The sequence below is a fragment of the Magnolia sinica genome, chromosome 5, assembly GCF_029962835.1.
Source record: "Magnolia sinica isolate HGM2019 chromosome 5, MsV1, whole genome shotgun sequence".
In the NCBI taxonomy this organism is placed as follows: Eukaryota; Viridiplantae; Streptophyta; class Magnoliopsida; order Magnoliales; family Magnoliaceae; genus Magnolia; species Magnolia sinica.
Window position 1 is genome coordinate 106972784 of NC_080577.1, and position 144179 is coordinate 107116962.

General features: G+C 40.0%; 5 protein-coding genes and 1 long non-coding RNA gene across 7 annotated transcripts in view; 1 reads left to right on the forward strand and 5 right to left on the reverse strand.

Moving 5' to 3' along the window:
* Positions 1–16797, reverse strand: part of LOC131246603 (uncharacterized) — a 20338-nt gene extending 3541 nt beyond the window's left edge. Inside the window, exons 1-3 of the mRNA XM_058246895.1 lie at positions 16516–16797; positions 16365–16423; positions 1–87 (exon numbers count right to left, since the gene is read on the reverse strand). The exon at positions 1–87 is cut by the window's left edge and continues 31 nt beyond it. Of these exons, the coding sequence (XP_058102878.1) occupies positions 1–87; positions 16365–16423; positions 16516–16724 (355 nt within the window). The 5' untranslated portion in view covers positions 16725–16797. The remainder of the gene's footprint in view (positions 88–16364; positions 16424–16515) is intronic.
* Positions 16798–27090: 10293 nt separating this feature from the next.
* On the forward strand, positions 27091–39295 carry LOC131246604 (protein COFACTOR ASSEMBLY OF COMPLEX C SUBUNIT B CCB1, chloroplastic). Its single transcript, XM_058246897.1, has 4 exons — positions 27091–27415; positions 33516–33634; positions 37974–38126; positions 38878–39295. The coding sequence occupies exons 1-4, from the start codon at positions 27119–27121 to the stop codon at positions 39065–39067; spliced, it is 759 nt and encodes a 252-aa protein (XP_058102880.1). The 5' UTR covers positions 27091–27118; the 3' UTR covers positions 39068–39295.
* A 1980-nt stretch (positions 39296–41275) lies between these two features.
* Positions 41276–67110, reverse strand: LOC131246605 (peptidyl-prolyl cis-trans isomerase FKBP19, chloroplastic). 2 transcript variants are annotated; one of them, XM_058246898.1, is made up of 10 exons: positions 66893–67109; positions 66362–66419; positions 65071–65208; positions 55933–56018; positions 55780–55830; positions 55560–55640; positions 51161–51205; positions 47605–47660; positions 41498–41573; positions 41276–41428 (listed from the first exon to the last, which is right to left on the reverse strand). In XM_058246898.1, the coding sequence occupies exons 1-10, from the start codon at positions 66956–66958 to the stop codon at positions 41333–41335; spliced, it is 753 nt and encodes a 250-aa protein (XP_058102881.1). In that variant the 5' UTR covers positions 66959–67109; the 3' UTR covers positions 41276–41332. The 2 variants fall into 2 exon arrangements, with proteins under 2 accessions (XP_058102881.1, XP_058102882.1); XM_058246899.1 differs by lacking the exons at positions 41276–41428; positions 41498–41573 and adding an exon at positions 41910–42269 and having other exon boundaries at positions 66893–67110.
* Positions 67111–68777: 1667 nt separating this feature from the next.
* Positions 68778–77722, reverse strand: LOC131246606 (uncharacterized). The gene is made up of 7 exons (XM_058246900.1): positions 77477–77722; positions 76111–76282; positions 75744–75793; positions 71528–71828; positions 70738–70926; positions 70089–70271; positions 68778–69308 (listed from the first exon to the last, which is right to left on the reverse strand). Exons 1-7 carry the CDS (start codon positions 77659–77661, stop codon positions 69063–69065), a joined length of 1326 nt encoding a protein of 441 aa, XP_058102883.1. The 5' UTR covers positions 77662–77722; the 3' UTR covers positions 68778–69062.
* LOC131246610 (uncharacterized) lies at positions 73164–75737 on the reverse strand. The gene is made up of 2 exons (XR_009171449.1): positions 74613–75737; positions 73164–74561 (listed from the first exon to the last, which is right to left on the reverse strand). It is a non-coding gene; the product is annotated as an uncharacterized LOC131246610 (long non-coding RNA).
* A 10010-nt stretch (positions 77723–87732) lies between the features above and the next one.
* LOC131246607 (probable beta-1,4-xylosyltransferase IRX10L) lies at positions 87733–98485 on the reverse strand. The gene is made up of 4 exons (XM_058246901.1): positions 98072–98485; positions 90760–91148; positions 89613–89854; positions 87733–88636 (listed from the first exon to the last, which is right to left on the reverse strand). Exons 1-4 carry the CDS (start codon positions 98175–98177, stop codon positions 88123–88125), a joined length of 1251 nt encoding a protein of 416 aa, XP_058102884.1. The 5' UTR covers positions 98178–98485; the 3' UTR covers positions 87733–88122.
* Positions 98486–144179: the final 45694 nt, after the last annotated feature.

Below are 144179 nucleotides of genomic sequence, written 5' to 3' on the forward strand. Positions count from 1 at the left end.
TCCGAGCTTTACGAACAGATGCATCGTTAACATTCTTGGTCACGGCAGGTTCATATGGCCTGAATCTCCGCTTGGGAGCACCGCATACTGCACAAACATTCAGAGAGTTCATACAATCCAATCTTCTTCAATACCAATTTAAATCTAAGATGTGTATTTATAATAAAACTCTGATTTTTGCCTGAGTCATCTTAGCATGATACATTCCATGAGTTGAAGGAGGTGATTAAAAATGTAAACAGTTAACAGATTGGATTTTATATGAAGAAAGCTGATCATATGCAAAGCCCGACATATTTTTGCAGCAATTCCATGGGAGCTGAAGAACTATTTGAATCCAGATTGTGCCAAATTGCATGGTGATTCAAACCATTCATCTAGTAGACCCTCTTATGGCTGGGACATGTGCAGAAAATCCCATTGATCGTAGATTGTCATTGTCCACACAAAGATTCTGAAATGTGGGGTGTTGTTCCTTACAATTTCTCATATGACGGGCGACAATCTCTGATAGGTAGGATTTTGGGACGAGCTGTCAATGGAGGAACCTACTAAATGAATGGTCTGGATCACCGAGTGGCAATGTATTAGAGACGTAAAACAAGGGAAGTTTCTTAATGGAATTATATAAGAAACAAATGTTGGAAGTCTCTATAAATAGGACTTTCAAAGGCCAAATGGTGCAGGCATAGTGATTAGGAGTTGCCATTTACGAGCATATAAAGTCCTAGATTTTAGGTCTTGACGCTTACATATCTTAAAATGGCTCACTTTTTTTTTTCTAGTTAGATTAGGAAGCCATGAGTTTGAGTCTACATAGAAGTCTTTGAATCCTTTTGTTTGAGAGCATGCTAGGTAATATATATTGCATAGGACATGTGCACTTTAGAGTGTGAAAGTGAGAATGTAAGAAGAAAAAGAGTTCATAGCTTCTCTCCTCAATTGTTCAGTTGTTTATCCTATTATTTTGTTGATTAAGTGGTGGGTTTGGATCTTGGGCCAGCATGTGGCTATCAAGTGGTATCAGAGCTATGGTTAAGAAGATTTCTTGGCGAAAAAGAGCCAAGGTGAAATGAAGTATTTTGTGGTAATTTGGCACATGTATGTGGCAATTTTGTTACATATCCATGGCAATTTTAACCCTTTTTTTTTTTTGTCCTTTTTGGCGTGCATCTTAGACCCGTAGATCTGTAGATCAGGAATTTTAAAAAGTTCAAATTTGGGGGTAGAATTTGCTGTGAAAGAAATGTTTGAGATAGTCTCTTTTGTAAGTGTCGAAGATGCTTATCACCGTAGCAATGAAGAAGCCAACACTTGTTAATTACACCACTTGGAGAACCAAAGTACACGTGTAATGCAGGGGCATTTTCACACCGGGCTCGAGTGGGGTGGCCTGTGGGATGCAAGGGCACACTCGAGGTGGGTGGCCCGCATAACCCATGGATTTGGGGGCCATGTGAGGCGGGTGGCTCGTATAGGGTGGAACCCATGGATTCGGTGCCCACGAGAGAGCGGAACCCATGGACTTGAGGTCCACGAGGAGGGTTCGGCCGAGGACCTAACCCATGGATTTGGGGCCTGGGCTATGAGATAAATGGATTAATTTGTCATGCTCTATCAGTTCGAGCTTTTAGAGCAAGTGATTAATTGTCCTGCATCAAATTGGTATCAAAGCGGGAGGTCTCGTGTTCAAGATTCCTCACCGAGGGTGATTAATGCGAGGGCATTTTTACACTGGGCTCAAGTGGGGTGGCATGTGGGATGCAGGGGCACACTCGGGGTGGGTGGTCTGCATAACCTATGGATTTGGAGCCCATGTGAGGCGGGTGGCTCGTATAGGGTGGAACCCATGGATTCGAGGCCCACGAGAGCGTGGAACCCATGGACTTGAGGCTCACGAGGAGGGTTCGGCCGAGGACCTAACCCATGGATTTAGGGCTTGGGCTATGAGATAAATGGAATGATTCGCCATGCTCTATCAGTTCGAGCTTTTAGAGCAAGTGGTTAATTGTATCAAATTGGTATCAGAGTGGGAGGTCTTGTGTTCAAGACTCCTCACCTGGGGTGATAAATACAAGGGCATTTTCACATTGGGGTCGAGTGGGGTAGCCTGTGGGATGCGGGAACACACTCGGGGTGGGTGGCCTGTGTGAGGCGGGCCCCACCCGTATGAGGGGTACCTACGTGATTTGGGGCCCACGAGGGGGGTTCGGTCGAGGTCCTAACCCATGAGACGTGGGGCTTGGGCTATGAGATAAAGGGATTGATTCACCATGCTCTAACAGTTCGAGCTTTTAGAGCAAGTGGTTAATTGTCCTGCATCAATATGTATCTCCAACAGTGTGGCCTTTGAGAAGTTATGTTGGGATTTGTGCTGCGGAATCACACAGATATGGATCTAGGATATCAATGCAATGGCACCAAGCAAACACAAGAGAACACAGATTTAACGTGGAAAACCCTTTTGGGAAAAAACCACGGCACAAAGCGACAGAATTCCACAATGAAAATAGAAATTACAAAGAAAAGACTTACCTGATTCGAACAACCTCGAATCTCACTCTTGCTACACCCTTTAGAAACCTTAAAACCCTTTTAGGAACCTTTGGAACCACTTTAGAAAGCCTTAGCATACATGAGAATGGCCCTAAGGACTCCTATTTATAGATGGGGAAACCCCACTTACGCACATCCCCAGAAACCGCCTCAAATTTACGCAGTCCACGCACAAACCGCGCACCGTCTGCGTAACCCTAGACTAGTCGAGTCAGGGCTTCGACTTGTCGAAGGACCCCTTCGACTGGTCGAGCGTCCCGGAAATCCCAAATACATCGTTGCTGGATTTCGAGTCGAACAAGCTTCGACCAGTCGAAGGGACCTTCGACTAGTCGAGCCAGTCCCTCGACTGGTCGAGCAACTCGATGAACAAGATTTAAGACATCTGTTTTACAACAATCTCCATCATGTCTTCAATCTTTAACCATGTAGCTTCTTAACCTCTTCTCTTATCTTTGCACCGCATCATAGCTTCAATCAACACTTCTTGTGCACACTCCGTCATTCTTTTACGCTATCACCAAGCCCAGATAAGTTGCACAAAACTTAAACTTCTCTGCAGGAATGACCTTGGTGATCATGTCTTCCGGATTCACGCAGGTGTGAATCTTCTCTAGAGCTACGCCTCCTTCCTCAAGCACCTGTCGGATAACATGGACATCCAACTACTTGCTCTATCTGCTAGTACAAATGAGTAACCTGAAGTTGACTTTCTGGAATCCACGCCGCCTGCGTAATCTGAATCCACATACCCAACTAACTTTGTCCCTGTCTTCTCAAAAGTAAAGATGTAGTCTTTTTACCTCGAATGTATCGAAGTAACCATCTCACCGCCATCCAATGTTGCTTGCCGAGGTATTTGCCCACAACACTGATTGCCTGTGAAATAATCATTCTAATACAAACCATGGCATGCACTGCCAACCGCATTCGAATAAGACTTATGAGACATCCTGCTTTTCCTCATTTGTTTTGGGACATGTCCTGAGAAAAACTTGAGGAGAGACGCGTAGGGAACCTGCTCTGGCTTTGCTTGGTCCATCACATACTTTATTAATACCCTACCCAAGGTATTCTACTTGAGATAACCAAAGCCTACTCCTCTTTCAGTCTCAATGCCAAGAACCATCTTTGCAGCCCCCCGATCCTTCATCCTGAATGTCCCACTTAACCGAGTCTTTAGTACATTGATTTCAGACAAGTCATGATTAACGATCTACATGTCATCAATATACAATTCCTGACTCATTATGAAGGAATCAAACCACTGCCTAGGCGACAGGTCGTACCACGACCTCCTGCAAACTCTTTTTCCCAGCCCCTTTAAACTTCGAACCGCTCTGGTTGCTTCATGTATATCTGTTCTTCCAATTTCCCTTGCAGAAGTGCAGACTCCACATTCATCCTTCCAACTCGAGATCACAATGGCCAACCAGTGTCAATCATGGATCTAATAAACACCTGTTATACCGTCAGCACGAATATTTCTAAGAAGCCGATCCCTTCTCTCTGAGTATAACCCTTCGCTACCAACCTCACTCTGTATCTATGTTGTATCCTCTTGAAGATCCACCTACATCCAACTGCTTCTCGGCCCACTGGAAGCTCCACCAGCTCCCATGAGATGATCTGGTACAACGAGTCCATCACATCGTCCATAATCACCTTCCACTTCTCAGCACCAGGCTCACCTGGACCCATTTAAATAAAAGACGGATCCCCCTCACCTGTAACGAGAGCATATGCGATATTGGAATCGTCCATGTACCTCGCTGATATCCTGCGATTATGTTGTGTGATTCTTCTCACAGGTGGTTGCTCCACCTGCTCTGTATCTTTGTCCGTGCGTCACATCCTTCCTACCTTGCCTGCTCATGTGGCCATGTCTAACATGCCACACACGTGTAGAGGTGGAATCCACTACAGCCATTGTGACTCCACCTTTTGAAGTGCTCCCGATCAACCTGTAAACATTATCGAGTCATTGCGCTTTCATGATTACCCGTGCCCCCTTACATACTTTAAGAGCACTATCAATACTTGTGAACTTGCAGACCATTGCCTCAAGTACACCAAGAGAAATCAGATTCTTCTTCATGTCAGGAACGTGCCTCACATCAGTCAGTACGCACTGTCCCATCAAACATCTTGAGGCGCACCTTACCAACAGCCACAACATTACAGGCAATGTCATTGCCCATAAACATCTATCCACCATCGCACTCCCTGTAGCTGGCGAACCAACTCTGATGAGGAGTCATGTGAAAAGGTGCCCCTGTGTCTAGAATTCACCCGTCCTTAGGATCATCGTAAAAGTGTCTGATCGTAGACACAGACAAAACATCACCATCACATCCACTAGATCCATCTGACGTGACAGCATTGGCCTCCCTGTATGAAGCCTCAGATTCTTCTCTCTTAGATTTAGGATTTGTACAATCCTTCTTCACATGTCCTTCCATCCCACAATGCCAGCACTATAACTTTCCTTTGCCCTTGCCCTTAGATTTAGATCTTGACCTCGAAGACTCCGTATCTTGCTCAGAATTTCCGCCCCTTGTAAACAATGCATCAGAAGATGTCCCCATGTCGTCGTTAAGCTTTCCCATGGACTTCCCTTGAAGGGCTGGGATAACCGTGTCGACACTTGGGGTTTTATTCGTAGTGCACATTGTGTCTTTAAATGACTCATACTATAGAGAATGCTAGTGTATTGTATATGTGGTTAGTGGCCCCTTTTAGTGTAAGTGCATGTGCACGCTTTCCTCTTCTCCTGCGATGTACTATATGCTTTATTATAATAAAATATTACGTGTTAGGGCAAGCAGCCTAACACAACATCTCTCCCAAACTCTCCTCCTTCTTCTCTCTCAATATTCTCCTCTTTTCTTCATATTATTATCATCAAATCATTCTCTACTTGGTATCAGAGCATAGATCCAAGCATTCCGCATCCAACAAATTGAGAGGCAAGAAGTCACCTTGCTGACGTCAGCATTATACGGACACATAGACTTCGTTTGAACTAAAAGTTTAGGGGTTTGATAGATCTTGATTTTAAAAGATTTGTCATGATTTTTAAAAAAATTTTTAGACCTCTTTTCATGGTATTTTGGGCAAAATAGAGAAATTCAAAAATCGGGCCCATCTTTCGTTTTTCTTCGATCTACCTCAAATCAGTAAGCTTTTCTTTGGTTTCTTTGCTCAAGATGGACCGAAATCTTCCTCCCAAGCTACTCATGGAGGATTTTTGTACTTAAGATCAATGTTTGAGAGGTTTTTAACCTCAAACGGACATGCAGCTAGGCCGTTTTTCACTCAGTTAGGCCTTTTTTGATTGAGTTTCATGGTATTTTGGATGATTGATATTTGTTTGAGGTTTATCTCTTATTATCTTGAAGGATTGAGTGAGATAGAGTTGTTTGAATCAATCCTTCTTGGCGTAGGGCCTCTCTTGGCATAGGTTTATCTCTCTTGGACTCTCCTATGGTTGACAAATGGCCCTCATCTTTTGGCATAGGGTCTCTTGAATCCAACCCCTTGCAGATTACCTCCACTAAGTTGAATGGTGACAACTATCTTCAATGGGCATAATCTGTAAAAGTATTTTTAGGAGCCCGTGACAAGTTGTCGTATATTTTGGATGATTCCCCAAGCTCTACAGATGTTACCTACAAGTCTTGGACAAAGGAGAATTATCAAGTTATTGCATGGTTGTTGAATAGTATGGATTCCTCGATTAGCCACTCAGTGATGTTTTTATCCTTGGCTAAAGGCATTTGGGATACGCTTCATGATATGTTCTCGGAATCTCAGAATTTTTCACGGGTATTCCAGCTTATTCAAGAAATTGGTCGATTCCAACAAAACTCCAGATCATTAAAAGATTACTATTCGACGCTTCGGGGTATGTGGGATGAGTTGGATATGTATCAGTCTCTTCCTTCCAAATATAAAGAGAATCATGAACATGCTCATAAGCAGCAGGATGATACTTGTATCATGCAGTTCTTAGCTGGGTTGAATTCTGATTATCTTCATGTTCGAGATCAGATTGTTATGTAGGATCCTCTTCCCCCATTGACGACAGTCTATGCCATGTGTTAGCGTGCTACTGTCTCTACTCTTCCTTCTCATTCATTTGTGCCACCCGAGCGTTCGGCATATCTTGCAGGCGATCAGTCCTCTCTTGGTCTTCGGGTACCATCCTTGAGTTCAGGGCGCATTTCTGGTTTTGGTGGTCGTGGTAGAGGCCGCGAGGGAGATTGCAGTCGTGGCAGCCGTAGTCTTCGTAGTCATTGTGGACGTGGACAAGGACGTGATGGATCCCGCATTTGTTCACATTGCAGTGGAACTAATCACATCGTTGATTATTTCTGGTAGATACATGGTCATCCAACGTATGCCGTTGCTTCTGTTGCATACACAGTTGCTCCTGAGACAGTTTTCCACCCCGACAGCTGAGCAGTCTACTTCAGGGGAGTCTCTTATCATTTCTCGGGCTGCATATGATGCCCTTATGCGGCTTCACATTCGTGATATTCCTGAACCATCTCACGCAGCTTCGGCCCAATCAGGTACTGCCCATCTTGCGTCATCCTCTCCTACCTCCTGGGTCATAGACTCTGGAGCTTCCTCCCATATGACTGGTAAGTTTCAATTCTTTTCTTCTTATTCTCCTTCTCCTCACACTCAATATGTCACAATCGCACATGGAACCCAAACTCCCATCTCTGGGATTGGTTCCATCCCTCTTTCTTCTTCCTTGTCTTTGTCCTCAGTTTTGCATGTGCCTCGTTTTCCATTAAACTTATTGTCTGTTAGCTCTCTTACTAAATCATTAAATTATTTCATTACCTTCTTCCCTTCTATTGTTTGTTTCAGGATCTACAGACGAAGAGAGTGATTAGTGAGGGGCATGAGGGAGGAGGCATTTATCTTCTCGATGATACACTCGTTGCCGCTTCTAGTACCCTTTCTCTGGATCGAGAGTCCATGACTCAGTGGCATTGCCGCTTAGGCCACCTATCCATAGCTAGATTGAGAATTTTGTTTCCCTCCTTATCTGTCATTAAACCGTTATGTTGTGATATTTGTGAATTGTCTAAAACATTATCGTGCTACGTTTCCTCCTAACTCTTCTGGGAGAAAATCTCAACCTTTTCTTCGGGTTCACTCGAATGCCTGAGGACCAGCTCCGGTTACCGCCACTTTTGGATTTAGATATTTTGTTAACCTTTATTGATGATTATTCACGCATAACTTGGATTTATCTTTTGAAATATAAAAGTGAAGTGTTTGATGCGTTTAAAGTAGTGTGCACTCAATTTCAATGTTCCATCAAAACCCTCCATTTTGATTTTTTTTTTTTTTTTTTTGGGGGAGGGGGGGGATACATGTCTACTGCCTTTCTGTCCTTCTTGTAGGAACATGGTATTTTGTCTAGGACATCGTGTGCTCACATACCTCAACAAAATGGTATTGCAGAACGAAAGAATCGTCATCTTCTTGAAGTTGATTGCACCTTTCTGCTTGGTATGCATCTACCTAAACATTTTTGGGGTGATGCTCTTCTAACTGCTACTTTTCTTATTAATCGTATACCTTCACATATCATGTCTTACAAATCTTTATTTACTATATTGTATCCTCATGATAATCTATTTCCTCTACCACCTAAAGTTTTTTGTTGTACATGCTTTGTTCAAATTTTGGATAGAAGTAATGATAAACTTAGCCCCAGGGCAATTAAATGTGTCTTTCTAGGGTATACTCGGAGTCAGAAAGGGTATAAATGTTTTGACCCATTGACTCGCAAGAAATATGTCTCTACCGATGTAACCTTCTTTGAGGATATTTCTTTTTTCTCTGCTCCAGGCCGATCCCTCTGTGATCCTCTTACAAGTCAGGGGGAGTAACTCTTATCCTCTTTCCACTAGTGCTCATGGGAAAATTCCTCTCCCCTCTATTCAGCATTCTATTGGTGATTTGGGTGAGCCTAAGCCTCTGCGGGTGTATCATCGTCGAGATAAATCTTCACACGCTCAGCCATCCACCCTTCCGCTCACTTCGGATGTTAGCTCAGGTGACTCTCGTACCTCGAGTTTAGATCTTCCTATTGCCTTGCGCAAAGGGTCACGATCTTGTACTCAACACCCCATTAGTAATTTCGTTTCATATGATCATCTTTCACCGTCTTTTCAGTCGTTTGCAGCTTCCCTTTCATCACAGACTATTCATCGATCTCTCTCACATGCTCTTCAAAGTCCTGACTGGACGAAGGCGATGATAGAAGAAATGTCTGCTCTTAAGAAGAATCATACTTGACACCTTGTGCCACTTCCTTTAGACCATAAACCCGTTGGCTGCCGATGAGTTTATACGATCAAGTTTCTTCCAGACGGCTCCATTGATCGCTATAAAGCCCGTTTTGTTGCTAAGGGTTATACACAGACTCATGGTGGATTACTTCGAGACATTCTCTCCGATGGCTAAGCTTAATTCGATTCGCATTGTGATCTCCTTGGCCGTTAATTTATCATGGCCCTTGTTTCAGCTTGATGTTAAGAATGCATTTCTCCATGGGGACCTTGCTAAGGAAGTTTACATGCATCAACCTCCTGGCTTTGTTGTTTCTCACAACCCTGCACTTGTATGTCAATTGAAAAAGGCTCTTTATGGACTCAAACAATCCCTACGTGCATGGTTCGAAAATTTTAGTCAGGCTCTCTTGGAGTTCGACTTTGTTCGTAGTCATACCAATCATTCTCTTTTTTAATGTCGTCGATCGATGGGCATCATGGTTCTCATCGTCTATGTGGATGATATTGCTCTGTTCGGTAGTGATTCTGCTGGAATGAGGGAGGTCAAAGATTTTTTGAAGACCAAATTTGATATCAAGGATCTTGGTCCTCTTCGCTACTTCCTCGGAATTGAAGTTGGTCGACAGGCATCATGGTTCTCATCGTCTATGTAGATGATATTGTTCTGTTTGGTAGTGATTTTGCTGGAATGAGGGAGGTGAAAGATTTTTTAAAGACCAAGTTTGAGATCGATGATCTTGGTCCTCTTCGCTACTTCCTCGGAATTGAAGTTGGTCGCTCATCATCCAGAATGGTCTTGTCACAAAGAAAATATGCGTTGATCTTCTCATGGAGACCGACATGTTAGGGTGCAAGCATGCTACCACTCCCATGAATACTTCACAAAAACTTTGACCAGATGATGGTGTTCTCCTTACTAATCCGGGGATGTATTGATAACTTGTAGGCCGGCTTATTTACCTGACTATTACTCGTCCAGATCTCTCATTTGTAGTGGGCGTTGTTAGCCAATTCATGCAAGCTCCCCGTACTTCCCATCTCACGGCTGTTTACCGCATACTTCGGTATTTAAAATCAACCCCGGGTCTTGGTCTCCGCTTTCAGTTGCATAGTCATCTTCATCTTTTTGGCTATTCCGATGTTGATTGTGCAGGTAGTACTTTTGATCGTCGCTCTACATCCGGCTTCTGTACCTTCCTAGGTAACAATCTTATAACCTGGAAGAGCAAAAAGCAGCCATTTGTTGCCCGGCCCTCGGCTGAAGCAAAAAATTGTGCTATGGCTCATGCGACGTGTGAACTCGTGTGGCTTCGTAACCTTCTTGAAGAACTTGGCTATCCTCCTTCGAATCTTGTTCCTCTTCACTGTGAAAACCAAGCGGCCATCCATATTGCTCGTAACCCAGTTTTCCTCGAGCGAACCAAGCATATTGAGGTCGACTGTCACTTTATTCAGGAGAAAGTAGCCTCTAAGGAAATCGTCACTCCTTTTGTTTGATCTGGGGATCAACTTGCTGATGTTCTTACAAAGTCCTTGAGTCAAGATGCTCTTCATCATGTTTGTGACAAGTTGGGCATGATCAACATCTATGCTCCAACTTGAGGGGGAGTATAGAGAATGCTAGTGTATTGTTTATGTGGTTAGCGGCCCCTTTTAGTGTAAGTGCATGTGCACGCTTCTCTCTTCTCCTGCGGTGTACTATATGCTTTATTATAATAAAATATTATGTGTTAGGGCAAGCAAGTCTAACACAACATCTCTCTCAAACTCTCCTCTTCCTTCTCACAATATTCTCCTTTTTTCTTGACATTATTATCATCGAATCATTCTCTACTCATACGACGCCGGAAGAGAATTCAGCAACATATATGCTTGTTCTTCATCTTTCATCACTTCCTCTATATCCAGCAATTTGTAAACCAATTTATTAAAATTGCTGATGTGAGCCTCCAGATCTTCACCCTCTGCCATCTTGAAGTTATACCACTGCCGCTTCAAGTGTAGGCGATTTTCAGAGAATTTTTTCACATAGACATCTTCTAACTTCGCCCACAACTTAGTCACAGTTTTCTCCCTCATGACATTGTAGAGAACCTCATCCGTGAGACATAAACGGATCGATGATAAGGCCTTCTTATCAAAAGTATTCCAATCATCATCAGTCATAGTAGACTTTCACTCCTCAAGAGCACCATCTTCACCTTGCTTGATTAAGGAACTGATCATCTTGATCTTCTATAACTCAAAATTATTAAAAAAGAAATAGTACTTCTCAATATCATACCTAGCACTTCCCATTATTGTTAATCCTGCAGATTCAGATCTGTGCCCCAATGATTTCTCTGATACCACTTGTTGGGATTTGTGCTGCGGAATCACACAGATATGGATCTAGGATAGCAATCCAATGGCACTAAGCAAACACAAGAGAACACAAAGATTTAACGTGGAAAACCCTTTCAAAAAAAAAACCACGGCACAAAGCGACAGAATTCCACTATGAAAATAGAAATTACAAAGAGAAAGGACTTACCCGATTCGAACAACCTCGAATCTTACCCTTGTTACACCCTTTCGAAACCTTAAAACCCTTTTAGGAATCCTTGGAACCCCTTTAGAAAGCCTTAGCATACATGAGAATGGCCCTAAGGCTCCTATTTATAGATGGGGAAACCCCACTTACGCACCTCCCTAGAAACCGCCTCAAATTTACGCAGTCCATGCACAAACCGCGCACCGTCTGCATAACCCTCGACTAGTCGAGCCACGGCTTCGACTAGTTGAGCCTATCCCGCGACTGGTCAAGCCTCCCAGAAATCCCAAATACATCGTTGCTGAACTTCGAGTCGAATAGGCTTCGACCAGTCGAAGGGACCTTCAACTAGTCGAGCCAGTCCCTCGACTGGTCGAGCAACTCGGTGAACAAGATTTAAGAAATCTGTTTTACAACAAGTTATTGATGGAAATGAGGTCAAGAGGCCAAAGAATAATTCGTTAAGGATGATTTGGAAAAGGAAATTTGAGAAGAACTAGTAGTTTTGAAAAAGATCGTGTATCAAGATGTTTGAACACAGAATTTGGCAGGATTGGCGATTTTAAAGCAGATGAGTTTTGTGAGGATGAAATTACTAAACTAGATTTTGAAGATAAAACTGATGAACTAAACAAGGCTGAAAGTGAAGTATACTATGACACTTACGATATTATGAGAAAGGAGAAAGGATAACAGAAAATACGGTTGGTGGTTATGAGTCCACTAAAGAGTATAATCAGGGTGTTGATATTGAAAGTTCTCTTTTCCATTTAAAAGATAGAAAAGCTGAAAATTTTAATGAATCAAATAAGTCAATCGAAAAAGATTTTGAAGACAAAAACAAGGGTTACACGATCCTAACATCTTAAAGAAAACCCAATTATTGAAGCATCGGGACGTGGAGTTGGAGAAATTTCAAATTCAGAATTCATTTTTGAAGATGTGGAAGTAAAAGTGGATACAAGAATGTTGATTTTAAAAATGAAAATAATCAAGGGCACACCGCACACTTATTATCCAAAGCTGAAAGTCAAGATGAAACATGAAAAATCTGAATCTTGGCATGTCATGAGTTAGACGTGAATGGTGAGATCACAATAATAGCTCACACATCAGTCCAGATGTCAATGACAACTATAGCAATTGATATGACTCAAGTGAAACTCATGTTTTTGCAAGTTTAAAGACGAAGAGGCGGACAAGTTTTCAAGATCGCTTACAAATGAAGGTTCTACAAGATTGAAAATAATAAATAGGATGTTTGTTTTTGGAAAGTCCAATGAGGATGTTGGAAGTCTCTATAAACAGGACTTTCTAGGTCTATATGGTATAGTCATATACACGTATTGTTATTAGGAGTTGCGCTCTTTACATGCATATAGATTCCTAGATTTTAGGTGTTGAATCATACATATTTTAATATTTTTGGCATTGTTTAAGTTATCTTAGGAAACCATGAATATCAGTCTACGTGTGAGTCTTTGAATTCTTTGATTTGAGAGTATGCTAGGTTAAATATAGTCTAGGACGTGCACTAAGGGTGTGAATGCAAGAACGTAAGAAGAAAAAGAATAGCTTCTCTCCTCAATCAGTTGTTTATACTACTATTTTTTTGATTAAGTGGTGGGTTTCGATCTTGGCATCAGGGCCATCAAGTGGCTATCAACTAATAGTGGTATTTCTTACATTTCATTTCGATTGACTGGTACGGTAAGCTGATACAGATGCACTTGATAAACCAACATTATATTGTAGTTTGCAAATGAGTTTATTTTCATATGTAAACAATTAAATTGAAAAAAAAAAAAAAGGCCACCCAAATCAATTATCTCAGACCAATCCCCATATAAGAAAATACAAGACCCATTTCTCAAATCTCAAAGAAAAGACAGCAACCATAGTTTAGAGATGACAACTTCCAATTGCATTATGTAAGACCATGTTTGGATGCCCAAGCAAGTTGAATTGGGAACACAGTTTAAACAGGAGAAAAACAACAAAAGCTAAGGATATTTCAGAAGACGAAATTTCATGAGAGAAACAAAAGTCATTCCGTACATCCCAAAGAAACAAGAGACACCATAGGCAGAGACAAGAACTTCCAATACGATGGTATTATATATGGCTGTGTTTGGATGCCCAATTGACTAGAATTGCATTCACTAGTTTTAATAGGGAGTAATGACAAAAGTTAATAATGTTTCCTAGTGTTCATAATGAGCAGGTAGACCTTCGAAGCCAATTCCTTAGCATCAAGCAAATTAGAATTTGGTTATCTCCACTTTATTAGACTAATTATAGCAATTCAATTGGATAGTTCATCTAAACACACCCTCAATTGATGATGACCAAGCACCCCTCAAAATTGCATTTTTTTTCCACCCTATTAAGTCCAGCTTGAAAGTAATGTAATTGAGGTTCGACTCAATCCCTCAATATTAGCGTTAATGGAATTACAATTTGGTCATTTCCACTTTATGAAACTAATTATCATAATTTGATTCAATAATGCATCCAAACATGCTCTCAAGTCATAATGACCATGTGGCCCTTGCAGTTATGCAGCTTTCAAGTGCACCTTGAGACTTGGAGGTAATGTAAACTTGAAAGTAATGGAATTGCACTTTGGAGCCACTCCCTTAATATTAATATTAAGACAATCACAATTTGGTCATTCAACTTTATTAGACTAATTATTGCAATTCAATCCAATAATGCATTCAAACACACCGCTCAAGTACAATGACCAAGTATCCCACCAAATTGCAGTTGTGTAACTTTCAAGTTGACCTTAAACTTGAAAATTAATGTTATTCCAATTTGGAGCTGAATTCCCCAACACTGGCGTTAAGGCAACTATTTGGTCATTTCCACTTTATTAGACTAACTATCACAATTCAATTCAATAGTGCATCCAAACACACCCTCAAGTCATAATCAATGTTTGAAATATCGGTATCATGTTACGTATCGCATCCGCATCCTTAGGATACAGATACGTATCGGTTATCGAACGGGATATATTGTTTGTATCAGGTAAATTATCCCACTTTTTGGGAAACATGGGAAAACATTGGGAAAATGGTTGAATTTTTCAATGAAACTTGAGGGATTGTTAAAAAAGATATTAATACACACTTTTAAATTTAAAAAAAAAAAATCTCAAAACAGAAGTGCACATAATAGGTTTCCTTTGTATAGGGTCCTAAGCTATGCGTTGTCTAACTAAACTAATGCAACTATATTCAAATTGAATGTATAACATTTAGAGTGTATGTAATCATCATTTCATCAAACACTCCTAAATATTTCGAAATTAGTCTCAATTAACAGCTAGTTGAAGGGAAATTTCGAAAAACATAAATCATATTTAAATTTTTTTAATTAATTTTTAATTTAAAAATAATTTTTATTTTTCAAAAATTGACAAGGACTTAACAAATCAGTAGATCAACCATCATACATACTTGATTTCATGTTTGGTGTGCGACATTGCAAGCAATTTGGGAGAAATTGGAGAAATTTCAAAATTTCTCCAATTTTCCCCTAAATCAGACCACCTACACTCAAATTTCGAAATTAGAATGTATGTGATAATCATTTCATCAAATATTCCTAAATACTTCGAAATTAGTCTCAATTGATAGCTAGTTGAAGGAAAATTTTGAGAAAAAAAAAAACATAGAAAACATGAAGAACCAATGGATATCGAAATCAAATCTCCAACTTCATGATTTTTCATGCAAAACATGAAGAACCAATGAATTTATAACCATTTGACATTGATTTAACATAATTTCAACAAGGAAAAAGGGATCTAAAATTGAAAATGCTCACCGGATCAAACATTTGGGATATATCGGCACTAGTTGTGCGTTTCGTATCGCACGGGTGGGATACAAGATATCTCGTGGGATATATTAGTCGATATCGTCGATATTTTAGACATTGGTCATAATGACCAAGAAGCCTTCAAAATTGCAGTTGCCTTCCATTCAGGTCCATCTAGAAATTCCCCCACTTTCTTATGCTAATTATTGCTTTCCAATTCAATAGTTCATCCAAACACAAGGGCAAGTCATAATGACCTAGTGACCCAAATAATTGCAGTCCCATTCCATTCACGCCTTCCTTGAAAGTAGTGTAATCACAATTTGGAGAGAAATTGCAATTTGGGCACTTCCACTTTCTTAGGCCAATTATTGCAATCCAATTGAATAGTACATCCAAACACACACTTAGAGTCATAATGACCAAGTAGCCCTCAAATTTTATATTTACCTTCTATCAGAGTAGAAAACAATTCGAGGGGGGGGGGGGGGGGGGGGGGAAGGGGGAGAGAGAGAGAGAGAGAGAGAGAGAGAGAAGAAAACATACTAGGGATGGACATCCAACTCTCTTATGTATAGTAGATAGCCTTGTGCAATTACAAATATGCCATTAATATTGAAGAGACGCTAAAGAGATAGGGAAAGGGCAAAAGAGGAAATAAGAAAAAATAGCTAATGCCTAAATAACTAACTAAAAGCCCATAACACAAAGGCCTAGAGAAGGCACATTCAGGCCCGCACGCACCAAGAACTAGGCCCACATGCAGGGCCCATGCACTCACAACACCAACACCTTCCATTTAAGTCCACCTAGAAAGTAATGTAATTGCAATTCAGAGCCACTCTGTAAGTATCACAAAACAGTCATTTCCCCTTTCTTTCACTAATTATCGCATTCCAATTCATTGGTGCTTCCAAACACACAATCAAGTCATAATGACCAAATGCCCCAAACAATTGCGGCCGCATTCCGTTCAAGTCCACCTTGAAAGTAATTAACTTGCAATATGGAGAGCAATTACAATTTGGGTATTTCCACTTTCTTGGACTAATTATTGCAATCCAATTGAATAGCGCATCCAAACACACAGTCAAGAAAGGAATGTAGTATTAGTTAGATACCTGGGCAGAAGTACTTATCGGCCAGCTTCTCAAAGGGTGTCCTGTCATTGTATATATACCTGTAATCCAATACAAGCACAAACACCAAAAGAACTGTTTTACTACATGTCTAATTCAGGTGAATTTTAAAGGGGGTGGAGAAGAAGGATACCCGCAATCACGGCAAATGTAGGCCTGTTTGGTAGTGACCCGCATCGAGAATTTTGGTGCAGAAGAAGATGGAGGTTGTGAGGGAAGCAAGAGATGGAGAGAGGGGGAGAAGAAGGTTGATTTGAGAGCGAAGCGATCGGACGGCCCACGTAGGCCACTGGCATGGCCCAGTGGAGGGGCCTTGAGTAATGTTGGTGCTTGAAGGGCCATCTCTCTCTCTCTCTCTCTCTCTCTCTCTCTCTATCTGTGATCGAATGAGAAGAGATGGGAAGATAAGAAGAGAAACTAGAACGTAAGTTGCAATGTTGTGAGATGGAAAATGATACAGGTAATTTCTACATTCTTGTGTTAGTTTTGCACCATTTAAAGAATGGTGGACTCTTTGAGGTGCACATGGTATAGTTGCAGGGCAATCCAGACCATCCAAATACCTGATCCAAGAGCACAACCTAAAAACTCTATCTATGATTTTTCGCCTTGAATTTGGACCACTCATGATTTTATTTTTGGCAGAATCTTAGATAGCCATCATTTGGATGGTTATGATTGCTTGATTAGTGAGATTTTAGAGACATGATCCGCCTCGGATGGGACCCACAATTTGGGTGGTCTGGATATTCGTACATCAGTACCAGATGTGAGGAGTATGGGTCAACGCTATTTTCAAAATGATGGTAGACTCACATAGCAACCCTAAGTAGCTAGTATTGGTACAGCTAAAGCAGTTACAAATGAGGCTCTCATGCTCCCACATAAGCCTTATCTACCCTTGCACTTTCCTCTATCTTCTAGATAAGAAATGTAATTCCCATGTAATCTTATGGGTATTTTTGTCATATCAATATAACTATTTAGGATTCTGTGATAGTTTAAGACTATTTTGAAAATGGTGGTGACTCATCCTCTTCACATGTGGCACATACATATCAGCGATCCAGACCATCTGAATTGTGGGACACGTTGTGGATGAAGCATGTGTCTAGAATCACATGGATGGAGAAATCATGATCATCGAATTAATAACTATGAAATGTATGGTTAGAAGTTAAATAGTGTGGTCCAAAATAAAGAGCAAATACAGATGTTTACCGCCATATTCTCCGTGTAATGTTTTGGTTATTCTCCATCGGCGATTGGGTCCAAAATTTCAATGGTGTGGATTACCCTAGCACTATTCTATGTGATGGTCGAAGAGTCACTACAATTTTTTTAAATGGTGGTGAACCATTATCAGAATCTATGTGGTGATGTCAATGGGCCGGGCATTAGTATGGCCCACATCAGGGTCCGAACCAGATCCGACAAATGAGATTGACCCAAGCCAGACCGATTGCTACTTTAGATCTTCCCTAGCCCGACGGGTCCAGCAATCTAGACCCGAGTATTACTTGTGATGGGCCAGGACCAAAGATCCAACGGCATTTTCATGGCACATGTGTGGGACATCTGAGCCGTGCATCAGGTAGGACCAAGGTATAAATAAACTGTAACAAGAATTAGGTGTGCCAAATTACTGGATGGGCCACACACAAATTGAAAAAATGGACGGTTGAAGACTCTTGGTCTCCCTTCAATGTACACGTTGACAAGCCTAATGTTGGGTCAGGGCTTCCAAACTAAGGGGCCCACCTGATCATGGCTTCCACGTAACGCTATCAATGGGCTGGGCCGATATCTGTGCAAGCCCAGACCCGACGGTAAATCCTAGGCCTAAGCAGCCTGGCCACCTATTTGTGCAAGATCTGGGCCGTTCATTGGCCAGAGGAGGGACAGATCCGGACGGTTTGATGGAATCTTGACATAACTGAAGGATGGCCCACTTAATAAACGGTTTAAAATTTTGGTCCAGGCCTGCCCTTGGGCTTAGGGTTCCTGCACAAGGCCTGCTGATGTGAGCGAGGCCGAAGCCCAACGGACTAGCCCAGCCCATTGAGAGCTTACACCTACATGCCAAGAGATATCAGGCTGGCACGTGTGGGTTCATGTAGATGGGGGTGTCAATTCTAGTAAAATTACAAATTTACCACTCAGTTTCATTCTCAGGACACATCGGATTCAGGGGGACCCAGGAGGGCAAGAGAGTCATTTCCGCTCTGACGCAGCCAGGGGAGGGGGATGGTATGAATTATGGGAGCGTGGCAACCATACTCCCCACGCAAGTCTAGTGCGCTTTTTGAAACCACTTAATCCTCACGTATCTTGAGGGGCATTTTAGTCCACCTTACCTCTTGTATATCTTTATAGAATATTCTTCTTCTTTTTTTTCTTTTTTAAATGCATGTAGTTTTGCTGGAAATGTAGTGTTGGACGTAGGCTTCTGGGCCAACTTGTGGAAAATCACCAGTGAGCGGGTCTCAAAAGAGTTATATATATATAACTCTTTTGAAATTTAGATGATAAGATAAGAATAATATTAAATGATAGCTGATCTCATCCAAATTTCCGGCTCTTCTCTATGAATGGGAAGAGAAATTTGAGATATTAAGCCATGAATTATAATTCGATGCCATCTATAACATAGAATTGAATGAATAATTAGACATGTATATTCCAGTAATGGTTAGGTGGACCGCTAGACTTGAATCATTCACCCTCGACTTTGTAAAGGTTTCATATCATGCAGACTATCAGATCTTGATGGCCCAATCTTTCACACAAACTATCATGCAGCCTGCACCACCTGTATCGTGTAGACATTCACTTAACATGTCTACTCCGTAAACTCATGTTAGGACATTAGGTTTTTTAAAAAAAAAAATTTAATTAATGTTAGGACATTAGTTTAAAATTTAAGCACCTAAACCATAATGAGAAACAGTGAGACGGGTCATCTACAGTTTTTTTTTTTTTTTTTTCTCTCTATGTAATATGTAGGTCTCATGTTTCCCTCCATCTCTCTTATGCCAATTTTCTCTCTGTTTTATGTATCCATCTCATCGCTCCATCATAACACATGCCACACCCCGAAGTGGATGATGACAGTATCCATGCATCATCCTACATGATCTGCCTTTAAGTAGCCACCAATGAAAATATGCTTTTATTGAACCATCATCCCCATCTAATAAATGGACCTAAAATCAGTAAAGTTGCACTAGTGTTGGCATGTCTTTTAGTATCCATTTGTTTGTCATTGATTAAAGGGTTAGGATTATCCAACCAGTGTGATTCTTGGACCATACCATTCACTATCTGACCAATCAAATGACTGGTTTTGATCTTGTCCATGTATAAAACATGTGCACAAATGAGGTGTACTACCTCTCACCTGGTTCTCTAGATTATTTTAGGTAGTGTTTGGTTGTTGATTCTTTTTATTTTTTAGATTTGCAATTTACAGTTTTTACGAAATCAAGTTTTACTTGGACTTTATTCCCCATGATTTTATTTCTCCATCTTTCCTTACAAAGAGAAGTAAAGCTAGCCTGGGTTTTTGGTTGGGGAATGAAAAACTCAAAAAATTAAAATATAATTTTAGACTTTTCCTAAGTTTTTTTAGAGATCAAGTGTATCAACTAAATAAAATTTAATCATTCTTCAAGAAACAAAAGCCACTTCGAACGTTACTCTTGAGATACTTATAGTTTACTAAGGGGTCATTTGATGGCCTGGATTTGGAGGTAAATAAGTGTATTTTAAATTCAAATAATTACTTTTTGCATTAGGCAGCCCTAGATTTGGGCGTAAGTGGAACCGGAGGCATTTGCAATACACACTTTTTGTATGTTTTGGAATCTTAATAAAATGTTGTAATTGGGGTGGAATGTGACCAAAATGCCTTTTTAAGATCCCTTTAAAAGCAAGAAGAGTTGCACATGTACAAAGGTGTCGATAGGCTACTAATTCGCTACATGCATTGCACACTTATGGTATCATAAAACAATTCAATTATTAACTACAACATTAAAATCACATCAATGGAATAAAATGAACCACCCAAACTTTGGCCATTTAAATAAATATTTAAAAAACGTCGATAAGTTGTTTGTGATCTTTACGTTGGTGACTCACTTGAGACTGAGGCTCGGACTTTCCTCAATTTTTTGCCAAAGAGTATATTTCAATGGGTTTATTATAACCATTCTATCAAATATCATGTCTGTATGCAAGTTTGGGATATTAAAGCTGATTTAGTTAATCAAATTCAAGTCCATGTAAATATACTATAAATTTCTAGTAATTTCAAATACAAGCCCCCAAAGGGAAGGTTTTTATTCCAATGCATTCCAATGGAACACAATTGAGGATTTAGACTCACCTTGATGCTAGTGTAATTGTAATTTATATTTCAATGCATTCCAAATATAAGCTTCCAAATAAGCCATAAGGTTCAAAGCCCCAGGTAATTTACCTGAATTGTTGATATTTCAGTTGCCAAATGTGTCATGCATTAACCAAAAACAAAAACAAAAAAAAAAAAAAAAAAACAAAACAAAAAACAACTCCTAATTTGGAAGATCCTAAGCATCGAATCTTTAATCTTCTTTGATTGGACATCTGTTGTTGATGTGTTTTCTTTCTTAACTGCCCACTCATAGGCCTTGCTTGGAGGTTCTTATCAACACTTATGTTTGTTTGTGTTTTTGCATTTTATATCATGTATCTTGTTTAAATTTTGTATCAAGGCATTGTTGCTAATTTATTTTAGCTCAAGTGATTTAAAAGTATATGGATTTTAAGTGTTATACTAGTATTTTATTAGGGCTATCAATGACTTAAGCCTTTGTTGTCTTTCGATCCGGATTTTGAACGGGTCAACCGGGCATGTCAACTTAGCCCTATTCCAAATTTTGAATTTGATTAGCTCAAGCTTGGGTTATTGATGATTCTAATAATTTTAATTTTTTATTATTTTGATAATAACTTATCACTTTATATTATTAGGAGTAGAAGGGAGAGTATTGGTCATACTAATTAAGATAACTTTAGGAAAACAAAGTCTACTCTTCCTTCATGATTAGATCCGTCTATGGTTGCCAAAATGTTAGCCAATGTGTTCGCCTCTTTGTACACATGAGCATCGTTTACTTATTCTTTCCCACGGTAGAGGGTCCTAGGCTCCGTGGTAAAATAGACTTTGTTTCAACACTGAGATCATGAGATTCAGTGCATGCGGGTGTGTGTGTGAGCGTGTGGGGTGGGTGTGTATAAAAAAGAAAAGGATAAAGATAACCGACGTAGAAAGCATTCTGACTAATAAGGTGGATATTTGTAATCCTGCTCAAACAAAATAACATAATTATTCTATCAAGATTAGGATAATTAAATCTGTTAAATTAAAAGAGTTTTTAAAAAATGAGATTTGAAAATTTTAGGAAAATTGGTTTTTTGTTTTTGTTAACCAACTTACCTTAATTGAGTTTAGTTTGTCTTATATTGAAAAACTATTAAGAAAATTGTAGCTTTATATTAAAACCCCTCACTAATTCTTGTATAAGAAATATAAGGCTATGTCCTAGGAACAAGTGGTGTGTCTTTGATCAAGTACTTTTGTTTTCTCTACTAGTGCATTATTCTTCTCATGCACAGAAAGACAGAGTCGTTGTACATACACCTTATAATTAATGAGCCCGAATGCGCCAATATATATTTATTACGCTGCTTGCAAGTCGCATGCACCTCAAGCCCTAATGGCTACCTACTTTTCTTATAGAAAGCTATCTCATCTCATTTGGAAAATTTATCTGAAAAATTGTCATTTTTCTAGTTTTTCCTCCGTGTTCTTTCGGGATAAATCAGTATGGGCATTCTTGAGTTCGTTTGATTGAGATCGAGAGTGCACCTAATCAACGCCATTCATCTTGGAAGAGTTGTTGTATTTTGAGGGCAGACTCGTTGAAACTCAGTACATTTGAAATATTCTTGTGGGAGTAAATCCATCTTTAAAACAACGAAAATAACGTACATCAATTCTCCCGATCCTTGTTTTATCTTTTAATTCAATTATTTTGGATTTTCTATTGTATCTTGATATTTTCAAACCAACAAAATAAACTCCCATGCAAGTTCTTGAAGTTCATTCATCTAAGCTCCGACTCTTGGTCTAGGTCTCAATATCAATATTCTTTTTAAGAAAAAAGTTAATAATTTTCTATTTTAAATCAATTTTATCTATCTCTATCTTCTCTAAAGTAAATAGAGGTACATAAAATAACTAATTTTATGTGGATTCTAAAATTTAAACTAGAGTTTTCGATCATTATTCTGTCATTGAAATTAAAGCTCTGTATAATTAACTTGGAACAAGGAATCAACTTGAACTTATTTTGGCTCCGTATAAAATCTCTCCCAATAATGACTTAAATGTTTTTAGAAATGGCTGCCTTTCTTTCAATGATCCAAATGACTTATATGATGGGCACCCATTTAAACGGAGGATATCCAAAAAGTAAAATATCTTATATGGGAATATATTTCACCTTTAATCTTAAGAGTTTCTTTGACTATAATAAATGGTAATTACCTGTTAGATAAGTAATAATTACTTACCAGAGAATTACCCTATCCTTTCCTACGCCTATGTTGACGGCTTAGCTTTTGACGTTAAAATCGAGGATGGTTGCCAAATATAATTAAGGTCCATTGTGATGTACGTGATGTATCAACACCGTTTATCCTATATGTATCAATTTAGGCCATGAACCCAAAAATAAGGCAAATTCAAAGCTCCAGTGGACCACACCACAGAAACAAGGAAATTGAATGTTTGCCGTATAAAAATTTATGTGGCCCGTAGAAGTTTTGGTAAGTGATATTTGTCTTTACCCCTTATTAATGTTTTTATGACCTCATGAATAGGTTAGATGACAAACAAACATTAATGTGCGCCCAATAAACAAAAAAACTTTTAACGGACATTTAAGGCCATGGTTTCTGTGATATGGGCTACTTGAGCATTGCATTTGTCTCAATTTTGGACTTAGGCCCTAAAATCTTGATAAAATAGATAGACGGTGTGGATATGTCATGCACATCACGTTGGGGTCCACAAATGCAAGTCAACTTTTCGGACCAATTTTTAAGAAGAAAATGCATTTGAAATTTCAAACAGGGGAAAAGGTAATAATAACCTTTTTCAAGGGTATTTCCCTCTTCCCTCCAAATCAAACAGGCCCTTGGGCGGTGGGATTAGAAGGGATTAGGTGGGATGGGATTCATCTCGTCCCGTGCCAATTCCACTCCATGTTTGGAAAGAATGGAAAAGCTTGGAATTACATTAAAGGAAATTGCATTGAGTCTCGTGCTAATTTCACTCAATGTTAACAAGTTGTGTAGGTCCCACCATGAAGTGTGGGCTATATCCACACCGTCCAGCCATTTATCGAGATTATTTTAAAGCATGGGCTAAAAAAAGGATAAATCTAAAGCTCAAGTGGACCCCACCATAGAAAGCAATGGGGATTGAATAATTACCGGTGAAAACTTCTTTGGGGCCACATAAGTTTTGGATCTACCTCATTTTTAGGCCCATGCCATTAAATGAGGTTAAAAAACAAATGAATAGTTTAGATATAACACACGTGTGTTATTCTCGTAATTTTAAATGATTGTGGGTATATCTACCACCGTATTATCAACAAAAGCATGACATTAATCTTATCCAATGGCAACGGGGGACAATCCCTGCCATGGGTAATAATTATGTTTTTAGAATCCCATCTCACCTAATCCCTTCTAATCCCACCGCCCAAACATCTTAAGAGTTTCTTTGACTATAATGCTTTCACATGGGGTGAGTCCCCAGCAGTTGTACATCCACTCGGTTCATTAATTTAATTTTATTTTTTTAACCTTATTTTAGGATATTAAGAGGACCACATCACAAGAAACAATGGTCATCGACCATTAAAAACTTCTTGTGTGCTACAAAAGCTTTTGACGTAGTCGATATTTGTGTTTTACCTTTATCCACAAGATATTTTAATGGTGGGTGATCAGTGACCACTTTTCCCCATGGTGTGGTCCACTTAGGGCTGAAAGTCGGGCAGGTTAGGTCGGGTTGGTGCTTAACCCTAGCATAACCCAAGGTTCCAATACCTCAACCCTAACTCAATCCAACCTACCTTGGGTTAGGAACTCTCAACCCAAGCCCAACTCAAGGGGGCTCGCTCGGGTTGGTCAGGTGGATACAAGCTAATATTTTTGTCATTACATTAATCTATAATACTTCAATACAGGTCTTATTTTTTGTATTTATAATTTTATTAATTTTATATATAGTTATTTATCATAAAGAACTTTATCTTTCTAAACAAATAAGCTAAAATACAGGACAACTACTTCTTTAAAAGTCATGTTGTGTGGTACATAATCTGTTTGGGAGAGAAAATATTCATATATCTTGTTAGCTTGAGTCATCATAAATGATGTGGGCCAATGAGATGTGGTGACATTGGAATTTAATGTGCCTTCAACATTGACAATCCGCACTCGATTATAATATATAAGTAACTTAGGTTTGGGTTAAGTCAGGCAACCCAAGTCTTCGACCCGAGCCCGACCTAAGTTTTATCATATTAGTGTTTGTATAACCTAAGCTTGGGATTGAACCCAACGCATCCTCTATAGCCCAACCCAATGTTGGGCGGGTCGGTCACTGGTAAGTCGGGTTGAACCAACTTTCAGGTCCACTTGAGATTTGTATTTGCTTCATTTTTGGGACGGAGGGGATACACAACACATGGCAGCAGATTGGCTGGTGTACCACACACCAGTTATATACCTACTGTAGGTACCTGTCGTGCAAAGATGAGCACCGACGCTCCTCATGCTTCGAGTTGTACGGACTGTTCAAAGGAGATCAAAGTTTTATGGGCCCCACAGTGATGTATCTATTATATCTACACCATATATTTTGAGAGATCATTTTCTAGCATTATCCAAAAAAACAAATCACATCCAAAGATCATATGGACTACACAATAAATAACAGTGGAGATAATGATTTTTACCATTGAAAAATTTATAGGGCCCACCATGATGTTTATTTTCCATTCAATCTGTTCGTAAGGTCACAAAAGGAAAAACAAATTTCATATTGATCCAAAACTTCTGTGACCCAAAAAGGATTTCAATGGTAGACGTTTAATCCCCCACTTCTTTTTGCAGTGTGGTCCACTTGATAGTTAGATCTATCTTATTTTTGGTCTCAAGCGTTAATATGAGCTCGTAAAATGGATGGACGGTCTGGATATAACACATACCTTGTGATCAGACCCACAAAACTTGCTGACGTTAATACAGCAGCTATGTAGCTGGTGTGAGGTACATCAGCCAAGCCGCTTCCCACAACACATACATCAAAGGTGGGCCCCACGGCCAGGGACTCTCCCACAAAGCTGTTACACTGCATTCACCTATTCCGCGCCCGCGAGGCCCATCGAATGATTGGTTTAGGTCATTGTAAAAGGGCCCCACTCCAACGGATCTCCATAAGAGGGCCCTCCACCGTACGTGCCAGATCTGGTCCATTATTAAAGTCCGCCAATGTGTTCCAACCGTCCATTTTCTTCCTACACACGTTGCCCGTCGAATGACCGGACTTCCCTGGAGGGTGTGCCCCACCTGATGAACGGATGGCAAAAGTAGAATTGTATGGCTACCCTCATTTCTTCTTGCGAAATTATCTTGTCCCGACGCAATGAAAGGACGAAAGACTTCCACGTCACTCCTCTACATCTGAAGAGGGTTTCCACATGAACCGCACAAGCGTACCTCGCGCTAGATACCTCCCGGGGTTAATTTTGCAGAACGAGAGGAATGTGGATAGATCTTTCATGAGATCCACACCGTCCATCAGGTACAATGACTCCTTATAGCCGTTGAAAAAAATCATGATAACACAAAACTCAGGTAGGCTACACCAGAGGAAATATCGGGGATGGAGCGCTGTCCGTTAGTTTATGTAGGGCCAACCGTGGAGTCTATATTCCATCCAATCCATTAATCTGATATGAATCATCAGAACGAAAGGATTTCCCATAAATCATAGTATTTCAAAACTCAGGTGAGCCATACCACGTGAACTGAGGGTTAAGTTATAATCATTTTGGAGTGGTCTACGTAAGTGTTGAATCAACCTAATTTTAGAATCAAGGCCAAATGTCAGTTTCTTAAATCTGATGGACGGCGTGGATTTTATTCAACTAAGTCATTTTTCTAATATTAGAGAAATTAACTCATTTATTTATCTAGCGCGATGCACGCAAACGTTTTCTCAAAAGGGCTTCTAGAATCCAGTGATAGTTTACAACGGTACACCTGCCAAAGTAAAAACATCCCGACTGTCCAAATAGCTCCCAATTTTGAACGAAGCATTACCCAAAAACTGTAAGATGATAATAACCATCTGATTTTCACTTGGAGTCAGGACCACTCAATGTTTAACTTTCGACCATCCATTTGATAGCCATCATAAAATGAACGGTCATGATATATATATATATATATATATATATATATACATATGCACAACCAACGATTCGGAAGGACTGGATGGTAGCACATACGGGTCGCATGTGAGACCACCAAACGGTGGTAAACGCACATCGAATCATATTCCACCCCAAAAGATAACGTTCTCCCTCTCCCTCCATCTCTCTCCAATGGCAGCAGCAAAGCTCATTTCTGCTCCTCTGATATCTTTCCCTTGTAAATTCAAAGGCAGCAGCTGTCAGCAGGAGCAATGGATTGGGCCGGGCCCAAGAATCCAAAAGCCCAAAAGGCTGGTGGGCCATCTCTCTCTCCAGGACCCCACCTTCGTGGAGACATCTACGCCGGCCATTTTCCATCTAGCAGAGAACGCGGGCTACTCATTGGCCAGCTATTACACTTCTCTAGGGCTTTTCGTCATCTCCGTTCCTGGCCTCTGGTCTCTCATCAAGCGCTCCGTTAAATCCAAGGTAACTACTGTCCTCACACGTGTGTAGCCTTCCTACCACTCGTGCCAATATGAAACGTGTGTGTGAGGCACGAGCTCTCCATCAGCTGGGCCAAACTGCTTGGGTCCTGAAGTCAGTCCGCTCCGTTCATCTGGTGTGCCACTGGGTACAAAATCAAATGGATTCTTTTCAAGAAAGGAATTTTTCCATATGGCTGCCTGCCTTTTGGGTTATGGACAAAAAAACGCTTTTAAAATGATTCCCTACTCCAAGTTCTGTTTGGTGTGAATATACAAGTTCTTATTGGTAACTAACTTACAGTTTACCCAGACACAAAACCAACTTACCTATAAGTGACCAACGGCTTACGTCCAAACAGGATTATCTGTAAGTTAACTTTCACATGTTAAATTATTGTAAGTTACTTACAATAACTTACAGCTTACATCCAAACAGGATTATATGTAAGTTACTTACAATAACTTACAGCTTACATCCAAACAGGCAAACAGGATTATATGTAAGTTACTTTCAACTGTAACTTACAATTACTTGTAGGTGTTGGACATAGGCCTATGGAGCCCAATATTGGGCAATCACTAGTGGGTGGGTCCTATGAGGTTTAGCCTCTGGTGTTTTAATATGTTTTTCTCTCGATCATTTGAAGTTGAATTACAAATTCAACTTTAAATGAAGATTTAGATAAGGAGATAAGGATAAGACCAGATAATCTATGGTGTCATCCAAACTCCCGGTCTTTTCCCTATAAATGGGAAGAGGTCCTCTTGTGAAAATCATCTCGAGAAACCACAAGAGTACAGAGAGAAAATAGAGAGATTAATATTGGCCATCTGGGCTGTCCCTTAAACGTTCCAAGTCGTAGATTGTAATCTAGGGCCGTCTATACCGTAGATTCAGAGGGGTGATTAGACCCATTTGCTCTAATAGTGATTAGGCGGACCGCTTGGCCTAAGTCGTTTATCATCGGCTTTTGTAAAGGTCTCATATCGTGTAGACTGTTGGATCCCGAGGGACCATTCTTCCGCGCCGATTTTCAGTAAGTTACTTACAAATTAAAGAACTTATAGGCATGCAAACACACCCTTAAACTATTTCCCAAAAATTGATTACCTATTACATATCACTGATTTGCCCCTTCCCATGGTAGACCATTGGCAAATGACGGTCCCGCCACTCCTTTTCAGTCATTATGTTAATTGCATGTAGCGAAGTCTCTGCACGAGGAGACATCAGGGTCCATGCATTTTGGTGGAGCCCACCAAAATGTTACCTTAGAACATTCTATGGTTTTATCTGTCCACAAATCAAATGGCTATGATCATTTGTTGCACACTGCTGTGGATCCCACTCAATAGAGGTGGACCACAATTCTCACATGCATGTTCTAACCCATCTGCATGCACCAACGAGTAGGGTTGGGCCCACAGAATCTGCATGTAAGATGGCCATAAGGGGTGGGCCACAGCAGGGAGAACTGTAGGCAATGGCTCAAAGGGTTTAGCCACAACAAGGAGAATTGTGGGCAATGGCTCAAAGTGGTGGGCCATAACAGGGAGAAATGTAGGAAACCTCAATACAAAGTTAGACAACAGGGATGGGCCATCATTGATTTTTTTGGGCCACTCATCTGATCAACGATATGGATCAAAATAGTCAAGGTTGAGGCATATCAATGAGTTGCATCTCTCTCTCTGCCAAACCGATGAGTCATGGATCATCCGATAGTGGTACTGTGCAACAGGGAGAGAATGAGAGGAGTTGAGAGGGAAATGAGAGAAGGATAAAATGGGCAAGAGATTGCCACACCATTCGATGGCAGTGTCACACAGATGGAGAGAAGGAGAGGGAGCGACTGTAATGGCAGAGGAGACTAATGGCAATGTGGCTTTTAATGGTAGTAAAAATGATAGGTAGGTTGGACTTTTACAGTAGTAATGAGGATAGGTAGTCGAAGATGAGGGTAATAACGATGGTGGGTCGACAAAGATGGAGGAGTAATGACAATATCGGTGATGGCAATTGAGGGTTACATTGTAATAAAAGGCAGATGGTGAAGATGTGAATGGCTTATGACCCTTCGTTCGCTTCGACCATAGGTGTGTCCCACCATGATGCTCGTGAGAAATCCACCTTATCCATCTATTTTGCCATCTCATTTTAAGGCATGAGCCAAAAAATGAGGTAGATCCAAAGCTCAACTAGGTCACAGGACAAGAAATAATGGGTATTGAACACCCATTGTTGAAACATTCATAGTGCCACATGATTTTTGTGAGAAACTTGCCCCGTTCATCAGTTTTGCCATCTCATTTTAGGGCATGGGCCCAAAAAAATGAGGAAGATCTAAAGCTAAAGTGAGCCACACGATAGGAAATAGTGGGGATTGAATGCCCAATGTTGAAACAGTCATAGGGCTACAGGAGTTTTGTAAGAAATCCACTCCATCTATCTATCTTGCCATCTCATTTTAGGGCATGAGCCAAAGAATGAGGTAGATCCGAAGCTCGAGTGGGCCCCACGATGTTTCATCAATGGGGTATGAACCAAAAACCTCTTGCTTTAAAACTATTTCCTAAAACCCGCCCATAGTTTTCACCGTTAGACATTAAACCACCTGCAATTAGTTACCTATACGAATGACTTCTTGTATTTTCATATGACGAAATTGCTTTGGCTTTACCGGAGTTAGTAACCCTTGCCCCTATGGAGTTAAAAGTCCACTAACCTTTCTAAATAGGCTCGCCACCTAAGATGTTTGATTGATTGATGTGCGACCCAAATCCCTAACCATAGGTGGGGCCCACCTTGATGTTTGTGCCAAATCCACCCGGCTCATCTTTTTTGCCAACTGATTTTAGGGCATGGGCCAAAAAATGCGGTAGATCCAAAGCTCAAGTGGGTCCCACAATGTCTCCAAGATGTTTCAATGGTAGTCATTCAATCCCACTGTTTCTTGTCATGTGGCCCACTTGAGCTTCGGATCTGCCTCATTTTTGGGTTCATGCCCTAAAATGACTTAGCAAAACAGATAGACCGGGTGGATTTCTCACAAAACTCTTATGGCCCCCACGAATGTTTCAATGGTGGGCATTCAATCCCTGCTGTTTCTTGTCGAATGACCCACTTGAGCTTTGGATCTGCCTCATTTTTTAGCCCATTCCTTAAATGAGATGGCAAAACAGATGGACATGGTGGATTTCTCACAAAACTCCTATGGCCCTACGAATGTTTCAACGGTGGGTGTTCAATCCCCCTTGTTTCCTATTGTGTGGCCCACTTGAGCTTTGGATTTGCCTCGTTTTTGGGCCCATGCCCTAAAATGAGATGGCAAAATAGATGGATAGGGTGGATTTCTCACAAGCATCATGGTGGGCTCCACTATGTATGAGCAACCCTCACTCCTGTCGAGTTAAAAGTCCACCAATCTCTCTGAATAGGCTCACCACCTAAGACATTCAATCGATTGATGTGCGATCCTAACCCTTGACTGTAGGTGTGGCTCACCTTGATGTTTGTGAGAGATCCACCTCATCCATATGTTTTGCTAGCTCATTTTAGGGCATGGGTCAAAAAATGAGGTAGATCCAAAGCTCAAGTGAGCCCCATGATGGCCCTAAGATGTTTCAACAGTGGGCATTCAACCCCACAATTTCTTGTCATGTGGTCCACTTGAGCTTTAGATTTGCCTCATTTTTTTGGCTCATGCCTTAAAGTGAGATGGCAAAACAAATGAATAAGGTGGATTTCTCACAAAACTCTTATGGCCTCACAAATGTTTCAACGGTGGGCGTTCAATCCTCACTGTTTCCTATCGTGTGGCCCACTTGAGCGTTGGTCTGCCTCATTTTTTGGGCCCATGCCCTAAAATGAGATGGTAGGACAGATGGACGAGGTGGATTTCTCACAAAACTCTTGTAGCCTCATGAATGTTTCAACAGTGGGCTTTCAATCCCCATTGTTTCCTGTCATGTAGCCCACTTGAGCTTTGAATCTGCCTCATTTTTTGGCCCATGCCCTAAAATGGGGTGGCAAAATAGATGGATGGGGTGAATTTCTTACAAACGTCATGGTGACCCCCAACTATGGTTGGACCGCATGATGTGTCACAAGCCATTGCCATCTTCACCATTCAGGACAATGTTGTTTGAACTTCGAAGCAACCTTCTAGTGGTATCTTTCTCCTAGCTTCTTTTGGAGTGAGTTAGAAGAAAATTTCCATCATTAGGTGTGCCAATGAAGGTGGGGGGTGATGATGAAGAGAAGTGTGTGTATGTGAATCCCAGGAAGACTCTCTTTTTTTTTTTCCTTTTTTTTTTGAGACAATCAAAGAGCGATATGAGATATATGTACTCCGATGGTTTGGGCATGTGCTAAGGAGACCAAGAACTGTGCAAGTTAGAAGGATTGAGTTGGTAGGAGTTGAAGGCTCTAAAAGGATAAGGGGAAAGCCCTAAAGGACATAGGTGGAGGTGGTAAGAAAAGACTTGATGATCTATTGTCTAATTGAAGCTATGGCCCTTGGTACAGGGAAATGGCAGAATAAAGTCATGTAGCCGGCCCCGGTTACATGGGATAAGGCTTAGAAGATGATGATGTACTCAGCATTCCCCACCAATAATAACCGGCATCATCATAGAAATAAAATCTGGGAAACATCAAGATTTGAGTATTGCTTCAAGGGAAGGAGTCAATAATGAACAACAACACTAATAACAATAACACTAACAATAATACTAATAATAAATTAATAATAAAGACTTCATTTGGGATGCCGATCCCAAACGCAGTCTCTTGATGATCAAGGTTAGTGATTGAAGTGTTTTTGAGGAGGTTTCTCTTAGATAAGCATGGATTTGGATGACGAGTTCCATGATCATACCTTGAAAGAGGATGTCTCTGATGGGGAATTGACGATTTTGCGTGTTTTAGCTTCTTGTGTTCGGATTCAGTAAGCCATTCTTCTACTATCCCATGTGAACTCTTCAAATCTTCTCTGCATTATCACTTGAATGAGGATAAGATGGATTTTCTTATTGAGGGGGTAGTTTGAGATGATTTGTAAAATCTGGATACACTGTGGAACGCCGATGTTAGATCTGATGTACAGCACAAAACTGCTTAACTTCTTCCTATGTACAATGTTAAGCGATCCTGGTATGCACAAGCACACACATTTCAGAAAGAGGATTTAGGGAAAAACAAAGATGTTCTACAATTAGAACCCTCTAACGAAGCAGAATGAATTGGTTACAAGACTACCACCATTGGGTATAGACACAGCCCCCATGTAAGTCTCTCTCTCTTTCTCTCTCTCTCTCTCTCTCTCTCTCTCTCTCTCTCTCTTCATTATCAATTAAAGCATGAAGAGAGTCTTAATGTTTGAAGTTTATTTGGCTTTATGGTGGTACTTTTGTGTGAACCTAAAGAAGCTTGCAAATGCTTTAATGGCAAATTTTGAAGTGTTATTCCTGAAAGTTGGCATGGGCCCATGTCGAACAATTCCAACCTGACAAGATTGAAGCTTCAAAGGCAAACATTGCATATGCCCACAAGTTTATTTTCTAATCGAAAAACGAGGAAATTGAATTTTTTGGTGAAAACTTGCATATCTTATATTGCAATTTGGAGTGTAGTATTCACATAAGTCACCATTGCTTAGTGTAGTGGCATTTTGGTATGTTTTCATTTGAGGAGATTTGAGGGTAGTTTTGGCATATCTCAAGTCATGCATTGGAAGTTATCGCATACATGTTTTCATTTTTGGAAGTTGTTTACATTTGGAGGATTTGTTTTGGAATTTGCAAATGTTGAAAAACAATATGCAGCATACATCTAACTTATTTTGCCATGATGTAGTTGTTCATTTCTGTGCATGCATTTCAAATTTGAATTTCATTTGTATAAATATCATGTCCGACTTATTTTTGAATTATTGCAAATATGGTATTTGTAATCGAGGAAGCCTTGTAGAGAAGAAAAGGTCGAACTTTTGTCTTCTTCAAGCTTTCTTTATTGATATGGAGTTTCCTATCCATGAAACTAATGATTGGAACAAAGATTTAATTTTTAAATTTCCCCCCCTCTTGGCTGCATTTCATAGATAGTGCAGAAGACGTTTGTAGGAGAAGAGAAGAAAACTCCAAATCAGGTGGCAGGAGAGATTCTCTCTTTCTTCACGCGCAATAATTTCGTGGTGTCAGATAGGGGAGAGACCATAACGTACACACCCTCCTATTCCTTTCCCTTTGCTTTTTGTTTCATTAATTTTTTTCTCGTAGCTCTAATTAGAACTTACACATGAAATCACATAAATCCACGCTAATTTTATTTCTCTTTTAATGTTTCTTTTCCATGGCACACATAAGGTTTGTTGATTCTAACCTATGCTCAGAATACACATATAGGAGAACATAAGGCTATTTTGCTTTTATAAAAGATCATGGAATAAGGAAATACATTTGTCTAGCCCAAATCCACCTCTACATGCAGCTACATCTGCCAACAGGTTCTATTTGTATTATGTCTGAGCTGTGTCTCGGATAGGAACCGCCATGTACATCGTCTAGCAGAAAACTCTGGCAGGACAGTCATTATTAGGTAGGCTGCACATCCGTGAAAACAATGACAATCTAAAGAAACTTGCATAATTTTCGCTCATGTGTGGCCTACTTAAAGAGTTGACCAGCCTCAGTTTTTGGCTGGATGTTCTACATGGTGTTTCCTACCTGAGACATGGCTCGGATGACATACACATGCAAGGTTGGCAAGCTAGCCACCTGTAGAGGTACACATGGATCGAGAAGCATGCATGACTGATGGGCCCTACTATGGATTGGGCACTGCCCGAAAATGAACACGAGTTAGGTGGACCCTATTGTAGATGGGATATAGACCAAAAGTCATACTGATCAGTCCATTACTAAGGAAATCAAAATGAGCATAAGTACAAGAAGAAAATACCAAAAACTGATACCCAACAAATGGGGAAAAAAACGGGGCATTGATTAACTTGTTCTGTAATAGGTCTAAATGTATATATTTTAACTGAAAAAAAAAAAAAAGGTCTTAGCATGATCCTACCATCAAGTATTTCTAACCCCAACTCTCAAGTTCTATAGATATAACAGTAATTTCAAAAACACCCCTTAAATCTTGTAACGATCCTATACCCTATTGGTAAACTCACCATAGCTCTCTCATTTTTGTTTGAGTCGTGTTATCTTGAGGAAACTGCCAAATTACCAATTTCAAGATGAACTAGGTCCAGTAACAAAACTGATGTACAGAATCAAAATCAGCCCAAATATGAGAAGAAAATAGCTGAAACCAAATGCTCGAGAAAGGAGGAAATTGTATGACATCACGTGTAGAATTAACACCACATTTCTAAAAGTGGGTTCTCAAGATATGCAAAAAAAAATCTTCCTGGTAATAGGTTTACATGTGTATATTTTCTATAAAAGAAAGAGAGGTTGCTCGAATGCATCCTGAAATATTGCAATAGGATACGTCAGGACTCTAGCTGTTGGATTTGTGTTTTTTTTTTTTCCCTTCCCAAACCATTTAGTTGTTAGGGCTTCCCCTGGATGGGGGAATACCCAGAAAAACTCTCGGGTTTAATATTTCAACCCTTTGATAAGACAAAGGTTATGGTGACTGTTCGTGTTCAAAACAAAAGAGCCGAATTATGAAAGGGTTGGAATAAATGCATTTGAGTGCTTTGTTTGTTGACATTCCACTAGACAAAGTGAGACTTGTCCTATAAACAGTTGGGATCATTGGAAGATGATCAGATTCAAAGGCTAAGGTTATCATATTGCAATATGTTGTGATGTATTCGAGCAAACCTCAAAGAAAGAAACCTTAATATGATCCATTACTTCTAATCAATTGACTTCTAATCCTAACTAACTATTTTAATCAAACTAACTATAATTACAAGATACTTATTAATCTTGTAACTGCATTGCAACCTATCATTAAATTGTCCATAACTCTCTCAAATCTTGTCTAAATCACTTAATCTTGGTGGTGTTGGAAAACTTGACTGGCTATCCAATGATACCAATTTTCTCTAGTTCAGATGTCATTTGATCCATGTCACCATCATCATGCATGCTTTCCTAACTCCAACATGTATCTTGTGGGCCCAAGGTCCGGCTTGCACCAACGATCCTAAGCATCTGATTAGTAAACATTTTCTTGTTGAATTTGGACTGTTAGTTAATTTTAATTATTAAATATTTGATTTTAATATCAAATTTTGTTTTGAAGAAACAATAATAACATCAAGGCAAAGGCCAAGAGTATCCTATACAAATAAATGGTCTCAAAACCCTCTCTCTCAATGAGCTCGTCCCCGACATCATTGGCTTCTCTAGTGACATCTTTAAAGGAGATTTTTAACCAGAGTAGATTTCCTGATTTCCGGTAAAGGTTTTGGATATCACTAATTCCATGGAGATCGGTGGAAATGGAAAAGGTTTTCCATTGATGTGACAGTTTGGGATGTTCGGATAACAAAGAAAGGGGGATTCCACAAAGTAATCATTGTACTTTTCCATAGTTTGGATTCTTTGACAGAAGAAATTTGGTGACCATTGTCTCACAAATAAGAGATTTCGACTTACTATGCAATTAAGATTCCATGTTTCAATTGTGCTGGTGGATATAATCATTGCCTAATCATTATCTTTTCTTTTCTTTTCCCTGGATACATGTATCCAAGCATGGCCTAAAGATATTGGAAGTTCTAAGGCTCGGAAAAATCATTGGAGGCCCAACTTATCCCTTCCTTTGAAACCACTTCAAACAAACCTTCTTTGAGGAAAACTGGAACTGATTCTAAGCCCCTATTGGGTGCCTTTTGCCCCCAACATGTTGGATCCTCTTACTTGACCGTGCTGGAAAACCTCTTTAAGATCACCCTTTGTTTCTAATAGCACCTAGTGCCAAACGGACCTGGGCCATCCAGCCAAGACTTGAAATTTTGTTTTGAAATCTTTGACAAGAGGCTTTTCCCAATTTCTCTTTTGAGCAGATTTTCTATCAACAACCACCTTCCAGTCTCTCAATAGATCTTTTGGCAACCACCCTTTGAACCATAGTTTGACAACCCAGTGGATCGGCCTGGGGCTTGGCCAAGTCAACTCAGCCCATTCACAAACTGGATGTCGGGTGGAGTTGCACACTGATCCATCCTGACTTTCCCAAGTCACCCACGAGTCCTTGACCCACCCAAGTACAAAACGACTTGCACAAGTCCAACTTAAAAAAATAAAAATAATTTAAAAAAAAAGCAGTAAAGTTGATGGATGTATCATGTAGAATCTGCCTCTAGCGGAGGTCAGAGCCCCACATGGTATTTGTGCTCCTGTCCTAACATGATCTGGTGCAACTGATGGACGGAGTGCATGTCACACACATAACGGTGGCCCTACCTAGATTTTGAATTTTCTATTTTATTTATTTATTTTATTATTATTATCATTTTTCAAATTTTTTAATAGATTTTTATTGAACTTTATGTTCCATTTATATACTAAACATATAATAAAAAGTTGATTTCTTGACCTGCTTGGTCAACCCACTGTATCCCAGGTCAACTCAACCTGGTGACAATCCAAGTCTGGGTTGGCAAACTATGCTTGGAACTACTTTCTCGCAAGGGCCACTTGATATTCCATCAACAAGCAAGGGGCAGGTGGCATATAAAGTCACTATTTAAAAAAAAAAAAAAATCTTCCAGATTTTTTCCCCTTCCTGGATTCTGAGATAGCACATTGTATAATTTGATTGGTGGCTTACCGTTTTACAATACAACATGATGTATTGTATCATTTCCCATCAAAGAGAAGTCTGTGTTGTAATCGGGTAAGCCACCAATCATGGTATATATTGTATGACACATGATATCTTAAAATCCGGAAAGGGGAAAAAATCTGATTTTTTTGAAGAGTGACTTTGTGCCATGTGCCCCTTGCTGATTGGTGGCTATCCTATTACAATACAACATGCTGTATCGTATCATTTCCCCTCCTTTTAATCCTCCATTTTGTGGCCATGGATAACATCGTTTATGATCTGTTGGATTTTTGGGCTGCGGGTGAGTTAGAATTTATAAGCAAATTGTCTGAATAAATGGAATAGTGAGATATCCAACAGGAAATTTCAATATTGGTGTCTCATATCAGGTTGGTGATAGAAAGTGTGCCCCACTTGTTTCTACTTTCTAGGATATACATTTCCTAGGAGATCATTTGAACAAGTGGGTCCCACTATTCATGGTAGGACAGCATTGAGATTCAGCAATGGGAAACTTTCAATATTAGCTCATCAATAGAAGAGAACCAAATTTCCTTGTAAGGCATTATTGCCCATGTAAGTGCACAGTGCACACATCATCATCACATTTTCTCTGTCCTCGTCGTCATCATCATCTAAGCTGTATCCCAACTAATTGGGGTCTACTATCACAGTTTCTACCTCAGTTATGTAATATTGATCTTTCAGATATACCTTCTCACTCCATTAAAAAATTCCACCACATTTCTTGAAGGTTTGAAGGCATGATGGTTCCAAGCAGAGGCCAAGCTGCATTACTCACATTCTGTACATGCATTAGTTTGGCCAGTGTCGCTCTCGTCCTTACAATAACTATTCCTGAAGGAGGCAACCGATGGTATTGGCTGACAATCTTAAGCCCATTGGCGTAAGTGAAGTTTTCAGCTTAAGTAATACCTTGACTTCATACAGGCAGAGATTCCTTATAAGATTTCTTGGGAAGAATGTGGGGCCCACCCACTAGCCCCGTATGCTTCCTGATAAATTCTGTCCAGCAGTTTTGGTACTTAAAAAATCTGATCTGTTTAGAATGAATTGTTTATTTACATAGCGTGGAGTGTATTACAATATAAAATTTTCAGCTTAATGAAGTAGTACCTTTACACTTCATTTGATGGTAGATTCCTGATGAAAATTTCATTGGGAAGCATGTGGGGCCCATGGGAGTGCACCCCTGCTGGCCCTCACATGCTTCCCAAGAAATTCTTTTAGCGCCTGTTTGGATTGGTGGAATCTTCTTTCCTACTGTGAGAAGAAATCACTTTCCTCGGATGTGACGCTTTCCATTGTTCATGAAAACAAAAGCAGCTGTGGAAATTGACTTCCATTTCCATGGTTTTAAGTTGGCTTCCATTTCCTCAAACTAACCTAAGATGTGGAGATTTCCACCTTTTTTGAGAAACAACTCTTGCTTTTTTACTGTTGACCTATCCCATTATAACATATTTAGGATTCTTTTCCTCAGATTTCCTCCAATGTGACATTTTCCTTTCAAAGTCTACCTTTTGAATTCCACCAATCCAAACACACCCTTAGTGATTTTGTTACTCAAGAATGTGAGTTCTTTGCAATGTGATGCTCTAAACAATTTTCAATGAACCGTTCATTGCATGATGCAGCGGAGCATACTACTGGAAAAGAGCTTCACGCAAGGAACAGATAAAAGTAAAGATGATGGTGGCCGATGATGGTAGCCTCTCAGAGATCGTTGTCCAAGGTGACGATGGACAAGTAGAAGAAATGAGGAAGGACCTTAAGCTTAGTGAGAAAGGAATGATATATGTTAAAGGCATTTTCGAGAGATCATGAAGCTTGCTTCTTTTTTTCGTGATTGAGCCAGTTCCTCAATCAGATGATGGTTTTCAATAGTCCCAGGTTCTTCTTACTATCGCGACAAGGAAATCTGTTATTCTTTCTTGAGAGGTTTGTTATTTTCAGAATTGAATCCATTGTATATTTAACAATTTTGAGATGCATTCCATTGTAAATCATCTCGTTGATCATGGGAATGGAATGTGAATTCAACCTTGTGATGTAGGCATAGTTCCAAAACCCAAAACCTCGACTTGAAATCTGCCTGGCTCAGGTCTTAACGTTGCTCGACTCAACCATATAATAATTAAATTAATTAATTGGAAACATATCTAATGTGCATTACTCTGCCACTTGAATGGCTAAGCGCAGCATTTGAAGTCTTAGCTTCCTACAGCACAAATTGCGGGTTCAATCTATGGAATAACAGCCTGACTCTTGTTAGTCACTAGGCCTGAATCTTTCGACTGAGATTGTGATAGCTCAATAGTCTTATCAATCATGCTAATTGGACCACATTATCTGGTGACTTGGCTGAGTTTCGAGTCGATTCAGTGAGTTTTTAGAACTATGGATGTAGGTGGAGATTGTTGGAAAATAGGTATGCCAATTGGCTGTCCGGGCAGGGTGGGTTTTAAGTAGCCTGATATTCTATCAGGCATAAAAGATAAAAATCAGGTCTGACTGCCTATTTCGGATTGGCCTTTAATTCGAGAACTGCACCGCCAATTGAAATCCTGAACGAAGCTGTCGGTAGGCTTGGGCTGATCCTTTAATAGAAATTTTGTAAAAGCTATGCTTGGGTCCTTCCCATGGGCCTTTATTACAGGACTGATCCTGACCTGTACATACCGGGCCTCAAACATTTATGGCAGACTTCAAAATCATTCCTGGGCACAACAGATTGTCTATATCGGCTGAGCCTGAACTGTATCAATGGCTTATTCAATGAGAAGTCCTTTTCCTTGGTTCTAGTGTGGGAAGGTGGCATCTCCTGGCATGGGTCATTTTTTTTTTTTAAATTTTAAAAATCCATTCTTGGTGGTAATAGAGATGGACAGTCTTTCTTGATCGGTTTAGGTTCAACGAGTCCATAGGAGAGTTGCCATTGGCATTCAAACAAAGCCTATATAAATGTCTATGAAGCTCTCCTTTAAGAGACTAGTGAAAATGGACAAGGAAAACCCAACAACCAGGGCAGTCAATGGACCATGCTAGGTTGGTTTGAGGCCAGGATTTTGAATGTGTTGGGTTAGACCTCTCCAGGTTATGAGTCTGATTCATTAACAACCCTATTGCAATTACCTAGGATAACCATGACAGTGCCATTAAGGCAGTTCCTAAGCAAGTTAGATATAAGGTGTTTCATCATGTTGAATTTGGAATGTCAATCCTCTTTGCATTCCACATGACGACGATGAATATCACATTGTTCATCAGATGTTGGAGTGATGTCATGCAACATGTGTTGATTCCCCTCCACAAACCGTACAATCTCCGCTGTCCAAAAGCTCGTCTGTATGGGATCACCCGACTCCATATGCTGTAATTGTACATGATCACAACCTCCTATCAGGGCTGGCAACTTGCCTTCTCCTTCTGAGGTACTTGAAATGAGAGAAGATGGTCTCTGTATCTCCCAAGTCACGACCACAAAATGTCAAATGGGTGTATTCTTACCAATCTAAGAAAAAGGGGAGGAATTTTGGATTCCTGGTAAGATAGAGAAAATTGGGCCCACCCCCACAAATTTCAAGGTAGCAGTTTTTTTTTTTTTTTTTTCCTAATAGTTTCTTGTAGAAAAATGGATATTTATGAAGCACATTTCTCCAAGCATTTGATGGATACAGCATTAGCCCAAGCAAATCTGGGGTCCTCTTACCCTCGTCGGGTGCAGATTATGTGACTGATGTGTGGATGAAGAGGCAATTTGTGCCATGCGTGTACAGGATCCAGGCCATTCATCAGGCGGGACCCATATGGAACATGCACTCGCCCAAAACTAGGTAGATCCATTTGTTGGGTGGGAATATTGCCACATTAGCTCAATTAAAAGGGATTGACCAGCAGCCAAGTCCTAGTTGCAAGTGGCCCTCCTGATTACTAACTAGACTGGCCTGATTTTTGAGCCATGGCACGCAGTGGGCCTACCAGATGAACAGTGCAGATCTCACACAAATGCCACATTGGTACATGAGGGAAGAGTTGCAAGCCTAAAAAGGAGAAATCTCTGAAGAGTCACAGTCTAAATACAGGTAGAAATCAGTTTGGTATGATTTTGAGGAGCTCAATATCAAACAAAAGGGTTTTGTCAATCAGTCCTTGGTTCCTCAGCACAAAATCCAAAGCCCTTTGACCCTGCAAAGAAGCACAGCCATCATCAATTGCACACATTGGCAGAAGTAGAAATAAAGAAGGTTTACATACCGAAAAAGTTGTCGGTCTCGGGCCCAGCTTGCTGAAGTCATTCTCTGGGTACCCCAATTCTGGGGGCACTATAATCCTACACCATTGAAGTAGGTTAGCTGCGTTGAGGATATATAAATGGGCATCAACCTTTTGTTTTTTTTTTTTTTTTGGTTTTTAGTTGCGATAACCCTAGTTTTATTAAAAAGAAAAGATAACAGAAATATCCACTGAGACATGGATAACGGGTGCTAACAAAAGAATGCAGAAAGGGCCATGCCGTCCTTTGCTAGAAAGTCCGCGATAGAGTTAGTATCCTGCAGAACAAGACTACTTGATGGTGGGCATCTCTGCATCCTTTGCTTGTACATTTTCATGCATGCATCTTATGCACATAAGCATGCATGCATCTTATGCACATAACCATGCATGAATGCATATATCATCACTTGCATGAAAGCATGCCTCTAATATCCCCATTTTCGGCGCATGAGAATCCTGTTGCTATATTTTGTAACAGATGCGATGAAAGACACAAAAACACATGCATAACAGCCAAAGAAAGTGAAAAAAGAGATGGATGGTACAAAAACTCCCAAGACATCATTGTCATCATCATCGTCTTCTTAGCCTTTGCCCAGCAATTGGAATTGGCTTTTAAATTGTAGATATACAAAAAAAAAAAAAAAAAGGTGTTCTACGATCAGCTGCCCGCTGGATATGAACCTTCCTCTTTTACCCAAAGACTCACCAAAACCAGCTACAGCAGAAGCTCAACTTTCCTCTTTCACACCTGTCAGCATTAGTATTTTCGCCTAGTTGTCAGCCCTTTCTTATCAATCTCCATAGTTTCTCCATCACCAGTCACCAATATAGTTGGCCACTATCCTACCATTGAAAGTTGATTGGGCAGAAATTTGAATGAGGTGTCGCTAGTGCAAGTTCTGTGTGATCTGTCAAGTTATCAGGAATCATCAGGGTGACAGGCAGAGCCTACATGAGTCTTTTAACTAATAAGTGCATCCCTTCCAAATGTTGGAGCATACTGCACCCAAGAGCTCAGTAAGCAGATTCCGGGCCCAAAATTTTGAGGAATTGCATCACACCCAAATAGACAAGTGAAGGGACTACCATGGTTACCATGCTTCGCATGCACAAATGTATTGAATATGCATATGCATAGATGTATAGATGCACACCCAGATATCAATGTATCTGATCTCCATTACATGAATGTGTATGTATGAGCATAGGTAAGTATCCATGAATATCTATGATATGCATATGAATGCAAATTCCATGTACGCAGTCATAGTTTTCTGATGAATAATGCAAGCTACTTGGTGTAATGCAGAGATGGATGTACTCCGGAAGCTGCTTATACACCAGTCACTAAAAAGACTAAACTGCAGCAAGGGCCCCACATTCTCTGATAAATCTTGAAATTGTAGTTTCATGCATGATGTCAACTTCCATATATGGATCTACCAGTCCTCAGCCTACTCCTTTGCTCACAGAATCCAATGATGCAGACAACAGAAAATTTCAAGATATTAGATAGGAAACCAAAAATTACTGGGTATTTCATGGAAATTAGGGTTTAGAAACACCACTTTGAAGCTCACCAAGTATTAGCAGAGCCATCCAGCATTTCCGAGGATTAGTTACCACCCTATAAATTGAATTATATGATTGTCCATCGAGGATATGCAGTGTCTGTGGGCCATGAGCATGTAAGAGTGTTGCCTATCATGGAAATTCCATGGAACTCTTCCATCTTGGCAGATCCTCGCTTTCCAATTTCTGGCCTTTTTCCAAGAGAATCCAGACTATCTAAGGGTGGATTTGCTAGCAGCATATTTCATGAAATATTACGAAATTTTGCAGCAAATTAGAATTATTAATCATAAAATATTATGATTCTGGTGTAACCAAATGCACCCTCAACCATTTTACATGCTAATAACTGATTAACGGGTTAGGATTTTCCTAACAGGAAGATTATGGGGAATGCTCAACTAAGTTGGGGATCATCAGATTATTCGAGAAAAAATTCTTTCTTCCTTAGATTTGATTATGTTGGCCCTTGTTCCAAGCTAGGCCTCATTAAGATGCTCCAGCTTGAGGGGGAGTGTTGAAAGGTTGATAGTTGAATAAGGCCCATTGGGCCCAAGTGCATGTAATAAGGCATATGGGCCCCACTCACGTTTTTACTACTATAAATAAGAGTAGAGGGTTTCAATAGACTGTAAGCGTCTCTCTCTCTCTCTCTCTCTCTCTCTCTCTCTCCTCATTGTAGTTTCTCATAGGCCCCAATGTAGCCATTTAACATGGTATCAGAACCTAAGTGCTCCTAAGGTTTCTACTTCAAGGATTTCTTCTTCTACTTCTTCTTCTTCCTCTGTTTCTTTTTTTATTCTTCTTCTTTTTCTTCTAGGGTTTCTTCTTCTTCTAGGATTTCTCTCTCTCTCTCTCTCTCTCTCTCTCTCTCTCTCTCTCTCTCTCTCTCCTTTTTCCCTTCACTTTTTTTTTTTTCCTCTTATTCTTCTTCAATTCTTTTTTTGAAGATTTTTTATGAGGGACTTTCTGATTTTTGTATTGCTTTGGCAAGGGTTTGCTAAAAAAATTTCTATTAAATCAGATTTTTGCATTGCCTTAGCCAGGATTTGCTGGATTTTTCCCATTGAAACAGATTTTTTTGTGTTGCCTTGGGTAGGATCTGCTGGATTTTTCCCGTTGAAGTAGATTTGTGTGCTACTTTGGATAGGGTTTGCTGATTTTTTCTATTATGGCAATTTTTTGGGTATTTTTTATTCTTCCCTTCCTATTCCTTGATGGTTCCCTTCTTTTCCTTCCTTTTTTTTTTCTTCTTTGTTTCCTTCTTTTTCGTCTTCTTCATCTTCATCTCAACTCTATAAGTTCCATTCTTTTAATCTTTCTCAACAAGTGGTGTTTCCCTTCCCTTCTTAAACTTCTTTTCTTTTTTACTCCTCATTCCTCTTTCCTTCTTTCTTTCCCTACACAACAATAACTTCTTATTAACCCTTTTTCCTTCACCCTTCATTCATTTTTTTAAAATTTTTTTTTTCACATTTTTACTATTATAAATAAGAGTAGAGGGATGGGGTTTCGATAGACCGTAAGCATCTCTCTCTCTCTCTCTCTCTCTCTCTCTCTCTCTCTCATTGTCTCTCTTCCATCTTTCTTCTTCTTCTCATCCTAGTTTCTCATACACTCTCAAGATTAGCACAATGTAGCCGTTTAAGAAAAGTGTCTAGATCACTGAACCATGCCCAACTTGTACGGAATCAAGGCCCAAGGGCACTGCATATCCTCAGACTTAGGATCAGGTAATTCCTTACTGTGATGTGATGCAGTAAATTGTCATGATTTGATGAGGGGTCTCTCATGTTGGGGGGGGGGGCAGAAACAAGTAAGGGATCCAGGCAAACAGTATGTCACCGGGATCCACACCATTCATGACGTAGTGCATACCGCGTGGCATGCCATACAGTAAAAATCATAGTACACTCATCAAGTGAGCCACATGTGTACCTTGAAAGTGGACTGTTTGACTTTTTCCCTACCTACGTATTTTTTCATATACAAAGTTTGACCTGCTGATTAGCAGATAAGCACTATTTTTGTTCCAAAGCCTGTTGATAAGCACTATTTTTGTTCCAAAGCCTGTTCATGGTGTACCTTACCTGAAGAATGGCCTGGATCTCTGACACTTGTGCTGTCTACCAGCATCCCTGACACATCTTCTGCCCCCTCATATGAGGCACCCCTCATTGAATTGTGACTGTAAGTTAATTACAAAGTGTCGAGCCTGCTGGTTGGCTTTTATTCGTACAAATATAGACCCCCTTCAATGGAAATTTATAAATTAGTGAACTATCAAAGGCATCGCATCAAGGTAGGCAAACTTCACACAAACAAACACAGCAGGTGCACACACATACCCACTATATATAGAAAAGGAGGGTGCGTGATATATATATATATATATATATATATATATATATATATATATATATATATATATATATATATATATATATATATATATCACGCACCCTCCTTTTCTACTTTGGTAATGTAGTAGTAGCAAAATGTTACTTATCTACTACCAAAAGGGGTGTGTAGTAGAGAGAATCATATGAGAGAAATTCTACCACCATGAACTTAAATCACATATTCGTCATCTTGCTAAGCAGGATCATTTGGCACTGAATGCACTAGACATCAACTGACCGCAAATCAACCTTTGTGGGTAGTGTAAAATAGTTGTGCTCGGTGTAGTGTGGGACCCAACTGTGTTGGCATGTGAGTCATATTGGTCACCATGTATCGGCAAGTCCGTAGCTATTTTGTGAAGCCAACTACTTGAGCATGTGAGTCATATTGCTAATCATGTAATGGTGGATTCTCTACTCTTTTTTTTTGCAACGAACTACTCGAGCATGACCTTCCATGTGTGTGGGTGCTTTGTGCTCAGTGATTTGCCAGGAAAGTGCCCCTCTATGACCCTAGTTTGCTCGTTGTCCTTGGGGGCATGAATGTAATAGGGGTTAGGGGTCAATACTAGGTGGGATGGTGTTGGCATGTGAGTGGTTTCAATGTAAGCCTCTATAATGGCTGGTTGCAAGTGCCTGCATAAAATAGGAAGGTTGACGTTTGTTGGGAAGCTGATCTTCTTCTTTTTTTTTTTAATTGGTAACAAAAAATTTATCGGAGACTCCAAAAGGGCAAAAAGGAAACAAAATTCATAAAGGCAATGGATGAGACTACCCCCATCCTTTGCAAGGAACAAATGATAAAAGTAGAGGCACTAGGAATCTGATTATAGGTGATATCCATAGAACGGGAGAACATAATCAAGTCATTTAAAATAGAAGCTAACTTCCGAGAGGGACAGCAATTTCCAGAGGCCAAGCAATCGCATTGTGAGAATTCCCCTCCATGGTGAAGGGCTCCCCACCAAACTTGCTATGATCTCCATGGCAGTCCTAATGGCAAGAACTCTGTGCCATTTAAGGATGCTGGACTCCACAAGCCCGGACAAAGTAGATTTGGTTCCGCTGGTCTTGTCCTCGAGCAAACCCCATCCATAGAAAGTAACGCACCCCACCCCCCCCCCCCCCCCCCCCCAAAAAAAAAAAAAAGAGGGGAAAAAACCCACGGTGGTGGTGAAAGGAGGGCCCCAATTTGAGCGGGGGGGGGGGGTTGCTTAGAAGAAGTATAAACAAAAATAAAAACCACACCCACAACAAGATGAAGTGACTAAGACATGACAAAAGAAAACACTCCCATCCCCTAAAGTTGTCTTACCCATACCATGAAGATTCCTTCAAGGACATTGACCACAACCCCTTGGGGTTATCCTGCACTTAGAAGAAGTATAAACAAAATTAAAAATAAAAACCACACCCAAATGCAAACACCCACACCCACAACAAGATGAAGTGACTAAGACATGACAAAAGAAAACACTCCCAACCCCTAAAGTTGTCTTGCCCATACCATGAAGATTCCTTCAAGGACATTGACCTAGAACTGACAGAACACCTCACTCTCAATCACCTGGATTGTTGGTTCGCTTTTTTTTTCTTCTATTACCCTCCTTCAGCAGCACAAAAGGTCAGACATGGAGATACCCTTCAAAACACTCGAAGAACAACCCAATTAACCACGGACATGGTAAATTAATTGCATAATCTTTAAACTTTTGCCAATATACAATTCAAAACCCAACCCAAATTGCTGGAAGAACGGCTAAGATGATGATGATCAGGCATTTATGAAGTTCCATTTACATATTAATATATCTTTCAATCTTCACACTTGAATGGATGTGCCAGTGTGTTGGGTTTTCCTGGGTCCCTTGTATCTTATACCAACAAATGTTTCCCTACTAGGGGCCGATATTGATAGTTGACATCTAGGGGAGGATGTCCAATGTGCCATGCAGCACACTGGGTAACCACCAAACGCCACCCCACACCACAACCAATCTCTACATATCTCTAAAATAGTTCAGGTTAAGGTGATCAACATAATACATTTTGAAGAAATGGAAGGGGCTATGAATCAAGTAAAATACTGATAGATACAGGAAAAATCACCTTCTAACACCGCCTGGAGCCATGCCTACAACAGCCTCCTCAAAAGCCGGAATTACCTGAATATTCAGGAAGAACACACTGCTCTTAAGAGTTTCACTCCAGATGCATTTATAGAGTGAAACAGCCACATTGCTATCTGCAAAGATTAATGGAACCTATTTTCCTTCATCTCCAATGGTTTCGAATCTACACACATTTAGTGTAGAATTAAAACCAGAATTACAGATGAGTAACTATCATACATATTTGAAATTGCAGACAATCCTCAGGCCCAGCAGCTCCTCTTAAGTGCATTATAACGTTAAAGACTATTATTTAAAAGAGATTCAGTAATCCCACACATGTGTTACACATCTCCTCTACACATTGCTGTAAGATGTCAGTGCATCACACATATGCAAGATCTAAGCATTTATCGGGTGGGTTCTGCTAGGTAGATGCACCATCCCAAAAATTAGGTCGGTCCTCTTAGCAGTAAGCCACAATGTTCGAAACAAATGAATGGATAACAAAAAATTGGTCTAGTTATTTCAGAAGCCTGTTTGTTTCATGTGCTCTGTACCACTTGATGGACGGACCAGTCTGATTGTTTGGCCACGGCAATTACATGGTGGGACCCACATGATGGATGGTTTGAATCTTGCACATGCTATGTTGGCACAATTGTAGCATGTAGAGGACCAGCATCATGCACATGTGGGATTATTAGACCTCATTAAACATTCACAGCTTGTGATGGTAAGTTGTATATCTTGGTTTTGGATTGGTAAGATAGGCGAGGCCCGTCTCTTTTTGTGGTGCCCGCTCGAAAGATGTAAATTTTTTTATCCAAGAAAGTTTTGGGTGGTGTGCTCCCAGTTTTCCTTTAAAATAAATAATAATAATAATAAAAGAACAAACAAAAAAAAAAGTCGTGTTTGGATAATTCTTTGGATACGGACAGCAATAAGCCACGTAGGGCCAAGCTATGGTCAGCCTGTCTATTAATCAAGCCTGAAAGTTAAGCCTTGATGCAATCCGGTGTCAAATCAATGAGAGTACAATATCCAAATCGCTAGAAAGGACAAAGAACACATGCCTGCATGACAGTATTTGAGCAGAGAAATAAACAACTTCTAATATCAACGTCTTGCACTAGTCACAAGTATTGGAATAACGACCTCACAAAACTTAGAAAAAGAGTAATGCCCTTTACCTCCAGGAACTACCCTTATTTATAGACCCTAATGAGACATCCTAAATCCTTATAAATCTTTAACACAATTTCCCATCTATTTGATTGATCCCATATCAATCAAATCTATTCAAAATAGATTTTCCAAAATGTGATTGCTATTAGAATCAGCCCCCAAGATCCTCAAAGAATCAACAAAAGCTATTAGAATTCTCCAAAAATTGCAATTCTAAACCCTGAAATTTTGGCCCAAAAATCAACAGCAGACACCCCACAAGTTCCACACGCGTTGGGCCTCATGGTGGGCCTTGGGCATGCATCATTCTCCCAAGCTGGAAAGAACTCAAACTCCAGTAAATAATAGAGGTCCAGATGCAATCTTTTCAATTCATTTCCCGTAATCTATGTGCATTTAGAATGGGGCTCATTCTTCCATTTTCCCAAGTATTGCATGTATAAGCATCATCGAGTGTCGGAGATCTACATGTGCAACACTTGTTCAACTCTTTTTCCTCAAGAACTATTTACCCATATTGCAATAAATTTGTCTTGCATGTCATGCACCTCATGATAGTTGAACAAATCAACCAGACAATCAAGATATCTTAGTCATCTGACAACTCATTCCCATAGGCGTTGTTACCCAACCTTCACCTTACTTGAAATGGCTCAATCTTCTTAGACCTGAGCTTGTTGTAAGTTCCCCAGAGAAACATTTCCATGTAAAGATAAACGATAACCAATTCACTTCCATCATAAATTTTCTCTTAACAATGTTCATTTGCAACTTTGCATTATTTGGAGTTGCTCTCTTAAATATTCTTTTTTAGCTGCGCTTGCAAGTCTCAAATGTGTTCAGCAAAAGCATCAATATCATTAGTCACTCAATCTTGTACCAACAAGGGTACAAATTCAAGTGCATGACATGGACTTTTTCCATTCACAATCTCAAAGAGGGATATTTCTCATGGCACGATTTACTGAGCTATTAAAGGAAATCGCTGACAACTTCCAGTTGTCAGTGATTTCCTTACTTAAATATCTCCACCTTGCCAAGCCAATCAATGTTGTCTAAATGCAAATGATTGTGAAATTCTGCAACTTTCACCTTAATTATAATCTCTTTATCATGCTCCAGCAATTGAAGAACTTGATCATTGGTATCTTCACTAGCTAGGGCCACCTATTGTTGGTTAGGACCATAATGAGGACCTTGCCATACGTCTACCCACTCTACCTTTGGTCTTCAAAATTCCTCTATGCCAGACTCTTTCACTTGATTAGTTAGATTTCCTACCATATGCTTGAGTTGATCCACCCGCTCTATGAGTGCGCAAATCAATCAAGTTATTTGTTCAAACTCTTCTTGTGCCACTCCCTTTGAAGCCATTAGGAAATGATGTAGAGCCAAAATTCACCAATTAGAAACTGCTTTGATACCAAATGATGAAATCCGGTTTTTGAATCAATGGCAGTTCAATATTCAAATCATTGGAAAGGACAAATAACGCACACCATGTGAGAGTATTTGTGGACAACAAGATAAAAAGCTTATTACTATCATAGTCTTGCACTAGTTACATCTTCACAAAACTCAGAAAAAATGTAATGCCTCTTACCTCTCAGAACAAACCTTATTTATAGACCCTAAAGATACATTAAATCCCAAAATCCATATTAAATCTTTAACGCGATTTCCCAACTATTTGATTGATTCCATATCAATCAAATTGATCTAGAATGGTAAAAAATGAATCTAGAAATATCTTGATAAAATGTGATGATCTAAAAATAGCTTATGCAATTCCCAAGAACAACCCCAAGATTCTCAAAGAATTAGCAAAATCTTCAATAGAATCCTCCAAAAATAGCAATTGTAAACCCTGAAATCTAGGCCCAAAAATGAGCAGGAAACAGCACAGGACTTGGGCCTGCATCAAGCCTGGGACCAATTCCATGAAAGCCAACCAGAGTTTGGGCTTGGCCTCAAAAGATTGGGAAAGGAAGTCATTTAGCTGTTAACAGAAAAAGATACACACGAGTAGCAAACAATGTTACCGAAAAGGACATACATGCATAAGTAATGAGAAATTTCAATCAAATTTGCAAGTGGTAGTGTAACATCATAAACAACAAGGAAAAACTAGTTTAAGGTATGGATAACATGCACAAGAATATCATTTGGTGGTAAATTTTAGAATCCAAGAACAGTTGATCCAACAGTCCAAGAAGATTTGGAATATCTTATCATGTTCATAGCATATTTACTGTAAGAGGATGCCTATTATAAATCTCACATGCCTTGCACCATCATCATCATAGCCTAGTCCCAGCTATTGTCTTTAAATGCAAACACCAGAAGGAGGAGAATAAACTACATACCTGCTGAGATCCAAGTGTAAATTTGAAAAAATCTTTGTCATCACCCTGCAATTTACAGGGCGGAAACATTAAGTTTTAACTTCTTTTTTTTTTTTTTTTTAAAGTAATAATACAATAAAATAAAGAGGCTGAAATGCAACATATAATATGCAATTGAACGTGATCATGTAAAAGATTTTATTTCCAGAACCCAGAATATTACTGCCAAATAAAGCAACAAAGCAGTCAAACATGGAGCCATCAAACCTAATGGATGCCTAAAAAGTGCATAATGTGGCATGCAGAAGATATTCGTATAAGATATTTTCCAAAGGCTTAAATATGCGCGCTAGAACTATAGTCAAGTAGAAAAACTATTACATACATAACCAACACAAATCATATGTTTGGACACAACCTCCTAAAGAAACTGTGAAACCATGCCACTTGGACAAGAATACAATTAACAATGGCCTGACCTGAGATGAAAAAATATGAAGCTGTAAGGAAGCTCTTGAGGATGAAATATCAGGACAAGGGCAAGTTCATGTGCGTGCAATTAGATTAAAAGGGTGGTTGTGCAAGAGTAATGTGACGATTTTCAATCATTTTCCTTCTGATGATGTTTAAGAAACACTGGAATTTTCCTTCTGATGATGTTTAAGAAACACTGGAACATACTATCACAACTACCATGTACCCCAAAAATGTATATAGTACAAAAAAGTAACGAACAAGATCAAAACAGAAAAATAAGAAAACCAGTTACAGGACAGTATGATTATGCTAGATATATTCGTAATTGGTTCTTACAGTCCACATTGAACAGTATTAAATGAGTTATTCCCTGTGTAGATGGCCTTGTCTGCTAAATGAATCAGATTGAAATGAAACACGATGGGAATAAAAACTGTTATGTATTAAGCACAAATTTATGAATTAACTTGCACAGGATAAATACTATTTTAAACAATCCTTGTTTCTCTAGTACCGGGAGTGTAGTTACCAGAGTGTGAAATGACTTTGAGAAGAAAGGGGAAATGGAAGCAGGAAACGAGTTGCCAAAAGAACGTCATAACCAAAAAAAGGGGCAAGAAAAGAAAAACAAAGGGAAACAGATTGTGAAATGAATCAGCATAAAAAATGCATTCCACACGAAATGTAAAGCAGATAAGAAATACATGTGATATTGAAAAACCATGTTTCAAACTAATGAACGACTTTAAATGGTATGGGAATTTTTTGAGAAAACTAACCAAATGTTGAAAATTTATTCATTCAAGTTCTACTTACCTTTCACAAACATTTCCCTTGTGTCTTACTAATGCTTCACCAGCATTTCACAAATGTTCGTGTGTACAGACCACTTTGGTTGGGAGTTTAAATGATTAGCCAATGTACCATTGACGAAGAAGCTAAAGAGCTCAGAAAAGTCTCAAAAGAAATTTCATAATCTTTCTCAATGAGGTACATTGTTCAGGATGATCTGAAGAACATTATAGGCAGGTCTTTACGGAAAATTCAGAGCATAGAGCTTGCTGACATTTTCAATAAAATCTGGATCCTATTCACATTAATTTTTTCTTAAACATGTATTTAGGGATAGAGCTGGGCATCGGTCCTGATCGGATCGGATGAGGTATAACTCGATTCTATCCGAATTTCCAATGGTTAGACCCGAACCCGATCCGATCCAAGACCGGATCCGGGTCACCTGATTCGGACAAACCCGATGCCTGGTTGACATTACCCGAACCGAGTCCGCCTCGGTCAGAAAAACCGAGCCGGATCGGATTAGGTACGATTCAAACAGTATGAATTAAATCAAATTGTTTCATATGGTGTGGTCTAAGTTAACCTTTAATATATCTCCTTTTTATGCTCAATGACTAAAATAGTATTTCAAAATGGATAAACGGCTTAGATGAAATATATACATCAAGGTGGGCCCCACATGGCTCTGAAAGAACATTCAGTCTTTGTGTATACATTTTTATTTACCTTTTAGAGTTACTTGCTCTTCACGAAAGTGTTTACTTGCTTTTCACGCAAGCACGGCCTGTGCAGGGTGAATTTGAATTGTGTATCCACGTTAGCGAGTTCTGTGGATCTGATCATGGGGTAGGTGTTATATCCAAACCATTCATCCATTTGGCAAGCTCGTCTTAAGGCTTGAGACGAAAAATAAGACAAATCTAACTATCAAGTGGACCACACGAATGGTTTAACAGTGAAAATCATTCTTTGCTGCTATCTGTGGTGTGGTCCAGATGATCTTTGGATATTATTCATTTTTTGAATAATACTCTATAATGATCTACAAAAATATATGAACGGTGTAGATATAATAAATACATCACTGTGGGGCCCATATAACTTTGATCTCCTTTGAACCGTTCGTACAACTCGGAGCTCGAGGAGCTCCCGACGCACGAGGATGCCAGACGCGTCACGCGCCAGTACAGCTGTAGCGTTGTACTGGAAACAGACCAGCTACTCCCTTGCCACCGGTCGTCAGTGCTCTGTGGACACCACCATGATGTATGTGTTTCATCCATGCCTTCCATCTATTTTTATAGATCATTTTATGTTATTAGAAAAAAAAAAAAATGAGGCATATCGAAATCTCAAGTGGACTAAATTATAGGAAACAATGTTGAATGAACGTTGACCATTAAAAACGTTTTGGAGGCTATAAAAGTTTTTGATCAAGCTGATATTTATTGTTTCCCTTCATTTGGGTCCTTATGACCTAATCAACAGATTAGATGTCAAATAAACAGTACAGTGGGCCTTAGGAGGATTATAATGGTGGATATCCAATCATTATTGCTTTCTTGTGGTGTGGTCCACCTGAGATTTATATCCCTATCATTTTTTTATATAAAGCCCTAAAATGATCTATAAAATGGATGAACGGAATGGATGAAACACATACATCATGGTGGGGTCCACAGAGCACCGACCATCAGCCACGGGCTGGTGTCAAGGGGAGTAGCCCATCCTTCTGCCGGTACCCTATCTGCGATGGATCCAAGCTTCCAAGTTCTCTTTTTTAGAGCTGAATATATGGGATTTTGAAGCGTTGTGGTGTTTACAGCAGCTTGGGAGAGAGGATCCTGAGAGACCATTTACGGGAATTCGAAGTTGGGTTTTGTACCTAACGTGGGTCTTGAGATGTCGAGGAATCGTTGGGGTGTGATGCTGCTTACAGACGCCATTGCTGATGAATCTCTGTGTGTGAGAGAAAGAGATGGGTTGGGTGGGGATTTTTATTTATTTTTATTTACTAGTTACTACACCGATGGGGTCCGGATCAAATCGGATCGGATCCAAACGGATCAGATTTCGGTTCGGTTCGGTCGGATTTGCTACTTACCCGAATCCGATCCAATTGTCGTTCGGATCTGACCGATCCTACCCGAACCTGACCGATTCAGGCCATCAGTTCTGTTCGAATCGGGGCGGATTGGGGCGGATCCGCCGGATCGGGTCCATTTTGCCCACCTCTATTTAGGGAGGCTACTAATGTTACCAACTCAATTGTGGAGAAGGGTTTTTCAGGAATAGATCTTTGAGGGAAGAAGGGAGGGAGGGAGATCACTATGTGAACTGAAGGGCATAGAGTGGATTTGCGGGAGGGAGATATCGATGTGAATGAAGGGCATAGAGTGGATTTGCATGGCCTCACTTTTGGCAGCATATTGGATACACTGTCCCACTTTTTCCAATTCAAAGTGATAACGAGATATGAATGACACTGAACTTATGTCAGTTGCAATTTGAGAAGGAAAAAGCTGGAAAACCAAAATCTTCTACAGGTTTACATTTTGCAAGTTTGCCAAAATTGCATACACAGACTAGTTCTCCCAGAGAAGGTAACAATTTCAATTTGCGGTAACATCCAAACGGGCTCAAGGTGAGAACCCTCACGTGTTCTATGTAGTTGCATCCAAGCTGAAGTGGTGCAGATCTTACCATCCACTTGCAAGCTTCACAAAAATTACCACTGGTTCTGCAAATGGACGAAGCGATTGCGTGAAGCTATCCTTCCATTTGCTGACCCATAGCAGCATGAAAACCCACTACAAGGTGTGAAACAGAGTTCTTTGATGTTGGGAATCTCATGATTAAAGTTCTAAGCTCACTGAATAAAGAAATGAAAAAAATAAAAAATTTGTTCCACTTGGAGTTTTTAAGCAAGACTTTTTGCCTAGTACATAACATTTCCCCTGTAACCATGCTACCAATATTTCAGTACGAGAGAGAGAGAGAGAGAGAGAGAGAGAGAGAGAGAGAGAGAGGACCAATCTAAAAGAATGCAAACTAGCACATGGTTCAGATTCTTTTGCAATAAAAAAATAATAATAATAAAAGAAGAAAAAAGAAAAAAGAGCAAAGTGTATTCATTATATAGTACCACAAATGAACCACCCTTCGTCTTGTTTCGAGCTTCAAAAATGCGGCCATAGTATCCGATTGTAAAACCATCCCAGTCAACCTAAAATGCAATTAGAATTCAGAAGCTGCATCATTGTTTGTCCTACTCAATCATAAACCCACTGAATATCCAATTTCTATCTGCATGAATCAAATAAATTTCGACAATTCAACTGAACATTTCTAAGTTGTAACCATACCACTACTGTCTCCCCCATCTTTGCCGTAAGACCACTGCCTACTCTCAAGTCCTGCAGTCCTTTTTAAAGCTCGAATTAAAAACCATTAATAAGTGTGTGTATGGTTCGTTCATGTGCCAAGCAGGCATGCTCACATGTGTTGCAATAGATGACCTTGTATTGAAGACCTGATTGTGTTTCTGTATAGTCAGGATACCGCATTTTTGTTTTCCCATAATCCTTCCCACGAAGTGCCGGCACTGCATCCAATTTTAATTTCAACAATAAGTCCTCGAACCTCTATTTTTTTTTTCCAAATTGAACAGATTGTTCAAGATCAATGGCAGTGCACATTCATTATTTAAAATGCAAGTGCTTCACGCGTTGAGTCTTTACACCTTGAGGGGCTTAAGCCTCGTATGGCTGCATGTTAGTGGTGGAAACTACCACAAGGGCATGTTCATGTGTGTGGTCCCATATTTATTTCAGCCCACCATGCTTGTAACTTATGGTGCAATGAGTTTCAGTCGGCACATGGATAGTCCAAACAAGTGATTTGGACCAAATTTTATAGGCTAACAAGCTAAAGTCACCCTGATCGAATTATCATAACCATCCAATCAATGGCCAATGAAATGGATGGTTCAGGCTATCATCCATACATTGGCTCCTGGGTTGAGTTGTTTTTTGTTTCATAGATTACCTCGGTCAAACAATTCTGACCAGTAACCACCTATCCTTGGCTTGGAAAGCGGATGGACATAAAATAAAAGGCAGGCCAGACCTAGTTGATCATCTACATGAATTGACCCGGTTGTCCATGTCGACAAATTCAACCCAATGCACTATAACTCATTGTGCTGTGAGAGGGTTATCAGGAGACTAGTAGTTATTTACTGGCATTTATTAATTTGTAACCTGGTCCTCCACTTTCTTTTTGTATAGTTATTTATTGCATTTGCTAATCAGTAATAGTAGGCTACAATTCCATTATAACACAAATCAATCAATTCCGTTTATTTTTATTGTTTATGATTTACTTTTCAATTCTTTTCAAATTTCTAATTTATTTCCATTTTTCCATTTTATTTTATTTTATTTTATTTTGGATTTACCTTTTGCATGCTTGGGAAATAAGATAGCTATAAGACCAGCCATGCTTTACAGGACAGAATGTTGGGCAGTTAAAGAACAACATGTTCATAGGATGAGTGTAGCTGAAATGAGGATGTTGAGATGGATGTGGCAAGACGAGAAAAGATAGCAATAGAAATGAATGCATCCGAGGGAACTTAGGAGTAGTACCAAATAATAAGATGAGGAGAAGTAGACAAAGATGGTTTTTTATCATGTGCAATGGAGACACAAGAACCCACTGGTTAGGAGTGAACTGGTGCTAGTGATTACATATGTATCAGCTGATACTATTGATATCGCGTGCCGCCAACATGAAACCAACGGGGAGTTGAAAAGCTCCCCCATATCGTCCGATATATTGAACGATATCACAATATATCAAGATTACATTGATACATTGCAATATTTTCAATTTTTTGCTGTATAAAAATCCTCGATGTCATCAATACATGCAATATGTATCAAAGATATCACAGTCTCAATCCCTTTTGCAAAAAACAAAAAACAAACAAAGAAAGAAAATTCCGTAAAAAAAAAAATCATTCTCTCAAATTTATTTATTTTTAAAAATAATTAAAATATTTATTAGCATGGCCACTAGGGGTGTACACGAACCAAGCTAGCTCAGTTAGCTCGCTCGACTCGACTTGAAAAAGCTCGATTCAACTCAGTTCGAAGCTGAGTTCGAGCCGAATCGAGCTGATTTTTTTTAGCTCGAAAATGAGTTCGAGCTGGCCCTAGCTCGACTTGACTCGGATCGAACCCAGCTTGAATCGAACTCGGATCAAACTAGTTCAGTGACTCGGTTACTTTGATATTGATGTTGCTCACCAAGTGTTTGATGAAATGACTCAAAGAAGTGTGGCTGGTGGCAAGGAAGGTATGTATATGAAACCAACACCCTTTTTTTCTTGATTTTTATGTTGCTTAGAAGGTGTTTGATAAAATACCTGTAAAACCATTGTTGTTGTCTCAAATACAGTGAGATTTTGAAGGTGCAGTCAAGGTGTTTGTGAAAATGCTGCAATGGCGATCTCGGCTTGATCTTGGCTCGAACTGGCCCAGGCTGCTGACCGAACCGAGCCAAGCTGGCCAGTCAGGCTCGAGGACTGAGCTGAGCCGAGTTCGAGCTGAGGTCAGCTAGTGGCTGAGCCGAGTCGAGCTGAGGCCAGCTCAACTTGATACGACTCGATGTACACCCCTAATGGCCACCCTGTGGAGGTGGAGATGATGACTTTGAAGCGTCATGTAACTCTATGTAGGTCCGAGGCATAACTACACAAACATAATGAGGGCATAGGTTTTATTACTATTTTTCTTTCTTTTCTTCTTCTTCTTCTTCTTCTTCTTCTTTTGCTTTTGAATGTAATGGTTGTGTTTTGATACTTGTCTCATATGATTTACGAATTATATGAACTAATTTTGAATAATTGCATCACTTTTGTTAGACAACTCATAGTGTAGGACCCTATACAAATGAAACTTATTTTTTATGATCTTTTGAGTTCTAAGTGTGTAATAATGCCTTTTTAAACATCCCCCAAAGTTTCGTTGAAAAATTTGATCAATTTTCCAATGTTTTCAAAAAACAAAGAAACATTCTGTGGTACACGCAATACTGGTATGCTTTCATATCCCAAAGGTGTACTACATGCATCGAAACCAATATTTAAATCACTGGGTGGTACAAATTGAAGGCACTAAAAGAACAAGGGGAATGCCCAAAAGGATGTGGATGGAGGTAATAAGAAAAGACTTCATGACCAATTGTCTAACTGAAGGGCTAGCCCTTTATAGAGTGGAATGGCAGAACATGTTTATGTAGCCGATCTCAATTAATCGGTATAAGGCTTGGATAATGATGATGATGATCAATCATTTAAATATCGGTGTCGACGCATGTATCGAATGGAAAATATCGCATCCCATGGAAAATATTGCATGTATCGCGAGATGTATTGCTATTTTTGGGAAACATTAGGACATTGATGTGATTTTCAATGAAACTTCAAGAGATGTTAAAAAAGACATTATTACACACTTAAAACTCGAAATATCACAAAAACAAGTACACATAATAAGTTCCCTCTGTAGAAGGTCTAAACTATTCATCGTTTAACGGAAGCGATGCAATTATATTCAAAATTAGTTCATATTATTTATAAATCATACAAGGCAAGTATGAAAACACAACCAATACAGTTAAAAGCCTAAAAAGAAGCATTACAACCGTGCAGCTATGCCTCAGACCCACATAGAATTATGTCACAGCTCAAAATTCATCATCTCCATCTCCATAGGGATGGTCCTAGTAAAAAATTTAAAAATATATAATTATTATTATTTTTAAAATATGTATAAAAATTACTAATATTTCTATAATTTATTAGCATATTGGATATATTAATTAGTTACACTAAATCTATCCTACAATGTAGGGTCCATTTATTTAAAATATATATTTCTAAGTGATTGTTTATATATATATATATATATATATATATATATATATATAATGAAAATAAATAAATTATTGTGGCCGATATTAAGATCATGCACTCATAAATATACAAATATTAGGAATAAATATTGGTTGGTGAGTGTAATTTTATTTTTTTTAAATATTTTAATTAAAAAATTCTGTTAATGTATAGATCAACCTACAAGCACTTCTCACATAATTTTTCCATACTCTGATTGCAAGATAAATTGGTGAAATGGGAAAAAATTTGGATTTTTCCTAAAATCCCCAAAATAAAAAAGCTATGATTAAGCATGCAGAATCATGGATTATTAACTTGGTTCCACCGATTTTAATCAATTTAAACAAGAAGGGAAAAAAAAAAAAAAAACAATTTAAATTAACAAAAAGTCACTAATTAGGCTATGGCCTGCCTTCGCTCTCTGATATTGATTTCCCCATACAAATCCTCTTTTCTTTAAAAAAAATAAAAAAGACCGGTTGAAATCCTCTTAGGAATGAAATCCTCAAAAAAATTTGAGAGAATTGTTTTTTAAAAAAAATTTATTGATTTTTCTTTTTCTACAATAGAGGCTAACATTGTCGATATCATCAATAAGTATCGCATATATCAGTGATAAGGGATACTTATAATGCGAAAAAATGAAAATATTGCAATTGTATCGATAGATCATCGATACATTGCAATATCGAGAGACATATTAGGCGATGCAAGGGAGTTTTTCAACTCCCCCATTCTTTCATATAGCCTTTTAAAAAAAATGATAATAATAACACACACACACATACCCACACACTCACGCCGTAGTGGGATTTCACCACCTATGGATACTCGAACCCTTCTTTCATATAGTTAACACATGGTATCACCTAATAGGATTGATATTTAAATCATTGATGATGATGACCTTTTGAGGCTTGGTCCTTAGCGTACCTCATGGCTTACACCACATAGCTTACACCAGATAGCATGGCTCTTGATTGCCTCAACTACGTATTGTCCCTTTAAAACCTCATGTCCAAGGTAGTAGATAAGTAAGATTTTACTATAAGTTAAATTGTTATGGCATGATAATGTGATGTTAGTGGGGTCATCTAGAAGGTTGACAAATTGAGAGAAAATGGTCAACCTACTTCGAGAACACTGTTATTTTTTAGTAGACCTCATCATCATCATCTAAGAGTTATCCCAACTAATTGGGGCGGCTACATGAATCCTTCCTCCATTCCACTCTATCAAGGGCCATAACTTCAGTTAGACCATAGGTGTTTATGTGTTTTAAAGAATTTCATGCTCAAATCCAAAATCAATTTGATGCTAAAGTGTGTGTTCCAAGATCAGATAATGCCAAGCAGTACAAATCAAACCTTTTTCACTCATATCTCTTATCTCATGGCATCATTCATCAAACGTCTTGTGCACACACGCACACCGCATCAAAATGGAGTTATCGAGCATAAAAACCGTCATTTGCTCGAAGTGGCAAGGGCATTAATATTAGACATGAAGGTTCCAAAAAGTTTTTTGGGTGATGTTGTTTTAGCTGCATGTTATCTAATAAATCGGATGCCCTCATTAGTATTAGGAGGTAAAACTCATTTTTTTGTCTTATATCCTTAACATCCTTCTTTTTCTCTTCCTCTAAAAATTTTTGGGTGCGCATGTTTTGTACATCAATTCGATCATGTCTCAAATGACTTTGAACCCAAATTTGTTAAGTGTGTGTTTCTAGGGTACTCAAATACTCAACGTGGCTACAAATGCTATAATCCTATCACCCATAGACAATATGTATCCATGGATGTCACCTTCTTTGACAATACTCCATATTTCTCAAAAAATGGGAAGACATTGCAATTCTCCAAAAACTCCACCACCCTTCTGATAGTGACAGACACAGATTTACTTGGAAAGCAAGCCACCGAGTCACATTCAAATCCTCCACCGTTGCAGGTCTACTCTAGACATTCCAAGAGAAGTACCGAAGGTGCGTATGTTTTGTACATCAATTCGATCATGTTTCAAATGAGTTTGAACCCAAAGTTGTTAAGTGTGTGTTTCTAGGGTACTCAAATACTCAGCGTGGCTACAAATGCTTTAATCCTATCACCCATAGACGATATGTATCCATGGATGCCACCTTCTTTGACAACACTCCATATTTCTCAAACAATGGGAAGACATTGCAATCTCCAAAAACTCCACCACCCTCCTGATAGTGATGGACACAAAATTACCTGGAAAGCAAGCCACTGAGTCACATTCAAATCCTCAACCGCTACAGGTCTACTCTAGACATTCCAAGAGAAGTACCAAAGTGCCTAGTAATGTGCCATCTGCAAGTTCTACTAATCCGTCTGAAGATCGTCATCTTCAGTCTCCACTAGACTTGTTGAATGAAGCTGATCAACCTATTGCTATTCGAAAGGGTATACGTTCTTGTACTCTATATCCTATTTCCAATTTTATTTCATTGAATGGTTTATCACCTTCATTTCGACAAGTTGCTTTATCCTTGTCATTTGTGTCTGTCCCTCGATTGTTTCAGGAGACTCTTCATACTAATGGGTGGAAAAGAGCTATGGAAGAAGAAATGATTGCACTTCATCAAAATCAAACGTGGACTTTGGCTAAGTTACTTGCAGGGTAACATATAGTAGGGTGCAGATGGGTGTATATGGTGAAGTACAAGTCCGATTGCATTGTGGATCATTTAAAGGCCCTATTCGTAGCAAAAGGTATACTTAAACGTTTGGAGTTGACTACTCTGAAACCTTCTCTCCAATGGCCAAGCTTCATTCAATTCGTGTGGTGATTTCTATTGCTGCAAAATTTGGATTGGCCCCTATATCAACTGGATACAAAGAACGTGTTTCTTCATGGTGATTTACTTGAAGAAGTGTACATGGAGCAACCGCCTGGCTTTGTTGCTCAGGGTGAGTATGATAAAGTTTGTTGGCTAAGAAAATCAATTTATGGTTTAAAGCAGTCTCCACGCGCGTGGTTTAACAAGTTCAACAACGTGATAATGTAGTTTGGGATGAAACGCAGTCAAGCTGATCACTCGGTCTTTGTTAGGCAAAGTGAGACCGGCACTCTGGTTCTTGTTGTTTCTGTGGATGACATCATCATCACTGAAAACGATGGTAAAGGTATATCTGAGTTGAAGAAATTCTTTCAGCAACACTTTTGTACAAAGGATTTGGCTACATTCGATACTTTATGGGTATTGGGGTAGCTCGATCACAATTAAGGATTAATTTATCACAAAGGAAATATGTTATAGACTTGTTAAAAGAGACAGGTTTACTCGGGGCTAAGCCGGTTACAACTCCCATGGACACAAACTCTGAGTACAGATGAAGGAGACATGTTTGATGATCCAGACAGATATCGTCAGTTGGTTGGTAAATTGATTTATTTAACCATTATACGACCAGATATTACTTATCCAATTAGTGTAATTAGCTAGTTTATGCAAGCCCCTCGTGTATCTCGTATGGAAGTTATGTTCTACATACTTAAATATTTGAAGGGCGTCCCAGGCCATGGAATTCTCTACAGGCAAATTGGACACCTTAGATTGGAAGGATTCTCTGATACAGAATGGGCTGGATCTCCTTCAGATAGGCATCACCACAAGTTATTGTACTTTTGTAAGAGGTAATCTTGTTACCTAGAGAAGCAAAAAGCAACAAGTCGTTGCTCATTCTAGTGTAGAAGCAAAGTATAGGGCTATGGCCCATAACACATGTGAACTTGTGTGGTTGAAGACGTTGATGTGTGAGTTAAGTTTTGTGGTTGATACTCCCATGGAGCTATATTGCAATAACCAAGCTGCATCACATATCGCCAATAATCCAGTTTATCATGAGAAAACCAAGCATATTGAAGTGGATTGTCACTTCGTCAGAGAGTAAGTCATGAACAAGGAAATATCAACCCCATTTATTAAATCTGAAGACCAAGTTGCCGACATGTTTACAAAGGCTTTAAGTCGAGCTCATTTAAACAGATTCTTTGATAAGCTGTCCATTTATGATAAATATGCTCCAGCTTGAGGGGGGGGGGGGGTATTAGAATGGTCACACGTGTAGTCATCTTGATTGAGTTTAGTCTTTATGCGTTGGGGTTGTGTGTACATAGGTCTTTTGTTCTTTGGTAGTGTGCTTCTTGTAATGAGGATATTCTTGTAATTTCACCTCTTAAGTGAAAGCCCTAGCAGAATAAAACAAAAAGGTGGGGCATGTGGGGCTTTTTTTTTTAGCTCCTCATTCTCTCTCATGTTTTCCTCTTTCTACCTCTCTTCTCCTTTTTCCATTCTCTCTTTCTTCTTCTCCAAGATATATGGTCATCAAATCTTTTCTTACTGCTACTAGCCACATCCTTTTGGGCCTTTTGCTTGCCCTTTCAGAGCCTTCAACTTGTACCAAGTCACTCCTAACCAATGTAGTTCTTGTCTCTGTTGCACATGACCAAACCATCTAAGTATATTTTTTTAGAAGACTTGATGAGGAAAAAGTAATAGGAAATTGAAAAGAAAAAAGGATACTCTAAATTTTAAAGCGAGTAGTGAGCGACATTTCCCCCCTCACAATTAGTTTCCAACGTCGGATAACTTTGTGTATTTAAGTGACATGAAAAGGCATTTTAAATAAAGTTATGGGTATTTTAGGAATTCAAAAATGTGTGTGATGTTCAACATGTGGGTAAGTTTCACTCAGAAATGCCACTCAACGGTTTATATTTCCCAAAAAAAAAAAAAAAAAGAGCCAAAAACCTCAACATGCTGGCTCTCTCTCACCCAAGCCAACTTTCCCCAACAGCGCTTGGTAATTTGCAGCTATGTACAAGGGTTACTTTCACAAACAAAAAAGCTATGTAGGTTGAACTTTCAGGAGAACCACCCCACCCATCAGGTAAGCTGCCCCATGCTGACCATTGAACCCAAAAATCATGATCATCCAAAACTCAAGTAAGCCACACCGTAGGAGATGGTTGGGAAGGAACATCCACCATTTTTCTTGTGTAGGGCCCACCATCGTGTTTATGTGTCATCCAATCCCTTCCATCTGATGTGCCTTATCATGATGAAAAAATTACCTATAAATCACAATATTCCAATACTTAGTTGGGCCATACCACGTAAATTTAGAGTTTGTAAGATTATAGAGTCGCCAACTTGGGAGTTAAATCAACCTAATTTTTTGAATCAACCAAACAAGGTGTGGTTTACCTGATGGACAGTGTAGATCTTAATGCAAGTTAAGTTATTTACCCCACGTTAGTGAAAGAAACCTTGATAGGTACCTAGGCAAGGTACCCAAACATTTTTCCGACTTTCCCTCTGCCCAATCTCTCTCTCTCTCTCTCTCTCTCTCTTCTTTTCTCTCCACATGTGTCACGCATGCAATATACCCTAGTGAAAATAACAAGAAGAGTTCCAATTGGTAGCTCATGGACTACAAAATCTACACAAATCATGGGTCAACATAATTTCATGGGTGGGACCTTGGTTTCATCCAGTGTGACATGAGTGGATTAGGCAGTTGTCAAAAGGGGAAAATTCCCTCCAGCTTGCCTCTCCTTAGTTCCTTTAGAAAGTTTGTTGCACCTCAAGCACATCAGACAATACTAAGAATATATATTTTTAGGGACAAAAAACCAAGAACTGCAATCCTCCATAACTTACTATCTGCAAATTCAGATGCTATTGCCATTCCATCCTCTGCAGCATGTCGCAAGCCCCCAGCAAGAATCCCGATGGTCGAGAGCAACAGCACCTTCCTTCTGTCAAAAATCTCTCTGCCACCCATTGGGACAGTCGCATCTAAGAAGACAACATGCAACAGCAATCAGTTATTTTTATATTATCTTACAGATGCACACATTAAAAAACACGGAGAACCATGGGCTAAAAGGAAGTTTCATGGCTGCACTCTTTCAAAAGCACTCAACCCTCGAATCAACAAAATTCAACAAGCAGCAACCATAAAGATCACCTCCAAAAAGTTCAGAGTGAGGCCACATTAAAGAATTTTCATGAAATTTGAAGTAAGCCTTGGGAAAAACATTCAGACACTTTCAAGTCCAGTCATCTGACAAATTTATTAAGTTCTACGGACAACTCCCATGCAAAACAACACATGTAGCAATTTCACACGATCTGTCTGGGAAACCCACAGCAGGGTCCCACTTCGTATAGATCTTACCGACATGCAATCAAGATTAGGCATAGAAATACAGTGCAAGTGATCTGGTTTGAGAAACCCATATAGAGGTCCTGCTACACGTGAATCTTATTGCCATACAACCAAGATTAGGAGTTGATGGGAAGTGGAACCCACTTGATTCCAGCGCCTCCTAAAAGCTCAAGATCGGACCCCACTTCCCATGATAAGATCCACCCATATCGGGATCTCACAGTGAGCAGTTCTCTAAGTATTGTTCTCCTTCACATATCAAAATCCAGTTGAAAGATACCAATCCCACAAACTTTCAGGTCAATACCAATTGCCAGAAAAAGCTCACCAGACTTGGAACTTGGCCAAGCCAGTGATTTGGCTCAGCCAAACTCTGATTTTCTATAAAAGAAATCAAGGCCGGGATTAACATACGCAATTAAGAAACTTTAAGATTCCCTCAAGCTTGAAAATACCAACATTTATTTAATTTTATTTTATTTATTTAGTTCTGGTCCTTTTGTGATGGGTAACCAATGTGATTTGAACAGAGAATGCCGAATCTGAATTTCTCCCATTTCACGCTTATTTATCTAAGTGAGAAAAACATTCCATTTCTTTCCTAACGAAAAAATCTTCAATAATAATAAGGGAAATGATACCTACACCCACTCTAACTGACATGCACACCCGCCTATTTTCAGCTTTCGGAATTGAGAAAGTACACTTTGCTAGTTTTTCAATTCCCAAAATGAAAATAGGTGTAAGCAGCAGCAAAGCTATACAGCATCTAAAACTCACCATTTGAATCGGAGTGCCGCTGCAGAAGCTTCTGCAGTCTTCTGTTCGAAATCAAACCCTACAAGAAACAGAGATTTGCCAGAAAAAGTCAGAAACACTAATGAATTTTGAATTTTAAGAAGAAAGAGGTGCTCCACGACCCTCGACCAGGCCCTGAGTTCCAACAGGTCGGGCCCACTGATGGGTAACCTAGCCATTCATCTGAAGGGATCCACCATGGACGATGATGCCCCAACCTAGATTAGAAGATCTCAACCATGCAACATTCGGCAATTCTTTTTGCTTTGAATATCGACCGTTGCTCCATTTTTTCTCGACCATCTATTTTCATGCCAGCAAACAGGCGTTAGGATTGTCTCTTTTTTAGGGAGATTTTTGAGGCATGTCCAGTTCACAGCTGGGTCCATCAAATCAATTGTCTGGATCATCGATCCATGGGCCCCACATTGAGGTAATCAAGGCCGGAAGATCATATAATTCCGCAAGAACAAGAATCGTGGGAAGAAAGTTGAAAGAACGATGGAATCGTACCTTCGAAGAAGAAGCTTTCCAAGTGCAGAAATTCGGGAGAGATCCAACGGCTGATATGGAAGCCATCGGTAAAATACAGAGAGAGGAAAAAGGTAGCCGGAGTTTGTTAGAAGAGGCAAACGCGGTTCGCGGGAAGATAACAGCTTGTATGTGAAATGACAATTTCACCCTCTGTTCTTTGAGATTTTAAAGGCGTGTTTTGGAGTGATGAGGGTGCTCAACGTCATTTTATTTACCACAAAGTGATATGAAGAAAGAACTAGACTCAGTCACTCAGCCACTTGAAAGCTCACGTCAGCTCGTCGGGTCTCGGGTATGCAGGCAAGCGAATTGGGTCGCGGGCTAGGACAAAACGAGTTGAGCCCGAGTCCCGGTCTGAAAATTGATGGGCAGGTCCAAGCCCGGTTCAAAGCTGGGTCTGGCTCATCGATCTGGTTGGGTCCATTGCTGAGAGTTCATTTGACGGGATCCCACGTAGGTGGACCATGGCATAAGAGTTGGTCTGATGGGCGATGTTATACTTTCAAGGGGTGGTCCATGTAAATAGACGGCTGTGGTTTATAAAAACGGAGCGATAGCAATTTTGAGTAGAAAATGCGGAAAGGCTATTGATTTGCACCAAATTTCGGGGTCCATCACGGTGGGCCCAGACCATGAACAGTCTGAATAACAAGAACCCACTGGTGTCGTGGCACCCAGGGGCCTACATATCCACGGCCAGAGGATCATATCATTATTATTCATTAGGCGCCTTCTTTAAATACTTTAGCCTGCTAGACTAACATGGCACACGTGCAAAACCCTGACCATTCATCGAGCGGATCTGACAGTGAAACAAGACCTGACCCAAAAAAATTTTTAAAAAAAAAAATCAGGCTGTCCACTTAACAGGTGGGCCATCACTACAGGAGAGATGATTAGCTGGAAAAATGGGCCCATTGATCCAGTGAAACGTGGCTTTAATTTTTCCTGCCATGGGAGCTTCACTGTGGGGTCCACTTAATGAATGATCTTGCACATAAGTGCCAGGTTGGCATGTGAGCTGCGAAGAAGTCCCAGAATCTCATGCATTCACGTTTCTTATTGGCTATGTGCTACTCATCCGGTGACCCCGAGGATCTGAACCGCAGATAACAAATCAATTAGTGAAAACAAAATAGTCAAACAGGAGAGGCAGCAAATGGATATCCCAAATCGTCACCCATCAGCTCCCACCCTCCCTTGCTTCCAAAGACGATGGTCAAAAACAAGATCCCGGACCCCCATTCACCAAAATGGACAGTCCACGGATAATGACCCAATCCGACCACGGCAGCTATCTGCCTATGCCTCACTCACGCAATGGCCACCTGTACGGTAAGGTGGAGAGGCTCATTATGAGCCATTAAGCTCATACGGCGGCTCGACCCCACTCGATCAGGCCTAGTTTATTCTGGACTCATCCAAAGTTGGGGCTGAATCAGCCCAAGTTGGGTGGGTTAGGGGTAACTCATGGTATCCAACCCGATTAGGTCCAACCAAGTTGTAGTCAACTCCAACAATTTGCATCAGACCCATCCGAGTCTTAAAACCATATTTGAATATCCCCACCATGGTGTGCCATAAAGGCCGTTACCGCAACTGTTACATGCCACGGGTCGTAACAACCGTTATAGAAAAAATGTCCCATAACCGTTGTTAATAGCTCGTTAAATCCCCTGTAAAGACCATAACAACCCTGTAATGGATTGTTACAAGGCAGATACAAGTAATTCATATTTTTTACAATGTCACGGAGCAGATAGAGGTGTTTAGAGTTTTTTCTTGCAATTAAGAGAGAGAGAGAGAGAGAGAGAGAGAGAAACGGCCATTACGGAGGCCGAAACAACCATTGCGACCTGTATCGTAAAGGTAACACTGGTAGCCGTTATGGCCACCGTTACCATTACAGAGAATACCTTGATCCGCACTCTACGGTGAGAAAAGGAGACAACAAAATGAAGGCATGATAAAAAGCACATAACCAGCTTACATATCATGTAAAACAACTAGAGCATACATCTGTTCTCACACAACTAAAAGCTGACAAATCCACCCAACTCACTGCATTCTCTACAAACTGTATTTTGAAACCAAACCAGCTTCTTTTTATTGGAGGGAGATATAATAGGAGAAGATCAACCCACAAATCTTACAAGCTGACCAGCTTGAGATTGTCCGCCTTCTCTTTCAGGCTTCCAATCAGGCTGTCGAAACTCTTCTTGAAGGATTCCACACCCTCAAGCTCCAGCAGGGATCCAACCTCATTCCAGTCAATCCCCATCTTCTCAATGGCGCTGTAGACACCTTCTGCCTCTGATACATTTGCATCAATTGTCCTCGAGACGACCCCATGGTCGATGAATGCTTGCAGAGCAGCATCGGGCATGGTCGAAACCTGGAACAGGAGGCAAAGAGAAATCAGCAAATCCAAGCTGGAAACTTACAACCGACACCCCCATGATTTCAGGCTTTGGGTGCCGGCAGCAGAGAAATGGATGGGGCAGATCCCATGGCACCGGTTGTCAAGTAGGCCTTCCATGTTCTCGAGGAATTGCAACACGTTCTTGTCAACCCATCCTGTAGCGGCATCTTACATCAGGTGAGGCCCACCTTTGAGGGCCACATCCAGAAAGTCAGATCAGATATCTTTCTTAGAGGTCACATCAGATGATCCTACTCATTTGCCCAAATGAATATGGGCCATTGCCCAAATTAGTTTTAATTGTTCCAGTCCATGTTGGTTTTAATTGTTCCTTCACAGACCTCAGGATGCATAGCACCAGAATGTGTGTGTTCTTGCACCCATGGGCCATACATGGTGGGACCCACCTGAAGGAATTTCAGATCATCTCATATTTGGAGATGGGCTAAGAAATGTTTAGGCTCATTCAACCTACAGGACTTTAAACAAGTCTGACAACTGTCAACCAAATCTCATGCCATCCATAAATAGAGGGAACCTCAACAAGCATTTCAAAAAAGGACTAAAAATTTTGAATTTGGAATGCTCATAGATTCCCGCCAAACATCTTTGAATGCTGAGAGATGATGGGAGCAACAGACACTAGGGGAGCCATGTGTGCATTTTAGTCATGCCCAAAAAGAAAGAAAGAAGCAGCAGTTTTTCTTCAAAAGATGAAAATATAGGACCAGATAGTTGAGAATGAAGACTCACCGTATCAGGTCCAATGAGAGGAGCGACATACAATGTGTCGGAGTATGCCGGATTCTTAACACTGGTCGAGGCCCACAACAATCTCTGCTTCTTGGCGCCTTTCTTCACTAGAGCCTCCCATCGTGGGCCAGAGAATTTCTTCTGATATAGCTTATATGCCAGTGCCGCTTGTGCCACGGCAGCCTACAAGTGTTCAGAGTTCCCAGTGTGAGAAAATTTTCTGACTATATCTTCTTGAGCTAAGTCCACATAAAATTCATGGCCACTGGCCACACATGCAATCCTGACACGTGGTCAACATCAGAGCAATGTGTTTGGAAGGTCCCACAGTGAAGATGACATGGTCCGAAAATCAGGTCAGACAATTCATAAGGTGAGCCAACACATCTACACGTGGCCACACATGCACTCCTGCCGATTGACAATCTAAAAGAAATAACCAACCCCCACATCCAACATACACATGGCCCACCTGATCATCCTGGTTCTTGGCTCAGGTCATCTACAGAGTGGGGCTTATATTGTGCATGGCTAGGATGACTGCCACACATCCCAGGTTGGCAAGTGCGGCCATGTGTAAAGGTGCATGGAGGCTTAGCAACGCTCTATACTCTTTCTAGGGCGCATAAGACTAGAGTGTGGATTTTACCTTGCCCCGGAGGTCAAGAGCTTCAGGTGTTCCGTTCTTTTCGAGCATCTTGTCCACGAGAGTATCGACACGGCTGACGAAGAAAGATGCCACACTGGTAACTCTGGAAAGGTCACTCAGTCCAGAAGCTTCAAGACCATCCAAGTAAGCATCGATGACAGCTTCATATCGTGGAAGAGAGAAAATGAGCTGCAGAAAACGGAGACGGTCTTTCTAAACTTAACAACTTACAGGAAGCAAATCCTTACAAGAAGCATGCATGTACAGCAATGCAGCTAAGACATGGACATTTATGTTACATGTGTGATTGTGATATTGAAAGCATCAGATGTAAATGTGAGTTGGAGATAGCAGATGGGGAATATCCAGCATGCCAAACATAGCAAAGAGGCAATCCCCACAAGGAGAGAAAATGATCACACATTTATGTGCGGTCCAGGCCTCTCTCTTTTTCTTTTTCTTTTCTTTTTTTTTTTTTTAGGGGGGGGATTATAACCAAATTACCCTCAAGTGTGGAGCTAACAACTTTAGGAAGTAGAAAGATCATTCCCTGAAATAAATATGCTGAAAATATCTTCTTCTTTTTTCTTTTCAAAAAGAATGATATGGTGAAAATATCTAAACTAGGTAAAATCTGCAATGGAACCTGTAGACCATCAGGAAAATCCACATACAGATACACTAGAACTCTTGATCGGGTTGGTGATATATAAATCTTCATAATAAAAAAATGAAAGAAAGTTGGCAATATATGGCTAAATTAAGAAAACATAAGTGCAGTGGAACTTACAGTCACATTTACACTTATTCCATGTGAAATAACTTGCTTGATAGAAGGAATGCATTCTGCTGTTGCAGGGATCTTTATGTAGACATTGGGGCGGTCAACCACTTTGTGCAGCCACTTAGCAGCATCCACAGTTTCATCAGTCTTGTCAGCAAGCCTAGGAGAAACTTCAACAGATACATAGCCATCTGCCCCATCTGTTTCGTCATATATCTGTTCGAAAAGTTTGCATGCGTCTTGGATGTCTTTTATCACAAGCTCCCAGTATGCATCTTCAACATCTTTTCCCTCTTGAACAAGCTTCCTGTAAAAGTTTTGGGGACAGGTTTTGGACACAAACCCCACATTTCACTTGAGAAAGATGTACCGATTCAGAAACAATTCAATTTCACAAAGATGAACCTCACATAAGTATTTTTCCAGCAACAGTAGTTCTGGTCATAGCTATGAAGACACCTTAATTCTTTATACATTTGTTCTTGGTATTTTTATATACAGTTGAAATGGTTACTTGTAGTTAAAATTTTCTCTGTTTGAATTACTTTTTTTTAGATTGCATACTAAGTAATATTTTTAGGGAAATGGTCGTCTTTAAAATAACGAATCAAGTTTTTGCATCTGATGAATCTTATTACTGTCAAACCAAGAAATAAAAGTAATGACTAATGAGTAGTTGGCTCCATTTGATCCCATCACCTCTTAAAATTCTATATAAGTGCGGCCCAGCCACCGCCTTATAAAGATGGATGTTGATGAGATTCACCAAAAAGTGTTGTCATTTGCAGTTAAGCATGCTTGGGTGAGGGTAGGGTGGCCTCCTAAGAAGTCCTCATGTTTCACTTTCATCCCTTCTTTTTGACGCTTTCCATCTCTTAGTTTTCCAAATAAAGCTTGTCACATACCGTGCGTGTCACACGAAAAGAAAAGAAAACACCAATATAACTTTTACCAAGTGTGTTTAAAACGGGGCCATTTCCCATAATAATCTAGTAATATATCTTAAATCCACTGGCATTCACGTCTGTATCTAAGTTCTGTCACTCCTAATTTATAGGCTTGCACTTTAGACTGGTCAGCATTAGTCAACTACTGAAATAATATTCATTCCTCTGCATTCAGGAGTCAGGATCATATGCTTACCAAACTTCTTTTCTTTTTTGGAAGAGTAGGTAAATGGATTACATGAGATCAGATGTGAACCCAAGAAAAGGATGACGTTGACTTTCAAGTTTCAAAGAGACTAACCACACGCATGCGGCATGCTATAACCAAAGTAACTGAAGCATCATCTGTAAACACTCAGCATTTTTTAAAAAACATTGTTACATTTTTATAGTAGGTTGGATACAGAATGCAGGCTTTTGGAATTCTCTTACCAGCCCTTAGGCATCTGCTAAGGTTTGATCCCTCCCTTCCAATTGGTGTAGGCAAGTTTAATTTCATGGTCCCTGTAAAGGCATTCCATTCAGTTCAACCATGGGAGAGTTCTCCGGAAATAGTGTGGGACAGTCTCACCATCTCATGCAGGCCAACTTGCATAGAACTCTATGTTTTCTGAGATAAGAAATTGCTTTTGAGGTGGGTTATTTGATACACCTAATTTTTAGAGGGCTTGGACTATGGTAAATAGGTCGACTCCTATGGCTCAAGTGTCAACTGTGAGAACTACAGCCGAGTTGTTCAGTTTCAGAGGTAAGCAAGACAAGTTGTGTATGCAACTAACTAGCCACTCGCATCCAACATCCATCACTCAACTGCTAAGTACACAAACGTGTCCACAACGGTCATGCCCAGCCTCTATAGATTTCTAGATCTACTCCAAAATCCTTAATTTAAAAATAAATCTTTTAATTAAAATTTTAATTTAGAATTAAATTCTAAAAATCAAGATCTAAGCCTAGGCTAGAAATCTATTCCTAAAACTATGTTTTGATGAAAATCTAGAAGAAACCCTCCAAACCTTGATGATTGGGTTTAATTAGATGATGATGATGGTGATTCCTCCAAGCACTAATGGTGAAGACGTTCAAGGAATATCAGCCCTCACACGTCTTCCAACATCTCCACAAAAACACCTCTCTTGCTCTTTCTTCTCTTTTCTCTCCTCTCATGACCGGTTTTGCAACAATGGGGGGCTGGAACGTCCAACCTCTCAATATATTAAAGAAGTCCCATGGTTGGTCTAAAATGGTTGGGAATTGTGATTTATGGTAGTGTGGTCCAAGTTATCACAACCACTCCATTGTCTTAGTTTTTCGAGATCTTTGAAATCGTACAAGTTTTGTAATGATTGGACAAGTATAGAAAGCTATAAATCACTCATCAAAATCAACGGTCCACACTTATCAATCAGGGCTCGAACTTTGTAGAAACACGTAGTCAGATGCTCTTAGTGATTGGTCCAATTTTCACCAAAATCTGACAGTTGAAAATCCATAAACTTGATGTCTCACTTCAAGTTACTTAAAGCCTAAATTTCTTAGTTGTAATTAGATTAGGATATATCTAATTATGGGTATTTTGAGCAAAAAGTGAAGTTCTCATGTTAATCATCAAAATCAGCATGAGAATGGTATGATCTGAGCCTTCCATTAAATCAAGCTCATTGTCCCAAATCTTGTAAAATTGGTTCCATGATTATGATAAACAAAATGAATGGTTTAGGGTTATTTTCTTAGTTTAGGTATTTCTGGAATGATCTAGACATGGAGGTTTAGTTTGTACGCGTAAAATATGCTTAATAGGTTAAGTCTAAAATTTGGTAGTTATCGGATCATCAAAAGTAGTTCATCAATTCTAGGTCTAGATTAATGTGAACTATTATTATTATTATTTTTTTTATTTTATTTTTTTTGAGAGATAACAGAGACTTTCATTAAAACAAAAAAGGAAAACAGGGAGGAAGCCAACCCGCTGAGAATGTGAGTTAATTGCCTCCATACAAAAGCAAATTACAATCTTTTAAAAGCATTATATTGGAGGCCCAGTCGAAAATATAAAACTGAACTCTTTTCACTATGGAACCCATCAAATTAGACTCCCCTTTAAAACATCTCCCATTCCTCTCTTCCCACACCGCCCACCAAACACCCCCTTTACAACATCTCCCATTCCTCTCTTCCCACACCACCTCCATACAAAAGCAAATTAAAATCTATCATAACACCTATGTTAATTTAGAAATCGTATTTACACACCTCGAAATGGAATTTCGACGGTGGGTTAAGGATTTAACAACATGACGAGTATTTTGGTCAGTTTAATTTTATGATCACCTTCCTCAATCGACGGCTACAAATGTGTCATGTTCTAGTTCACCATGATTGTGTGATTCACTTGGCATTTTGACTATATGGGATTGTTCCTCTAACTATTCTACATAATTTCTACAAACAGTTTCGAAATTGGACTACCCGGTTGACTAAAATTCGTGATACAGTGTCTAGGGGCGTTTTTGTGCTTTTTTTTTAGTCAAAATTGTCACTTTGGCTAAATCACTCCTATTCATTTCAATGTTCAAAAATCATAAAGGTTAGCCCACTTAATTCCTAAAGATGAACGTTGTGTACATGATTTTCTACGATACTAAACACTTTTTGTTATGGAATTTCATATACACAAGCATAAAGTTCAATTTTTTAAGTAAGAACTCGTGGACTTTCGATACCCGAGTATTGGATAGTCCGGGTTCATACATTTACCTACAGTCAGCCTCCATCCATTTTGTTTTTTTTTTTTTAAGGATTATCCATTTTGGTAATGGGCGCATCAGCTGCTGATAACAAATTTTATAACGTTGTTGCCATCAACATAAGGAAATTAAAGCAACTAACACGTCATGAAGTATTACCAACCATATTCCTGAAATTTGAGACCCTTTGGTGGGTGGGGGTGGGGGTGTGTATTATGGAAGTTAGGTTATTGCACTGTTGAAGAGATACAAATAGCAGTATAATGTGTGTTGAGGCCTAGCAAAGCTCCCTATTTGTGTAATTGGAATTCAAACCAGAAGTAGGGGTGGGTGTTGGATCAGCAATTAAATTCCCAACCATACAGAGACAAACAGAGCATTATTACTTGTTGATATCTGCATTTGAGAAACTAAGAATGCCCAATAACCTTGAAAATGGATTGAAAGCCACAAATCCTGGATGTCATTTAAATTCGATTCGTGAACAAACAAATGAGAAGTTTCTAAAAAGTAGCTAGTTGAAAATACTTGAATTGTTCGTCATAGGCATTTGATGATGAGATCGCTTTCTGGAAAATCTGTAAAAGACAATATCAAATGCATTACTTATCATTCCAAACTTCACACCAATAACCACACGGTAAAAACTTAAATCTTTGGAAAATTAGCATCAATATTATCAAAAGGAAAGAATACGCATTCTACAGAATGCATGAAACACAAAGCAATGGTGAGATATAAGGAAAAAAATCAAATAATTAAAGACCCGTTAACAATGTTTTGTTTTGTTTATGGTTGCTTCAGCTCCCTTTTAATAAAAAATTTCAATCTTCCAAAAAAAAAAAAAAATAGACCCGTTAACAATACAGATAAGAATAAGATACGGGTGTCTTACTGTTGGGTTGCTGGTAACACCTCTAACACCGCTCGCAATCAATGGCAGCAAATCAGTTACTGGACGGCAGAGGTTGTCATACCAAGGGCTCTGCCCCTGCTTGTCATATAGATCATGAAGAGTTGTTTTCTTTGTTTGGGCACCATTTCCATCAATTTGAGAACATCTAACACTGCATTGAAAAATAAAAAAGCAAAAATAGTAGAAATGCATTAAATCATTATCATCACAATCAACAAACCAGACGCAAATTCACATGCAAATTTTCAGTTGCATGCATTTCTGCTATCGACACAGTCAAAATTTGGGCACCATTTCCATCCATATGAGAACTTCCTAACTTCTAATAGCATAGAATAAAATTTATAGCAAATTACACAAAACTATGTAACTATTAGATAGTGCTTGATCGTAACCAACCATGTAATTGTCTATTACATTGCGCCTGTGGGAATTTTATGCATTCTGTGCCGGTCGCCAGCCCAGATAAAGGAGGATAGCATCAGGTTGGCAGCCAGCGTCAAACTTATGCCATAATTTCCAATATGAATCCGAACAATATTACACAAAACTCATTAAAATCACTACTATAACAATCGGTTCTTAACCAAAAGGAAAATTTGTTGTTAGAGAAATTGATCAATTTAATCCAACCTTACGTGCAATTTCTCTACCCCGTGCAAATTTCAATCAATTTCAATAGAATCCACTTTCATTTTTATGTTCTAAGACTATAGCACAATTTTATTTTATTTAGCAAAAAATAGTATTAGTAACTCAAAAAACCTGCTGTTACGGCAATTGACCAATTGAATCCCATTTTACATGCAAATTTTCTATCCCCTGCAAATTTCCAATCTATTTCAGTAAAATCCACTTACATGCAATGTTTCAATCGGATGCAACAAAGACGAAACCATGTAAACAAACGAGTGGGAAAGTGCTTTAACTTTCCCTGTTTTCAGAATATTTTTAAAAAAAAAATAAAATCTTGAAAAGCGTGACAAAAAAAAAAAAAAAACCTATCCTAACCACCGACAATTTAAAGAGAAAAAACCATAATTCTGCTACCAGAAAGAAGGGGGAGGGGGGAAGCAATTTTTCTATCTCGAACGCAACGAGAAGAACAAAAAGGAAAGTGATGGTATAAGAAATTGATCACGGATCAGAATAATCAGATAACACAGAGTTGAATTGCTACATAAAGATCACTCAGCCCCCGATTTTTCATTAAAATCTCAAGAAGATAGCATAAGATCAAAACAAAATCACAAAATACACACGATCAGATCCTAACAGTAAATGAAATTGAACAAACGGTCTAGAAAAGATCATGAGAACCGATCAGCTAGAGAGAGAGACTTACGTCAACGAGCTCCTCTCGACATGATTTCTTCGAATCGAGAGCTTAGAAGACGGAAATCCTCTTCGAATCGAGGAGATTGAATGGAAATCGATCGAGATTTTCAGCTCGGAGGATCGAGATCTGAGAGAAGAGGAAGAAGAGTGAGAAGAGAAGCTAGGGTTTGAGAGCCTGGAAATGGAAGCCATGGAGAGAGACAGAGACGAGCGAGAGAGAGAGAGAGAGAGAGAGAGAGGTTTTTATAGGAGGGGAGTAGAGAAGGTGGCTTTTCGAGACGCAACGGAGCTGTAAAAGACGAGAGAGGGGAAGGGCAAAGTGGGAAGATTTGGTGGGTAGGTCGAAAAGCGACGTTGCTTTTGGACTGCACCGTTCGACTCTGGGCGGATATTGAGTTTCTCAATTGACTGATATCTCCTTAAGAAAAAACAAATAACAAGTGGATGCCCTCGTTGTTATCGAAGGTTTACCGAAGGAGAGTTATTTGATACTCCGGCCGCGCGTGACGCTTCATACGCAGACACTCAGAAATTGTTGAAGCGGCATTAGTTAAAGTTGAAAAATTACCGTGTGTTATTTACAGTACCAAGATAATGTTGGTTTAACCATCCTGAAGACTGATTCGTGGACAGTTGATTGTGGAAATAGGACCATTGGATATTTTTTATTTTTAACCGTCCATTAAATGTCCAGCAATCAGATATAACCAGATAATCAAATTAATGTAACTTTTAGGTCATGATACATCTAAGCGGGGACCATAATCTTAATTGTATGCTAGGTAAGAAATTTTCAAATGATTTCTAAGTGCATGTGTATGATCCATCACAGTATGTCAGAGTAGCGAAGTGTTTTCTCTTTGCTGATAAGAACCGTTCCCATACATGCAACGGTACCACACTATCGGTATCCTACGATCTTTCTCACCAACATAACACTTGCGTGGAAAATCAGTACCATGAAAAAGGTAGACCTAACTATGAATATTAGTATTTACACAAATCAAACCAAAGATGTGTTCATCAGTCATCACTGTTGTCTTAAATTCCTGTGAAAGATAATCAAAATGAGTTGTATATAATTTTGATGGATCTGCGTGGTTTATTTAGAGATTTTTGGAACATATGAAGATAATTCTATAGTAATATATCTGCAGGGAATCGAGCTACACCACACCATCCACTAAGGAGTTGAGTAAAGAATAATTGTGTTGAAGCAGTTACACGATAGATGACAAATTTAAAAACAGGAAATGTTAAGTTATGCTAAACAGTTATGATAACCATTAGAACATATAAAGCATATACATGGGCAAGTTAAGACTATAAATAATAAAGAAATTTAACAAAGTAAAATATCTCATGTCAACCCAATCAAATTAAATTTATCTTTTAATTATCTGTTATTTACATTCACTAGTATAATTCCTTTATATCGCCAGTTAATTAATTATATAGTGTAATCTTTTACTTTTACATAAGAAATCTTGTCTATTTGCTCTTTTATCTTCTGGACATAGGCTAGTGGAGTCTATTGGTGGACAATCACTAGTGGGTGGGTTCCATGTGTTTAGGCCTCTTCCACTCTTTCTTTCAATTATATTTTAAATCTAAATTTGAATTTAGTTTTATATGAGGATATAGGAATAATACTAGATAACTTCTGAACTCATCCAAACTCAATTTTTTCCTCTAAATATAAATAGGATAAGGCTCAGAGTTAAATGAAGAATAGTGGTACATAAAAATTTGTTTATTTAACTTATCTTTGGGATGATTTAAACTATAGATCGTCATCCAGGGCTTTCTATATCATAAAACCATTGGGGCGATTGGACTCATCTACTCCAGTGGTGGTTAGGCAAACCACTAAATCTAAAATGTTCATCTTCGACTTTGTTGAGGTTTAATATCGTGTAGACCATTAAATCTTAAAGGCTCATACTTCCGCACATTCTATTATTATCTATATTAAAAAAGTCATTTCGTAAATTGCTTAATCATCTTAACATGCCATGTGAGTAGCTGAATAAGCTACTAATGTTATTTAATATTAGTTACATTATTTATTTATCTTGACACCTGGGATTATATTTGTTATGTTTGAATTGAGTTGCATATCCAATTCCATTATACCTATATTTATCATGTGACTAAAATTGTAAATCAAACCACAACAAGATGGGTCATAAATTTACATAGATTCTGACCATCGATCATTCATTGATTCAAACATCGTCGCCCACGCTATTATTAGACCTACCTAATCGTGCTTAAGTTGCTTTCATGGTGGGGTCTACCACTTGCATGGTACCTATTTTCTATACAATGGCATATCAGCCTGAAAAATGGTAGTGTAGCACAAGCTGCGGTACCATGCCGGTAGGTGCATCTCTTCTCTCTCTATATTTTTAGGTGACCGGTTGTCTATCCGAAAGCGTAATGTAATATATGATCCTCGGCTTAGGACGACTTGCATATTTCTTCCTTGGGCTTGAGTTGGCATGTATCAGCCCGTAGTTTGATACCTTGACCGTTGACATTGACAAGTACGTGTAATCGATACGCTTCCAAATGTTGACCGTTGAATAACCTTATCCTTTTATCAATGGCCCAAAAATGGACAATTAATAAAGAGAGAAGCTGTCGAATGAAAGGGAGAAAGATGGACGGTTAGGATCCATCAACGTGCGAATTGGTCCATATATCGTGGGCCCTACCATATCAACCGCTCAGATCAGTGGTTCCCATAACTGTGCGAATCCTCGAGCGATGGATCGTACGATTACCCGGTCTTTAATGATTTCAGGTCGTCGCTACTCGTGAAATGAAGGCACGGGAGTTCAGACGCCTTAGTATTTCCAATCTCAGACGTTCCATCTTCAAGCGCCAGGTACAAACGCACCACACGTGTCAAATACGCAAACATGTGAAAGATCCAAACCGTTCACTGGGTGATTCCCTTTAGTATCTCAAAAATAAGAACTATTCATCATGTGGACCTCATAACAAAATATACAATTAGGAAAACGATTCCCAACGGTCTACATTCAGTTCAAGGTGCATGTTTTGCTGACGTGATTTGTAAGTTTGCCTGATTTTAGGTTAGAACACGTGCACCGTGGAGACCTCCATGTGGAAGTCTCTGCACAGCACGTGTTGCACGTGTTAATTTGGCGCTTGAAGATGAGGAGTCCACGATCAGCATTTCCGTACGCGGATTAAGTGAGGCAGGGGTAAGTGAGTCCGTGACCATGGACCCACATACACGTATGTGTTATATATCCACGCCGTCCATCCGTTTTTACAGCTCATTTCAAGGACGTGGCTCCAATGGGTTGAAGGTTATAGAAATAGGGCTATCTAAGCCGTTAAATTAGTGGTCAGAGAATGGATGGTTTTGGTTGCCCTAGACATGTGCCATGTATGGATTATCGATCGTCTGTGATTTTTACCACATCGTTTTTGCGGAGGCTGACCACATGGACGGTTGTGATTGCAGTAGATATTTGCCACGTGGACAGCGAAGATAACTGCTATGCATATCGTACTCCAGCATTGTACTTCTGTGAATCATATTCAGGGCACAGATTTGTAAATGTGGAGTAGATTTTTCATCAATCTCGATCACCCGATTGGTGGGCCCCATTCATGATCACGGATGAGAAATTACGTTGTTTATTCTAATTTAACCGTCCAAGTAAATTCTCAAATGCATTTTGTAAGTTAACTTGACACACGTGGCATAAGTGCTAGATCTGGTCCACGCAATGGTGATGACTTGATGAGCGGATCTGATCTGTAACGCGTGTGCCGCGTTGCCACGTGTGGCTGGAGGTATCAGGTAATGGATTGGCTACTCCCCCTGCCACTAGCCAATGGCTAGTGGTCGGTGTTCAATCTGTGGGCACCACTGTAATATATGTGTTTCATCCATGCCGTCCATATGCTTTTCTATTAGGTCTTTATGACCTAATTAATAGGTTGAATGTCACACCCAAATCCATACCTCAAGTGGTAAACTGGGTGAAAGATACTCGTTTCAGCAGTGAGGGCTTGGTATCGACTCCCAAAAGTGTTTGGCCCGTGAGTTTAAATGAGATATGGTGGAAGTGGGTTTTAAGATCCGATGGATTATCCCGTGTCTGTTTGAGATACACTTAAGGTACGGGTTATGAAGCCCCTTCTTAAAATTGCCCATGCTTGAATGTCAAATAAACCCTAGATACTCGTTTCAGCAGTGAGGGCTTGGTATCGACTCCCAAAAGTGTTTGGCCCGTGAGTTTAAATGAGATATGGTGGAAGTGGGTTTTAAGATCCGATGGATTATCCCGTGTCTGTTTGAGATACACTTAAGGTACGGGTTATGAAGCCCCTTCTTAAAATTGCCCATGCTTGAATGTCAAATAAACCCTACATTACGCCTTAGGAGCATTGGATATCTAATCACTATTGTTTTCCCTGTGGTGTGGTCCACCTGAGATTTATATCCCTCTAATTTTTGGGATCAATTCCTAAAATGATATTTAAAAATGGATGAATGGCATGGATAAAAGACATACTTTATAGTGGGGCCTGCATAACACCGACCACTAGCCACCAGGCTAGTATATCCCAATCTCAAGTGGGCCACATTACAGGGAAACATTGTCGAATGATCTTCAACCATTAAATTTTTGTAAAGGCACGTAAAAGTTCTAGATCAAGCTAATCTTTATTTTTTTCCTTCATCTAGGACTGTATGACCTAATCAACAAAGTGGATGTCAAAAAAAGCGTACAGTGGGCCTTAAGAGGATTTTAATGGTGTCTATGCAATCGCTATTGTTTTCTTCGGTGTGGTCCACCTGATATTTATATCCCTCTCATTTTTGGGTTCAAGCCCTAAAATTATCTTTAAAAATGGATGAACAGCGGGGATGAAACACATGCATCATGGTAGGACCCACAGAGAACCGACCACCAGCCGCCGGGCTGGTGGGAGGGGGAGTAGCGAATCCGTTTCCGCGACTATCTGCCTCGCGGACGGTATGGCTGAGCGTACATCTACGCCCTGTGCGGACCCCGACCTCCCTGGCGGCAGGACTCTGTGGGGCCCACCGTGATTCATGTATTATATCACTCTGTTCTTCATTTTTTTCAGATCATTTTACGACATGATACGAAAATTGAATTATATCCAAATTTCAAGTGGAACACACCGTAAGAAAAGGTGGATATGATGACGTCCACCGTTGAAATATTCCTAGGGCCCACAGTGATTTTATTTATCATCCAAACTGTTGATGAAATCAATGAGATCTGGATTAAGGTAAAACACAAATATCAGCTTCATCCAAGACATCCGTAGCCCTCAAGAACTTTTCAATGGTAAGCGTTCAATCTCCATTTTTCCTACGGTGTGGTCCACTTGATATTTTTTAAGCTTTATGTTTTTTGGGCATATAAAATGAGTTTTCAAGACGGATGGACGGCATGGATAAAACTAATAAATCACAGTGGGCCCCACAGTGTCCTGCAATCACAGACGTCGGCCGTGGCAGGGTCACCACGCAAACCGCGTCCCCGCTCCCCACCTACCACCCACCAACTCAACCCTGCTGTTAGAATCTCGTTTTCTCACTGCAGTAAGAGCGGAGGATGTACGGTTCCTGATGCACACAGGATCGCCTACATGTGGGGCCCATATTTCGTTAATCTAAACCGTTTATATGATGTATTTCGTATGGGTGATTTTTAGAAATCTATCAAATCACAAGATCTTCAACGTTTGATAATTTCCCTTTCTTTTCCAATTGAATGTAGACATTTGCTGGATAATTTCTCCCAGCTGTCCATTTTTTGGCCTTCCATAGACGTGTTCAGATCAAGCGAAGACAATTCATTTTTTTTTATATTTATCATCCCTGGTGAATTTCATTGGATCAACGGTTTTGATCACCAAACGATACCTGTCTAGGAAATTCTATGTGCGGACGAGGATAAGCCTGTTATTGCTCCTGAAGTAGACCGGTGATACCATGTATTTTGTATTTTACAGATTCATCCAACATCTTCCGTCAAAGGACGGGGACGGACTTATCTGTATCTTTGCATAGTATACATGCGGGATTACCTAAAAGTATGCACCTTCTGTGTGGAAATTTTCAACCATTTGATCATCTAATTCTTTTCATATGAATATGGATCGTCTCCTTCAATGTTGTTTTATAGGCCATTGATGGTATTTCCAATATTGATTTTTTTAAGGTAACATTATCAACGGTGAAACACATCATTTAAACGGTTTAGATCATTTCAAAATTAACCCATGTTCTATTGGTTTCAGTCCCGACGAAAAAAAAAACAAAAAAACAGCAGCATATGAGGATGTGATGTAGCAAACCACAGTTCTTGGTTGTAAAATCCGAATGACGTGGACACGGTAGGTGGCGAACGAGGAATTACACGTCAAGCACAAATCTACTTTTCCTTGCTGACGTAGGCTTCCGTACATGTGGCTTCATGGTCTGAGTGATCCAAACCATTGAAATGATAGCCATGATCATATACGAGGGATGGCCAGGATGGGACCGGATTAAGTGGGGCGCAGATTTGGTACCAACCCTACCAGTAACTAGCTAGAAACGTACGGTCTTCTAAGGGGATATGTGGGGCCCACCGTGATGTATATATTTTATCCACGCCGTCCATTCATTTTGATGGATCATTTTAGAGCATAAATTAAAAAATAAGGGAGATTGAAGGCTCAAGTCAACCACACCAAAGGAAGTAATGGGGATTGAAAGTCTACCATTGAAAACTTATAAGGATCACAAAAGTTTTAGATCAAGTAAATAGTTATGTTTTACCTTTATGTACGTGACATTATGAACATGTTAGATAGAAAATATATATTATGATAGACCTTCGTAAGTTTTTTAATAGTAAGAGTTCTATATTCATTACTATTTCGTATGGTGTGGTCCACATAAGTCTTTATTTTGACTCCTTTTTGGGCTCATGCTCTAAAAGAACCTGTAAAAATAGACGGACAGTGTGGATCAAACATAGACGTTATGGTGAGTTCCTCGATGCTTCTGACAGGACCATGGGTGGTGGGGTTCGTATCCACTCCGAGACGATTAGGTGTTACTCTGGAAACACCCTTGTGGGCCCATTTAATGAATTTTTTGTATATCCGCTTTGTTCATTTATTTTTTCACCTCATTTTAGGTTGTGATTCTTAAAATTAAATACATGTAATCTTGAGTGGACCACACCACTGGAAAGAGTGATGAGTGACAATTAAAAAAATTTTGTGGGCCCCATAATTTTGGGATCAAGCTAATCTTTGTATTATCCCTTAATTTAGTTCTTCTTAACCTTATCAACAGGCTGGATGGAAAAAAAACATTTCGGTGAGCCATATGAAGTTTTCAACGGTGGGCATTCAATCACCAATGTTTCCAGTGGTGTGGTCCATCTAAGATTTCAATTTTATTAAATTCCAGGAATAATTCCTATAACGTGCTGAAAAAACCGTTGGACGGCGTGGATATAGAGAAAAGTATTAAAGTGGGTCCCATTGTAAGTGTAACACCCACTAAGGTGTGACTCGGGTAACACTGAATCATTCCTTTTTGAATAGACAGGTAATAGAAATAAATGGAAGAGCTCGTTTTGCCTACGTAGACAGCATGTGTCGCCACCCAGTGGGGCCTACATGCTGTGATGGTTTGATGATTTGAACCGTCCATCTTCTCATTGCTACAACGCTTCCATGATTGACCACTAGTAACGCTTTAGTGATGATCCTAACTGATCTTTTTAAAGCGAATGAGATCCGTTGGAAATTTTCTTTTTATTGTTCTAGGTTCATAATCAGATAGTGATGGTAATCCTGTAGTTAGGGTTTACAACATATACGGTTCAGATCACCGTACCGCAAGACAGTGGGCCCAAGTAGCTGCGACACACGATCAATACTTAGTCGCAGCTACGCTGTTTGGTTACTGACGCTGCCAGTAGCTGGTGGCTATGGCGGCAGCTGGGGTGAACCGAGCTCTCCCACAACGAGGTATATGTTTCATCCACGTTGTCCGTCCAATTTTCAAATTATTTCATGGCATGATCCCAAAAATGAGATATATGCAAATCTTAAGGGGACACATCACATGAAACATTATTGATTGAACGCCCACCGTTAAAAACTTCTTAGGGGCTACAACAGTTTTGGATCAAGCTGATATTTGTTTTTTAATTTTCATCGAGGTTTTAATGACCTAATTGATAGGGTGGATTTCAAATAAATATTACAGTGGCCTTAGGAGGTTTTTAATGGTGAACATCCAATCACTTCTGTTTTCGTATGGTGTGGTACACCTGAGATTTAGATCTCTCTTGAGTTTGGGATCAAGCATTGATATTATCTTTTAAAATGGATGGATGGCGTGGATAAAACACATTTATTATGTTGGGGACCACAGCACCAGCTTGTAGACGTCACTAGCCAAACCGTCTCCAACTCGCACAAGTCTCAAGATATAGGAAAAAATTAGCACTGTAGACTCCTTCCTTCTGTGCCTTTTTTTTTTTTTTTTTTTCGACGTCTGTAAACTTATGCTATCATAGTAGATTTTTAGGGTACGAAAATAAGGTTTTGGATAAAAATGCTCCTGACTTTAGGGTAAAGTAACTAAAAAAATCATGAATATTTTCATATTTATGGGTTTGCCCATACGGGTGGAGGTCTAATTTGGTTAGGTAAGTTTTACTTGGACCGAGTCAAAAAAATGAATAGTATATCAGTCTATACAAAAAATTTACCCAGAGCCTACATATCAGCGATCCAACTGTTGTCATAATGGGCCACTCTCTTGATTGCCCATTCACCAAAACTCAACGGAACATAAAATCACAACCATACATTGTGTTGAGAATATGATATTCTCAAATTATATATTTATAATTTTTTTTAAAAAAAAGTGAAAATAGAAATCGAAAATATTAAGAACGTTAGAAGAAATTGTGATCACAATATCCTTATAATAACTATTAGCATCCTCTCAATTAATGCTTTGAGGACGGCGTGATCACACGCGCTTCAGCCCGTCCTCATCCAAGTTAGGACTTGCATGACTTGCATGACAGAAGTCCTCAACCAAGTTAGGACTTGCATGACAGATGATCCACATCAAAGGTAAGGCTACACAATGAATGATCCACATTAAAAGTTAGCCCCACATGATAGACGGTGGATGTGAAGGGAACTAAACAAACTTTTGGAATAATTACTTATAAAGTTGGAACCAAATATATTTTTCTATATTTTGGACGATAAGTATATTATTTGTTAAATATACTTATTGTAGATTAAGTAGAAACCAAGATAAGTTACTTACGCCATAAGTAGTATCTAAAGTAACTTAGCATCCAAACGCCCCCATTAGTTAGTTATCTCCATAAAGGCCCAACATTTTATGACCAGGAACTGTTTCCTCTTGAGTAGATTGCATTTGATGTTACATTAGGTAATTCGCAGCAATTTTATGCCCAACCTTAGAATGAATCACCACATTATCTTGAATAACTTTGGCAGAAATCATAATTCACTCTTTCACACAAGTACAACCTTTCTAGATTTGCATTCCCAGTGTTTTAATTTCCAGTATCTTCAGTGAATTTAACATTCTCAATCTCCACAATCCTATTAAAACACCAAAGACGGTAAAATTAATAAAATCTAAATCGTTTTGGCCTTTCTGATTACCCACTATGGCAAAAAAAAAAAACTGATTATCCTGGAGTCGTACTTTCTTTCTGGTGGTTTGTATTCTCTAACATCTCTGGCACAACCCATGCTTGAAAGTTCCTTAGAATGAGGCTTTCTCCCACATTCAAACAGAGTATACCATCGAACAGATGGGAGGGACGAGTGTATCATACAAATCTCCTCTCTCAAGATAGATCAAGCCGATATGCTTGGGCTTGCACAGATGAACCTGAACCAAGAAGAAACAGACATGCATCTGATGCAAGAAGGGCTTGTGCGTGAGAGACCACTGCCAAGAACATCACATGGGACTGTCACACACACAATGTGGCAATACACATGCTAAATCCAGAACACTCGTCTTGCCGGTCCCATTGTGGATGGGCCATAGTCCAATCAGCAAGATTTTGGGCTCAGGTCGCCTCCATATGCATGGTCAGGATTTCATATGCACAAACCATGTGTTCCCATCAACGCGCGCGAGAAAGATTTATCCACAAGGTGCATAAATGACTCATGAAAACATCGGTTAAGATGGAAACATTAATGCATTGACATTGACATTCAAAAATCACTTATAAACAATCCAATAAAAAAGCTACAAAAAGAACCTATAATGCAACATTCTCAGCAGCAAGATTTACACCTTAAATTGGGATCATGTTTTCCTGACTGGACGGCTCGGACAGACTCGTCTGGTCCCAAGTTGAGTTGGGACCCAGGTGAGTCGGGGTGACTCATCCGAGCCGAGCTGAACACGGTATATTAGAGGGGGTGATTCATGGTCCCAAACCAGATCAGACATTCAGACTCGACTGACTCAGACAGGTTGACGATCCATGATGAATATACAACACCTTTGATTTTCATGATCCAGCTCAGGAAAGAAGCTGCCCCCGGCTACCAAGGTTTCAGATCGCCGACTGGACCTGCAGTCCAGTTCAAAACCTTCTCACCCGGCCTCAAGTAAACACTCCTATCATGCGGCAGCTTACGAGCAAGACCGTTCAATATCTGATGGAATGCATCGCCTGGTTGGGCCGGCTGTGGGAACAACATAGCTTGCTTCATCGAAGGATTTGCAAGCAACCTCTGTTTCCGCAGTATCACCTCAGGCGATATTGATGTGAGGATCGTGTCCAAGTTCGGGACATCCTCTTCGGCCACGAAGACACCAATATCCTCCCATGGGATTGCATCTGCAAAGGGCAGTACAATGTCATCCGCTATGATCACTGGTATGCAGCCAAATATGACCCCTTCCACCAGCCTTGGACTCCACGGGGCCCACCCCAGAGGACACAGACAGAAGACAGCCCGCTGCATGTCCTCGTAGTAAGTCGTCGGGTGCTCTGTGGAGATGTCGAAGAGCGGGTTGTCCTTGAAGTTCTCCCACACCGATGCGCGCGCCCCTCTGCAAAGATCAAACCAGAAAAAGGGCCAACAAAAGAAAATGTCACTGGATGGTCAAAATACCATCTACCAAGTGTCCTGTAAAAGCACCCCCGTGCCCATAGTGAGACATTTAAGCCATGCATCTGGTGGGCCGCACCATGTAGATAATATGGCCCTAAAGAATTAAGCTGTGGGCCACATATGCATTGTTGAATGTAGACTACTGCTAATCCTTCCCAAATTGTTCAGTTTTTGTCCAACCTGATGGGCAGATTCAAACAAGGTTTTCTCCAAATCCATTCATGCTTCCTATCAACATGCCCACATGTGCCACCCTCCATCCATGTGGTGGCATAAGAGCCATGCATCTGGTGGACTACACCTTCTAGATGATATGGCCCTAAATAATTAGGATAGGCTGCTCATAGGGTGGGTCACAGACACGCCATTGGATATGGACCATTGCCCATCCTTCCCAAATCATTCGTTGTTTGGCCCATCTGATGGACGGACCCGCCTCTTGAGCAGATTCAAACAAGGATTTTCCCAAACCCATTCATGCATCCTCTAAAACTTTATCCACACGTATCATCCTTGCATCTGTATGAGACATTAGAGCCATATATCTGCCATGCCCCACTACCTAGATGACCAGGCCCAAAACAATCACGTAGGTCCGCTCATAGAGTGGTTGACATATGGATTTTGGACGAGGTCCATTAGTGATCTTATCAAAACCGTCTATTATTTTCTCACACAGCTTAGCTGACAAGTTTACTGGACTGGTTTATGTGATAGGAAATCCAAACAGTCCGGCCGACCTGGTGCACCGTTCGAAAACATCATGTGCCAGCGGGCAAAACTCACAAGTGAATCCAGGCTGAATGGAGCTCTCTTAAAAAACAAACGACCTATAAATGAGCTTTAAAAAATGTATAAGCTTTGTGGTGATTTGGACGAGTTATTTTTAGTTTGGCAAGGCAACAGGAACATACCTTGCATAATAACCGCCTTCAGGATCATTTCCAACGTCGTAGAACAAACCACGGAAGTAAACAAAGATAGAGCGAGGAGTGTCAGGAGGAATAAGGTGCGCTTGCATTTTTTGCGGAGGAGCATATGGAGGAATGGTTATCGAGCCCTCGTCCAAACAAACATGATTCCGTTGCCCAAAAGTCTGAACTAGTGTGGCCCGCCTAAGCAACGTAAGAATCCCACGTTCAATGGCTTTCTCTTCCTAAAATCATGGAAACATTTAAAAACAAAAGGTCATGAAAAAGATCTAAGGTTAACTTCAAATCAATAAGAAATTAAGAAACAAGCACTGTAACACATCAGTTGCGAAATGAAATAAGCACCCTTTCCTGCTTAGGTAGATGTGTCAGACTGCCTGCCAAAGGCAACCCATCAAAACAAAAAAAGTGGGCCTAAACCAGCCACTGGATAAACCCATCAAAACAACAAGGTGGGCCGACGCAATGGTCTGCAGTGTCCACAAATTGCCATGCTTCATCACAACCATTCAATTCATCATTAACTTGAGATCAGATCGTGGATATCCAGGCCCACCCTCAAGTCGGGGTGTCTACAGTTGGCCACTCGCAAGAATCCTGTTTCCCCAATCGTGTAAGAGAACTGGTCCATTCATCAGCTGGTCCCCACCATGTGTGTTGTGGCCTGAAAATAAGGCCAGTCCAGTCATCATGTTGGTTGTCCAGCATTCCATGTACAAGAATGGATAGTTAAAACGAATTGATCAAGTGTCTACACTAAAAGTAGAGGTTTAGCCCACCTGATGACGGACTGGCCTATTTTTGGGCCACAAAACCTACATAGTGGGGCCCACCTGATGAATGCCTAGATCCCACGCAAATGCTACATTGCAGGATTCAAGATCCTTATTCATGTGAATAGCTCTCCCTCTAGTGATCACGCCTTAGAAAACAGATTCGGTTAAGGGCATTAGGCCCACTACTTGCCGAACACCCATGTTAAGCTCGATCCTGAGCATATGCCATGTGAGGAGAGTATACACTACCAGCTGGCATACTGAGCTGGGTGTGTAAAGATGGAACCGATTTCACATTTGAATTGTTATGCAAAGTTTAAAAGAAAAACTACAGTAGAAGGTGAATCACCTACTTGATAGTGAAAGCATGCGCCAAAGTCATGCGGAACGACGAAGAAGTGGTCTGCACCTTCCGTCCTATTCCAATAAGGCCAGTTTGTAGAAATCAGCTGTATCGCGCTTCTCATCATCCGAGGTGATTTGAAAGGCAGTGGGAGCCCATTAGGGGTCAGGTCACAAGTAGTGTACACAGGGGTGTAGAACCAATCAGCTTCCTCCGGATTGAGAGTTCGGACGGGGCTCGACAACAAGAACCGGTGCATGAAGATCTCGGCAGCAAACATGTGAGTGAGGCATCTGGGATCCTTCTTAAGTATCTTTTTATTGTACTTGCTTGGCAGTTCATAAACAAACACCTTCAACCTTCCAACGGGGTCGTCTTCCAAAACATCGCCAGCGCTTCCTACATTTGGCAAGACCGAAGCAATTACTACAAGTGATTAGATTACACACACGACTTTCTAACACACAATTGAAATGCATGATCATGTCAATCAACATCCTTGACATGGCACATGAATAATGTTCGCAAAAGGCACCCAAGGACTGACAACTCATCCGAGTCAACTCAAACTCGGGTGATTCTGATCCGGTTCGGCACTTAGGGTGGCAATGGGCCAGGCCGAGGTTGGCCCTGGCCCTGGCCCGGCCTTAGAGCACTAAGCCCTAGCCCGGCCCAGGACCTAATGGGCTAGCCCTCACCCTAACAAGGCCAGACCAGGGAGATAAGTTACCTGTATACTATGTGTGCAATTGGTGTACGATCGGTGATAGCATGTCGTGAACCATCATGCTCCTCTAGAGAATTAAAATTTTTATGTGGCACACCTATGTCAAATAAGATCATTAAGCAACCAAGCGTATGCCCCACCCAATTATCCACTATATGCATGGACTTGAATAAGTGCATCAATATATTGTTTGCCATCTAAAGTGGGGTGCACAATTTGGATTGTTTATAAGGGCCGTGTATCATCCATCACACTCTACCAGAATATCAAAGTTCTTCATATTACTGTATGCACTAGTATATGAACTCTATAGTCTCCGTTACTAATACATGTACTATGTAGTATACATTAAGGACTAGAAAGCCCGTTTGCTTTAACTCTAAGCTAAATTGTTAACACATCACCTTGAGGACTAGAAAGAAGAATAATAGAATGAAACAACGGAAACCATGATCTCCACATGAAGTGGGATACGCATGTGATCATTACCATCCATTACTGTCCATCAACACTCATACCCAGCTTAACGAAGAGACAATCCAAATGAGTGCAACCAAGAGCCTTAGTGAACACATCTACCAACTGATCCTAAGACTTGATGACCTACATGCAAAGTTCCTTACTGCAACTTTTCTTTGATGAAGTGACAATGAACTTCAATTTACCTAGTTCTCTCGTGATAAACTAGGTTGCTAGCAACATGAGAAGCAACTTAATTATCACAATATAGCTTCATAGGAAGCTCAACAATAAACTCCCACTCACTCATCAACGTCTTCAACCAAATAAGCTCACACATAGCATGAGTCATTGCTCTATACTTTGCCTCTACACTTGAATGGGCCACCACACTTTCCTTCTTAGTTCTCCACGTAACCATATTACCTCTTATAAAGGTACAATAGCCTATAGTAGATCGTCTGTCGGATGGAGGATTATCTTGGTCTGCATCTGAAAACACTTCTACTTGAAGATAACCATTGTGCTTATATGGAATACCACGACCTGAAGTTCCCTTTAAGCATTTGATTATACGAAACACAGTTTCCATATGAGGAACACGCGAAGCTTGCATAAACTGATTGACCACACTTACCGAAAAATTGATATCGGGTCAACTGATTGTCAAGTAAATCAATTTTCCAAAGAGCCGGCGATATTTTCCTAGATCATCAATCAACTCTCCATGGGCCACACTAAGCTTCTGATTTGGGTCCGTGGGAGTTTCGACTAGTCTGAAAAGTTGGATTAAGTATGTTTCAATTCGTTTCTTTTGTATAAAAGGAAGAAAATAGTTGCAAATTCATGTGGATATGAGTCCGAGGGTTATTTTTGCTTCCCTTTTGTTTTTGGATGTATTGTTTGTATTTTATAATAGCAAGCATGAGACTTGAATGATATAATATAAACTCATTTCGGATATAATTGCATGATTTTGGTCTGACAGCGCATAGTTTGGGCCCCTATACAATGAAAACCTATTGCACAGTTGTTTTTTGTAATGTTTTCAGTTCTACTTCTAACCTTTAAGTGTGCAATCATGTATCTTTTAACATCTCCTAGTAGGCATGAGAAAAAGTATGTCCATGTGATGTAGGTGTGCTGATGGTTTAGTTTGTATGTATTATTTTCCCCTTGTGGGTGTCTCTAATAAAATTGCTTTACCAAATACATATAAAAATAAGGCCATGTGCAGGATTTAAATCCATATTTCTTAAAGGGCCCTCAAACTCGTTTGGATGCATATGGGCAAATCACTTAAGGATATCCATGTCCAGGATTTAAATACTGGACTTGTGTTCGGGCATTTGGACATGGTTGTCCATGGAAGTTGCTATCTTGCATTCCAATGACACCTCTTGGACAAACTTTTTTCCTGAAAAGCATACAGAAGGAGAAATATTAAAGAGGTGAGCCGTGGAACATGTACAATATGGCATGCATGCGCAAGACCCGAACCCTATAATTAGTCGATTCTAAAATCTGAACACACCTCTCCTGAAATCTGGTCCATGTAGTGTTGGGTTGCATTTAACCGAACATTGAACAATAGAACATTCTTTTTTAACACCTTTGTACCAGACAGTTGCATTCCGTCCTCCCCCATTGGAGAGCATAATAGTTAATTTTTGGACAGCCTTAGGTGAATGCTGCATCCAAGTGCAACTCAAGCTCCTTGGATAAGGATATCCTTGTCTTAAGTGACTAGTCCATGTATCCAAATGGACCTAAATGTATACCACATATTTGTCATCCTTAAGGAGGACACCCTCCCAACCTAAAGGCTCAGGTTCCCCAAAAAGCTTCAATTAGCCTTTAGTGTCACTTTCAATGACCACCCTTCAATACTCAAATTGATGCAGTTACACCATGGAATTCATTCGTAGCAAGAACCCAACTAATGATGAAGTCCACAATTGTGTCCGTATTTTTTTGTCTTTGACCAGCTAGATTGTGAAAGATTCTTCGTTTTTTTATTTCCCTTCACATTACCCACATATTAATTACAGGGAGCTCATTTGCCATAATCCTCTTCATAGGCTAAAAAAAGGCCCAACCATACAGAGGCATGTAGACTAGCAACCTCTCCCTCTTTTGTTTTTTGAGCAAGGCATCTACAGTGCCCTCAGGTCATGATAGCTGAAAAAAAAAAGGATTTATAGACCCTCAAACAGAGGATATCCGCAATATCCTTGATCTTGAGTCCACACAAGTGGGCTCATGGATTGGATATATTGAGCAGCTGGACCCAGCATGCATAGACTAAGCTCCGAAAGTCTATTAGGTTGGACAATCTTGGTTGTATAATCTTTGGCCTTACTGTAGCTTTTCTCTTAATTCTCTTTTTGTGGGCCCCAATTGAAGAGTTGGATTATCCCATTATGGAAATCATTGGGAAATGGTCCATCCATGGTGATGATCATAATTCGTGGGGTTCATACTCACCTAAACAACGCATCGATTCATCATCGTTATCTAAGCATTTACCCCAACTAACACAATAATTCAACATTCAACCAAATTTATATAGAAACCATCATCATTATCATCATCAACATAGCCTTGTTCCATCTATTTGTGATTGGCTTTATGAATCTTTTTTCACCAACCAATCCAATCTAAGGCCATGTCCTCAGTTGGTGAACAAGCCAGATTGTCCCATTATGTAGATTTTTAGGACATTATCCATCCACGGTGGTGGCATGATTGGTGAGATCATCACCTAAAAAATGCATTGTTCAACCTTCAACCAAATTTCAATAATAGAAATAATAATGATAATGAAAATGAAAATCACTACCACCACCATCATCATAGCCTTGTACCGGCAATTTCCGACTGACTTAACAAGTCTTGTTTCACCAACCACTCTAATTTTGTAACTATGGTAAGCCACAAGCCTTCATATGAATTGTATCCAAAGTATTTTGTATCCATTACGATACGACTATAGAGGTTGATACCTACGACATAGGTAACAACCATGATGGCGGAACGGGGCAGTTGGTTTTTTGGAACATTGTTACCCCTGTAATGGTTGAAAAACGTCCACTTTTTTTCCTATATAAATCAATTTTTCTCCTCTCTTCCTTTTTTTTTTTTTTTTTTCGTATTCCAAAAACTTTCCTAAATTATCCTACAGTAGATTTCGACCATTCTTAGTATAATTTTTAGGATTAAAATTGTAGATTGAAGCGATTTGGGCGAATAGAAGCTTCAAGAGCTTCTTTTTTTTTTTTTCAAATAATTGAAAAGGCGGTATTTATGCCTTTTTGTTTCCGATTTCTAGTTCTAATGCTTGATTATGATGTATATATATTAGAGACACATAACCATCTTCATAAATTCACATTCATCAGATAACCAAATACAACACTCTCACCAAAGAGTGGACCGTTACACCACCATAAACACATTAAAAAAAAAAATACATATTTGAAATATTTACATTATTTTGAATTTTCTAAATATTTTTTCTTAGAATTTTTGGGCCAAAAAAAATATATCAACTATTACAGGGGTTGTAATGGTTGTGACGCCCCCGTATCAGCCGTTACGGCCGATACCCATATTAGTAACGATGATTACCGTTGTGGCCACAACTACCGATACAAAATATCTTGATCATATCCCTTCCCAGTATCTTAATCCATATCTTTTTATTTAAAGGTGGCGATGGACCAGCTAGCACACCCAACCCATATGTAAAGGTGACAATGGGCCAGGTAGCATGCCCAACCCAACGAGCACAACCCGTCTTTCGGTTGGGCTTGGATCTACTAGCTTGGCCCATAGGCCGAGCTTGGGCCTTGCATGCATGGCCCTCTCAATTTTCAGGCCAAGCTTCGGCTCAAGTCATTTTAGCCCAACCTGGCTTGACTCGATTTTATATCTACAGGTGTTATATAATATTTCACTCCAATACTTTGAGTTAGGATACCCATCCATCTTGAATGTAGACAATTGGTTTCATTCCTCTAACATGCCTATTTCTTTGTGCATGTGTGGCCCACTTGCTTCTAGCCTGACAAGGCGCTACTTCTATTGCAATAAATGGCATAATTTCACCGCATCCGTGTAATCCTCCATATGTACTCTAAACCTCAAACACAATAATGAGAAATGATAGATTGGAAACTATTCCTATCACAATAAACCTAAAATAACAAAAATGTATTTACCCTCAAGCAGACAACAATTAAAGAGTACGACTTGATGAGGGCAAATTCACTTTAACAAACAATGGATTCAACCTCCAATCATATATTCAACTACAAAACAGAACCCAATAACCAAAAATCCCAAAACCCCAAATTTTAGTATCAAAGAAAAACTAAACAAAAACCCAAAAAAAGAAAAGAAATATGAAACAAAACCCAAAGCTCCATCCATTCAACCATAGATTTCAGCTAAATTTCACAAATACCAATCCGAATCCAACCAAAAAATAAAATAAAAATTAAAAAAGGATTCCAAATCAAAGTAGAGAAAGTGGTGTGAAGAATGATTATTATGGCTAATTTTTGGTTTATTTTGAGGGATCAGAATAGCTGGTGCTTCCAGAATAGGAGATCATCGATGAAAGAAAATATTCGTAAAGTTAAGCATAGTGTTTTGGGTTGGGGTTTTTATGTAAAGTCAATTAATTCTCTCTCTCTCTCTCTCTCTCTCTCTCTCTCTCTCTCTCTCTCTCCTTCTTCTTCTTCTTCTTTTTTTGAGTTTTAGAGTTTAGTTGTATTCTTTTCTCGCCTTTTGGCGGGCTTTTAATAAAATTCAGTTACCTCTCAAAAAAAAAAAAAAACTCAAGAACATATTAACAAAACATCAAAAGATAAAATTGAAAAAAAAAAAAAAAAAAAAAAGAAGCAGAAAAACATGATAACAAATCACTAAAATTCAACGGAAAAAAAAAAAGGAAAAAGGAAAAGAAAAAAGAAAAAAGTAAGACGAACGGGAATTAGACATTTACACCCCAGTCATTGATGCATTACACATCCAACCATCAATGCATACACCCCATTTCCATCGTAATTTACCAATCTTGCCTTACTCAGTGAGGAAAAGATGTGTATGTATTAAAAATAGGGGTGCAAATATCATTAGCAAGATAAATAAATAAATAAAACTAAATGGTTTTTCACCACTAAAATTCCCAGTCAAACAGAAAAAAGGAGCAATAAAAAAGTAGCAGCTAACATTCCTCAACTTTTAATTTTAATGGATACACCCCATTTTCCTTATTCACTAAAACATAATTTCACTACCTACAAATGTAAATGGGCCATGTCTATCAAAAACCAGGAGGTACAAATATCATTTCCACCAAATTAAAGAATACAACAAGGTAAAAAAAAAAAAAAAAACAAAACTGTAATCCAATGTCTAATGGGAAAAAAATAACAGCTGACATTTACACCCTACGCGTTTAATGCACATACCCCCATTATCTTCCTAATTCACCTACATTGCTATTCTAAGGCTAAAACGCTTGTGTGACTACTACCCACAACTATTCGCTATAGTGGATGGAGGACTTCTTGTGGATGAGATCCACCCCATCCATCAGGTGAGCCATCTTGTGTTTGAAACCGGGCCCAAAATCCAGCTGATTCAAAACTCAGATGGATTACACAATCAGGAACAATTGAGATGGGAAGTCCCACCATTAAAACCGTCCAATTGTGTGTCGGGTCCACCATGGTATGTATATACCATTCAATCCACTCATCTGACCGCCCGCACCAAGATGAATGGATTCCCAGGAAATCAAGACATTCCAAACTCATGCGTGCCACACCACGTTAATTTACAGTTTTTTTCACAGTTCCATATGGGGTGGCCTTACTAAATCTTGGATTGAGCTGATTTTTAAGATCCATGGTGAAAACGTGGCAATGCAGGTGATGGACGGTGTGGATCGGATGCACATTGACCCCACGTGGTTCTTAGTTAGTTGTGTGCAGGCCCTCGTAAAGCTACCGCATTCCATCACTAGTTTTCCAAAAGTAAACGGGCGTCTAGCAAATGGGAGGAGCGAAAATATCATTTTCAGCCAAAAATTAAAAAGAAAAAAATAATAATAATAATAACCCACCTGAAATCCTCTCTGTCTTCTGATTCTGCTCGATCTCCTCAGCACCCACGATCGAAACAAGAGCAAGAACTGCAAAAACACGAAAAACCCAGATCCCAAAACCCATTTTCTGCGCCGAAAATCCAACCTCCGATCCGGAAATGCCCAGGAATCGCAGAGAGAGTATTTGGGTTCTTAAGGATTTATTCAATATAATTAAAAAATGGTGAGGAGTAGAGAAGCGTTGGGAAGTCGTATTGGAGAGTGGTTGAAATGTGTTGGGAAGGAGTTTTCTATGGTTGGATTTTTTAGCTTTGAAGAAAGGAGAGAGAGAGAGAGAGAGAGAGAGAGAGAGAGAGAGAATCTTTTATTTCTTGATTTCGAATCTCAGAAGAGAAAAACAGAAATCTGAGGGTTTCTGGAAAAAATGGTTTGCTGGGAAGTCCATCTCGACGACAGAAGTAAAAGCTGTTGAAAGAGAAAGAATTTGATGCTCTGGTAGAGTAGCATGGATGATACACAGGCACTTGAAAATTGCATCTACAGGATATAGTTAAGTCAAAATAAACCGTTCAATGTATTTTTAAAATAATAATATGTATGAATAATGAAAAAAATATATTATTATTTGTTTATATCCACATTAGATTTGTGGACGTTTGAAATGAAAATATCCGATGGTCTTATTTCAATAGCCTGCGTATCGATGAATAGGATTATAGCCTAGGACATTGATTTCTACGTATTAGTCGATTCGATTTGAGATAATACATGCCACGTTTATAGTTTCCAAGTGCCTTAGTATCAAGTGTCATGCGCAGCCAGAGTATCAAGTAAATCCAACATGTTGATATTGGACGCGGATTGCCTGTGCCCCCGGCACACGAAGTTCCTGTAGTCGTAAGATGTGGGGCCCACAGAGATTCCCGTGAAAAATCCACTCTGTTCATCCGTGTTGAGAGGCCACAAAAGGACAGGAAACTAACAATCATGAAGATACAAAGCTCATGTGGGATACACCACACTAAACAGTGGGAACGGAGACATCCACCGTTGAAACCTTCCTGAACCCAACCATGATGTTTATATGCTCTCCAAACCGTTCATAGGATTAAAACCACTCAGATAAGCTGTAGTAACAAATATCATCCTGATAAGAAATTTTTGTGGGCCAACGCGACAAAATTTCCAACTGTGGGCGTTCAATACCCGATTTTTCGTGTGGTCTGGGCCACAGGACATTTGGATCTGCTTGATTTTTATGTTATTTTCCCATTGGGGTCTTGTAAGACTAATGGACGGAGTGGATTTGTCACAGGAATCTATGTGGGGCCCTCAAAGCTTCCACTGTTGGAACTTGGCTATGGCTTATAATAAAAAGGAATTTTGCATGTACGGACCTTGAAGTTTAGGAAAATTACGTGCAAAGCTAGTGTTCTATATTTTCTAAGCGTGGCCTTCTGACGAGCTTTCTAAAATTACTTGGACCAAAATGCCATTGTCCTTGTTTTAGTAGTTATATGGTTTTTTGGGGAATAAAAAGTTACGTCGTATTTAATACCAAGAAAGTGATGTGTACGGAACCCTTTTTTGTGCGTGGGTAAGGACCAAACTCGTGGGGCCCATATTGATGTATGTGTATAAATCATGTCGCCCATCCTTTTTGCTGTGTCATTTAAGGGTTAGGCCCAAATATCAGCCTGATTTAGAGCTCGTGGTCACAATGGAACCCAATATTGAAACTTTCCAAGCTCATAGTGATGTTTGTTAGAAATGGACACTGCCTAAGTCAGAACTTTTTGGGCCCACGGCAAGCTGGCCGATAAGGTGGACAGAACGGATCACCCCATTGTGAGTCTTAGACTATTGTACCAATGACTATTCTGTCATTTGGTAGTAAAGGAAGTGAACATGTAACAACCGTGACTCATATAACATGCGAACTCGACTCATTTAACATGAGAACCACGACCCATATGGGCCCACATTGAAGTGTATGTATAATCCATGCCGCTCATCCTTTTACCGTGTCATTTAAGGACTACGACCCATATAACGTGACAATCACGACCCATTTCACATGCTAACCATGGCCCATATTAATAACTACGATCCATGACAACCACGACCCATTTAACATGACAACCACAACTCATGAAAACTACAACCCATATAACATAACAACTATGACTCTATAGGAAACCATGACCCATATAATGTAACAGTCACAACCCATATAACATGACAACCACAACCATAATTACAATACAATATGAATAACAGTTCTCTTTAATGGACACCTAGCGAGCTGAAAAATCTGTTGAAAATGTCTTGTTTTATTCTGATTAAAAAACTCTATTGAGAAGGTCAAGCTTAAATAAGACATTCTTAACAGAGTTGTTCAGCTCGCTGGGTGCCCGTTGAAGAGAATTTTTATTCATATTGTATTGTAATTATGGCCGTGGTTGTCATGCTATATGGGTCACGGTTATTACGTTATATTAGTTGTGGTTTCCCATGGAGTCGTGGTTGTTATGTTATATGGGTTGTGGTTGTCATGTTAAATGGGTCGTGGTTGTCATGTTATTGTGATAATATTGAAAAACTATCAAAATCTCCCATGAATTAGTCTTGTGCAACTTTAAGCTTATCTTCTGGCAATGACTCCATGGAAATTCTTAACAGAGTTTTTCAGCTCGCTGGGTGCTCGTTGAAATTGTCGAGTAATCGGAGTTCGAAAATTATCTTCAGAATTTTCTGTGGAGGCCGTTGAACTTCAGGAAGATCGTCAACATCCCTGAGGAAAGGGAATGGATCACCCATAAAGGAAGAACACGAGAAGGACTCGATGACTTCTTCGAATATCTCTTCTATTAATTTGATTGAAAGAGCAATGAAATTCATGAATGCTTAAGGTGTTGTAATAAGGATTCTGGTTCAAATTGGTTTGTGAAAGTAATTTAAAACCCAAGCACCACTTTTTTACGCTGGTCAACCAATGGTTAGGCGCTGATTCCGAAGGGATTACGAAGAAGTAGCGACATTAATGTGATTTTTTAAAAAAGAATGGCGTCAATTCCGAAGGGTCGTGTTGATTCCGAAGGGAATGGTCATGGATATGACGAACAATAGGTCGTGGTTGTCATCCACAATGGATCGTGATTTTTATCAACGTTGGATCGTGGATTGGGGGAAAACGGATTGACAACCATAACCCGTGTAACATGAAAACTACGACCCATATCACAAGAAAACCACAACCCATATCACACAAGAACCATGACCCATATAATATGAGAACCACGACCTATATAACACGAGAACCACGACCCATATAACATGAGAACCACGACCCATGCTATATGGACCTTCTCAACAGAGTTTTTCAGCTCGTTAGATGCCCGTTGAAGAGAACTGTTATTTATATTGTATTGTAATTATGATCGTAGTTTTCATGTTCTATGGGTCGTGGTTGTTACGTTATATGAGTCGTGGTTTCCCATGGAGCCGTGGTTATTATGTTACATGGGTCGTAGTTTTCATAGGTCGTGATTTTTATGTTATATGGGTCGTGGTTGTTGTGTTATATGGGTCATGGTTGTCAGCTCATTTCCTTTGGTGTATTCCACCTTAAATTTATATCCGTCTTATTTTTAGGATCAAGCCCTAAAATGATATGTAAAAAACAGATGAACGGTATTCTGACCAGAGAAGTGAGAGTGCAGCTTTAGAAAATGATAGTAGCGCCGATGAGAGTTTTACACCGTCCTTTACAACTAGAAGAAAACACTCTTCAAAAGTAATAACCAGGGATGATGAGAGTGAGAAGGATGATAATATCCCCATTTGCAAACTGAAGTGGAAGAAACTTGCAGAGTTGTGTGATAGTACTGAAAAACTATCAAAATCTCCCATGAATCAGTCTTGTGCAGCTCTAAGCTTCTCTTCTAGCAGTGGCTGTTATATGGGTCGTGGTTGTCATGTTATATGGATTATAGTTGTCATGGATCGTGGTTGTCATGTTATAAGGGTCGTAGTTTTCATGTTATATGGGTTGTGGTTGTCATGTTATATGGGTTGTAGTTGTATCATAGTTATCATGTTACGTGAGTTGTGGTTGTCATGTTATATGGGTCGCGGTTGTTGTATGTTCACCACGACACATATAACATAAAAACCACGACCTATATAACATGATAACCACAACCCTTATTGCATTACAACCACCTGATGCGACCTATTCTACTATGCAGATATCGTTTGACATAAGATTCTTACGTCCATCAAAGTTAGAAAAGTAACGTGCCCTTCTATACCAAAGTTAGCCTGGCGTTTTTTGAATATGAGATGACTATTGATAGACTACAAGAGCAGGAAATGTAGGCTATATGGGTCATGGTTATTATGAGATAAGGGTCGTGGTTGTCATGTTATATGGGTTGTGGTTGTCATATTATATGGATCGTGGTTGTCATGTTATATGGGTCGTGGTTGTCATGTTATATGTCGTAGCCGTATGGGTCGTGGTTTACATGTGTCGTAGTTACCATGTGATATGGGTCATAGTTGTCCTGTTGCCTGGACCGTAGTTGTGGTTTTTAACGTGCTCACTTCCTTTTCTACCGAACCATTGGTACCATAACTTAAGGCCCACAATGGGGTGATCCAATCCATCCACCCTGTCGGCTAGCTTGCTGTGGGCCCAAAAAACTCCTGACTTAGCAATATCCACTTCTATCCACCTTGTCGACTGATATTTGAGTTTTACTCCTAAAATGACATAGGAAAAAGGATGGACGACATGAATTATGGACGGCATGGATGCCTTACTCCTAAAATGATACGGCAAAAAGGATGGTGTGGCATGAATGGAACACATAACATCGAGCACCATCCATTGCCTGGTGGTGGGGGGAGTAGCCAATTCGTCACTTTCTCGAGAGAGTATCTATTGAATATCTCCAGAACCGTACGACTTCTGAACCAAGGACATGAGCATTTTCGTTCGAAACAATATCTAAAGCTTGTTCGAAGGCCACTCTTGAGATACATGGAAATCGTAGCTTTTTAAGTAATTTGCTCAAACTTCGAGGTCAAGACAGCCAAAACAGTTTGATACTACGGCAGAGTGTGATGGATGATGATAGGCACGTATAAATTACTTTGAAATTGCATACATGGCAAGCAATTACTTCAAATAGGATTTTCCAATAACACGTCCAGCTTAGATGTACCGTGAACCACAAATTACACTTTTTTTATCATCTCGCTACCGGATTGGTGGGCATTGACCAGACGATTAAAGACGAAAAATATCCAATGGTCCCATTACAACAAACAAGTGTCCACCAATCAAAGGTTAGGATTCTTTAATCAATCTGACTTGGAGGTTGTGACTCGAAGTCATCCCAGGTATACAGTTTTGCAGTGACTGCGTACCAGGCGTCATACGCAGCCGGAGTATCAAATAACTCCCATACAACACTATCGTACACGATTTTTTATACAACGCTTTTTTTCTTATCGAAGTATCAATTGAGAAACATCTGAATCATTGAAAATGTGGGCCACGCGATAATCAGGGTGCAGTATTTACTAGTCAGACTATAACAATGAATGAATGGATAGAATATGGTTTTACCAAAATAACAATATTATTGAAATAAATTTATTTTATATTTATCTTTGTGATCATGCCCACCTTTTCTACCGATTAGATTTTTTGTATGTGTTATATATTCTCGGAAAAGAAGAGATGTATGTAGAAGTCCAGGTACAACGTTGCAAGACAACATTGCTTCTCTTTTGGCTCTCTTTCCTGTACTTCCTTCCCGTCTTTTAAGTTGGCTAGGCCCAGGCGTGTGAACTAGCAACACACACGCAAGAAGACATGCCATTATGTTATACATGTTCGATATCTAAGCGTTCATCAAGTGATAAATATTATTTAGATATTATTTTTTAAAACAATTATATCTGTTTCTCACATCAAATGGGCCATTAAAAATCAAATGGATGGCTAGCAATAATTTTGTTCTAGGTGGGCTGTGGCCCACTGGAGTATCTAAACCGTCATTTTTTTATTCAAAAGGAACTAAACAGGGCAAAAAACTAGATGGAGAGATCAGATCTCATAAATATGTGGCATGTTTTCGTGTACATTTGAGCTGAGCTGGTCAAGAACTCACACGCGCGTGGGCTTAGCCAATCTCGTGTTTTGAGGATGATTATACTGTTCGTCTGTCAGCAATTTAATGAAGAGGAACAGTAAATCTGCGGACTACTGAAGTGAATTCGTCGCTTGCTATTAGAACGAAGAAAATGGATGATCTGAACCGTTCAAAAGGTGGATCGTACTACGGATGATCCATTTTAATGTTATTATTTCATAAAATTTACTAGAACCTATGTATAGAAAGATAATATATATGTCATGGTTAGTGTTTACATATAAGTCCATTTTTTTGAATGGTTAAGGATCATCTTTACGGAATAAAGTGGACCATATAGTTAATCCATGGTAGGGCCTACCTTTTGAAGTGGTCATGTCACCGATCCACATGGATCAGCTGCGGACTACATTACTTCAGTAGTCTGAGTACTAACTATTGTCACCCTTTCTTCAACTGTGTGTGACAACTCATCCCTGTCTGTGGCAATCCAGACCGTTGAAACAGCGTCCAACAATTTGGATGGTGCACGAGTTGACAGAGTGGCCACAACGCATCCACTGTCATCTGACATACCTTACGTCAATCTAGACCATCCAATTCTTTTGGAAGTGTTTGGACGCTTTCCAAATTTGAAGGTGATAAAATTGCAATTGTTCTGGGACAATGCCAAAAAATTAGATGGCTTGAAACATCTGATCTGGTGGGATTTTAGGGCATATCCCATCTACAGTGTTTCCCATAAGATCAAAGGTCCAGATCACTGATGTGTAGAGCTTTTCATTTCCCGGACATTTGCGATCTAGACTCTGGATTGTTGTGCCCCACACACGCAAATGCAGCACATGTGCGAGAGATCTAGTCCGTTCATCAGGTGGGACGGGGCGTTTAATATTTTTTTAGCACAACGTGTGTCCAGTCCACTCATCAGCTGTGCAGCATTTGTCTGGAAATTTTGAGGTTGGAGAATGATATGGACGGTCCACAGTCAATTGAATGCGATGGGCCGCCTGCTGAGTAGGTCCGTTTGATTTTTAGGCCAGGACCTGCTCCCAGTAGGGCCCACTGATGCTGGTTCAGGTCTACATTGACATGTGTGGAGTCAGGGACCAGGACCATCGTCAGGTGGACCCCACCGGTTTCTTCTGGTGGATTTGGACCGGTAATAACAGCATACTAGTTGATAGCCACTAATCAGACACTTATCCATCTACGGTGGTTCGTTAGGTCAACAACGCATCATTACTTACCATTTGGACCGTCTGGATTGATTTACATGTATACCTGATTAGTGGATGGGTTGGGAAGCAGATTTGGGTGTTGCCCGGGCATAGGGCTGTACATGAACCGAGTTAGCTTGGTTAGATCACTGGACTCAACTTGAAAAAGCTCAATACGACACGTTTTGAAATTGGGTTCAAGCTAGTCCAGCTGATTTTTTTAGCTCAAAAAATTTTTGAACCGAGTTCAAACTTGTGTAAGCCCAGCTAAATCCGGATCGAAACCCAACTCAATCTGAATCAGTTTGGTAACTCGGTACTTTGGTATTGATGTTGCTCATCAAGTGTTTGATAAAAGTACTCAATGAAATGTCGGCGAGTGGCAAAGAAGGTATATATATATATATATATATATATGAAACAAATACCGTTCTTTTTCTTAATTTTGATGTTGCCTACAAGGTGTTGGATGACATACCTGTAAATAACTGTTACTGTTGTACATACAGTAAGAAATTGAAAGCGCACCCCATGTATTTGTGAAAATGCCGCTTGATCTAGCTCGAGCTGAGCTGACTAGTCAAGCTCGAGTATAGAGTCAAGCCGAGTTCGAGCTGAGGTCAACTAGTGGCCGAGCCAAGTCGAGTCGTGCCACGCTAGACTCGGTTTGACTCGTGTACACCTCTACCCTGGTAACACCAAAGTGGGTGTTTCCCTGACTGTGGGGCCCACCTTGATATATGTATCATATATCCGCCTGGTCCATCAATTTTTCCAGATTATTTTATGGTATGATGCAAAAGATGAAAGAGATCCAAATTTCAGGTAGACCACACCATGGGAAATAGTAGTCGTTGACCATTAAAAACTTCTTGTGGGCCACAATAGTTTGGATCAAGCTGATATTTGGGTTTTCCCTTCATCCAGTTTTGGGTGACCTTATCCATAGGTTGGATGGCAAATAAACATTACTGTGGACCTGGGAAGCCTTTAATGGAGGGCTTTGAATGACCATTATTTCCCCTAGTGTGGTCCACTTGAGATTTGGATTTATTTTAATTTTGGTATCATGCCCTAAAATGATTTGAAAAAACTTATTGATGGAGTTGATATATAACACAAGCATAAAGGTGGGCCGCCCCAGTTTTTACATTTCATTTACGGTGAGCTATGGAAAATTAGGCCGATCCAAAACTCAGTTGGGCCACACAAGAGGAAAAGATAGGGAAAGAAATGGCTACTATTGAAATCTTCTTAGGGCCCACGTTGATATTTTTTTGCCAACCAAACCATTCGTAAAGTCACTCTCACTTGGATGAACCAAAGACACGGAAAATCTTAGACTGATACAAAAATCTCGTAGGCCCCAAAATTGTTTCAACGGTGGTCATTCAATCCCCACTTTTTCCACTCGTTTGGCTCACTTGAGTTTTGGATCCTCCTAGTTTTTGGCCCTACGTGCTAAAATGATCTGTAAAAACGGATAGACGGGTTAGATTTCTCACAAACACAATGGTTGCCGCCATTTAAAAACTGTCGGATACGCACACGATAACCTGCCATCGGATTCCAGCATTCACCGGTACAGGGCTGTCAATGGGCCGGACCTGGGGTAGGTCTTGGCTTTCATTTTGTACTGTTTTGGGTCGGGCCGTCGGGATAGCTCCATTCGAAATTTTAATTCTTAGGCCCGAGCGCGGCCCGTTGACATCTCACACTTGTAGGCAAAAAGAAGAAGAAGACCCGATTCAAGGAACGTCGGGTACCTTGTAGCAATCAAGTAGATGGCACGGACCATTAAGTTGTAAGGTTGGTCACGAGCAATCCAGACCAACTGACGGGTGGGACATCTCATGGGTGGGCCACAACAAGCTATTTGTAACTGTCATATCTATATAACTTTTCTGGAGCTCTCTCGGACGTGCAATGACAGGTCATTTAACGGCGGATAGTCATGCACTTCTTGTCTATTTACCATTTGTGCTATGACCCATCTGCCCATCCATGAGGTGGTTCCTAGTTGGACGGTCCAGATCCATCTCTGGACAACTAAAAGGTTATAGGTTGATAGATGATGCGCCCATGGGCCACTTTCTATATGGGCGGCTTTGGTGGATCCAATGTGGGTGGATCCTTAAATGTTGATGCAAGAATACAGACCGCCTGTTTTTACCTCCGAGCACCCACACGAAAAGAATACAAATGAGACCTGGGCTAGAGTAGGGGACCTTCCGATGTCAAAGTCAGGGTAGGAATTTAGGTATGATCGTATTGAGGGTTTAAGGCGAGAGATTCTGCATACCTTTCTATGTTGATGGATCCCCTTATAGTATTTGTGGGACGAGGTGGTCCGCCATCTTAGGCATGATCTTAACCGTCTGGGCGAAATGTGCACAAGTAATGGATGTTGGCAGTTACCCTATAACTACGTGGTGGATGGTTACGTGTGAGTGATGGGTGCCAGCAGTTGCCCTGAATTTGCACCCATTTGGAGATGATCATTCGCCGAGCCAAGGAAAGGGGTCAGCACAACGTCCTTTACGTCGAGGAGGGGGATTGTCATGGTATGGGTCGAGGAGTTTCCTTGCATTTTTGGACATCATCCGACACGTCATCACTGCCCTCCTCGGTTTGATCTCCGAGAGCCTCTAGTGTCGAGCTGAACTGAACCCTCATCCATTCGTGTCGATTGGTTGATAGTTGAGAAGAGCTTGGAAGTCCTGCATCTGTCCGTAGCTATCGAACCTCAATTTGTCTGGGTTGTCACCTTGTTCCGAGCAAAAGGATATACTCGTCAGTTTGCTGAGCTGATCACTCTAAAGCCATCCTGGTTGGTGTGAAGCTCAGTTCTTTCGGACAAGCAGTGAGGATACGGGGCCCACGGTGATATATGTGCCTTGCATTAATGCCGTACATCTGTTTTGATAGCTCATTTTAGGCATGATCATAAAAATGAAGTACATCTAAATCTTAGGTGGACCACACCATAGGAACAGTGGTGATTAAGTACCCACAATTAAAAACTTCCTTAAGGCCACTAGAATGTTTATTTGCCATCCAACATATTACAAGGTCATAAAGACCTAGACGAAGGGACTACACAAATATCAGCTTGATTTAAAACTTTTTGTGGGGTACTTTTATGGCCCATAATAAGGTTTTTAACGACTAATTGATGTTACCTACTTGAGATTTGGATCTACTTCAATGTTGGGATCATGCCTTAAAATGAGCTCTCAAAACAGATGGACGGTGTGGATGAAAGTTATATACATCATGGTGGGCCCTATAGTTAGGGATCCACCAAATCCGTGTCCCTGAATTGCATGAATTGTACCTACCAGCCTGTCCAAGTGGATTAACTTTGGTGGGACCCCAACACCACCTATGTCTCCTATGGGGCCATGGTCGCATGCATTTTATCCACACGTCTGTCCATTTTTCCACCGTGATGTTTATATGCCATCTAACCTTATGTCACCGGATAAGCGTACACCGTTGAAACCTTCTTAGGGCCCACCATGATATTTATTGGGCATCCAACTCGATGATGAGGTTATATAAACCTGGATGAAAGGAAAACTTAAATATTTAGCTTGATCTGAACTTATATCACCTCATCCAACCCGTTCATAAAGTTATTGTTACAAAATATTGATTTGAAAATATATTTTAATAAAATAAAAATAATATATAATATATAAAAGTGTTTGAAAAAGTACCTTTTTGTGGGTCTTGGGAATAGTCCTACATTGGAAAAAGAGAATAACTTTTTGAGGTTTAAATGAAAACAGTGGAGTATTATAATATTTGCTTACCTAGTCCAAGGACTATGGACCTTGCGTGTTCTAGTGCGTAGCATTGGAACACCCGCGCGCGTGCTCGCGCTCGGGCACGGGCTCGGTCTCGGTCTCGGTCTCGGTCTAGGTCTCGGGCTCGGTGTGAGGGCGTGGGCATGTGAGGCACTGTGGCTGTAGAGGCGCACTTTGCACTTCGCACGTCCGCATCCTCCAGTATATATAAAGATCTGGAAAAAGAGTTATTGCAGCAGAACTGTAACAGTTGTGCCATTAGTATAGGGTCCAGCAGTAACTGCTGCATGGCTAGCCCAACAGCTAGAAAACGGCTAGCTGCTATCTCACAACAGTCAGCATGCAACAGCTTAATGGCTCATGCACAACAGTCAAAAAACGGCCATAAAACGGCTAGTTTTCTCCAATAACTAGAAAACGGTCATGAGATTTAATTCTCTGGACTATAACCCCTAGCCACCATAGCCTATAAAAGGAGGGCCTGGATGGGTTTCCAACCCATCTCTCAACTCACTCCAGTAGACCCATACGAACTGATACACTCCTCCACTCCTCTCCTATACTCCAGTAATTCCAGCAAGACAGTAAGGGTTGAATCTTTGCTTGAAGAACAGACCAACGGTGTGGTCTAGATCAGTTCGACTGAACCAGTGGCTGAAAACTTGACCAGTGCAGTGGTCTAAATCACATAATTTTCCTCTCTTTCTTTCTTCTGAGATTTTTTTTTCTTTTATTGTATTTTTGTCAGACTGAGTGTAACAGAGTTCCAATAGGTGGGCCTTCGTGTTTGCTGAACGCAGACCCACACCAAGCTCGTCGTATCTTAGAAGCGGTTTACCTGTAACCTATCAGCATATTCAATTCACTTGAGTAGGGGCAAATAAAGCTTTAAGGATAGCGTTTCAGATGTGCTTTAGCCTGTCCATATTTCAGATTAATTTGCATTTTTCAGATTCCATATTTTACAGAAAAAATATTATTTTGTAAATTTCCAACAATCTTAAAACGTTATTTGTGATGGAAGCCAACAGTGTTTCATCCATCAAGTTGATGAATCAGGACTTGATACGTCTTGATCGGTTCGATAGAACCAATTTTACGAGATGGCAAGACAAGATGAAATTTATTCTTACGGTGCTGAAGATCTACTACATATTAGATTCAAATATGCAAGTACTACCTGAAGCATCCGACATAGACACACCTGAACAGGTGGCTGCCCACGCCAAACGAGCTGAAGAGGAACTCTTGTGTTGAGGACACATTTTGAACGCGCTTTCCGACCGCCTGTACGATCTGTACCAATAGACATTATCAGCAAAAGAGATCTGGGCCGCTTTAGAGTTCAAATACAAGGCTGAAGAAGAAGGAACAAACAAATTTCTCATCGTTAGGTATTTTGACTTCAACATAGTAGATAACAAACCGCTGTTGTCCAAAATCCAAGAATTGCAGCTAATAGTAAACAAAATCAAAACAATCAAAATCAATCTTCCTGAATCATTCCAAGTCGGGGCTATAATCGCCAAATTACCACCAATGTGGAAAGACTATAGAAAGAAGTTGCTGCATAAAACTGAGGACTACACACTGGAACAAATTTAGAAACACCTCAGAATTGAGGAAGAATCCCGTAACTGCGACAGAAAGAATGATAATGAGAATGCTTCGTCCAAGGTACATGTAGTAGAGAATACTAGTAACAAGAATCCCGAGAAGGACGATTCTCTGAAACCAAATAAAGAAAAATTCAAGAAAAATACCCAAAAGAAGAACGGAAAGTTCAAAGGCTCATGCCATGTTTATGGAAAAATCGGTCACTATGCTCGAGTATGCCGATATCGCAAATCTAAAAAAGAGGCAAGTGCAGTAGAAGAAGGCGATATTGTGGCTATGATTACTGAGGTGAATACCATCCAAGGTAAAGTTCCAGGTTGGTGGTATGATACCGCCGCTGCAGTACATGTGTGCTACGACAAATCAGCTTTCAAAATCTATGAGGAATTAACCGATGATCAAGAAGTCCAAATGAGTAATGAAGTCTGATCGAAGGTCGTCAGCAAAGGAACTGTCGAACTGATATTCATCTCTGGGAAGAAAGTGATTCTAATTAATGTACTGCACATCCCAGACATGAGGTGAAACTTAGTTTCTGGGGATCTTCTAGGTAAACCAGGCATAAGGGTGGTGTGTGAGTCAGGTAAACTGATTATGTCTAAAAATGAAAATTTTGTATGAAAGGGATATGCTTGTAACGGGATGGTTAAGTTTTCTCTAAATAAAAGTAGCACTTTTGCGTATATGGTTGAATCCGTTGGACTGTGGCATAATAGATTGGCCCATATAGGGTATAGTACCTTGAAGTTCATGGCTAAGAATGGTTTAATCTCATACATAGATAATGAAACCGATAAACGTGAAGTGTGAATACGATTCAAAATGACGAAGAAACCTTTTCCAAGTGTTGAAAGATCGTCTCAAATATTGGATCTTGTGCACAGTGACATCTGTAAGTTAAATGACATTCTTACTCGTGGAGGTAAACAGTACTTCATAACCTTTATACATGATTACTCTAGATATGTATATATGTACCTATTAAAAAGTAAAGATGAAGCATTGAACATGTTTAAAATATATAAAGCAGAAGTAGAGAATCAACTAAATAAGAAGATAAAAACTCTCCGTAGCGATAGAGGAGGAGAATACTTCTCCAATGAATTCGATAACTTCTGTAAAGAACATGGACTGATACATCAATGTACAACACCATACACACCTCAACAAAATGAAATAGCTGAAAGGAAGAATAGAACATTAGTAGAAATGATCAACTTAATGCTGAGAAGAGCAAAGTTGCCATTAAATCTATGGAGTGAGGCACTGCTTGCAGCGTGTCATATTCTAAATAGAATTCTGTCTAAAAAATATAAAATATCTCCATATGAAACATGGAAAGGTAGAAAACCTAACCTAGGATATCTTAAAGTGTGGGGGTGTCTTGCATACTGCAGAACTTTTAATCCAAAAAGAACTAAGTTAGGACCAAGAGCTATTAAGTGCGCTTTCGTAGGGTATGCACAAAATAGTAAAACTTATAGACTTCTAAACATAGAGTCTAATATAATAATAGAATTAAGAGACGTCAAGTTCTTTGAGAACTCACTATCCTTGGAGTCAAAGGATAATGAAAATTCAAACTCCTAATAGAGAACCAGATAGCATAGCTCCATAAATAGTGGAAGCTCTTGATGAACCTCGTCAACACTGTGTGGCCCACTTGAGATTTTGATCTACCTCAGTTTTGGGTTCATACTATAAAAATATTTTTAAAAATGTATGGACTACGTAGATTTATCATTAACATCTTGGTGGGACCCAACTAGCATCCCAGCGGAAGAATTTAATGTGAAAATTCTCGGAGAGGTAGAGAGCCGCATTCTTGTGGAGAGGTAGAGAATATTGTGAAGAGGTGTGTGAGAGAAGGAAACTCGTGCTAAGAGCGCTTTCATCCAAACCATCGACCTTATCCGACAGTTGATAGCAAGGTTCGCACGTAATTACGTATGAACCAGTGCATAGCTGAGCATTCCTCATATATATATATATATATATATATGTATATGTATGTATGTATGTATGTATGTATGTATATATATATTTACATACATACATATATATGTACATACATACGTACATACATACATATATATGTACATATGTACATATGTACGTGTGTGTGTGTGTGTGTATGGGAAATGGTTCTATGCGGTTGAGTTGTGTGTGTCCCACCGTGATGCATGTTGAACATCAACACCGAGCATTTGATGGGTCCCCTTTAAATTATGGGATATCCCAAAAATCAGTCGTATATGGAACTCAGGTTGGCCATACCATCTAAAATTATGTGAAGACATGCCTAAAACATATAAAGGCGCTTGGTGGGGCCCACCTAAAATTTCGATACCTCTGAAACTTAGTCTGACCCCTCATCCAAGTGGGACACATATAATGGATGGGCTAGATTTGTGGGCCCAACAAACGATTATGAATATTTTAATGGAGGGTATAACCCCTCTCAACTTTTGTATGTGATATGGCCCATATGTGTGTGTGTGTGTGTGTGTGTGTGTGTGTGTGTGTGTGTGTGTGTTGAGCTCATGGGAACTTCCCAAGAGATCAAGTTGTGTCGGCCCCACTGTGATGCATGTCGACCATCTACCCCATTAGTCAGATGCACCATTCCATGGTGGGCCTAGGGCTTAAAAATAAAGTCAATCTGTGACTTGTGTGGGCCACACCACATACGAAAGTTAAGAGGGGTTACCGTCCATTAAAACATTGATAATCATTTGTTGGGCCCATCGAGATGTGGTTCACAAATCCAGCCCATACATATAATGGATTTTTCTTATTACCCTAACCCTGCGAGCACCGTGAGTCAAGCTAATCGTGGGCCCCACCAACTAATTTTATATGTTTTAAGCATGTCTTCACATGATTTTAGATGGTATAGCCCACCTGAGTTCCGTGTACGGCTGATTTTTGGGATACCCCATAATTTAAAGGGGACCCATCAAATGCAGTGTTGATGGTCGACACGTATCATAGTGGGGCCCACACCGCTTGACCTCATGGGAAGCTCCCATGAGCTCAACCGCATAGAACCTTTTCCTATACACACACACACACACTTAGCTACGCACCAGTTCCCACAGAACTTATGCAAACTTTTTTGAGAACTCATCAGACGTTTTGTTACTACAAAATCTTAACAATCCACGTGATGCAGCACCCCATGAAACCCCTAAGTCCCAACTTATACTTTGATCCAAAACTTGGTGGGCCATGGAAAAAGAAAACAATTTCCTTCTTTGGTTTTCATTTCTCTTTGTGAGATCATGTCTCGAATCGTTCAACTTAGACTCGCAAGTCAAGTGCTTGGGTTGTGTGAATACCTTATATCAAAATATGGAACTTAAGTGAAATAAGTCCATTTGTTCTTTCATAAAGTTGTAACTTTAGGGCCGTCAATTCACGACCAAAGTCCGAGTGCCGACTAAAGACATTTCTCCACACATGTCTGTATACTTATAGATCCGATTGACGCTCGGTGACCATCGATTTGAGTTAGGGCCTTTTTCCGGTTGATCGGCATGTCCGATCATCGGATGGTTGTCTTTAAACATAGATCACCTAGTAGGACACTTATCCCATGGATTAGATCGACCTGTACATCTCTCAGTGGGTCCCATTAGTTGGAAACAACCCCTCTAGGGTTAATATAATGAATAAAGGGTCATTGGGGCCATTTTCACCATTTCTAGCACTATATAAAGCCTTCATTTGGGCACCCCCTCCTACCATTAGAATTTCAACAAGAGAAAAAGGGAGAAAGAGAGAAGAGAAAGAGGAGAAAGGGGAAGAGAGAGCTTAAGGTGTGGGTGTTGGTGCTGACAGCCTCCATAGTACCCCATTCTCGGCTCTCAGCACGCATGCGCCAGATTCCGATCCTGGGATCCTACAAAGAGGATTTTCAGTATGATTTTTTTTTGTATGGAGCATAACCACAAGTTTACCTAAATCATAAAGGCAACATCATCATCACATATCCACTAATATAAATATTTGAATACAATGCTGAAAGGGAAATACATATGTCGAAAATCAAAATCAAAGCTCTTGAAAACCACTGCATGCTCCAAGCTCAACGCTGCCGCACGCATCTATTGTGCATAAGCTTATAAAAAGCTTAGAGGGTGGTGAAAGTGTGTGTAAGGTAAGTGCCAAATATATAATAAAGCCCACAAATCATATATCATCGGAATAAGCGGAAATACTGACAAGATCATGAATCATACAATATTAGAGTAATGTGGAAATATGCGGTAAATCCATGAATGCTATCAGCCATACCAAGGCCATGCGATGCGAAACATAAAAAGACAATAACAGATGCTGAGGATGCAATGCAATATGCAAATCTAGACGAGCCACGAATACCAACAACTTCATCTAGGCCATATAAGTGCAAAAACATAGTACCCAAAATGCTAAGTACTACGGATGCAATGTAATATGCGATGCGAATGAAATGACTATGCTGGGATGTGAAGTCGGGATAATAGGACGAAGTATCACAGGCTATGGGGTCCATCACAAGGGACTTCTATCTAAACCCGTTATTATTTGTCTATATTGATGACATGTTAATAATAAGTAATAAAATATAAGGTGTGATTGAAATAAAGAGGTTTCTATCTTCCGTATTCAAAATGAAGGATCTTGGACAAGTTGATACCATCCTTGCTATCAAAGTTAAAAAACATTGTGGAAGTTATGCTTTGTGTCAATCTCATTATATTGAAAAGATACTAAACAAGTTTAACCATCTAAATATAAAAGAAGCAAAGACCTCATTTGATCCAAGTATCAAGCTAAAAGATAATACTGGAAGAACAGTTACACAATTAGAATATACGAGTGTTATAGAGAGTCTTATGTATACTATGTAATCCACTAGACCTAATATCGCATATGCTGTGAGTAAACTTAGTAGGTTTACTAATAACCCCAGTACTGAACACTGGAATGCAATCAGTAGAGTCCTTGATTACTTAAAAGCAATTAAAAACTTGTGACTATTTTATCAGAGTTTCCTGCCGTATTGGAAGGATATACCGATGCGAGCTGGATATCGAGTGCAGGGGACAACAAGTCTACTACAGGATGAGTATTCACCCTAGGAGGTGCAGCTGTATCTTGGAGATCCAAGAAATAGACTTGCATAACTCACTTGACTATGGAGTCTGAATTTATAGCTCTGTCTGCAACAGGTAAAGAGGCTGAGTGGTTAAGGGATCTTCTATTAGAAATTCATTTATGTGTAAAGCCTATATCAGCTGTGTCACTACATTGGGATAGTGAAGCCACGTTAGCTAGAGCCTATAACGGCACTTATAATGGTAAGTCTAAACATATCAGTCTTCAACATGATTATGTCAGACAATTGATTCGAGATGAAATCATTACTATTTTCTATGTGAAATCAAGCAATAACCTTACAGACCCTTTTACTAAACCTCTACCAAGAGAGGTAGTAAAGGCTACATCTAATGGGATAGGGTTGAAACTCTTCAACCAAAGTTTCACCAGTGATGATAACCCAACCTAAATTCAGAAAATCTCTAATTTTGGATTTAATGGGTAAGAATAAGTCACTGCTATGTAAAAAGTTTTCAGCACTAAATTATAAAACTTCATCCATAATAGATAAAGTGTTAAGCGTTACGAAAGAGGGTTGAGTCTTACAACTCTTAATGAAATCCAGTCTATAGGACAAGTGTCTTATAGTAATTGAGACATTGGAAAGATTTCACCTATATGAACGTAGAGATGGTGCCGTCTCTCATGAGAGTTAGGAGTTTTCTATCGGGATCATCCACAAATTAGGATAAGCACATGACCATTAATTGTGCTGAGCAAGATTGTGGGAACTCTAAACAAACACATAGCAAATATATGTGTGGTTTCTCCGACTCTGTTATCTAGGAATAACTGGTTCAACGCTACGGCTACCAGTCATTTCAACAGAGTTTTGAGATACTTACACTAAGGAAAGATTAAAATCGAAAGATATATTTCTTTATGCATATAAGCTGATTATTTTGACAGAAATGTTTAATAGAGAAAAAATATTTTTAAAAATCAAGTAGGGTATTGTTATAAAATATTAATTTTAAAATATAATTTAATAAAATAAAAATAATATATAATACATAAAAGTGTTTGAAAAAGTACCTTTTTATGGGTTTTGGGAATAGTCCCACATTGAAAAAGGAGAAGAACTTTTTGAGGTTTAAATGAAAATAGTGGAGTATTATAATATTTGCTTACCTAGTCCAAGGACTATGGACCTTGCGTACGCACTGGAACACCCACGCATGGGCGCTTGTGCTCGGGCTCGGGCACAGGTACGGGCTCGGTCTCGGTCACGGGCATGAGCACGGGCTCAAGCTAAGTGTGAGGGCGTGGGCATATGAGGCAGTGTGGCTGTAGAGGCGCTAGTGGCACACTTTACACTTCACACATTCGCATCGTGTCACAGAGGGTCGCTCCTTTGCGACCTTGAGCGAACCGGAGTGAGATGTGTGCGAGACGTGGTGCGACTAAGTAGCTAAGGCGGATGGCTAGATGAAGGGGAGACTAGAGGACTGAATGAGAGTCCTCCGATATATATAGAGAGCTGGAAAAAGAGCTGTTGTAGCGGAACTGCAACAGCTGTGCCATTAGTGCAGGGTCCAATAGTAACTGCTGCATGGCTAGCCCAACAGCTAGAAAACGGCTAGCTGCTATCTCACAACAGTTAGCATGCAGCAACTTAATGGCTCATGTACAACAGTCAGAAAATGGATAGTTTTCTCCATCAACTAGAAAACAATTATGGGATTTAATTCCCTAGACCATAACCCCCAGCCACCATAGCCTATAAAGGGAGGGCCTGGATGGGTTTCCAAACCATCTCTCAACCCACTCCAGCAGACCCATACGAACTGAGTTAGTCCTCCACTCCTCTCCTATACTCCAGTAATTCTAACAAGACAGCAAGGGTTGAATCTTTGCTTGAAGAATAGACCAACGGTGTGGTCTAGAACGGTTCGACTGAACCAGTGGTTGAAGACTTGACCAGTGCAGTGGTCTAAATCACATAATTTTCTTCTCTTTCTTTCTTTCTTTTGGGATTTTTTCTTTTATTGTATTTCTGTCAGACTGAGCATAACAGAGTTCCAATAGGTGGGCCTTTGTGTTTGCTGAACGCAGACCCACACCAGGCCCGTCGTATCCTAGAAGCGGTTTGCCTGTAACCTATCAGCATACTCAATTCACTTGAGTAGGGGCAAATAACGTTTTAAGGACAGCGTTTCAGATGTGCTTCAGCCTGTCCATATTTCAGATTAATTTGCATTTTTCAGATTCCATATTTTACAAAAAAAATATTATTCTATAAATTTCCAACAGTTACATGGACCTAGATGAAGGAAAACACAAATATGAGCTTGATCCAAAACTTCTATGACCCCATAAGAAGTTTTAGATGGTAGTGTTGGATCTCTAATGTTTCCTGTGGTGGGGTCTACTTGAGGGATATGTTTCATTTTGGGCTCATGCCCTGCCATGAGCTGTTAAAATGGATGGACGGTATGTATAAGACACGTCTGTGGGCTCCACATAGCCTCATGCCCCACCGTGATGCATGTTGAACATTAACATCGTGCATTTGATGGGTCCCTTTTAAATTATGGGATATCCCAAAAATCAGCTGTATACGAAACTCAGGTGGGCCATACCATCTAAAATCATGTGAAGACATGCTTAAAACATATAAAAGCACTTAGTGGAGCCCATCTAAAATTTAGATGCATCTGAAAACTTGGTCTTACCACTCATCCAAGTGGGACACACATAATGGATGGTCTGGATTTGTGCACCACAACTCGGTGGGCCCAACAAATGATTATGAATGTTTTAATGGGAGAGTAACCCCCTCAACTTTTGTACGTGGTGTGGCCTACAAAAGTTATTGATTGACTTTATTTTTAAGCCCGAGGCTCACCATATGATGGTTTATCTGACTGATGGGGTAGACGTTCGACACGCATCATGGTGGGGCCCACATAGCTCAACCTCATGGGAAGTTCTCATGAGCTCTACCCTCCGTGTGTGTGTGGGGGGGGGGGGGGGGGGAATGGTTCTATGCGGTTGAGTTGTGTGGGCCCCAACGTGATGCATGTTGAACATCAACACCGTGCATTTGATGGGTCCCCTTTAAATTATGGGATATCCCAAAAAATCAGCCGTATATGGAATTCAGGTTAGCCATACCATCTAAAATTATGTGAAGACATGCCTAAAACATATAAAGGTGCTTGGTAGGGCCCACCTAAAATTTGGATACCTTTGAAACTTAGTCTGACCCCTTATCCAAGTGGGACACATATAATGGATGGGCTGGATTTGTGGGCCCAACAAATGATTATGAATATTTTAATGGAGGGTAACCCCTCTCAACTTTTGTATGTGATATGGCCTGTGTGTGTGTGTGTGTGTGTGTGTGTGTGTGGAGCTCATGGGAACTTCTCATGAGATCAAGTTGTGTTGGCCCCACTGTGATGCATGTCAACCATCTACCCCATTAGTCAGATGCACCATTCCATGGTGGGCCTTGGGCTTAAAAATAAAGTCAATCTGTGACTTGTGTGGGCCACACCACATATGAAAGTTAAGAGGGGTTATCGTCCATTAAAACATTGATAATCATTTGTTGGGCCCATTAAGACGTGGTTCACAAATCCAGCCCATCCATTATGTCTATCCCACTTGGATAGGGGTCAGACCAAGTTTCAGATGCATCCAAATTTCAGGTGGGCTCCACCAAGTGCTTTTGTATGTTTTAGGCATGTCTTCACATGATTTTAGATGGTATGGCCCACCTGAGTTCCGTATACGACTGATTTTTGGGATATCCCATAATTTAAAGGGGACCCATCAAATGCACGGTGTTGATGGTCGACATGCATGACAGTGGGGCCCACACAGTTCAACCTCATGGGAAGTTCCCATGAGCTCAACCGCATAGAACCTTTTCCCACACACACACACACACACTTAGCTACGCACCAGTTCCCACAGAACTTATGCAAACTTTTTTGAGAACTCATCAGACGTTTTGTTACTACAAAATCTTAACAATCCACGTGATGCAGCACCCCATGAAACCCCTAAGTCCCAACTTATACTTTGATCCAAAACTTGGTGGGCCATGGAAAAAGAAAACAATTTCCTTCTTTGGTTTTCATTTCTCTTTGCTATGGCCCACCAGAGTTTTAGATCAGGGTGAAAATTGGTTTGCAAGTCAAGTGCTTGGGTTGCGTGAATACCTTATATGAAAATATGAAACTTAAGCGAATTCTTTCACAAAGTTGTAACTTTAGGACCGTCAATTCATGACTAAAGTCGGGGTGCTGAGTAAAGAAATTTCTCCACACATGTCCGTATACTTTTAGACCCAATTGACACTTGGTGACTGTCGATTTGAATTAGGGTCTTTTTCGGTTGATCAGCATGTCCGATCATTAGATGGTTGTGTCTAAACATAGATCACCTAGTGGGACACTTATCCTATGGCTTAGATTGACCTATACATCTCACAGTGGGTCTTATTGGTTGGAAACAATCCCCTCTAGGGTTAATATAATGAATAAAGGGCCATTGAGGTCATTTTCACCATTTCTGGTATTATATAAAGCCTTAATTTGGGCACCCCCTCATCCCATACAAATTTCAACAAGAGAAAAAGGGAGAAAGAGAGAAAAGAAAGAGGAGAACGGAGGAAAGAGAGCTTGGGGTGTGGGTGTTTGTGCACTTCCACCCTCTCGTCCCCCCTCTAGCCACCTTACCGCTCATTGATCCTTTATGGAGTTCTCTCGTTGGTGATTAGAGGTAAGAAATAGATTCTACTATCTAATCTAGTCTTTTGGGTTAGGTTTTCTAATCTTTACAATTGTTTGTATGATTATTTAGGCTTTGGTAGATTTTTCTTATCACCCTAACCCTACAAGCACCGTGAGTCAGGTGAGTCGTCACAAGGTACGGACCATTATGCCTAGGTTTCTATTTATCGACCCTTAATGGTCTTAGTTAATGATGTCTGGTGGTGAACTGTTTGTAAATATCTAGTTTGTCTATAGTTCGAGTTTGATTACAATATGTGTCATTAGTTGTTTATGGATTCTTACATGTTTGATAAAATGCCTAGGTGATTAAATGCTTAATTCTAATGATGCTCACATGTTTGGTTGAATGCTTAATTTGATGTGTTGATTTGATGATGCTTACATGTTTGATTAAATGCCCTAGTGAATGTATTATTCCATAGAGGCTCACATGTTTGATAAAATGACTATGTGATTAGATGAGTATTCTATATATGCTCTCATGTTTGATATAATGCATATGTGGTTGTGTCGTTGAATCTATGTTGATGATATGACGAATTGCTAAGTTTGTAGTGATGCTTAGGTTGCTTACAATGTTGGGTCAGTCAGTAAATCGCCCAAACCAAGGGGTGACCCTAGTTAGGCCGGCCACCCTAGGTTGTTTGATCGACTTGGGTGAACACGGACGACCGACAGTAGCTAGACTACACGGGATGCTTGCACCCAATGCCAGTTGCGTCGGGTTCTCCAAGGTCAATTAAATTAGTCGATTAACCGACTGATCATATATATTCACAATGTATGACACAAGTAAATTGAATTTAGGATACCACGTTCTCAATGGATGGTCCATTCATAACCGTTAGTGCGATACGATACGATCCCTCTAAGACTCATGAGCCAGACATGGTGGTATAAGACACCATATCCAAGCTGTCGGCCTACGCTGAGGTGACGAACCTCCCCGTAATGACCAGTGATCACTAATGGAGGTGATAGGTCATTATTCGAATGACCCCCATCAAATTACCCGGTCGATGGTTCCGTGCCAGAGTACAGTTCGAACGATACGGGCGTGAATGGAATTGAGTGAAGAACCCTTTCTTTCATATGTTTTTAGTTTTATGTGACAAGCCCACACCTCAGAACTGAGCGATCATACTCGGTGTTTGGGTGACGACCCACGCCGAGTTGATCCTCATACCTTTGGGTATCATGCTGTACCTTTGAAATTATTGATTGGTGAGGTAAACGGGCAATACTTAAAGTTGGATCAAGGGACACTGGTAAGGAACTGCTACGTGCAGCAACGATTCATGTGATCCGGATAAGGATTTGTGATATAACGTTGGTATCCTAATTTCGTCAATATGCTGTATGAATGGAACTTAATAATTACTCGGCTAACATACGCATCGATCACATTGCATTATATAAGATGTGGCAATTTGGCGTTGGAGTTGCGTGATGAGAGAGTGTTGACATTTGCGAAATAGGCTTAAAGTTGCGTACGAGGGAGTGTTGGATTGAAAAGTGCATGCATAATTTCATAATCTCATTCATACACTTAACAAGAGTATTTAGGAAATGCTAGATATATTGTTTATCATTAACTGCATTGATTGAGTTGATAACATGTGTAACTTAGAACTAATGGAACCACTGAGTTAATTACTCACTCCCACCTGGGATGGTGTTTTAAAACACCAACCAAGCATTGTTGTTGATGAAGGTTCTACCGAAGCCTCTGGCGGGTAGACTTTGGTCCGCTTACACTTTGGCGTGATGCCTTATGAGCGTTAGGCAAAGATGGAAGACCTTACTTTTATTTTAGGTCTGTGCTTTATGTGTAAATTTTGTAGCATGTTTATTGTGGCTTGTATAATCCTCATTTTGAGTGATTATCACTATTGGAATTGTATTTTTAACTCTTAGCCCTATATTTTTAAATTTTTTTGTTATCTCTACCTCGCTTTAGTTCTCCTAAGTCGAATTGTATAACTCTGATTATTTGTGTGTGAAATGAATTTAAATCTGAATGAGGACATACGCGTGTTTTCATTTGGTTAACACACGGGAACTCGGGACCGGAATCTATGTACTCGGGTGCCGATTTTCGGGGCGTTATACTTATTAACATTTAGGATCACAATAAAGCAAATATGAGATAACTAGGGGGAATATGCCACCTTAAGAGCACCCCTGTAAAATTTGGAGTCGATCTGCTAAGAAAAATGTTTTGATTAAAAATATTTTCTATATATATATATATATATATATATATATATATATATATATATATATATATATATATATATATATATATATATATATATATATATATATGTATAAGAGGTTTGTAAAAACTCAATTTTTGTGTTTTGGGAATAGTCTTATATAAAAAAAGAGAGAAGAAAATTTTGTCTTAATAAGTGGGGTGTTGAGTACTTTCAATTTACTTGATGAATCCGTGAAGTATTGAGACTTGCGTGTTGGAACAGACACGCCTGTGTACGAGGATGATCACGGTCTCGGGTTAGGGTTTGGTGCAAGGGTGTGAGCATGTAAGGTAGTGTAGTTGTAGAGACACTAGTGGTGCACTTCGTACGTGCGTATCGTGTCGCCAATGGGTCGCTCCCTCACGACCTTACATGAGATGGGTGTGATAATGACTATGGATCAGGTGGTTAGAGTGTTGTGGATAAGAGGTCTCAGAGAGACCTGTCTACCTTATATAGGAGCTAAAACTAGTCGTTTAAGAGGCCTGGTAATTGCTCATACAGTAATAAACTAGACTATGTAAAAACTGCTGCATGTGGCTATCCCAATAGTCATAAATCACTAGCCACTGAGTCTAAATGGCTAGCATGCAGTTGATTTTTCCACATGTAAAACGGATAGAAACTGCCAAATAACGGCTTGTTTCTCACCAATGGTCAGAAACGATCATTTGAAGTTATGACCCTGGACCAAAACGTCCAGCTACCCAAGCCTATATAAACAAAGCTTGGATGGTTCATTTCACCATCACAAACCAGTCAAACCACTCTCTTATACGAACCAGTAAAACGCTTAAGAGTTCTCTAATCAAGCTAGCAAGGTTCAATACGAACCTTAGCCAGCAAGTCCTGAAGAAATGGACTAGTGTAGTGGTCTAAGCCATCAAATTCTTTTCTAAATTTATCTCTAATTTGGAATTTTTCTTTATGTCTTTTAATCTACTGGCAAACTGTGTACACAGAGTTCCATTAGGGGGTGTTTGGCGCATAGTATTTGGAAGGATTAGGTGGGATGTGATTAAAAAAATGTAATTATTACATATGGCGGGGATTGTCCCCTGTTACCATGGGATAAGCTTAATTACATGCTATGTTTGTAATACGGTGGTACATTGAATGGATATACCCACCATCATTTGAAACTATTGAGATTAACACGTGTTATATCTAAACCGTTCATTTGTTTTGTAAACTCATTTTATGGCATGGGCCTAAAAATGAGGCAGATCCAAAACTTATGTAGCCCCAAAGAAGTTTTCAACGGTAGGTATTCAATCCCCGCTGCTTTCTATGGTGGGGTCCACTTGAGCTTTAGATTTATTTAATTTTTTGGCCCATGCTCTAAAATGATCTGGAAAAATGGGTGGACGGTGTGGATATAGCCCACACATTATGGTGGGACCTACACAACTTGTTAACATTGAGTGGAATTAGCACGGGACCCAATGCAATTTCATCTAATCTAATTTCAAGCTTTTCCATTCTTCCCAAACATTGAGTGGAATTGACATGGGACCAAATGCAATTCCATCCCACCTAATCCCATCTAATAACATGAGCCAAACGCCCCCTTAATGGTTTCTTCATGCTTACAGAACGCAGAACCATACACAGACTCGTCATATCCTACAAGGTATTTGCCTGCAACCTATTAGTAGTCTCAATTACTTTGAGAAAGGGGCAAATAATGCTTTAACGACAACGTGATTACACGTGCTTCAGCCTATCCTTAATATTTTCGATTTCTTTCCTTAATTTATAGAAATTACAAATCTGTAATTTGAAATATGAAGTTTTTAATACAATCTATGTTGTGGGTGGTACTCAATGTATCGCCTGCCATGTGAAACCCTGCCAAATTTTATGAAGGGGTTAGCTGGGTGATAACATTAGCCCTGCGAAAAATGGGGGTGATCCATGTGGCGGGCGGCACATATTGTGTTGCCTGTCGCGTGACAATTCTCCATCTTTTGCGAGAGAGTTAGGTAGGGCGGTGATGTCAGCCAGACTCCTTGATAAATGTACGGGCAAAGGAAAAGACAACATTGTCCTTCCCTTTAATCGAAATTACAATCTTTGCCACTGATCCAACTGCTTGGATTGTGCCACATGGCAACAACCAATCCCAACTCTTAGAGTCTATTTTACTCATGGGCTTCCCTAGAATAACCAAAATACCATCCCAAAAACCTATAAACACCCCCTCATTTTCATTTCAAATAATCTTCCAACCATCCCAGGATCCCCTCTAAGCATTTAGAAATATCTCATTCCTCCACCAAGGAGAAGTGGGAGTTGAAGGAGAGGAGTTCTGTCCAGGTCAACCTAACCTAGCTTAGCACTTAGCCACTTGAACAACTGGAAACACCAATCTAAGCCACTCAATTTAACTCTTACGATAAAGCTGTTCACCCTTTCACCTAACTTTGATAAGCTTCATTTATTCTCGTATCATCACCATGTAACATTCACTCATTCCTCAATTCATTTGCTTGTTTCGTCCATTATCATCGCATATTGCATGCATTTGCATCTGAACACCTAGTCAATTCACGAGTGTATGCTCTGCGGCTTATCGAAATATCAAATCATTCCCATACAAAAACTTGGGTTAACTGGTTATTCGACCGTGTCATTAAGTGAGTGAGTCAAGGTGGATTTATCTTACTCGAGCCATCACTTCTTGCAAGCATCGCATACACATTTGCATCATTCGTACGCAATAACCAACCCAATCCTTAATAGTTTATTTAGTCATGTGCAGTAGAGACCGTACAGCCGTACAGGTAGAAGGGGGTGTATAACACTTTCTCTCTCTGTTACCGTGGTCCCTTATCCAGAATTTTCGGTCGTGGATCAAGGAGTCATTTTAGGATAGAGGATCATTCGATTCATTCTCCTCAAGTATCTATATGGTCTAGTTGATTATGAAAATCTGAATAACTGGCTAGTGGGGACTCCAATCAAATATAATACCCTTTATACCTTAAACACACTAGTGGAAGCCCTTAAAAAAGGCACCCGTGAGCACCATCCACCCGCGATACAATGTCCACAAGAACATATGTTGAAATTGAATTTCCGATACCGTATAAAGATTATATTAGCCATGTTTTGGGGTTTTGGAGACAGGTTTATTGTGGACCTATGAGGACTTATACAAGCTTATACAAGATTTTAGGGTTACAAATTAATTTGAAGTTTGAATTCCAAGCTTGTGTTTGGATTTTGGGTTTTATGTTGAGGTTCAGATTTAGGATGAGGTTTGCATTCCAAGTTAGAGTTTAAGCTAAGATTTAGTTTCTAACTTTGGGTTTAGGCCTAGATCTGGTGTAAGACCTAAATCCTAGTCCGTATTGTTCCATCGACTACCGCAATCCTTCCCGTTAAATTCCGGTATCATGCGACCTATAATCGTCGTTTGCACGCAATCCTATGTTATATCCTGTAGATTTGAGTCAGTTTAACCCGAGACCTGTATCATTATGATCGCACCATCGCCGCGTCTCGTGCGCCAACCCGACGCTTAGATCATAAGATGTGGACCGTGCATTTTGATGGCCGTGGACCGCATATTATTGGACCCACTCATCCCATGTGGCACCAATCTCTAGGTAATCATGAGGGTGATGGATGACATCACCCTAGCTATAGCCAACCTACCCTAGCCTTAGCCACCCCACCCTAGTTATAGCCACCCTACTCTAGCCTTAGCCACCCTACCTTAGCTATAGCCACCCTGCCCCCTAGCCTTCTTACAAGCATTTATTGCTAGCCACCCTCCCTTATAAGTAATCATGGCCTACCTAAGCTACCCTCTCTCTCTCTTTACAACCCTCTCTCTCTCTCTCCCATTTCTCATCACTTTTCCCAAGCAAGGAAATCCCACGTCCAAGCCTTCCTATGGAGAGAAAAATGTGATTTGGTGGCCCACTTTTCAACCCAAAGATTTTTCATCCAAGCCATCCACTTCTCATCTCCCTTCATCAAAGTGAAGCACAAGGAGATCGGCTTTCCAACGGACCAAGGAGATCGACGGTGGGTGCTTGTTAGGATAGATTTTTCATGTTTTTGATGATGGGCCAAGTGAGGCCTACCGATTGATGGTATGGATCTCACTTTGGACCCTAGGTGTGGTTGATGGCCCACCTTGATGCTCATGATCATTCCATGATGGGGCCATTCTCCATGGACCCCATCATGATGTTTATTTTTCTTACGTAAAAAGAGGTCATCTAGACCTTACATTTGGTGGAGAAAGGATCTCCACCATTGATTTTTATTTTAGTGGGCCCACATGTATTGGGACCCACTTGATGTATGATTAAATGCAAGGAGGGCCCATAGTGTCAGGGTCCCTCCATCACACGTGTGTCCCACTCTTTCTCTCTCTCCCTCTCTCTTTCATCTTCTTTGTTCCTATTTTATGTGATGATGTGACCTTTGGCCCACCCGGATGGACCCCACCATGAGGTGTGACTTTTACCCAAGACATTTATAAGTGGGGCCCACCTTACATGTGTTGCACCTATACCATCCTCCATGTGGTGGCCCACCTAAGCCCGGCCCACCTCGAATGTATGTGTTTCGTCTAACCATCCAGTGTCCAGGGACGCTGGACGTGGTATAGGAAAAGCACAAATATCAGCTTGGTTCACACCATTTTGGGGTGGTCCACTTGTGTGGACTCCACATTGATGTATGAGATCAATCCATGCCGTCCATTCCATTCTCGAGTTCATTTTAGGCGTTGAGCCGAAAAATGAAGCAGATCCGAGTATCTTGTGGGCCATAGCATGAGAAATAGTGGTGGTTACCGTTGAAAAATCAACTGTTGTTTTTATTCACCAAAATATATTGAATATTGGGCTCATCCTGCTTGTCTTGAGCTATGGGGATCGATGGCGAGGTCGGATTTTCCTGATGCGGGCCCCACGTACGCAAAACCTTGAGAACAAAGGTTTTTCCAAAAAAATAAAAATAAAAATAAACCAGCAGCAGTGCTGCTGCTGTGGCGTCAGAGGCGCTGATAGCGCCAGGCGGGCGGGCGGACAGCAGTGACCCACGGCCCCTGCCGTGGGCCCCACCCTGATGTATATTTGCCATCGAACCCGTTCATATGGTGGGCCACCTCCATCAGTGGACCTCCTCAAAATTTCATCCATATCCAAGACTCATGTGGCCCACATCATGGGAAACAGTGGGATTGAACGTCTGCCCTTGAAACTCCATTTCTAGGCCACAGAAGTTTTGGACCAAGACGAAATTTGTTCTCCCTTTTCACCCAGGTACGTGTGACCTTTTGAACGGATCGGATGGCATATAAGCATTATGGTGGGCCCCACGTGGGACCCACAGTGATGTATGGGTTCATTCACACCGTCTGTCCAGGGATGGTGTGTGCGGGTGCGTGTGCGCGTGTGTGTGCGTGTGCATGTGCGCGCGCGCGTGTGCACGTGTGTGCGCGCATGTGTGTGTGTATATATATATAATATTATATACAGTATTGTGTATATATATATATTATAAACTATATATTATATTATATATGGTATAAAGGATGGTGGGCCTTCATGTGGACCCCCACCATGATGCTTGTGTTGCATCCAAATTGTCTAACCATTTTGAAAGCTCAATCTATAGTCCACGTGGACCCCACCTGATGTACATAAGGCCCATGCGATTAGGCTCATTTGATGTATTTGTGGCTGTTGTTGAGGCCCACCTTGATATGAATATAAGGCCCATGTTATAAAGCTCATTATTTTATATTCAAGGCCCATGGGTTATGGCCCATTGATGCGGCCCACTTGATTTATATAAGGCCCATATGAGGCGGCCCATTTGATGTATCTAAGGCCTATGGGTTGAGGCCCAATAAGACGTATATAGGCCCATTGCAATGTGTGATTCCCTATGGTTTGGGTAATGATATTTTATGGCGGGCCATGCCTTGGGAGTAATGTTGGTTTGACGTCCACGTTGTGAGAATAATGTTGGTTAAATGTCCGCATTATAACTCTCCCTAGGGCCCATTAGTATGCCCATACTTGTTGATGGTTCATCACTTTGTAACATGCTTAGTATATCTCCATGATTTATGCCCATAGGCATCATATGTATGCTTGATATGAGGAATGTTTGATCATTGCATAACCCGTTGGGCTAAGACATTTACGAGACTCCTTATGAGATGGAGTGCCCCACGTGAGCGCGTGGTACGCGCGAGATTGCTCCATGACTGACGGTGTGACCCATGTATTTCGTATTGTGTGTCGTGATTCACTGCACGCCCTAGCGACATCAGGGCCGTGGCCTCCACAGGCACATCGTGGATGGTCGTATGGGATACCCGAAATATTGGCTCTAGCATTGTGGACACTTAGGATGTTCTTGGGTGAAAATCTCAGAACCTTTTTGGTACCAGGAGATGCTCCAACATCGAGACCGAGTGGATACACGAGCGCCGGAGTACCGAATACCAGTAGGTCGCGTCTCCCACTGTGTCGTGGTCAGTTGGAAGGGGGTGTGGCCTTATCTGCCCGAGTGAGGGGGCTATATGCTAGGCTGAGTTTGACCAGCTCGCAAATGAGTCCGCTATCGACGAGCCGAGTAGGTATTGGCAGACTACTGGTCAGGCGGATAGTGTGGTCTCTTCCACTTGCTTGACTGTGCAGCTAGGGAAGAGGCAGTCAGTGTGAGGTGTATTAGACCCCTGTGATATCCAGAGAGGAACTGTACTGATATGTGTACTTGATGAGTACTGACACACTTGTTTTGCATATCGCATATAATATTTGGCTACATAGGCCTCGCATCACATGGCCTTGGTATGGCCGATAGCATTCATGCCTTGCATCATATAGCTTTGGTACAACTGATAACATTCATGGACTTACCGTATACTTCTGCATTACTCTGATATTGTACACTTGGCGCTTGCCTTGCGCACACACTTACACCACCCTCTAAGCTTTTGCAAGCTTATGCACGATCGTTGCGTGCAGGTGTCGTTGGACAGCAGCAGCGCTGAGGCAGGAGCACGCACCTGATCATTTTGGAGCTTTTTGATCACCTTGTATTTCCTTTTCCCCATTGTACTTAAAAGTTTTTGATATAGTGGATATGTGGTGATGTTGTTTTGTGACTTGGTTATGCTTGTGGTTATGCTATATTATAAAAAAAAATTCATACTGAAAATCCTCCTTGTAGGATCCCAGGATCGAAATCTGGCATGTAAGTGTCAGAATCCGAGAATGGGGTACTACGGAGGCTGTCGGCACCGGATTCGGTAATCGAAAATTTTGTGAGCCCGTTTTCCGAGTTTGGGGCGTGACATCTGGTGCATGCGGCTACCTTGTTTTGGATGTAGTGTCTATAGCTACTTATGCCTCAAGTAGCTAATCTCAATTTATATTGATTCAATAGTTAAGGGTGTTTAGTAAACAACATACTTGCCTACAAAAAGAAAAGGAGAACATACTTCTCTCTCTCTCTCACACATAATATCTCTCTCCCCTCTCTCTCTCAACTACAATAGTGGTAACGGCCGACATGGGAGGCAATCAGATTTGAAATTGCTGGCTTCATAAAGAATGGACGGTCACGATTCTAGCTGTTTAATTGATGGCCTATCCAATGGTAACTGTTAAAAATAATGGTATGAAAATATTCAAACTATAATAAATATAAGAAATATGTATTATAATCTAAATGATCGTGAAGTAACCCACCCTTTGATGAATTTGATTTCTTGCTAGAACAAGTGTGTGCACAATCTCTCTCTTAGAAATAGTTCATGCTCTTTGGCATATTCCATTGGTGCAGTAAGCTCTCGATGCACTATCTCAGGCTACAATGACAATGACATGTATAACCACTGCACCTCCTTCCCATGCAACGACTTGTATAACCACTTGCATAAAAAAATCCCAAGAATTGCAACGACATGTATAACCACTTGCATAAAAAAATCCCAAGAACCCATGCCCATTTATATAGATATAAAAGGGAGTTTTACTCCCACCAAGGTTAAGTCAAAAACCAGAAACCACCTTGATAAAAAACTTCAGTGGGCCCTCAGAAGGTTTCAACCTGAGCGTCCCTTCTCCACTTTTCCCCTTGAGCTGACGAAAACGTTGGACGAACGAACGTCACACACACACACATCATGGTAGGCCCCACAGACCTATTTGGCTCACGGGCTCCTTAAAATGTTATGGTAAGTTGGCGTTAGCTGGAAACATGAGGTGGGGGTACATTTCAGGTGGGCCCATCCAAAAGGTAATCCGACGGTTGGACTTTTGTGCCAGTGGAAATGTGTGATGATTGGACCGTTGAGACAGACTATCCTGAAAAGATTTGCCTTACGTGTATGGAGAAATGGATGGGAAACGGATTGGCTACTCCCCCTGACACCAGCCCCGGGGCTGGTGGTCGGTGCTCTGTGGGACCCAACATGATGTATTTGTTTCATCCATTCCATTAATCCATTTTTAAAGATCATTTTAGGGCTTGGTACCAAAAATTAGAGGTATATAAATCTCAGGTGGACCACACCATATGAAAACAATAGTGATTGGATATCCACCATTAAAATCCTTCTAAGGCCCACTGTACTGTTTATTTGACATCCAATCTGTTGATTAGGTCATACAAGCCCAGATGAAGGGAAAAAACAAAAATCAGATTGACCCAAAACTTTTATGGCTCCCAAAATGTTTTTAATGGTCGACGCTCATTCAACACTGTTTCCTGTAATGTGATCCAATTGAGAATGTGATATATCTTATTTTTTGTATCATAGCGTAAAATGATCTTTAAAAATATATGGACGGCATGGATGAAACACATACATCATGGTGGGCCCTACAGAGCACCGACCACCAGCCATTCCGTTCCCAAATGGATGGTGGGCCACCAAAGGAAGGCATCCATCCAATTTCAATTGATTGAATCTATGACCGCACACTAGCAATGATGAAGTGCATGATTCGCTCGGGTCCCAACTAATCATGACGGGATCTTTTGGTCGTCCAACTGCCAAATAAGACCTCTGCATTTTGGTAGGTGAGAGGTCCATTCATTCCACTGACCAGAAATGCAATATTGGTATGACTACTCCCCCACGTGCCTACTTGGCACACGTTTGTGAGATCCAGGTTGTTCATCTGGTGGATACCACCAAGAGCGTGTATTGCGTCTCAAAAATCAGGCCATCCACTCATCAGGTGGGGCAACACGTGTGAGATAGATACAAGTGGCCAATTATAAAGGGGAGTTATTGATGCTCTGGCTGCAGATGACACTTGATACACGGTCACTTAGAAATTGTGCAAGTGGCATGCATTAACTCAAATTAAGGCAATACATTATGGAAATCACTGTCCCCAAAAGCAGATTGGTCGAACAATCCTAACCTCTGATTGGTGGACACTTGCTTGTTGAAATAATACCACTGGATATTTTCATTTTCAACCGTCCAATAAATAGCCACCAATCCGGTGGTCTGCTAATCAAATGAGCTTCTTTTTTTTTTTGGGTCCATAATACATCAGGAACCCATAATTTGAACCGTTTAATTTGAATTACTTGTATTCCACTTATGCAATTTCTAAGTAATTTAATTTACAAAAGCCTGCGTATCTTCTCGTCACTCTGCCAGAGTATCAAAGCTTTTATCATTACAAAAATCAACCAATGGATGGCCCACATGATGGCTGGGGGTGCGGATTAGGTGTGGCCTGGCCTCAACCAAGACAGTGCAGCCCTTACGACAGGGCCCACCTTGATGTATGTATTCTACATCCACACCGTCCATCCATTAGTTCAGATCATTTTAGGGCATGAACCCAAAAATGAAGTAGATCCAATTCTCAGGTGGACCATACCATAAGAAAGAGTGGTGATTGTCCATCAACGGGCCACAATAGTTTTGGATCAAGCTGATATTTTTTTTTCTCTTCATCCAGGTATACGTGACCTTATCAACAGCTTGGATGGCTAATAAACATTACGGTGGGCCTTAGGAAGTTTTTAATGATAGGCCGTTCAATCACCATTGTTTCCTATGATATTGTCCACCTGAGATTTGAATCTACGCCCATAAATGATCTGGCAAAACTGATGGACGGCGTGGATGTACAATACATAAATCAAGGAAGGCCCCCCACAGCAGGCAAGGGCCGCATCTAATCCACTCCCATGGCTGGACTGGTTTCAGGCCTGGGAAGGTATACGGTGGGACCCATTTAGTGTACAGTCCTGAACACACACGCGTCCACATTGACACGTGTAAGGTTTATCTTACACCAACAGTGTAAAGGCCAGAGGGCATTGCTAGTCTATGGGCCTTTATATCGAAGCCCAGGCCCAATAAGCCCATTATTTGAAGACTTAAAGGAAAGTAATGTGATTCTGTACGTTATCCAAACATTTGATATTATGAGTCCCGGATGAACCATAACACAAAAAATCTCTTTTGTAATACAATTTGAATCCTTCCATAGGTGGACCTCAAATAGACGGTTAGGAGTGGAAAGATAATATAGTGAAACATTCAACTCAATCGAGGCCACTGTTTGGATGGTCTCATCAAGCAATCGAAGAGATTTTTAGGGCATGGTCTATCCACGGTGGGTCACACGAGATTGATGATCTGGACCGTTGAAACATGGCCCACTTGTATAAAATGTAAACCCAACGATACTGTTTATCCCAGCAGACAGGACCCAATATTCCTTTGGTAAGTGTACTCCTTGAGTGATGATTTACTGCAAAAAAAAAAAAAAAAAGGATTGAAATTTTGAGAACAAATTCATAAATCAGGTTTCTCTCTCTCTCTCTCTCTCTCTCTCTCTCTCTCACCTTCATCCTAATAAGATAACCTTATAAATGGGTTGGATGGCATACAAACATCGTGGTGAGTCACTTAAAAGTTTCAATGGTGAGCATCTTTGTCCCTATTATTTCCTTTCAATGTGGCCCACTTGAGTTTTGGATCTACTTGATTTTTTTAAAGCTCAAGCTTAATATGTTCTATCACATGTGATTGGCGGAGTAGATGGACATTATGCAGGGGATCCCTACAAGACTATATTTCTCAGGGACCATAGTGCCTGTGACTAGTTGGAGTGTGAATTGCTTTCTTTGCCATGAATATTTTGCTTAATTAGAAAAATTTTAAAATATGTTGGGGAATGCGTGGAAGTAACCCTGAGTTAGAATCAAACAATAAAAGATCAAACAACTAAACACATAGAGAACACAAGATTTTACGTGAAAAAATCCTGGCAGAAAAAATTGCGGTACAAAGCGACAACGGATTCGCTATGATAATCAAGGTTTATAAGAGATGGAAGAGCTTATCAATTCGAGAATATACTTCAAATACTATAAAACATTCTAGCTTTGAACTCCCCTTACTCACTAAAAGACTATAATCATGTTTCAATACCCTAATTATGGGTTACAAGCCCTTAAAAAAGGATTGAAACCAAAGTAGAAAATAAAACCCGTAATTTTGTAAAACTGTGCAAGTCAGTTGATGGAAGCTTCGATCATATCAAGTGTCATTGACGTCCTATCGATAGGATCAAAGCTACCTTCGATCAGATCGATTTGAAATAAAAAATTGTCCAGCGAGCAAAAAATGAAAATTTCTCGATGGGATCGAGTGGTCTACCGATGCTATTGACAGACTCAGTTATAAACAAATTTAAGACATCTGATAACAAAATGTACATTTATAATTATCATTTGATTACATATACATAGTTACTTTTATATTAATTGAAGATACTCTCCAACCTTTTTGAATTATTATTTTTTCCAATAAAGTCTTACAGAGAAAACCAATTATAACATTTAAAAAAGTTTCTAAAGCATTTTTAACAATTGGATCACCACAATATGACATCGTCCTAGTTATCCAAGTAAAGTAGTTAATATATTTTTAAGTTTATATAAAGTGTTGGGCACATTTATAGCCATCCAAGAAGAGCTATTAACTTTGGAACATTGAAGCAATATAATTATTCTCTCTTCTTCTATACCTAAAGTCGTTCTTGTATTATATCAAATTAGAATTTTTATCACTTTAGGGTGAAGCTGACTCATTTACAATGGGACAGTGGCTCAAGTGCAGGACAACTTATGCTTGGGAAAACATTTTGGCTATGACAAATGGCTCATATCGAGTGCAAGAAGGTCCATATATTAAAGGATTAAGAAAGTAAATTTTTTTTTAAAAAAAAATCATTGAGAAAAGAAAAACTTCTACATGGACATTTGTAATTTATTTGAGGATGATTCTATTCTCTTATTATTTTAATTTTAGAGTATTCTTAGTTGTATAGAAAATTCATAATCATACAATAATCTAATAGCCGTGAATGATTTAGTGTAGAATCTAATAGCATTATTTATATTAATGGCCAATATGCTTGGTTTAAATCATCATATGAGCATTCCCCGTTTATGGAACAAAAATCCATTGCCCTAATGCTATTGATCATTTAGAAATTAGAACATGAGTTTAGTTAGGCAGTGAGAGAAAGAGATTAGATTTCAAAAGACTTACTAATTTTATGCTAAAATGTAGAAGTCGTAATTTAAGCATAAAGTTGGAAGTATTATTCAACACATTAACTATGGGATCGCTTAGCACGGTAGATCTAGGGAAATTTGAAGGTATTCCAAATATATTGGTCATTTGGTAGGGTGGATTAGAGGGTATTTCAAATCCTCACTTTTGGTGAGTTTTGCAATCCCAGTCATCTCCTTCTTTATTCTTTAAAAAAAAAAAACACTTTTAAAGGTGGGAGAGCCACATGTGTAACACATGCATCACTAGGCTACTAATCTATTATACACGTGGCCTACTAATGATATCCTAAAACAATCAAATTATCAACCACATCATTAAAGTTATTTCAATAGAGTGATCTGAGTAGGCCAAATATTAGCCATGTAAATTAACAGTTAAAAGATGTTGGTTAGTTACCTGATTATGATCCTATGCTTGTGGCTCATCCGAAACTTAGAATTTTCATCATTTTTTTGCCGAAGAATATATCTCAATGGCTTATTACACTAATTAGAGATATTAAAGTTGATTTAGTAATTAAATTCGAACTCTCATACTCTGATCCATAGCTCAAGTGGTAGACTGAGTGAAAGATACCTCGTTTCAACACTAAGGTCTTGGTATGAATTCCTTAGTGCGGGTGGCTAACAGTGAAGTGTGAATTGACAATGGGTGTACTAACAAGCTAATAAAAATAAAAATAAAAATTCGAACTCATGTAAATATACTACACATTTCAAGTGCATAGCTTTTTTTGGATTATAAAAGATTTTGAATCCAGCAAGCTAAACACAATAGGAGAATTCTTCCAGGGGATTTCCAATCCAGGTATTCAAGCCACTACATGTTGTAGTGCCCCTAGTAGCACCAATTCACTTGGATAGTCCGATTACTTAATCTGAACCGTCCATTAAGTCAAGAACACTTTTCTAAGGAGATGACCCAATTTATCCATATTTGATCTTATTTAACACATCTATTCATTTTCCAAGCCATGTCTGGGACGGTTACTATTGCTTAAGAAAGTGATTCTTTAGAATCATAGACAATGCATAATGGGCCTTAACAAATAGATGAAACAAACTGTTGATTTTCTCTCTGTGTGTGTGTGTGTGTGTGTGTGTGTGTGTTAATGTCCTTATGTGTTTATTAAGTACCATTGGCCAAATGTTTAAATCTGTCAAATTAGTCCGATTTTGTATGATAGCCAATAGAATGTGTGGCCAACCTAATCAACCATCTAAATCAATGGATTGGACCATCTAAAAGCTCAACACAACTAAAGAAACTATAAGTGTTCTAGTGGTAGAGAACATTTGGTATCTTATCATACAAATGATGGCATAGATTTTATCGCACAGAGGACGACATAGATTGTACTTGCTTTCTTTTACTTTTTTTAAGGTATCTCTTCTTCTTCACGTGTAGCCCGGGTAAGATTTATAATTAAAAAGATATATGATAAAAGTCCATAGGCCTGATCATATTATGTCCCAACATTCGGGTACCCGAATAAGGTATTCACGACCCGAATCCCAGTTTGTAAGTTTTAATATATTGATATTTATTACAATCCTGTAACGCCCGAAATTCGGGGTCGAGCATAACTCAGCTCCCGAGTTCCAAAACATCACTTATGCAACATATTTAATGATGAATGTATGTTGACTGGATTAGTGCATAAAACATGGAATAGATTAAGCAAAAACACAGATATGATTCAAGGACAAGTGAATAAAGCAAGCGGAAGACTTATAGTAAAATGTGTACAAGTGTAAATCCCTGAATAACATATACAACCAGATCGTGTAAAAGTGTTATATATCAAAATTATAAGTATCAAATTACATCATTTCGTTCCAAAAATAATCCCAGAGATCCCACGCATCGACCGAGGCTCGCTAGAACCCGTCAAAAAACTGCATATAGGAGAAGCTCGTCGTCATCCAGCTCCCGCTCTGCCTCGACGTCGCATCCACATCTGGCAACATCGGGGCCTAAGACAGAGTCCGGTGGGTGTGTAACACCGCCCGTAAACGTGGGAGTGAGTGATCAACTCGGTGGAACAATAAGGCACGGGTTAACATGTTATCGGTTCAATCAAACAGTAATGATAAAGCGGGATAAGTAATTAAATCCTAAGTACTCTTGTTAATGCAAGTATGAATGCGGTATGATGCGTGCCCTCACGCGTACACCCTCAGCGTCTTCATCTTACGTTACGCATGACATCGCCTCAAAGTGCGCCACATCTACAAAGCACATGCAAATGCGGTGCATGGATATGATTACCAAGTTGTTATTAGTCCATTTCACACAACAGAATTGGGAAACTAAGATACCTTCCTCATGTCACCATCCAAACAGTGATCCATACTAGAGTCGTCAATCCTAGATATCTCATACGATCATATAGTTGAGGTCGTAGCAAAGGGCTCGTCACCAATCAATGCACGCCTTTCATGCCCTTACTACCACAGATCGGCTCATCACCTCCTTGCGGTATCCAGGTATGCTCGAGGTCACTACAAAGGGCTCGTCACCAATCAATGTAGGCCGACAGCACGAATATAGTGTCCCATACCACCATAATCGGCTCACGAGTTAAGTTGCTCACTGGTCACTACGGGGAGGCTCGTCACCCCAGCGCAGGCCGACAGCTCGAGCACGGTGTCCCATACCACCATGTCTGGCTCATGAGTCTTAGCGGATCAGGTACCATGGTTATTAGGATTTCACTGGTAAGTTCTGTACCCTAGATTCAAGCAGTAGCGTCCATACATGGTTAACATACATCGGACAATCGGGTTATTCGACGAACTCGACTAGCACGAGCGCACGTTGAATTGAACGACATAGAGTGCGCAAACACTCCGCGTGGCCAAACCACTGCCGACAACTCTAATACGACTCGGGTTCGTCTAATACGTCTTACGTGGCGAAAGCAATCTCAACCACGAATATAGGGTCAATTACCGATCTCCTGGACTAAGGCATAGTCCCAAATATCCTACACTACTACAGATATTCATATGGAATGTAAAACAGTAATGGAACAATAACTCAAATCATGGCACAAACGCATCTGAAGAATATCAACTTATCATAAATGTAAGCATAGGAGATGCTTGAATTTAAATAACTTGAAATGTAACTGCATAAAGGAAAACATGCGCATCCAAAGGAGTATTGAGAATCACTTCTCAACGCCCGCAACAAGTGTAATCAGTTACACTTTAGATCATTCATGCATTTCTACAAACACTTAGCATACATGGAACAACATACATGACGTATGTTGAAATACATGCACTTTAACAATTCCCTTTATCAAGGAGTTGTCACACATGCATCTAGCATACGTACATGACAATTAATCATGGCAAACATAAGTGCATATTTTATACGTATACGGTACTTTATAAATACACAGAGTACACAAATCTCAACATAGCACATGCATATCAGGAAAGCGATGTAAACATGACATTCGACATGTGAAATCTCATCCATAGCAAGAATAAATCACTAACTGGGATTGAAAGCCTTGAAAACCATAACCTATACACTTAAAGTCCGCACCTTAAGCGAAGAAAGAACCACCGAACTGATTTAGACAAGTTGTCTTCGTCAACGGCTAGAATACCCTAAAACAAAGATGGAAATGAGATACAACAACACCAAGTCTAATCTAAGCTCTAACACAAGTTAGGGTTAGGTTAACTTACCCCAAAGGAACTCAGAATTGTCAGAGGAACGATTCAAAGTGAAGGTTCAAAGATGAAGAAGAACAAGGAAGAATCAAGATGAATCACCAACCAATCTCTCTCACTAACTCTCTCTTTTCCACTCTCTTTCCAAGCTAGGGTTAGAGAAAATTCGTATGGAAATGAGAGCTAGGGCTTAAGGACTATATATAGGCCTTAAAATGATGGAAATAACCCGTGGTCAAGGTATACTTAGGTTATAACCAAAGCACGCCTTTCTCGATCCAACGAAGCACTTCGGTGGGGCCTATAACCACGAAAGGTCGGACTTAAGCTCATTGACCATGGATCTAGGTCAGCGAGTTTTCGTACCGACCGGCTCTTCGATCGGTGGCGGACCACACTCAATTCAACGGCCACGGAAACTCGATCAAGTCCACAAGCACTAGGATATGCATGGGCCACCTTCCCTGATGGTGAAATTGGGTCAGAATCCAACGGTCGAATGCTTAAAATCATCGCGCAAGCGACACGACTCAATTTCAATAAAAGCTTAATAAATTCCAACCGTTCTCACACTCTTCACTCCGAACTCAAGCAAATCGACCGAACATCGGATCGACTTGATTTTCGAGGTGAAGATCAAGCCCAACTCGGTGACCGCATACCTAAGATCATCGCAATCGGACATTCGACACGCGGTCCGATCCAATCCAGATCTTCCAAAAATTTCCTAGAACACCTGGATTTAGCGATGGATCCCGGATTTAGAGTAACGTAGCGCTCACTAATCTACACGTTTTGAGCCATGCAGATACAATTTAAAGTGATTGATGAGGATTTCACAAGCAATCGAGTAAAGCGCTAATTACCCCAAAATAACTACTTAAGGAAAGATTAGCACAAAAATTCCAAGGTCGTTACAAAAGAGTTAAAACAAATAAAGATACACAACGTCATCTAAAAAGAAAATATCAATAAATGTTTATTAAATTCAACTATCTTTATATATATATATATAATATTTTTTTCTACATCGAAATTTAGAATTTAAACTAAACCTAAATAACAAAAACCGAATTGAATTTAAATTAAACCTAATTTTCTAGAAAAATAAAACTAATAGTAGAGGCTCGCTTGCTCGTACTATTCCTGCTATGCACTTGTGCATTTTTGTAGTAGGGTGAGCATAACAGCTCAGTATAGTCATTTCTTACCCAAAATTTAACATGTTCAGATTATATCAAATTTTTATAAACAATGGAGAAAAATATAATACAGATAATAAAAGAGTATTAATTTAAACAATAAAATTGTAAAACTGTGATGCATATGATACTTTCCATAAATTCTCATAAGCAATATATATCATTTCTTACAGCACAGTACCCAAGTGGATGACCACGTTGCAATAATGCCAATGCATCGGTACATCGTAGTGATGGACCCATTTATACATTAGCTGGTTAGATTACTATTTCAGTTGTACCTCTGATGTACGTCTGCGCACACAATTGTATTCATACGCCGTACACAAAGGAGACTCTAAAGGATCTAGTGGGTTCTAAGAAATCCAAGCGAAATCCGGAGAAATCCTTTCCGAAATGTCGAGAAATCATCGTGAGATCTGAAATTTCCTGGATTTGGGAGAGATTTTAGGGTTCCAAAAGGCGGGAACCCTCTCTGCGTTGAAAAACAAGAGCGTCTGAGCCCTCTTTAAGTGATTTTGAGTTGGGTGGTGTACCGCACACCACTGAGTGTTGACGTCATCAAGTGTTGTGGGTCCCATCACAAGGCATGCGTTATATCCAAACCGTTCTTCCATTTTGCGAGCTCGTCATAAGGCTTGAGCCGAACTATAAGACAGATCCAGAGAACAAGTGGACCACACTACAAACAACAGACAATAGTGGGAGATTGAACGTCTACCATTGAAACCCTTTTGAGGTCAGAGAAGCTTTGGATAAATATGATATTTATTTTTCCTCTTCATCCAGGTCTGTGTGACCTCGTGAACAAATTGGATGGAAAATAAAAGTCATGGTGGGCCCTACGAATGTTTTAACAGTGAGAATCACTGTCCCACTGCTATTTGTGGTGTGGTCCACTTGAGCTTTGGATATTAATTATTTTTTGGCTCATGATCTAAAATAATCTCTCCAAATGGTTGAACGGTGTGGATATAATGAATATATTATTTTGGGGCCATATAACATTAAATCTAGTCCAAAAGGAAGCGGATTGGCTGGTGTACCACACGAGGACGCGGATTGCGTACTACCCCCGCCCGTCCCTAGCTCCGAACAGGCAAGTTTGTGGTCGGGCCCACCGTGATGTATCTGTACATCCAAACCGTCAATCCCTTTTCTCATATTATTTTAAGGTATGAGTACGAAAATGAGGCATATCCAACGCTCAAGTGGACCACACCAAATAATAAGCTTGGTTGCATTAAAATGCACTAAGCATTAAATGTCAGTGGGATTAAATGCAAGAGTCATTTTGTAGGGCCCACCATAACGTTTATTTTCCATCCAATCTGTTCATAAAGTCACAAAGACATGAATTAAGAGGAAAAACAAATTTTATATTGATCCAAAACTTCCATGAACCCCTAAAGGGTTTCAATGGCAGACGTTTAATCCCCCCAGTACTTTTTTCAGTGTGGTCCACTTGATCGTTAGATCCATCTTATTTTTCGTCTCAAGTGGACTATACTCAAGGAAACAATGGTGGTTGAACACAGTACCATTAAAAACTTTTTAGGGTGCACCCTGATTTTCCCTATCTTTTATTAGGCACTTAATTTATTGATAACTTCACATAAGTTTGAATGAAGAGAAAAAACAATTATCAGCTTGATCTAACCTTTTGTGGCCCACTAATGGTCAATCATCATTGTTTCCTATGGTATGGTCCACTTGATTATTGGATTTGCTTCATTTTTTTTTGAATAATGTCCTAAAATGATATGAAAAAACGGATGGATGGGGTGGATACTGAATATAGTTGTCATAGTTCAATCGCACAGCGCATATCTTAGTACAATATACAAAGGAAACCTATTATGTCCATTTCTTTTTTGAGATTTTATGATTTAAAAGTGTGTATTAGGGTCTTTTTAAATAATCCCTGAAGTTTCATTGAAAAAATCAACAATTATCTTAATGTTTCCCCATGTTTCCCAAAAGTGCGATAAATTATGCGATACAAACGATATATCCCGTGCAATAACCGATACGTATCTGTATCCCAAGGGTGCGATATATAGGTGAAGAATGGGTAAAAGGTAGAACTTGTGGAGAATGGATAAGAAAGGATATGATGCACATCACCTATGTGTAGCGATTCAATGCGAGGAAATTGCATGGTTAAAGCTGGACATATCAACTGGTTTTTTTGACACAAGGCTAGGATCCGTCGTGTCCGATCTAGTGTTATCTAATCAGAAATGAGAATAGCCTAAATGATGATTATATTTGGATGCTTTTGATATGTATTCATAACCTAACAGTTACCTAACCTAGCTAGAAAAGACGACCATTAGGTGCATCTTTGTTGGTTTCGATGATGGGAAGAAAGAGAATGTGTGGACCCTACCACTAAGAATGCATGTCTATCACCATTCATTATCTTGGACTCATATTGCGCATTACATGAGATGACAATAAACTTGTTGATTTTAATCAACCTATGCAATAGACTATTATATAGCGCCTGAAGAAGTTTTGTGCTCTCATTGCTGGTCCCAAGCCTGGATGAAGGTGGAGGGTTGCGCCAAGTTGGCAGCCGGCATGAAACTTCTGCCATATCATCAAGAATCTTGACAATATGATCTAACTGAAGTTACGACCCTTGATAGAGTGGAATGGCAGAATAGGATTTGTGTGGCCGACACCAATTAGTTAGGATAAGGCTTGGATGATGATGAAATGAGATGACAACAATATATTTTGGAGAAAGCTTGCGAAGAGTCTAAGGGAGGGAGTATGATATTATCCCACATTAACAAGCCCATGATTTAGCATTGGGGGTGGGGACGACACCATTTGAGCTACTATGGATTTTGATTAGGCTCCAAAAAATATTCCGTAGAGTGGAGGGTGTGGTTGGATTCTTGAGTGGCTTTATGGAGAGAAGAAGAGAGCGGAGAAACAGATTCGGAACTTGAAGAGATTGTTATGTACATCAGTTAGGAAACTAGGAAAAAAGAAAGAGTTCCATCAATCCTCATTTCACATCATGGGGCAAGGCTTGGGCTGGGCTGGGGTCCATCTAACTTACGGGCCTCAATTTTAGGCATGACCCTTGTCTATGGCCTGAAAGCTAGGATCCACCCAAGCTCGAGCCTGACATTTTCAGGTTTGGCCCAATAGCCCATGGGCCTGCTCAGCCCATTGACAGCCCTTATAATGCTTTCTGGTTCCCTTCCTTGGGTTTGAAAATGAAATTCTCAATTTCAAGAAGCTACCATAACTTATTAGATGATTAGAGACTGTAGGCCTGTATCTACAAGAAGTGATCAAAGCTGATGATATCTTTAGATAGCCGTTAAAGATAGTGAAAGACACAGGATAACATTTCCAATGAATGAGAAATAGTCAACTGTCCATATAAAGAATGAAAAAGAAGAAGAAGAAGAAGAAGATTTCTCAATCGACTATTTCAGTTACGCTTATTTGGAGTCGAAATAGAAAGCATGCAAACTGTGGTTTGTAGCTGTAAACAGTCAACCTCAATGTGCATGCTGTGGAGATTACAATATCTTTTTGTAGGCATGTCTGATATCAGGCAATTCATCAAGTGGGCCCCTTCGTACAATGAAATGATACAAGATAATCAAGTTGGTCCGCTCATCAA

Excerpts from the sequence above, each read along its gene's own strand:
- LOC131246604 (XM_058246897.1), top strand. The coding sequence starts at position 27,119 with ATGGCAGCAGCAAAGCTCATTTCTGCTCCTCTGATATCTTTCCCTTGT. Across the intron at positions 33,635-37,973 it reads GATAGGGGAGAGACCATAAC|GTTTGAAGGCATGATGGTTC; the intron begins GTACACACCCTC and ends CATTTCTTGAAG. Across the intron at positions 38,127-38,877 it reads ACAATCTTAAGCCCATTGGC|CGGAGCATACTACTGGAAAA; the intron begins GTAAGTGAAGTT and ends TGCATGATGCAG.
- LOC131246606 (XM_058246900.1), bottom strand. The coding sequence starts at position 77,661 with ATGGCTTCCATTTCCAGGCTCTCAAACCCTAGCTTCTCTTCTCACTCT. Across the intron at positions 70,927-71,527 it reads GAATAAGTGTAAATGTGACT|CTCATTTTCTCTCTTCCACG; the intron begins GTAAGTTCCACT and ends CGTTTTCTGCAG. Across the intron at positions 69,309-70,088 it reads CTCTCATTGGACCTGATACG|GTTTCGACCATGCCCGATGC; the intron begins GTGAGTCTTCAT and ends CTCCTGTTCCAG.
- LOC131246605 (XM_058246898.1), bottom strand. The coding sequence starts at position 66,958 with ATGGCTTCCATATCAGCCGTTGGATCTCTCCCGAATTTCTGCACTTGG. Across the intron at positions 51,206-55,559 it reads CGAAGGGTGGTTCATTTGTG|GGTGATGACAAAGATTTTTT; the intron begins GTACTATATAAT and ends TGTAAATTGCAG. Across the intron at positions 47,661-51,160 it reads TTACACTTGGATCTCAGCAG|GTAATTCCGGCTTTTGAGGA; the intron begins GTATGTAGTTTA and ends CTGAATATTCAG.
- LOC131246607 (XM_058246901.1), bottom strand. The coding sequence starts at position 98,177 with ATGGGTTTTGGGATCTGGGTTTTTCGTGTTTTTGCAGTTCTTGCTCTT. Across the intron at positions 89,855-90,759 it reads GCGCATGCTTTCACTATCAA|GAAGAGAAAGCCATTGAACG; the intron begins GTAGGTGATTCA and ends CCATGATTTTAG. Across the intron at positions 88,637-89,612 it reads GAAGGCGGTTATTATGCAAG|AGGGGCGCGCGCATCGGTGT; the intron begins GTATGTTCCTGT and ends TGATCTTTGCAG.